Source organism: Labrus mixtus, chromosome 16, assembly GCF_963584025.1.
Source record: "Labrus mixtus chromosome 16, fLabMix1.1, whole genome shotgun sequence".
NCBI lineage: Eukaryota > Metazoa > Chordata > Actinopteri > Labriformes > Labridae > Labrus > Labrus mixtus.
In genome coordinates this window covers 12,328,789-12,472,967 of record NC_083627.1, presented here as the reverse complement: position 1 = coordinate 12,472,967, position 144,179 = coordinate 12,328,789, and the positions used below count along the sequence as shown (strand labels likewise).

The 144,179-nt window shown below is 39.7% G+C and overlaps 9 protein-coding genes and 1 long non-coding RNA gene across 10 annotated transcripts; 3 read left to right on the top strand and 7 right to left on the bottom strand.

Annotated features, from left to right (window-relative positions):
- Positions 1 to 4,773: 4,773 nt before the first annotated feature.
- On the bottom strand, positions 4,774 to 8,646 carry LOC132990802 (zinc finger protein 883-like). Its single transcript, XM_061059253.1, has 2 exons — positions 8,304 to 8,646; positions 4,774 to 6,282 (listed from the first exon to the last, which is right to left on the bottom strand). Exons 1-2 carry the CDS (start codon positions 8,479 to 8,481, stop codon positions 5,060 to 5,062), a joined length of 1,401 nt encoding a protein of 466 aa, XP_060915236.1. The 5' UTR covers positions 8,482 to 8,646; the 3' UTR covers positions 4,774 to 5,059.
- Positions 8,647 to 9,755: 1,109 nt separating this feature from the next.
- Positions 9,756 to 14,670, top strand: LOC132990809 (zinc finger protein 771-like). The gene is made up of 2 exons (XM_061059262.1): positions 9,756 to 9,969; positions 13,471 to 14,670. Exons 1-2 carry the CDS (start codon positions 9,780 to 9,782, stop codon positions 14,463 to 14,465), a joined length of 1,185 nt encoding a protein of 394 aa, XP_060915245.1. The 5' UTR covers positions 9,756 to 9,779; the 3' UTR covers positions 14,466 to 14,670.
- Positions 14,671 to 15,316: 646 nt separating this feature from the next.
- On the bottom strand, positions 15,317 to 30,352 carry LOC132991506 (oocyte zinc finger protein XlCOF7.1-like). Its single transcript, XM_061060289.1, has 6 exons — positions 30,150 to 30,352; positions 28,211 to 29,377; positions 26,075 to 26,314; positions 19,894 to 21,071; positions 17,320 to 17,554; positions 15,317 to 17,118 (listed from the first exon to the last, which is right to left on the bottom strand). The coding sequence occupies exons 1-6, from the start codon at positions 30,331 to 30,333 to the stop codon at positions 16,328 to 16,330; spliced, it is 3,795 nt and encodes a 1,264-aa protein (XP_060916272.1). The 5' UTR covers positions 30,334 to 30,352; the 3' UTR covers positions 15,317 to 16,327.
- Positions 30,353 to 31,933: 1,581 nt separating this feature from the next.
- LOC132990801 (gastrula zinc finger protein XlCGF57.1-like) lies at positions 31,934 to 35,180 on the bottom strand. The gene is made up of 2 exons (XM_061059252.1): positions 34,683 to 35,180; positions 31,934 to 33,447 (listed from the first exon to the last, which is right to left on the bottom strand). The coding sequence occupies exons 1-2, from the start codon at positions 34,873 to 34,875 to the stop codon at positions 32,234 to 32,236; spliced, it is 1,407 nt and encodes a 468-aa protein (XP_060915235.1). The 5' UTR covers positions 34,876 to 35,180; the 3' UTR covers positions 31,934 to 32,233.
- Positions 35,181 to 35,258: 78 nt separating this feature from the next.
- On the top strand, positions 35,259 to 39,806 carry LOC132990798 (zinc finger protein 391-like). Its single transcript, XM_061059248.1, has 2 exons — positions 35,259 to 35,562; positions 37,514 to 39,806. The coding sequence occupies exons 1-2, from the start codon at positions 35,370 to 35,372 to the stop codon at positions 38,782 to 38,784; spliced, it is 1,464 nt and encodes a 487-aa protein (XP_060915231.1). The 5' UTR covers positions 35,259 to 35,369; the 3' UTR covers positions 38,785 to 39,806.
- Positions 39,807 to 39,959: 153 nt separating this feature from the next.
- On the bottom strand, positions 39,960 to 40,939 carry LOC132990813 (uncharacterized). Its single transcript, XR_009676114.1, has 2 exons — positions 40,760 to 40,939; positions 39,960 to 40,652 (listed from the first exon to the last, which is right to left on the bottom strand). It is a non-coding gene; the product is annotated as an uncharacterized LOC132990813 (long non-coding RNA).
- Positions 40,940 to 69,663: 28,724 nt separating this feature from the next.
- On the top strand, positions 69,664 to 72,369 carry marcksl1b (MARCKS-like 1b). The gene is made up of 2 exons (XM_061060070.1): positions 69,664 to 69,962; positions 71,001 to 72,369. Exons 1-2 carry the CDS (start codon positions 69,876 to 69,878, stop codon positions 71,535 to 71,537), a joined length of 624 nt encoding a protein of 207 aa, XP_060916053.1. The 5' UTR covers positions 69,664 to 69,875; the 3' UTR covers positions 71,538 to 72,369.
- A 3,493-nt stretch (positions 72,370 to 75,862) lies between these two features.
- eif3i (eukaryotic translation initiation factor 3, subunit I) lies at positions 75,863 to 82,910 on the bottom strand. The gene is made up of 11 exons (XM_061059879.1): positions 82,775 to 82,910; positions 82,282 to 82,374; positions 80,552 to 80,639; positions 80,347 to 80,412; positions 80,069 to 80,218; positions 79,437 to 79,564; positions 79,038 to 79,148; positions 78,746 to 78,835; positions 76,479 to 76,552; positions 76,217 to 76,309; positions 75,863 to 76,105 (listed from the first exon to the last, which is right to left on the bottom strand). The coding sequence occupies exons 1-11, from the start codon at positions 82,775 to 82,777 to the stop codon at positions 76,024 to 76,026; spliced, it is 978 nt and encodes a 325-aa protein (XP_060915862.1). The 5' UTR covers positions 82,778 to 82,910; the 3' UTR covers positions 75,863 to 76,023.
- A 993-nt stretch (positions 82,911 to 83,903) lies between these two features.
- txlna (taxilin alpha) lies at positions 83,904 to 95,160 on the bottom strand. Its single transcript, XM_061060411.1, has 11 exons — positions 95,075 to 95,160; positions 92,922 to 93,105; positions 90,954 to 91,214; positions 90,723 to 90,814; positions 89,055 to 89,225; positions 88,462 to 88,656; positions 87,512 to 87,631; positions 87,351 to 87,425; positions 86,803 to 86,895; positions 86,260 to 86,355; positions 83,904 to 85,242 (listed from the first exon to the last, which is right to left on the bottom strand). Exons 2-11 carry the CDS (start codon positions 93,094 to 93,096, stop codon positions 84,919 to 84,921), a joined length of 1,602 nt encoding a protein of 533 aa, XP_060916394.1. The 5' UTR covers positions 93,097 to 93,105; positions 95,075 to 95,160; the 3' UTR covers positions 83,904 to 84,918.
- A 3,677-nt stretch (positions 95,161 to 98,837) lies between these two features.
- kpna6 (karyopherin alpha 6 (importin alpha 7)) lies at positions 98,838 to 113,443 on the bottom strand. Its single transcript, XM_061060589.1, has 14 exons — positions 113,295 to 113,443; positions 110,634 to 110,767; positions 110,426 to 110,518; positions 109,510 to 109,609; positions 109,305 to 109,399; positions 108,114 to 108,245; positions 107,894 to 107,982; positions 107,675 to 107,774; positions 107,184 to 107,347; positions 107,010 to 107,088; positions 106,517 to 106,642; positions 105,467 to 105,594; positions 103,938 to 104,122; positions 98,838 to 103,705 (listed from the first exon to the last, which is right to left on the bottom strand). Exons 1-14 carry the CDS (start codon positions 113,296 to 113,298, stop codon positions 103,518 to 103,520), a joined length of 1,617 nt encoding a protein of 538 aa, XP_060916572.1. The 5' UTR covers positions 113,299 to 113,443; the 3' UTR covers positions 98,838 to 103,517.
- Between the last annotated feature and the right edge of the window lie 30,736 nt (positions 113,444 to 144,179).

Genomic DNA, 144,179 nt, shown 5'->3' with positions numbered 1-144,179 from the left:
GTAGTAAAAGATTTGCATGGAATAAAAATCTGAGAAGCCACTTGGTAGTGCACACAGGAGAGAAACAATTTAGTTGTTCAGTTTGTAGTAAAAGATTTGCATGGAATAAAGATCTGAAACGCCACTTGGTAGTGCACACAGGAGAGAAACCATTTAGTTGTTCAGTTTGTTTGAAAAAATTCTCTCAACTTTCTTATGCCAGACGCCACAGGCTTGTGTGTGAAAGAAGGAAAAATCTAAATGCTTGATATGTAAATGAATTCCTGTAGGAGGAAAGCACAAAAGGTAGACTAACACCTTAACGATGGTCAGATTCCAAAATGAGTCTTCTTTCGGTTTTATCTTTTCAGCAGACAAAGCCACATGATTAAAGTAATTCTGCTTAATTTTGTCAATAATAGTTGTTTTGCATGCACAGTTAACCTGAGCTGTTTGGTTTACACAGACTTCTTTAGGGTTCAGATTTTTCTGCATGCACAACCAAGATGTCAAATGAATGCTGAGAGAGTTTGTGTTGCTTAAATCAGTTTTCAAGTTCTCATCTTTGTCCTTTGGACTGTTTACATACAACAACAACAACAACAAACCTTCAAGAAACCACCCATACATGTTCCCCTGCCCCGCTCAGAAAGGTCATTTTAGTGAGGTCGTCTCTTCATTTTGTGGAAACAGTCATTCAAAAATGTTTCATAAGTTTGTTTTGCATTACTGCTTTGTACAGAAAAAAACACTTTGTTCTTAACATAAAATGAAAGATCTTGTTTTCAATATTTCTGTAATTGTGTTTTGTAAATAGGCACATTTGTCATATTTACTGACCCACTTATATGGTACTTTAGTAAACATTTTAGCCATTTGTTACGTTCTCCGAAGTTCTAGGGGATGCGGGGAACAACAAATTTATATTTACCCGGAATGAAGGTGGAGACCAGAGTTCGTTTTCAAAGTAATAATCACTGTATTTCATTGTACAGGAAACACACAAGCAAGTAACCAGCTTTAGTTGCACCCAACAAGGTACACAAATTAGATAAACTGAAATGGAGACGATCTGGCACTCCAGCAGCCTGAGTCCCAGCTCACGGATATGAACTCTTTTTCTCTCCCTCTGCAGCCTGCACCCAGTGCCTTTTATTCATCGGCTGCATGCGGACACAGGTGATTCCACTTCTCTCAGAAAACACAACCCATAACACCTCCCCCCCATAAGACCAAAACTAAGTTTTGAACCTAGCATATAACAAATTAGTCACCAAGCCACATTATCATCTACACCATACAACAGGCTGGCAGTTATCAACAAACAAAAAATATATATATATATTTTTTCTCACCCACGGGACAGAGCCACCACATAGTCAGCCCCCTTCTTGTGTTTCATTTCCAAGTTGAACCCCTGGACCAGCAGCGCCCAGCGCATCAATTGCTGGTTGTGGTTGTACTTCTGGGCCAGGAAAACAAGTGGGTTATGGTCAGTGTACACTGTCACCCAGGAAGTCCTCGAAATGCCGAAGGGCTAAAATCGTGGCCAACGTCTCCTTCTCAACGGTCGAGTAATTAAGCTGATGAGGCTTGAACTTGGTTGAGAAAGAACAGACAGGATGCTGCACATCTCCCGCCCCACCCTGCAACAGCACAGCCCCAGCTCCAGAAGCACTGGCATCCACCTCGAGCCTGAAGGGATGCAAAAAAGATCAGGGGCGGCCAATACAGGAGCACTGCAGAGAAGGGATTGAGCAGCATCAAATGCATGACAACGCTCATCAGTCCACACAAATGGTACAGCAGGGCTACACAGACGGGTGAGAGGGGCCACAACTACCGAAACACCGGTAGCATCCAGCCATGCCCAGAAAACGCCTCAGTTCCCGCCTGGTGGTAGGAGCTGGGTAGGATAACACTGCCTTACTTTTGCCTTTGCAAACTCACATTTAGCAAGGTTCAATGTCAGCGATGCCTCAGCAAGCCGCTGACATACGTCCTTCAACCGGGACACGTGGATTGACCAGTCGCTGGAGTACACCACCAAATCATCTAAATACACATGACAGTTCGGGACGTCACCTAACACCAGGTGCATCAGACGCTGAAAAGTGGCTGGGGCATTTCTCATACCGAAGGCCATTACCGCGTACTGCATGAAGTGATCTGGGGTGACAAAGGCCGATATGTCCCCTGCTCCGGGCGCTAAAAGGTACCTGCCAGTACCCTTTTAGCAGGTCCAGTTTGGTGATGAACGTAGCCGGGCCTATGCTATCGATGCAGTCCTCCATGCGAGGTAGCGGGAATGAGTCCGGTACAGTCACAGCATTGACCTTCCTGAAATCTGCACAAAAACGAGGAGAACCATCAGCTTTAGGTGTCAGCAAACACGGAGAGCTCCAGGGACCTGTATGTAAAAAAAAAATAGATTTCCAACAAGAGCAGAGATACATGTACGGATCCACACAGAAGAGAGACCTTTCACGTGTTCCCTTTGCTGTGAGATCTGAGACAACACTCGGCTGTACATGCAGTAGAGTTGGTCGTCTCTTAACCGGAGGGTCCGGGTTAATCCCCAGCTCCTGTAGCCACATGTCAGAGTCTCCTTGGGCAAGACAACATCCACGCCATGCCTTGATAACCTCCAAACTCCACTACTGCGATTCACTATTTTGATATTAATCAGACTTCTACACACCGTCTACATTTTGTTCAAAATGCTGCAGCCAGACTCCTTTGCAGATGAAAAAATAGGATCACATAACCCCTCTTTTGGCATCCTTGCACCAGCTCCCAGTTCGGAAAAGAAACCCAGACATAATTCTCTTGCTTATGTTGAAAGCCCTTCATGGCCCTGCTCCAATTTAGATCACAGAACTCTTATCACCATACAGTACGACTAGGCCCCTCAGATCATCACATCATGGACTTCTAACCTCTAAGATTTTCAGGCATAGGAACTTTTCTGGAGCTACACAGAGGCTGTGGAACAACGTGCCATTAGACACGATCAGCAGACTCTCTGTAACGTTTTAAAATACACACCTGAAGACTCACTTCTCTTGCAGTTGATTCCTTGTCCGATTGCCATCCTACCTTGTTTGATGAAGTATGTGCATGATTTTCACCGCTGTTGCTGCACGTTTCCGGATTGAGATATTTGAGGATGAGGAAGATTTGCAGTCACACGCAGTGATCATCATCAACACAGAGGAGAAAACATTCAGTTGCAGTGTTTGTATTAAAAGATACATCACCTGTATCATGTACAACAACAGAAGTGTCATAAAGCAGAGGAATTAGATGAAGCTGCAGAGATACTTTTAGTCCTTTTTCCAGCAGGGTGAAAGCAGAAAATGTGGTTACAGTCTGAGGTGGAAAAAGCTGGTTTCGACCACTGAGGTGATCTTCAGGTTTCTTTTTCTAAATACTTAAAAATCCATCTAGAAGAAATCCGTAAATATACTTCTTTCCTCGGCACATGTTCAACTATTTCCATTTTGTTAAAATGTTGGATTACTTCTTATTTTTGGTGCGAAGTAAATGCGGTGGCCGGTAGGGGTCAAACAATCAGCAACTGATGAAACGACATACAATTTAGAAAAACGCGCAGCATATATAGAAACGCTGCACATTCAAAAGCAAATGCAAACTACAACAACAAATGCAAAGACACAAACGAAACTTGAGTCACACACAACCAGAAAACAACTGCAAACACAAGTTCAGCCTTAAACGGAAGTGCTCCAGGCCTGTAGGGGCGCTGTGGATCTGTTTATTTACGGGAGCGAGTAAGAGAGACAGCTAGGAACAGAAAGTTATGTTTAGATAGGGGAAGTTGTATCGTTGAAAGACACAGAATAACTTCACTGTTAATGAAACGCGGAGATTAAAGCGAGTCCGACCGGGATTTTGACATCGGGGGACGAGAGCCGAGTGTGGGTCTGTGGCTGTTAGCCCCGGGATGTCTGGAGGTAGTGCTACCTCTGGGACTATGAGCTCCAGCTGCAACTCATCCCTCTGCACCCGCTTTCTCAGCCTGACGCTTTGTGCTTTTACCATCCCCGGAGTCCGTGTTGAACTCGCCACTCATCTCGTTGCTACAGTTTAACATTACTCCCTGTCATCAAACACTGACACTTCACCCACGGAGAGCCCTCTGCCCCGGGCCTGACAAGTTCAAAATCCTGGTGGACTGAAGTCCCGTTCTCAAGCCGGGAAACAGTGCCGGTAGCCGGGCAGCCAACTTAGCAAAGCTACCGGTCAATAATATCTAATATCGTAATATATATATTTATATATATCTTAATATCAGCCGTACGTCACATTTTAGAGTAAATCTTAGAGCTGCTCAACTTCAACCTCTATAACAACCAATACCGGTCCTCTTGATTTCATCACCTTTATAGTTGCTAATGTTAATGAGAATGATGAGTCTGTTATCATACTTTGTTGTTACTGCTAATGCTACACATACCTTAAAAATGATTACTGACATTGTAGCTACAATCTGTTTTATTAATTTAGTTTTTCTCCGTCTCTCTATCTCCTCTTAACCCTGACACAGTTTCGGCAGACGGCTGTTCATCATGAGTCTGGTTCTGCTCGAGCTTTCAGCTGGTTTCTCTGTAACTTTGCTAAATGTTGCAAAGTGCTGTGCTCATTGTGGCTTAATGTTGGGTCTTTATAAATAACACAAAGAGAATGATGTTGACCTCTGCTCTTTTTTTTTTTTTTTTTACTAAATGTCTGCAGATAACGTGTTGGCGCTAAAAAAAAAATACAAACTGATTGAATTTGAGTCCAGGAGAGTCCATTTTATTTAACCTTGTTTTATAAAGTGTTTAGTAAACCGTTTCATACACATAACATTGTAAAACAAATGTAGACATAAGTTGATGTAAAATAGTTTTACACAATTTAAATGAATATTAAATCAGAGAACATGTAAGGCCAAAAGGATTGTGCCTGAAACAGAAAAGACCACGCAGCTGAAAAATAAGAAGGCACAACAAACTGATGAAGGTGGAGTTAAGTTTTGCGCTCACTGTTTCGATCACTTTTGAAACAAAACGGCTCAACAATCATCTCTACAGCTTTGGTTATTTCTGCTGCTCTCACCGACACACTTGTGTTTCTTGACGTTGTGTTTCTTGACGTACTCCAGCCGAGTGAATGTTTTGTCACACAAGTTGCATTTAAACGGTTTCTCCCCCGTGTGGACAGTCAGGTGATTTTTCAGACTTACATTCTGTGTAAATCCTTTCCCACAAACCGAACAGATAAATGGTCTCTCTCCCGTGTGAACAGTCAAGTGTCGTCTCATATGTCCCTTTTGTGCAAATCTTTTACCACAAACCGAACAGTCGAATGGTTTCTCTCCCGTGTGGATTCTCATGTGCTCGACCAAACTTTTTTTGATACTGAAACTTGCACTACAAACTAAGCAGGTGAAAGGTTTTTCTCCTGTATGGACCTTTAAGTGTGCGACCAAATGGGAGCTCTGTGTAAACCCTGAGCCACAGTAAGAGCAGCTGTAGGGTTTCTCTCCTGTATGGGTTCTCATGTGTGTCAAAATGTCTTTTTTCCAATGAAACTTTTTTTTACAAACGGAGCAGCTGAAACGTTTTTGTTCTGAATGAATGCTCACATGATTTATTAGGGAGGCCTTGTCAGAGAATCTTTTACCACAAATTGAGCAACGGAATGGTTTCACTTCGGTTTGGATTCTGCTCTGTTCGCGCTGTTTTCCATTTGGTCCAAAGCTTAAAACACATTCAGAAGAGTTAATTGATGTTTTCCCAGTTTTACATTCCAGTTCACTTACAGGTTCTTCAACAGCTTGCAAACAGTTTAAACCTGACAGAGGGATAGTGGTAACCACCCTATCAAAACATCTGTCATACATTTCAGATTCAGTGGAGTTTGAAATTATATGTTGAGAAGCTGGTGTTAAATATCTGTCTAGATTTAGGTTCCTTGCTGGTTCTGATCCTTCACAGTCCTCTCCATCAGCTGTTTTCAAATGCTGTGTGTCTCTGCTCTCTTCAGTTTGATCTTCATGACGCTCTGAGGACTGAGGTTTCTTGTCATCATCTTCACTCTTCACAGGGACAGGAGTGAATGTGAACTTGATGATATCAGTGTCCCACGGCTCTTGAAGTTGCTCTCCCTCCTCATCAGTCCACATTTCCTCTTTAATATTCGGCGGCTCTGTTTGGTCCTCCTGGTTCAGACTGGAGCTCCTCTCCTGCTGCTCAGAGGGAACCTCTCCCTTTCTCACCATCAGCTGCTGGATGTCTGTGGAGAATGATAAAAAAAAAGAAAGCCTATAACTGGACAGTCTGTGTGCTAATTCGCGGTGAGTAATATTTACACCGCAGTCAAACATTTAGACCTGCTGTAGACGTGCTCAGTTAAAAAGCAGCAGAGATTTTGAGTTTTTGGTGTTTTCTTTCAACCAGGAGGCTCGACGTTCTAACATTTATAGTTGATTACTTCCTCATTGTTGTCAGTCACGTCACTGTTACCTTTTAGATCTGGGTGGTTTTTAAACGTCATCATATAACCACATTTTTCTTTTAAAGCCTGGATCTAAACCTGCATGTAAATGAGATTAGTTACAATCAGCTCAAATCCCCCAAATGCCCCTACGGGATTGGAAGCTTGGCCTGCTACCCTTTCAATTGATTAAACAGTTTCTTTAGAGTTGAAAACAATGTTCAGTTTTTAATATAGAACTGCTTTGTTTAGTTTTCTTTTTACAGCTTTTAATTATCTTTACACCAAATAAAAAAAAGAATGGGCTTAAAATGTTTGACTACACTGCTTGTTAGTTCAGTCAGAAAACTCAACCTTTCTAAACATTTAACATTTTTATTGCAGCAGCAAAACATATGCTCCGACCTTATCATTCCTCGCTGATTTTTCTACGCTCCAAAATATAAAATAACGAGTGACAAGACGATTTCTTTAACCCGTGTAGCCACTGAAGATTGAAAAATTATGCTAAGAGACCCCGTTGGCTTTTGTGTGCTTAAACCGTATCAGACCCGTTTTGAACAAAAGAATGACAACATATTCCTGCACAAAATTCCCCAAAATGTCTGACTCCAGGTATACGGTTTAAATAAAAGGTAAAACCAAACCCAGGTGCAGATTACTGGAAATGATATCAAACCCCAAAAAAGGAGTTCAATGGAACAAAAATCACGCAGATATTACAGATTACAGCTCCTACAACCTCTTTGCTGGGGCTGAAAGTACAAACACAGTACTGGTGCATTCATTTATTAATTTCCCAGCTCTAGATAATTCCTGTCAACGGACGACAAACCGTTTTTGTTTAAAGCAGGAACATACACCGCCTGGCCAAAAAAAACACACACTCTAATATTTCGTTGGACCGCCTTTAGCTTTGATTACGACACGCATTCGCTGTGGCATTTGTTTCGATAAGCTTCTGCAATGTCACAAGATTTATTTCCGTCCCGTGTCACATTCATTTTTCACCAATAAATTGTATTGATGATGGGAGAGTCGGAACCACTGCGCAAAGTCTTCTCCAGGACATCCCAAAGATTCTCAATGGGGTTAAGGTCTGGACTCTGTGGTGTCTCATGGACCCTGAACCACTCCACCACAATTTGAACCCGATGAATCTTGCTGTTGTCATCTTGAAATTCCCCCATGCCATCAGGGAAGAAAAAATCCATTGATGGAATAACCTGGTCATTCAGTATATTCAGGTAGTCAGCTGACCTCATTCTTTGGGCACATAATGTTGCTGAACCTGACCAACTGCAGCAACCCCAGATCATAGCACTGCCCCCTACAGGCTTGTACAGTAGACACTAGGCATGATGGGTGCATCACTTCATCTGCCTCTCTTCTTACCCTGATCACTCAGGGGAAATCTTCCTTCCAGTTTTTAATAATGCGTTGGACAGTTCTTAACCCAATTTTAGTAGTTTCTGCAATCTCCTTAGATGTTTTCTCTGCTTGATGCAAGCCAATGATTTGACCCTTCTCAAACAGACTTAACATCTTTTCCACGACCACAGGATGGGTCTTTCAACATAGAAGTTTAAGAAATGAGAAGCTACTCATTGCATCAGTTGGGGTTAAATAACTTGTTGCCAGCTGAAAGATAATCGCCCATGCAGTTATTATCCAATGGGAGGCTCTTAACTATTTGCTTAGTTAAATCCAGGTTTTTTTTGTTGGACAGGAGGCAGTGTATTTCACACCAGGTCCTCGGAAACATTTGAAGAAGAGCCGGTGGTGACAGGTGATCTAAAGTGAGAATACAATGTACAAACCTGTTCTGTGTAGCTCGACTTCAGAGTCCGGTTGTTCATTGTGTCCGTGTTTCTCTCTTAAACGACAGAGTTCCTCCTCGTACTCTGCTGTCGTCCTTTCAAAAAGCTCAAATATCTCTTCAGCCGCCGCGGTCAGTCTCTGGTTGACGAAAAATCTCAGCATTTGGACTTTAGACATTTTTTTCTCTCCGTTTTTCCTCCAGAAACACTCTGACCCAGAGCAGCCTGGTCGACCTGAAACTCACTGCGTGGCGTCTGTTTCCAGCTAAAAGGCTAAGCTAACATCCTTAGCTTCCTGAGTCGTTATGAGCCAAAAAAAAAAAATGCACACAAAGGAAACATGAAACATCACGAAACTTTGTAAAAAAAAAATAAAAAAAAATAAAAAAGGAAGGATCCTTCATAAAGGAAGTTCGCTTAAACAGTTCCTTAGCACACAGACCCTACAGCTTCACTCTGACTGAAACCTACTGTCACGTTAGGAGTGTCTTTAAACGCAATTACTTCCGGCAACATTCTTCTTCATCCATGGTATTGGTGGTTAGCAAAAGGCTTCCCACGGGAGGCCCCGCCCCCAATTATGACGCGCTGCCACCCACTGTTCCGGAGTGTAATGACAACACACGAGTCTAAACAAGGGATGGGTCATATTGATTTTATTATAACTGCAAAAGGTCCACATTAAAACAAATACTCTAAATTAAAGAATTAAGACTTGTATTTAGAGTTAAAGAACAAATATACAGGCGAAACGTCGCTCACAATACTATTTAGTAAAGTTATTTTCAGTGTGTTCAATGGACTTTTGATTTATTTTGGTGGCATGTTTGTAGGCTATGGAACAAATATAAATGTTACTTTGTGTATTGATATTATTATGTACGTAGATGTTAGTAGTAAGACTTAAATTAATGAGCTAAACACATAATTATATTATATATATTATATTCACATTATAAGGAGAAATCCTTCCTGCATATTATCCCATATGTTCTTTTGTAAAGCATCTCGAGATAACATTTGTTATGAATTGGCGCTGTACAAATAATGATTGATTGATTGATTGATACCACAGCCTCCCCAGTAGGGGGCGATATGTACCTAAACCTTGGTTTGTGATCCACTAATACACTTACAGAAGACGAACAAGGGACGTGGAACCGGATGTTGATTTCTTGCTGGATGGAAACCATAGACTGTAAATATTACAGACTAAGAGGTCGGCTACAAGGCCTCATGATTTCAACGTTTATAGCTTTTATTAATAGTTTTTAAACTTAAAAAGGTAAATATGAACACGACACAGTAGACCGTATGCTCTTTAATTAATTAATGAATTAATACGTCTTCATTATTTCTTGGTGCTCTACCAAGATGACGCCGTTAGCTTAGCCTGCCAGCTGGAAAAGGAACAGTTAAATAATTGTTAAATGTGTCTTTAACGAAGTGTGTTCGCAGGATAAGTTGTTTAAAAAAATGTCTAAAGTCCAAATGCTGAGATCTTTTGTCAACCAGAGACTGACTGCAGCTGCTGAGGAGATATTTGAGCTGTTAGAGAAAACGATAGCAGAGTACGAGGAGCGACTTGATCGATCTGAAGAGAATCAGGATAAAAACATTGGACTGGAAGAGGATTTCAGCCGGGACCTCGAGTTACACACAGCAGGTTTGTCCTTCTTCTTTTTATTCTCACTGGAAACAGATGACCATCCTCTGCTCCTGCCTCATTCATTGGTGACTGACACGTTTTCTGACTTTAAACGAGCCTCTGTACCATCCGATTTATTTATCTGACTTAAAGATTCAGGGTCAATGTGACGCTCATTGTCCATAAGGTTTAGTTAAAATTTAAAGGCTTGTCATTTTAAAATAAATGCACAAATGACATGCTTTCATCCATTGTTTTAAGTGCCTAGTCTAAAATTTAGATTTATTATTAATTTTTAGAGAATATTTGGGGTATGTAGGCAAAAATGTCTAAGTAGTGTAACTGTTGAAACTTCGTACCGAAGAATTAAACTTGCTTTAAAAAGGTTAAATTTTATATAACACTGTCTGGCATAATCTTACAATAGATCTGTTCAATATTAAATAAAAGTGATGGAACATCATTGTTCATATTATTATGATTAATTCAGGGAAATCGTGTCACCCAGTCAAGTACCAAATTGTCAACATGGTGTAACCACCATCGAAGGAGCCATTTTGTTCATATATTCATCATATCATGTGACAAGAAGTGATATCACAAAGAAGAACCCCTGATGGTCCTGACTGCTGCAGGACAAGTTTAACAACTCTCTTTAAAACATGAGATAATTTGACATTTTAAGGGCGTGGTCAGGTGTGTCAAATGGTATGACCTCAGAAAAACATTTTTGATTTTTGACAATTTATGATAATTATAAAAAATTGTATTCACTTGGAAAATTAGATTTGAAATGTTCACACCAGGAAATGTGCTTACATAGGTCTCAATGATAATGCCTGTCAAATTTGATTTGAAGTGGAAATGTCAAATGGTGTAACCGGTTACACTATTTGACTTCTATGTCTTTCTGTTAGAGGCCACTTTTGTCAAATATCAGTAGTTTTTTTTATGTTGATTAAAGTGGTTATTCATCCACAACCTTATTATCAAAAGTCTAGGACAAAATGCCCTGGCATTTTGTAAATGTTTAGCTTCAAATTGCATATTTGTGTTCCATTTACTTACATTTATAAAGGTGCACTATGTAGTTTTGGTAGAGAAATGTGAAAGTTGGAGAAATGTACAGATTATGTGGTATATGTTCATCATAACCCTATACACAAACTGTCCTCAGATGAAAATGTGGTCCCTGTAACACTGTTTGAAGATAAAATGCTACTGGAGAAGTTATGGTGGGGGGCCCACAACAGTGAAACCGTAACTCTCCTGGTAGCTTTATAACTCCAAACAGTGTTCCAGGGACCCATTTTTTTTATTTGAATAAAGTTTGTGTATTCAGTTCAGAAAATATATTAAAGAATTGTTTCACTTCTCCAACTTTCAAATTTCACCACCAAATCTACACAGTGCACCTTTAAACATGTATAATCTAATATATGTATGTATCCTGTAATATTGGCGCCAGAAGTAGTTGCATTTTAGATGTGTGGGCTTTTAGGGGCCATGTGGTAGGTAGTATCAGCGTGTCACTACCTGGAGCTTGCTTGCCAAAGTCTGGTACTATAGAAGGTGGCAATGCTGTTTGGGCTGTGATGGCCATGATGTAAAGAAGGAGAGATGTAAAGTGTTGCCTGTGGGTGTGGTGGGCGTTGAGAGCTACCATGGAGGGGGGTGTCTCTAGGACGCCAAAGCTGACTGTGTAGCCTTCCAGGGAAGTTGTGGACCTAACTGGACGAAAATCTGGTGAAAGTAGGGTCCCACTTGACAACCCCGGTGATGACCTGGTTCTTGCTACCCTTCGGTCTACAAGGTTGAATTGTGAATGCCAGTGTGGTAGGGTGGTAAGTATAAGCGTTGTCAAAACATGGCTAACTCACATACTGTAAACAGAGCCTGGGTCTGTTGAAGGTGGCAATGCTGTTTTGGTTGCAGGGGCAACTAGGGCCAAATACTGAAGAAATTAATTCCCCCTGAAGATTAATTAAGGATGCACCGATCCAATCCTGGTATTGGATGTCGGTCCCATCTTGACTAAGACAGCTAGATCAGGTATCAGTAAGAATTTGCCGATCTATGAGACCCACCGAAAAGGTTGTGCTATTCACTTCAGTTTTATGCTATTCTGTGTTTAAGGCAAAGTGAGCTACATTACTGTCATCAGCGTACTGGTATTCTGTGCACTTTGGTGGGTGGAGCAAACATAAAATGGAGGAAGCTAACAACAATTTCTTCAAGAAACAAAGGCCTTTGACTGTAGAAGCAGCATGGTCAGTTGGTGTAACTGGTTTGCGTCAACTGGTGTAACCAGTACCAGGAAAATTAAAGTGGAATAAAAGTAGTCCTCTATTGCAGTGAAATAACATGTTTTTTTTAAAACAAATTTTACATAATTTGTCAAAATTAATTAGAAAACAGAGGTGTTTTCAGCTTTGTGCCCCGCTCAGTATTGAAAAAGGGCATAACTTATAAAATTATTGATAATCCTAATAAAATCTATTTCCTTGTGCTATTTTAAAATGAAGTAAGTACAATCATAAGTACACTTACATATACTCTAGATGTATAAAATATTCAATATTCTTAATTTTTCAGTGGTTACACCACTTGACATGTTTAGGTCCATTCAGTCTTACCTTTTAAAAAAAATGGTTTAAATGTAATTTAAAAAAACACAAAACCAACATGAATACAAATCTCACATTTTAATGAACCTGATGCATGCTTTCAAACTGTGTTTTTAAAAGATTTTTGAACTGGTCATCTGAACAACCCTTATTTGTCACTGACCCTTAAACACATGAACAGAAAACTGTCGCTCAATGTCTCAGAAACTCTAACTAACTGTAACTACTTCATCTAAACTCCATAAACAACGTGCACAATGAAACGCGGCACCCAAAACCAAATTCCCTAAACGGATACCTTCCACCAAAACAACACACACAGCTATAATATGTTTCTGTGTTACTGAGCATAAAATAAACTATGATTATATATAATATATAATAATATAATAAATTCATAACACCACCATCAAAAGTGTTCATGTGTGTTTGGGCTTCATGAGAAACAGAGTGGGATTTTCTGGCACAAGTTCACCAACTACCAAGGAGCATGAAGAGTGAAAGTGCTTGAAGAGGTCAAAAAGCTCCAGCAGCACTTCTAGTGTGAAGATCAACTTTGTTAACATATAAGACCGACGCCTTTCGGCTTGTGGCTGTCATCAGGGTCATCTTGGGCTTCATGAGACCATGTTACATATTCAAATGCATACTAAGTGTTTCCCACAGAATGACGAGATACCTGGGCAGTGGAGTATGCGCCCCCCCAAGCGTACTCCACCGCCCAGGTAATAATAGTGAGTGTGTGACCCTTTATCTTTCCCTAAAATATTTATTTAAATGTCAATCTTTAATCATTGATTGTTTTAATTCTGTTGCCAGAAAGTATTCATAATAGTGGTTTAAAAGCTAACGGAGTTAATTTAAAAGCCTGTTTGTATTTTATTACTTTCAGAAGTCCAGCAGCTGTTGGTGAGAAAAGAAGAGTTTCCCCTTGAGCAGCGAAATTGGAGCCCCACTCTGGACCAGGAGGACCCGCCAGAACCATCACACATTAAAGAGGAACAGGAGGAAATCTGGAGCAGTCAAGAGGCGGAGCAGCTTCAAGAGCCAGAGGAGGCTGATGTCATCAAGTTCACATTCACGCCTTTCCCAGTGAGGAGTGTAGAAGGTCATGGAGAGAAAGCTCAGACCTCACCGCTTCATCAAGTCCAAACGGTAGAGAACGGAGACACAGAGCATCTGAAAACAGAAGCTGATGGAGAGAACTCTGCAGGATCAGAACCAGACAGAAACCATGACCCAGACAATCATTTACATCCTGCAACTTCAAACTCCTTTGGATCGAAGACCGACCACAATAGTTTTCCCTTTGAAGAAAGAAGTGACCCTAAATCAGGTTTAAACCCTCTGCAAAACAAGGATGAAGGAGTGAAACCATTCTGCTGCTCAGTTTGCGGTAAAAGATATCCTCAGAAAAGATCCTTAGCAAATCATATGAGGCTTCATTCAGAGGGGAAATTTTTCAGCTGTTCCATTTGTAAAAAGACTTTCCCATGGAAAAGAGACGTTTTGACGCATATGAGAATCCACACCGGAGAGAAACCCTTCAGTTGCTCCTTCTGCGGCACAAGGTTCTCTCAAAGCTCCCATCTAACCTTACACTTAAGAGTTCATACAGGAGAGAAACCTTTCACCTGCTCGGTGTGCAATACAAGTTTTAGTGTCAGGAAAAGTTTGGTTGATCACATGACAACCCATACTGGAGAGAAACCCCACAAGTGTTCAGTTTGTGGTAAAAGGTTTGCCCAAAACGGTGCTCTTAGGCGACACCTGGCTGTCCACACAGGGGAGAAACCGTTCAACTGCAGTGTGTGTGATAAACGATTCACTCGGCTCGAGCATGTCAAAAATCACAAGTGTGCTGGTGAGAGCAGCAAAAATAAATGAAGCTGCAGAAATGCTTGTTGAGCCAATTGTTGCTCAACACCTATTAGCCAAACTTTTAGCTTATCTTTTCAGCTAAGCTAAAGACATTATGGTTTTTAATTATTCTATTTGTTTGAATATTTTTTGTCATTGTGTGGACACTGTGTTTTTTTTATTTTTTTACAAATACCTGTATCTGCATATTAAACATTTATTTTAACCTGTATCCAAATGTCTTGCAGTATTTTGTTCCACCTTTACAGCAGCGTGATCAACATTTCAAAATTAAAATTTAGAGCCCAAGAAATGAGCAAGACTGCGGGGGCATGAAGTGGCCGTGAAAGCGAAGGTGTCATCTCATATAGGAAAATGTCTGCAGAGGGTGCTATACGGCTCATTCTGTGATGCACACAAAAAGTTCCCCGATATGAAACAGGATTTCATGAGACGACTTCAAACCTCTTACGTAGGCTTCCTTCTTCCAGCACTGGAGAGCAGCCCTCCCCTGGCAGCCCTGCAGCGTTCTGCCCCCCAGCTGGCCAATCAGAAGAAAGTGAGGGTCTTAAAGAGACAGCAGCTGAAACAAACCGTTTCAGACAGAGGCTGAAATGAGAGATTTACCAACGCCAGTATCAGATAAATAAGGAGTTTTTTGAGCTGCAAATGTACTCTGTAGGTTACACAGACATGAACAGTGTGTGTTTTTGCAGTTTTAAAAATCTACACCATGATGAATACTGAATAGCCTTTTATTGCAAGGCAAGTTTATTTATATAGCACATTTCAACAAGGCAATTCAAAGTGCTTCACACAAGACATTGAAAGCATCATGACAGAGGAAAAAATAAACATTAAAATAGAAAACAGAAAAATCGCTAAGTGAAACCCTTAGTCTGACATATGTAAGCACGATTCATATTTTATCAGTCAATGTCATTCATGAAGCCCACGCTTACTGAAAGCTTTGGACAGTGTTGAAACACTGACAGACGTGTTGAAAAGGGAATCGCCCTTATAGCCTCACAAGCAAACAAATTATTTCCCTTGATATCCTGACAAAAACAACATAAAAACTTCTGGATTTCCTTCTTTGAATTACACATTATAAGACAAGAGTAACAACACAGGTCAAGGTTCTGGATGTGTTATGAAATTGATGAGTTCTTTCTGTTTCCTCACTGAGACAGGTATCAAGAAGGTTACAAGTCCCAGGTAAAACATATACACTTGAAGAATTACAACAGGAATTCAAAACTCTCTAAACATACACCTGAGCACGAACTGGAGACAGACCAGAAAAATAGGAACACCTCTTTTACAATAAAATGTGTTAAACTGCAGCTACTAAAATTACCGAAAAACAAAGTTTCACACAAAGAGATTAATTCAAAACCAGGGAAGTCCATGAAATCAGTAGCACCGAGATCGAAAAGCAGCACCTGACACGTGCCGTGGCACATGGAAGTGCTGGTGGCCTGTCAGCACGGGGGCCACCACCATGAACCGCTAATATTCTACTCCAGAATCTCCAATCTTCCACCACCATGATTCATTCGTACACTAACAGTGGACTTTACTGCCGTAAACGTGTACTTGGTGTCAATGTGTCAGGTGCCGCTCACTCCATGAAATTTGAAATACATTGAGTTATTGATGCATTTAAATAAGTGAACATGTTAGTACCAAACACACAGGCAAATAACAGAATTAACATGAACATGAGGCTTTATCTAAATTGAGATGAAAAGATCAGGAATTGATTTTCTTTTAATCTCAGTCAGTTTAATCCCGCTTCAAGACTCAGCTCTACAGGCATCCCTGGTGCTTCACTTATTTTACTGTAGCTGCCTCTGTGCTTTTAACAAGTTGGAGACGAGTGAATTTTATGGGCCGTGGATCGCCATGTGTCGTTTCAGACTTGTACTGTATGCAAAGCTTTTCCCACACACCAAACAATCGAACGGTTTCTCTACGTCGTGAACGTTCATGTGTTGTAACAAAGTCCCACTATGTGCAAACCTTTTCCCGCACACTAAACAACTAAATGGTTTCTCTCCAGTGTGCGTTCTCATGTGGATCTTCAGGTGATTACGTGCAAATCTTTTCCCACAAACTGAACAACTGTACGGTTTCTCCCCAGTATGCTTTCTCATATGTATAACCATATCTGACCTGCGTCCGAAAGCGGCTTTACACTCCGAGCACGCGAAAGGTTTTCCTCCTTTATGAGTTCTTGGGTGTTCCACCAAAGACGAATTGTTTTCTGAATGACCTATCATGTGGTTCTTTAGGTCAGTCTCATATCCAGATCCAGAAAGGTGTGAAGTCTTGTCAGGAGTAACCGGCTGTAAATGACTGTCTGGATTAAAGTCTCGGTCTGGTTCTGCTCCTCCACAGTCCTCTCCATCATGCTCTGTGTCTCTGCTCTCGTTAGTGCTGATTTCATTGAGCCGTGAGGACTGAGGGTTCTCGTCTTCTTCTTCACTCTTCAAGGCGACAGGAGTGAACCTTAGTAACATGCTGATATCAGCCTCTTCTGGCCCTTTAAGCTGCTCTCCGTCCTGGTCCTCTTTGATGTGTGGAGGTTCTGGTGGGTTCTCCTGGATCGGACTGGAGCTCCTCTCCTGCTGCTCAGGGGGAACCTCTTCTTTGATCACCGTCAGCTGCACGACGTCTGTGGAGAACAACGAAACAACAACAAAACCCGTGAAGTTTTCGTAAACCTAATTTCCTGACAAAACTTAAAGCAACGCTGCGTTTCTATCTCGGACGTGGGAAGAAATATTATGATCATGTTGACGATTGTACCAGAGTTAGCTGAGTGTTCATTTACATCTGCAGGCAATAACCTGGCCATCACAAAAGAAGTACAAACCCGCTTTGGAAACAGCCTCAAGGAGTTTGTGTTGTCGCTCGTTTTCCTCTTTTAGTTGACACATTTGCTCCTCGTACTCTGATATCGTTTTCTCAAACAGCTCAAAAATCTCCTCAGCAGCCGCAGTCAGTCTCTGCTTCACAAAACATTTCAGCGTTTTGGCTTTTGACATTTTTTTTTTTTTACACAATTTAGAGCAACGTTTCCAACAGAACAAAAAAACCAGCCTGAGCCACTTCAACATGAACTGCGCGGCTACGTTTCGTTAGCTAGCTAGCTTCTAGAGCGGAGTTTAGTTTATATTTACAGTCTATGGTTGTAAGTTAGCTAGCTAAGCTAACTCCCTGTCACATTCTGGGCTCAATGGGGATGAGTTTAAGGTTGATTATTCCCAAACAGTGACTCGGGTACACTTAAATGCCTTTTGTTATCTCCGACGGAATCTGGGACGCAGTTAGCATGTTAGCTCTCCTCCTCTTCTTCTGTGGCGTTTAGTGGCGCATGGCGTCCATACATTGTTGCGTTGCCGCCACCTACTGGAACATATTAGCTGAACAGTGATTTATGTATGTATATATGTATTTATTTTCACAAATTGTATTTACACCAAAGAGGTATGACAAACAGTCATAAACAGTTCTAACCAGTAGGCTACATATATAATTCATAGAAATATTGGAGCAAGCCAGGGAGTCTAATGTACATAATTCATGCCTTCTTAATTAATTTCTTTCAAAAATATGAAACGTCTTTGTAGCTTTGAACATATTCAGTTGAGGTGCAGTACAGATTCACTTTAACAATTCAACAATAGAGCAGCAGCCCTCAGTAAGGAGCCTTCATCAGCGGTCTGAACGCTGCTGCTCGATCCAGATTAAAGGGCATCGAGTGTGCTTGTTCTCTACTTTCTCTGAAGTAACATAACTGCTCCCAAAGTTTCTTCTTCTTCTGGTTGGCTACAGGTAAAGCCACGAGTGACAGGAAATGTTTGGAGGGGAGAGCGGGGGGTGACAAATAAGTTTTTCGTGATCGTTAAAAAAGAAGAAATTGAAATTTTGTTTACTGACTCTGTAGCAAAAACAAAATACCACGATCAGTTTTAATCCACAGACTCAGTCGATGTAATGAAATCATCGTTGGAGCCTTCCTTTTTATCATTTTTAACTCTGTGAATGTTTTTAACAAAACAAAGTAGACGTGAATTACAGCGGCCTGTTCAAAAAGGTTTCCGATCGCTAAAAATATTTTCATACTTTGACTAAATAAAGCTCAGTCCACGTCCGGGCTGTTTAAAAAAAAAATATGGAGCAACCTCATCGGAGCCACTGAGGATGAATCAGGCAAAAATAACGAGGTGTTTGTAAATTTGTTCCCGTGTGCTCGGATTATACACCACAACCACCTTTTACTCCAATAAAAAAAAGTCACACTTCTGTTTTGGGTGACACGTAGCTTTATGAATATAAACAAACGTCAACAGTAAAAACAAAAAAAAAACCATTCCCAACACGTTCTTCGTAATAACTAAACATAAAGGATTCACAGGTAGCACTGACCCAGTCCTTTCAGGTCTTTGAAAGAATGTCAGTAAAAATCCTGAGAACAATCCTGGAGTCCTGCAACGTCCAACAGAGAACTTCCAAAGTTTCCTGTTATTGGACAGAATCCCGTTTTATTTCTCATGCAGATTGTTTCCTTACCTAGCTGCTGTCTCTTTAAGACCCCCATGCCCACGTTCTTCTGATTGGTCAGCTCTCTGGAAGCCCTCTGAGGGGCAGAACACTGCAGGGCTGCTCGTAAGAGGTTTGAAGTCGCCTCATGAAATTCTCTGTTTATGTTGCAGGAGGATTTGTCTTGTGAAATTTTGACCGAGGTAGACCGACAAAAACGTGGCCTAAATGTGAACTTCAACAAAAGGCAAGAAAACTAAAATGACTAAACATATGGGAAGCTAACTCTGTGCAAGTCAGTGCACATTAAATTAGAGTTGGGCATTATCTAAGTTTTGATACAGTTAAACCTCCCCCACATTTGCTTTTCCCGGGGTACACAATAGTACCGTGACTAAATAGGGCTGCAGAGGAGCCGCCTAAATTATTAACATGCTGTCAATATATTTAAACAATAACGATATATTCCCTGACCTTATTTAAAAATATATCAGAGAGAGAGAGAGAGGTCTGCTGGTGCTGCTCCCTCTCTTCAATTACTTTCTAGTATGCTTCACGCTCTCTCTCTTTTATCTTTTGATGCATTTTAAGAACTCGAAAACCAAAAAAAACGTTTTCATTTATTTTCACTGAAATTAACAGATTAAAATGTTGCCAAGATTACCACATAATGCAGATTTGTAAAACAGGTAACCATTCACCCTTCGTCAGGTCTGTCTGCATGAGGACAAGAGAGTAAAAGAAACATAAAAGCTGATTGATTTTGTGACAGAGCATCAAGCTAAATTTGGTGCTTGAGTTTAAAAATGTTGAGCACAAGTCCCAAGACTGAACATTCCATTGGCTACCTGCGCATCTTCGCTTCACATAACATTTGATTGGTATTTTTTCTGAACACACCTTAAGACAGGACGACCCCTGGACAAGAGTGTTTTCTGAGACTTTGATGCCAAGCAAACCTTTTATCACAAACACTGCAGCTAAACAGTTTCTGTCCCGTGTGGACGGTCCAGTGGCGGTTTAAGTCTTGCTTCGACGGAAATCTTTTCCCACACACCGAACAACTGAAGGGTTTCTCCCCTGTGTGGACAGCCATGTGGCGTTTCAGATTTCCATTTTGTGTAAATCTTTTCCCACACAGCGTACAACCAAAGGGTTTCTCCCCCGTGTGGGTCCTCATGTGTACGTCCAGTCCTGACCTGCAGGGGAAACTTGCTTTACAAACTGAACAGGTGCAGGTTAGCTGCTCTCCTGTGTCCACTTGCAGATGCGTGTACACATGTGACTTTTCTGTTAACCCTTCACCACCGATGACGGGCTTTTCTCCTGTGTGGGTTCTCATGTGTCTCATAAGCTCTCCCCTCCATGGAAAACTTTTCTTGCAAACTGAGCAGCTGAAACGATGTCCTTTCGAATGACGAGTCATGTGAGCGGATAAATTAGTCTTATTTGAGTATCTTTTACCACAAACCGAGCAACTGAACGGTTTAATTCTTTCTTGTTTCTGGGGATGATTAATTTGTGCAAAGCTTGAAGCACATTCAGAGGAGCTGACTGATGTTTTTTCAGGAGAAGGTTCCAGTTCACTTATCGGTGCTTCTTTGCTTTGGAGAGGTTTAAAACCGGATAGAGGATCCATACCCACCTCCACATCACGTCGTCTTTCATCTGACTCAGATCCAGAGAGATGTGAAGCCTCGTCAGGAGTAGCCGGCTGTAAATGACTGTCTGGATTAAAGTCTCTGTCTGCTTCTGATCCTTCACAGTCCTCTCCATCAGTTTCTGTCTTCAAATGCTCTGCGTCTCTGCTCTCTTCAGTTTGGTTTTCATGAAGCTGTGGGGACTGAGGTTTCTCTGCATCGTCTTCGTCTTCAGTCTTCACAGGGTCAGGAGTGGACGTGAGAGTGCCGAGATCAGCCTCCTCCAATACTTGAAGCAGCGCTCCCTCCTGACTGCTCCAGAGTTCCTCGTCTTCCTCTTTAATGTGCGGTGGCTCTGGTGGGTCCTGCTGGTTCAGACTGGAGCCCCTCTCCTGCTGCTCAGAGGGAACCTCTTCTGCTCTTACCGTCAGCTGCGGGTCATCTGTGGAGAGTGATTAAATACGTGTTCTATAAAAACTGAAACCCACAGAGTGAAATGTTGCATACCATGTTAAACCTTTTTCTTAGTATATAATAAGTATAGTAGTACTATAAGTATTCTAACTTCAAATAATCTTTCGAGCTGCCTGTCCCGTACGTTGATATAGCAGTGATTCTTCAGATAAGGGACAAAACAGGTTTTGATTTTAGAATAAAATATTTTTGATAATTTTCAAAATACATGATTACATTTCTGTTAAATGGTGTTTCGTCTATCCAAACATGTTTTGGTTCAACCTCCCAGTTGTACATATTTAATATAAACTGTATGTTTGCAGGATCACCACTTGATTTTTGTCAACACCATCAGAAACATTAAAATACTTTTTCTCTCGAAGATTTTTTTAAATGATCTTGTCAAAAGTATGTTCACTCATCAGATTTCCCAGTTCCCCTAACTATGCACACAGGTCTTGAAATCAATAAAAAAAAAACATTTTTAAAGCCAGAGAAGTCAATGTTTAATGAATATCATTGAAATTTCATAGATGAATTACATTTGTCTTTAACCTTCAGACTTAACAGTAACATTTTTAAGCATAAAAAATACACATGAACATTAGAAATGTGTAAGTCTCTGAACAAATATGCTTCATGGAATAAAACAGATGCACTTTTTAAAGAAATACTACATAAGTTGACAAAACATTGATGGAGTTGACAAATTAAATTTGCAGAACGATAAAATGATCATGAACTGGAAAAATCTCATTCAAAATGTCTTCTGAACTCTCACAAAACTCTAATACTGGAATAAATGAAGAAAATGTGACGTTATTATTCTTTTCTTGAAAAAGGGCTCAAAAATTGAAAAAAATAACTGGAACTGAAAAACTGCCTTGTATTCTTTTAAAAAAACAGATCTCACTGACAAACTAATTCTAAATCATTGCATGTGAGCATCTCTTTGAAGTCGAGTCTAAACACCAGGTAAGAGATGATTCAGGTGTTCCCCTTCAATGAAATCCATGACCTCAGGAGATGTGTGTATATTTCCCTGGTGCTGCTTATACGAACTGGGGAAGATGGCTCACTCAGCTTAACCATAATATCTGGAAATGGCACAAAGCAGATATCCGGTCGTCCTTGTTTTTGCTGGAAACGGACATTTGGCCCATGAGGATGAAAAAATTCAACGAGAACATCATGATGCTCTGGGTCAACTGCTAAGGCTTTAGCCAGCCACCAGTACTGGTCATACAGGACAACAAGCCAATCTTCACTCTGGATATCACTGGGGCCTATTCCAGTTGCTGGGCCCTCAGGTCCTCCACTGGGTTCTTTCTCCATGGCCTCCATCAACATCGCCAGAGGACTCTCTTGGGATGCCATCCCAAGCATGGGTAACTGGACTGAAGCAGGGGCAAATATGTGGCTCATTGCAAAAACATGACATGTGCCTACAATGGATGACATTCCCCTCTGCTACAACTTGATGGATCTTCCTTGTTTTCCGGGGATAGATTTCAAGGGTTGCACAAGGAGACTGTCATAAGTCTTGAAGTTATCACTGGTGACAAGTTGAAGTTTTATGCCATGTGGGCTGTTGGAGACCTTGTCATAAAAGTCCTTGTCATCAACGATGTTCTGACCTCTAAGAACTATACTGTCAGCACATCTCTTCACTGTTGCCCCAATGCCATCAGGGGCACCCTTGCCATGTGATGTTGGAAAAAAAATTCCAAGTTGCATCCTTGAATCCAAGCCGGGGAGGGACAGCACAGAGGAGGAGAACGTTCTTTTTGTTTTTCATACTGTTTGCTTGGACCATCTGACCAAAAGTGTACTGTCTCAACATTTGGAAATCTTGCATGGATATCTGTCAGGATTTGATGCATATGTGTCCAGATGGCTGCAGCATCCTGGCGCTTGGACTGAGAGATGGTGCAGAATCCTGCCTTTTCATGCTTGGTGTGGAACATGCCCGTATGAAGTGTGATCTGTGGAAGGGTTTTGACCATAGTGACAGGCTTGTATTTCTGAGGCATATTTACATTTCCAGGCCTCAGAGAAGTCCACATGCACAATAACGGTGGCATCATCACAGTTAGTTATCATGTTCCTGTACTCTTTGGTTTGGTTTTTCACCAAGTGGACATGGGTGGTCGTCTCATTTTTTAGTTTGTCTTGGTAGAGAATCATAAGCTCTGATAGAGTACCAGTGTGTTTCACCAGTTTCGTGTTGAAGTGAACTCCAGCTTCTGTTTGCTCCTCAATGCGCTTCCACTGCTCCCATTCCACTCGTGTTTTCCCTAGCTCTGCAGAAAGACCTGTATATTTGTTTTGCCATCGAGAGCAGGTGCGTAAAAGACATGATTCACTTGCTGGAGAACGACACACAAGATGGAAACTCTCTTCAAGTTTGGTAGTTGACACAACATTGTGGTACTTCCAAGACCTCAAGCATCAACTTTGCATTCTCATGGTACTGACATTGACATGTCTTTTTCGATCAGAGGCTCTTGGGGGTGTGATGTAAAATGGGCGCGATGCACAGAAAGATGAATAACTAAGCCTTACATCTTGGTTCTGGTGGAGAAATGCAGTGTGAAGGTTTAGCATTGTGTCGGTCAGAATCATCCTTTGATGTTTTACTTTCTTCCTAGTGATGGTGTCTTGTTTGTCTGTAGTTATGCTTGCACTGTTTTCCAAAAACCTTTGGACATTATGGGAGATAGTCTTAAGGAATGAAGGCTTCCTTTGGTTCAGTCATTTTTCTCTCAGTGTTTTATATGTCAAGCCAAATTCATGAACCCGGTGCATCAGTCGATATTTCTTGAGAATTCTGCCAGACAACGCCAGCTGTGGATACTGTGATGCAAGCTTGCTTCTTTTTTGAGGAGCATTTCTTCTCAGCTCTGCAGTCATTGCATGGTGGAAGAGCAATGACCTTTTTATTAAAGGATTTCTGAGTCTGCTCCCTTCAAGCATCTTTTCAGTCTGGGTCCGAGGCGAGTCTTGAGCATTCTTATGAGTCGTGCCTTCCTGAGTGTGCTTTATGCGTTTAAGTCGTTTCCTCAGCTTGTCAGCTTCTTTTGCCAATTTATCATGTTTGTCTGTCAATGCTTTAATCTCTCCGGAATGTCTTTTTCTGGTTTTAGCTCTCTCCCTCAAACCAGCATACAGTTGCCTGTTGCTCCTCGACGCTGATGTCTAAAGGACTCTCTGGCGGAGTATCTAAATCTTGCTGCCTTTCCTCTGCTCTTTTCTTTCGTTCTTTTGATTCTTTCTGTGCCTGTTTCCAATACTTTCTCTTTCGCCTCTTTGCTCTCTTTTTCCAAATCATTGATCTTTTTAAATGTTGCCCTTATCAACCCTGTTTCTCCATCTTTCCCTCTCCTTTGTCAGGAACTCCTCCTTCAGCTCAGGCTGGCTATTAAGTTTTTCTCTCCTTCTCTTTTGATACTCTCTGTTTCTTCTCTTTTGCTCCTCCACTGACAACTTCTGTCTAGCCATTCTAGCCTGAAATGCATACCATTCTGCAATCAGTTCTTTATTATGGATAAGCATGCAACACTTTATTACATATCAGGTTGAGAGACAACTTCAATGAAATTCAGTTAAACACATTCAAGTAGGCTACTGTACATCAAAACTAGTTTTGAAAGTACAATAGCAATAAAATGCATAGGAAGTGATATTATTGATTTTAACTACATTAAAATGCTTAAATTGGACACTAAAATGGCATTAGTCAACACCATCAGAGACTGCGTCAACACCATCAGACAAAAATGTTGATGGTGTTGACGTCTGATGGTGTTAACAAAATAGCACATTTCTCCATATATCACACATGATTCTCACAGGAGCCATCTTGTTTTTAACATCTGTTGGTCATGACCCAGTTCATCTATATAAATTAAGGCTATATTGCAGAAAACTTTACACAGATGTTGACTTTTAGTCATTTTGGAGTTGATATGCTATGGTTGTGACACATGCACATTAGTAAATAGATATGAAATACAAAAGTATTATTAAAAACTTACCAGAGCTAAAATTTTCTCATGGCATAAGGAAAACCAGGGAGGAGGGAAAGGGGTCCTTTGAGATATAGCTGCCCTAAATTATCCTGATTTTTTCCCCAATTTAAAAAAAGTCTGACGGTGTTGACAAAAACTCCGGACACATGTTCATTGGACCAGAAAGTACATTTTTTGAAAAATTCAAAATTGTTTTTTTAATGCTTGTGAAATAAATACTATACTATTTACACCTAATAATGATAAAGTTACATTTTATATTACTTTTTGGACTTTTTAAAGTATTATAGTGTGACGAGATCTGCTCCCGGACATGGGTTTTTCTAAGCACTGGTCACATATCATATCATTTAGAATGAAAACAAAATGTAAGACAACATCAAAACATACTTTGTTGTGCTACCCTTTTCCTGTTTAGGATTTTTATTATTATTTTTTTCATATATTTTGCATATTTTAGCTAAAAAAACTGTAATGTATGTCACGGACATGTTTTGTCCCAGTTCTCAAGAAGCACTGACAGGCTAACAGGATTGTCCATGGCCTTACTTACAACACCACCATTAAATATATATAAATAATAGAGGCACTGTTAAGTACTAGGGATGTAAAGATGAATCGTAAAATTGTGATAAATTCGATTCACAGGAGTCAAGGTTCACATCGATACTCTGAAAAATGAAACTAGATATTGTAGTGTTTCTACAGATTACACCTTTACGATGCATCGGTGCACACCTAGTCAGCGCTGATGTGTCTTGCAATCCTTCTGGAGTTCTTTTTTTTTTTTTTCTTTAAAGATGATATTCACATGAAAGTGTAAGAGATATGAAACACAGAGTGCATTTTCTAAATTGCTCAATCACGTTGTCGTACGTCTCAACAACTTCTCATCGTCGGCTGCCCTGGATTTGTGTATCCCATTTAAAATCTGGTACATCGTGACACCTGTACAAACCTGCTTGGTGTGACCGGGCTTCAGGGCTCAAACCAGAGTCCACAAGTTTCCGCAGTTGCTCGTTTTCCTCTTTTAACCGACAGAGTTGCTCCTCGTACTCAGTCGCCGTCCTTTCGAACAACTCAAATATCTCCTCGGTTGCTGCAGTCAGTCTCTGGTTGGCGAAAAGTCTCAGCACTTGGACTTTAGACATTTTTAAAAAAAAATAATAAATCACAACGACTTCTCCTCCGGACACACCTCGTTAAAGCTGTTAAACACCGACATAAGAGCAGTGACAGGAAAACCTAGCACCCCGAGCTAAAACAAGCGAAGTCCGGAGAGAAACATCCGGGAACTCTTATCAAAGTCCTCTCGATGTCTTAACACATTCATACAGACATGATCCGATCATTCACTTAGTTTGTGTTTTAGTGGTTAAAGAGGTATACAACGAGAAATTGTGGCTAAATGTTAGCCACGATCGGCAAGATTACTTTCGGTGTCACCACTTCTGCTTCTTCTTCTTCTTCGTTTAAATGGCGGCAGGCAAACACCGTTACGGAGCATTACTGCCACCACCTGGTGTGGAGTGTAGATCGGGCTCACAATCACCAATTCTTATGATAATTACAATTTTAATAGTTTGTATTGAATGTGTGCGTCTGAGACATTGATTCAAATAAACGAGGGGCGCCGGATGTCCTGGCGGTTGTGTCGTGCGTCCCATGTGCAAGGGGCTGCGGTCCTCGATCGCAGCGGCCCTGGGTTTGAGTCCGGCCTGTCCCCTTTGCTGCACGCCGTCTGACTCTCTCCTCCCCCAGCATTTCCTGTCTCCTTTCTGTTGTCCTATCTAATAAAGGCCTACAAATTAAAATCTTTGAAATAAACTCATAAAATAAAACAGAAGAGCTTTTTTCCCCTCGGCTTTTGAAGCGCTAAACAAACTTCCACATTGACTGTTGTCTTGGTTGGTCTTTGCGTTAAGTGTTAACTCGTATGTGCAACTGTGCAAGCTGTGACGACAAATTTCCCATTGTTATGATAATAGAAACGTCCAGATGTTCCCCAGTTTACAACAACAAACCACCAATTTCAATATTTAACAGAGTTCATGGGGCGTCGGTAGCGTAGTGTAGTTTAACAGAATCACGCCATCAACTGAAGAGCGGAGGAAAACATAATGCAGCCTCTGAATTACATGAATGTGGATCTGGTGGTCCTGTCTCTAAAATAAGGTATGAAATAAACCTTTAAAAGAAAACTGGAATCTAGGAGTCCCGATTTTTCAAATAAACAATTAAAAACACCTTTTTTTTTTTTTTTAAACAACTGAATAATCAAGATGTATCAAACGAAGAATCAAAAACTACTACAAACCAGATGGAAGCGTACGACTTGCTCACGAGCTTGTTGATAACCAGGAAGGTTAAATAAATGAGAAATACATTGTGCTGTATTGAAGAGAAAATGCCATCAGGTTATTTTTAAAAATCTAAACCAATATCGACGGCAGCATTAGCTGTACAGGCCACACTGACGACCTTTTGGTCATACATACATAGTTTTAAAATGAATGCATGCAATAGCAAAGACTCCGTATCCCTATAATGAAAAAGAACAGACAGAAATGTAACAGATTTTAAGACGTAACGTTGCTTCTCATTGCAATAGAGATAAGAACAGTTAAAGGTTGATCTTTAACTTTGAAAGAAATAAATGTTTTAGCACCCGTCTATATTTCAGAGCTTTAAACCCGACCTCTCAGGTCATCCAGTCTCAGGTCTAGTCCTCACGTAGGCGGATAAATCATCCCGTCCACACGCGCTCAGTTCTTCATCTTCGTCCACATGAAAACGCAAAGCGCACCGTTACGGCTCTCATAAGCACGCCAAGTCAACAACGATGTCCTTTGATATGAGAAAATGTTCTCGCCATGCCTCTGGTTCCTGCTTTGGTTATATCTGTATCTATCTGTGTTGTTTTAACTTATGTTGTAAAGCACTTTGTAATCTGGGTATAGAAAGGTGCTATTTAAATATATGTATATATGTATATATATATATATATATATATATATATATGTTTAATCATTATCTGTGATGAGCCAGATTTTACGCAGCTCTTATAAAATATTGGGACTGTTTCTGCGACGTCATTTCTTCGTGCTGCTCTCCACGACACACTTGTGTTTTTTGAGATACTGGAGCCGAGCGAATCTCTTTCCACAAACGTTGCAGCTGAATGCTTTCTCCCCCGTGTGGACCGTCAGGTGGCGCTTCAGAGTTACAAGGTGTGCAAACCGTTCACCACAAAAGGAACAGCTGAAGGCTTTCTCCCCTGTGTGGACGGTCGAGTGACGCGTCAGCCCTCCGCGCCGCGCAAACCTTTTACCGCACACAGAACAGCTAAATGGTTTCTGCCCCGTGTGGATTCTCATGTGTATGCCCAAATTCTTCCTGATACTGAAACTTGTCTGGCAAACCGAGCAGGTGAACGGTTTCTCTCCCGTGTGGACTCGCAAGTGGGAGGTCAGGTGTATCCTTTGTGAGAACCGTATGCCACAGGCGGAGCAGCTGAAAGGTTTCTCTCCGGTGTGGATTCTCATGTGCCGCACGAGCTCTCCTCTCCACGGGAAGCTTTTCTTACAAACCGAGCAGCTAAAACATGTTCCTTCTGAATGCCGTTTCATGTGCTTTGTTAAGGAGATCTTCTGCGGGTATCTTTTGCCACAAATCGGGCACTTGAACGGTTTCACTCCTGTTTGGAATCCAGCGCGATTTTGCAGATGTTCGTCGTGTTCGAAGCTTGTAGCACATTCAGAGCTCAACGGTGTGTTTCCTGCATTACATTCAAGATCACTCACAGGTACATCTTTGTTGTCGGGCAGAGGGGTTTCATCTAACTGAGAGTCACTGGTCTCCTCCCAGTCACAGCTACTGACGTCAGTCTCAGATTCAGAGAGAGAAGTGTCGTCATGAGCGACTGGCTGTGAAAGACTGTCTGGATTAAAGTTTGGTTTCTCTCCGTCTCTGCTCTCTTCAGTTTGATTTCCATGACGCTCTGAGGACTGGGGCTTCTCTTCATCGTTCTCTTCACTCTTCACAGGGACAGGAGTGAATGTAAACGTGATGATATCAGCCTCCTCCGGCCCTCGAAGCTGTTGCTGCTGCTGCTGCTGCTCCCCCTCCTCATGAGTCCAGAGCTCCTCCTGCTCCTCTTTAATGTGCGGTGGCTCTGGTGGGTCCTCCTGGTTCTGACCGGAGCCCCTCTCCTGCTGCTCAGGGGGAACCTCCTCTTCACCCGCAAACAGCTGCTGGGCTTCTGTTGAGACATCACAATTAAAGAAAACTGTCATTTTGATGTTTAGATTTTTAGACCAGGAGAAAATGTTTCACTTTGTGTAATTTGTATTTGTCTACAGATGAAATGGTCATCGTTGGGACAGTCACACCTTTTTGTTTTCCAGCAGTGAAGTCTAAAATGTTGCTATGGTCTACTCTGCATGACCCCGCATGAACTGCACAAATAAAACCCCTACGTATCTACCCTCTGTTGCAGATGCGGCTCAGAGGAAGGAACATTCCTACAATCCCACCTGGCACTGAACTTGTGACGGGATTGGGGATTGTGATGCATTATCGAGCATAGATGTTGCTCTCCCAAAAGGACTCTGAGATCCCCCCCCCCCCCCCCCCCAGGAGGGTAGCATGGTATTTAGAGTAGACTTGCTGTGAAACCTACAGATCGTTTCCTGGCCAATGCAAAAAAAAAGGGAATTCAATTGTCTGCATTACGACAGGACTGTGTCTTCCTCAGGTCAATAGCTGTATACCTTTGGAGAAAATAACTCCTCACCTGAGGAATGGCAGCCCATGGTTGTGACTGTGTGCACTGTAATATAACCTGTATCCCATGGCAACACATTGAAAAGGAGAAGCTGTGAAACATCTGCTGGATGATGAGGTTTTGACATGCTTGTTGTGAGTCACATTTCCAGAAAACCAAAGGTCCATCTGTGCAGCTGTGTGAGCGAATGCAAAACCAAAAAAAAAAAAGAGCAAAGAATACCGACAAAGGTGAAAACAGCACGAACCTGCTCTGTGGAGGCGGACTTCAGGGTTGTAAACAGCGTCCAGCAGCTTGTGTTGATTCTCTTTGGACCGACAGATTTCCTCCTCGTACTCTGCTATCGTCCTTTCAAACAGATCAAATATCTCCTCAGCAGCCGCAGTCAGTCTCTGGTTCACAAAAGACCTCAGTATTTGGACTTTAGACATCTTTCAGGTCGAACAATAAACCCGTCCGGCCTCTCTGACATGAGCTGTGTCGTGTCAGTAAGCAAGCTAACTACACTAGCTCCGTAGATTACCAAACATATCACTCAGGTGTGTTATTTACCGTCGTAGTCTGTCTAGCTTTAAGCTAACGAGCTACTGTATGAGACTGTAAATAAATGATATTTTAAGATAGCAAACTACGCTAACTTCATTTTTCTGCTACTATAAGATCAGGTCCACAAAGTCCACTTTAACATTTTTGTCAGGAGAAGCAGGCTTTGGTACTTCTCTCAGACTTATGATAATGATGGTAGAATTACGTAACGTAAGGAGTTAGCGTTGGTGTCTTGAAACGTTCTTCTTCGTCCGTTTTAATGGCGGTTGACAAACAACGAATTTGTTCTTTATCGCCACCAGCTGGTATGGAGTGTGGATCCGAATATTTAATGACTGTTGCATCTTCTCAATCAACTTATTTGGTCTGAAATAATTAAATGAAATCCTATAGCCCGTATTCCCAGAGGTCTTTCATAGAGTGGCGATAATATCCAAACATACTTTAATTCCTCTCAGGTTTTCAATTGGAGATGCGCAATCAACTCATTTTTTTTGTTTCCGATCCGATTCCGATACATATACTGAGTCAGATATTTTTATTATCATAGTGAATATTGTTGTCGTTGGTATTGTTTGTTAGGCTGCACAAAGCTGTAGACTGCCTGGCGTTGCATTGTGCCATGGCTTCACATACGAACAGGAAGCAGCAACACCTAAATCAAAGTAAACCTTTTAAAGTGAAGTGTAAGAATTGTACTTTTGATCAGATAGACAGAAGGAGCTGTTCAGTTTCTGCTTGCACGAGGATTCTCTCTGCGGGATAGTTGGTGCATGCTGCTGTCAAGGCATGATTCACTCTCTCTACCTCTCCACAGGTGCATTTTCCAGCTTACCAACCACTACCTGTCCGTAATTTAGTGCACAGTGACTCAGTCTCAGCCTATTACCACACACTGTCCCTCCTGTCCATTCTTACACTTGGTGCATATTTAATTGTTGGCTGCATTGGGAAATAAAACCTCTTCTTGCCACATCCTTGTCACTGCTTGCTCTATGAAACTCTTACATTCAGCTCTTCCTCACCACACTTTGCTCTTGTTGCTGCCACGTCAGCTTTCATTCATTCTCCTGTGTCAGTGACGTGAGTGCAGCAAAAATCTGAGCATATACTGTGACTACATCTACAGGTCTGACTCCCTCCACCCACCCAGGTGCCCATAATACTGCCACAATCTCTGTAGTGAAGACTGACACCTGATCTGATACCTGCTTGCCATGCTGTGTCTGCTTTATTGTTTATCTCATCATTTTGTCAAATTTCCACCACACTCCCAACCTCATGGAGCGTACTAGACTCCCCCTTTTTTTTCCCTTTTCTGACCTCTCTCTCTGTGACTCCTAGTGCTCCCCCAACAGACATGCAGCAGGAATGAGAGACCCACAGCTCTGGAGCTGTAGCTGAAAAGCTCATGTAATAAAAAGTAAAAAGGCATTTCTAAATCGGTTACCACATCACCAACTTTAGGAAAAATCACGACCCAAATTTCTGATATTTTTCAACCAATCAGATTTATTTAATGAGGAATCATGAGGTTTGGACCTCAGACGGTACAAAACATGTGACAGAACAAAGATACATAACAAAACAAACATGTTTAAAAAGCACTTAATAGACTTTTGGCACATTTTTTGAGAAGCACAGCTTTAAAACGTTCCTGCCAAAAAAACGCCCTTGAAAAAAAAAAAACAAACACAGAAAAGTTGTGTTTCTGTCCTTGATTCTAAGAAAAAGCAAACACACAACATTTGTGTTTTTTGACCATCAAGCCAAGTAAATCTGTCATCACAACGACGGCAACTCAAACAGGTTCTCTCCTGCGTGGACAGTCAGGTGGCATTTCAGCTGTTTATTTTCTGCATACCTTTTCCCACAAATTGAACAACCATACGGTTTCTCTCCTGTGTGTACCAACAGGTGACGTTTCAAGTTTCCTTTTAGTGTGAAGCTTTTCCCACAAAGTGAACAACTAAAGGCTTTCTCTCCTTTGTGGATGAGCAAATGGCGTTTGAGATCTCCATGTTCTTGAAATCTTTTCCCGCAAACTGAACAAATCACGCGTTTCTCTTCCGTGTGGATCCTCATGTGTCGCTTTAGAGAGTACTTTTTAATCTTTTTACCACACACTGAGCAAACACAGTTCTCCCCTGTATGGATTCCTGAACAAACAGAACAGGCATGAAGTTTTCCTCCTGTGTGAGTATTTAAGTCTGAGTTTAAATTTGACTTTACTGAGAACCTTGTACCACCGACAGAGGAACTGAAGGGTTTCTCTTCTGTGTGGATTCTCATGTGTGCCAGAAGCATTCCTCTCAATTTAAAACTTTTTTGACAAATGGAGCAGCGGAAACAATTCTCCGCCGAGTGACATTTCAAATGTTTTCTTAGGAAGGCTCTCCGCATATATCTTTTACCACAAAATGAGCAACTGAATAGTCTCACTTCTCTTTTTATTTCTATGTTTTCTTGTGGATGTTCATGTTGTCCAAAGCTTGTAGCACATTCAGAGGAGTGTAGAGATGTTGTTCCAGGACCATAAACAATGTCACTCATAGTTTTAAAGGTCTTGTCCCAATCCCAAAGACCGTTATTGTCCTCAGAGTCAGAGTGTGAAGTCTTGTCAGGAGAAACTGGCTGTAAATCACTGTGTGGATTAAAGTCTCCGTCTGGTTCTGGTCCTCCACAGTCCTCCCTGTGGGCGTCTGCTTTCAAATGCTCTGTGTCTCTCCTCTCTTCAATTTGGATTTCATGAAGCTGTGAGGACTGAGGTTCCTCTTCATCATCATCTTCTCTCTTCACAGGGACAGGAGTGAATACAAACGGGCTGATATCAGCCTCCTCTGGTCCTTGGAGCTGCGCTCCCTCCTGACTGCTCCAGAGCTCCTCCTGGTCCTCTTTAATGTGTGGTGGTTCTGGTGGGTCCTCCTGGTCCAGACTGGAGCCCCTCTCCTTCTGCTCAGAGGGAACCTCCTCTCCACCCGACAACAGCTGCTGGACCTCTGTTGAGAACAATTAAAGACCGTTTTAGAAAACTATTCTTTGCGCCAATATTTTGAAGCAGCGATAGAAGAATTCTCAAGTTTAAAAAAAAGTGAGAAGTGGTGCAGTGCTGGAACACATGAAGACAGGATTTGAAACTTTTCACATTATGTGATATAGTTATGCATTTACCATAGCTTGTGTTCATTTTTCTGTTATGTTTTTTTTTTACCAAGGGAACCATGAGCTGGGATTAAAAACTAAGTGTCGGGGCATCGGTGGTCTAGCTGCTCCGCTCCCCATGTAGAGAGGTGGTTGTGCTTGCAGAGGACAGTCTGGGTTTAGAGTCAAAGAGTTGTTAAAAAATAAGACAGACAGACATCAAGAGACACACAATGAGAGGGAGGAGACAGCGGGACAGACAGAAGTCTTGTGTCGATTTGCCCCGTACAACATCAGGAAGATCAGACCTTACCTGTCAGAACATGCTACACAGCTCCTGGTTCAGGCTCTTGTGATATCACGCATCGACTATTGCAACTCTCTACTGGCATGTCTTCCTACATGCACTATCAAACCCCTGCAGATGATACAAAATGCAGCAGCATGACTGGTCTTCAACCTTCCTAAAAGAGCACATGTCACTTTGCTGTTCATCTCCTTAAACTGGCTCCCAGTTACTGCTCGCATCAAATTTAAAACTCTGCTGCTCGCTTACAAAACAGCGACAAAAACGGCTCCTCCTTACTTTAACTCTCTCATCCAGGTCTACACTCCCTCTCGCCCACTACGCTCTGCCAATGAAAGGCGTCTGATCCAAACCTTCACAACAGGGTCCTAAGACGCTGACTAGACTCTTCTCCTCTGTCGTCCCTTTGCACCTTTAACAAAAAGCTAAAGACCCAGCACTTTTTAAATACCTACGACCTGATGACGATGGTTAAGAAGTGTTTAATGTAAGATGAAGACACTGACATCTCACTTTATGTGTATGTGGAAGAAAGAGAGAGAGAGGGACAGACCGTGTGCGTGTCAAAATCCACTTATTAGCTCATCTCGGACAACTGTGTGTGAGATTGAAAGGTTTCCATGGTGATGTGAATACAAAGGGACTGCGATAATTTAATTCTGGGGAATTTAGCTGGATTTAAACCTCTGAAACTCCCGATCTGTGTCCAGAGAAAATCAGCACATCACAACATATCTAACAGTGATAATGTAGCTTCTCGTGGTTTTAAATCAACACCCCACGAACCATATTTGTGTAAGCGGACTTCCGGGTTGTAAACGGCATCCAGCAGTTTGTGTTGTCGCTCGTTTTCCTCTTTTGATCGACGAATTTGCTCCTCGTACTCTGCTATGGTTCCTTCAAACAGATCAAATATCTCCTCAGCAGCAGCAGTCAGTCTCTGGTTGACGAAAGATCTCAGTGTTTTCACTTTAGACATCTTCAACACACGAGCAGAGCAGCTTTTTCTAAACACACACACCGAACAACAAATAAAATAGTAGCCTATCTGGCGTTAGCTTTGTCGCTTTGTTGTGTTCCAGCTAGCATGCTAAGCTAAGTCCATACGCGTCTTCTTCTTCTTCTTCTTCTTGTGGGTATATTACTGCCCTCCGAATGACACACTCACGTTATAGACATAAGCTTCTTTGAAAGTCAGCAGGATTTAATTTAAACACTAAAACAGATGATACTACTATGAAGAGCCCTAAGTCGAGTCTTCTTCCTCTTCTCTTATTTTTTTCTTCTTCTGGCGATTGGCTAACAACGCATTGGTGCATTACCGCCACCTACCGGCAGGGAGTGTACATCGGTAACCGGAAACTCCAAGCTAATGAACTGGAATGAGCTGGAACTAGCGACAAAGCTCAAATCAGATACCGGGTTTTAAATGATGTATGTGTGTGAATAAAAAGCTTCTGTCCGTGTGTGAAAATGTCTAAAGTCCAAATACTGAGATCATTCGTCAACCAGAGACTGACTGCTGCTGCTGAAGAGATATTTGATCTGTTTGAAAGAACCATAGCAGAGTATGAGGAGGAAATCTGTCGATCAAAAGAGGAAAATGAGCGACAACACAGACTGCTGGATGCCGTTTTCAAACCTGAAGTCCGCTTACACAGATTAGGTTTGTACAATTTAATGATGTCGACATTTTAAACTGATGGGAAACCAGCTGTCTTCTCACTTAGATGCTTTATGTCCTCCTCATCCCCGCCCATTCTGCTGATCCCTTTAAAAACATATTTCTTATCATGTTTCTGTCAGTCTGTGTGTGTGTGTGTGTGTGTGTGTGTGTGTGTGTGTGTGTGTGTGTCTGTCTGTGTGTCTGTGTCTGTGTGTCTGTGTGTGTCTGTGATTGGCAGAGAATCACACCTACAGTTCAGCTGAAAGGCTTGGAGAGAAGATCAATTGGATGAAGTCCCAGGCAAATTTCCCACTGGGACAATTCAGTTCATCTTATCTTGTCTTATCTTATTAACTTAATATGACGCGTTTCACCTGGTGACCTTTGATGACCCTGCTGGAGGCCACAAGCTGAATCATGCTGGTCTTAAAAAGTTCAAGAAGTTGATCTTCATCATACGAGTGTTGCTTAATTCAAATGGTTTACTTCTGATTTTTTATTGATCTTATTGGCTGATATTTCTTTCTCTTATCAGCCCTGATTGGTGAAACCTTGGGCACTTTATTATTTTTTTATCTTCTTTATAAATATGTTTTATAGGCTTTTTATCATGTTGGTCTGTTATGTCTTATCTGGCAATCGTGTCCATTTTTGTTTGTAAAATTGTCCGTGAGTTCTTTTGTTTGCTGTCCTGTAATCGTAAATGTATTTTATGTTTTTTGTTCGTACCTGCCTTTAGGGGCTACGGATGAAATGTAGCTTTTGTGCTAATTCCGGCATATTGACTTTGATGCGATTTGCTGATTCATGTGCACTGTCCTAATTCAATAAATAAATGTTAAATTGTTGTCCTTCTCTTCATTGTGTTGTTTCTTGTTACATCTGTTTCATATCGTGTGTCATGATGGACGTCGCTTTGCTGGCTGCAAAACAAATCTGCCCACGGATACAGTCACCTGAACCTGAAGTCCTAGTTTGGTTGTCATGAAACCAGAATTTTTTACTTGGATAAGTTATCAGTTAAAATCAAACAACATTGGGCACAGCTGGCGTAGTGGTTCGTGCGCTTGCCCCATGTACGGAGGCTGTTGGCCCAGGTTTGGAAGCCAACATGTGGTCATTTCCATCATATCGTTTCCCTGATTTCCGACTTTATCCACTTTCCTATCTCTACAATAAAGGCAACTAAAGGCCACCTGCCAAAAAAAGTCAAACAATATTGGTACCTGTTTCGAGTCTTACTTCATGCTCCCCCAAAACACAACATCCTCTTTTAAGTTCACATATTCTCCTCCTCTTCAATCAGTCTAAATAATTCCTAGAGCTCACCAAAACATGTGTGTGAAGTTTCTTGTTGTAAATCCACTCTGATCCTGTATTTTATCATGCCTATAAACCCCTCTATTTCAGCCCTGCTCAGAACAGGCTGTTTCTGTGTCTGTACCTTTAAATGTAAATGAGCTGTGTCTGACCACGCCCCCTCTCTGGAAGGGCTTGGGTGGCTCTGTCTTTCTCGCTCCATGTCCTATTGTTTACGACGAGAAGGGAGACTCAGAGGGCAGAACAAACACCTAGCTGTGGGAGTGTCACCAACTTGGGAGGGGTTACTGCCCTTTGTGATGTCATGAAGGGAACATCTCCAAACGGCCTGTTTGAGCACACATTTTCTGAAAAGTGGAGCCGGCAAAAGACGGAGAAGATGGACTTTTCTCATCATTCGTCTTTTGTAGATAGACTAGGGACACATGTTAGAGTTAGAGGAACATGGGGAAGAGGATTTTGTATAATATGTCAGCTTTAACTGAAACACTGATAAATGCACAACAATATCACATAATGTAAAGAAAATATAAAATCCTTCCCACAAATGAGCTCACATAAATTGTGAATCTAAAAATGTTCATAAAAATTACTTTTTCATAAACTTTATGTCTTAAATTGTTCTCAACAGAGGTCCAGCAGCTGTTGTCGGGTGAAGAAGAGGTTCCCTCTGAGCAGCAAGAGAGGGGCTCCAGTCTGGACCAGGAGGACCCACCAGAACCATCACAGATCAAAGAGGACCAGGAGGAACTCTGGAGCAGTCAGGAGGGAGAGCAGCTCCAAGGACCAGAGGAGGCTCATATCAGCATGTTTGTATTCACTCCTGTCCCTGTGAAGAGAGAAGAAGATGATGAAGAGGAACCTCAGTCCTCACAGCTTCATGAAATCCAAACTGAAGAGAGGAGAGACACAGAGCATTTGAAAGCAGACGCCTACGGGGAGGACTGTGGAGGACCAGAACCAGACGGAGACTTTAATCCAGACAGTCGTTTACAGCCAGTTACTCCTGACAAGACTTCACACTCTGACTCTGAGGACAATAACAGTCTTTGTGATTGGGAGGAGACCTTTAAAACTCTTTCAATTTTCAACCCTCTGCAAAACACAGCAGTGACTGTGAGTGATATTGATCGTGGTCCTGAAAGAACATCTTTAAGCTCCTCTGAATGTGCTACACGATTTGGGCAAAGGGAACATCCACATGGAATCAGAGGTATAAAAAAAGGAGACAAACCACTGAGTTGCTCATTTTGTGGTAAAAGATATATGCGGAGAGCCTTCCTAAGAAAACATTTGAAATGTCACTCGGAGGAGAATTGTTTCAGCTGCTCCATTTGTCAAAAAAGTTTTAAATTAAGAGGAATGCTTCTGGCACACATGAGAATCCACACAGAAGAGAAACCCTTCAGTTCCTCTGTCGGTGGTACAAGGTTCTCAGTAAAGTCAAATTTAAACTCAGACTTAAATACTCACACAGGAGGAAAACTTCATGCCTGTAAAGTTTGTAAAATGAGTTTTAATCACATCAGAGATTTGTTTGACCACGCAGGAATCCATACAGGGAGGAAATGCACTTGTTCAGTGTGTGGCAAAAAAATGCACATGTACTCTGTGAAGAGACACATGAGAACCCACACGGGAGAGAAACGCGTGACTTGTTCCCTTTGCGGGAAGAGATTTGCAGAACATGGAGATCTCAAACGCCATTTGTATATCCACAGTGGAGAGAAAGCCTATAGTTGTTCAGTTTGTGGGAAAAGCTTCACACGGAAAGGAAACGTGAAACGCCACTCTTACGTCCACACGGGAGAGAAACCGTATGGTTGCAGTGTTTGTAATAAAAGATTCACACAGATCGGAGGCCTAAAAAAACACAAATGTTGTGTTTTTACCTTCTCTTAGAATCTAGAAGGAGATAAATATATTTCTTTATTCATGTATTTGAGGCTTTTATCCAAAGCGACGAACATCAGAGAGTAAGAAAGACACATGCAAGGATCTAGAGAGGAAGAGACAACGTTAGGAAGTGCAAATGAATAGCTTTAAGTCTGATCGGGAAGTGACCAGAGGCAGAGCACTTTTTTTTATTTTTTATAATTAAAGTTAATATATCGTCACCACCAACAACAACATCGACAGCTCATGAAAGTCTCAGAGCTTCCCTAAACATGTGTGTGAAGTTTCTTGGTGTAAATCCACTCTGATCCTGTATTTGATCATGCCTATAAACCCCTCTATTTCAGCCCTGCTCAGAACAGGCTGTTTCTGTGTCTGTACCTTTAAATGTAAATGAGCTGTGTCTGACCACGCCCCCTCTCTGGAAGGGCTTGGGTGTCTCGGGCTTTCTCCCTCCATGTCCTATTGTTTACAGTGAGAGGGCAGACTCAGAGGGCAGAACAAACACCTAGCTGTGGCAGTGTCACCCACCTGGGGGAGGGGTTACTGCCCTTTAAGATAAGATAATCCTTTATTTATCCCACAACGGGGAAATTTATGATGTCATGAAGGGAAAATCTCCAAACGGCCTGTTTGAGCACATATTTTCTTAAAAGTGGAGCAGGCAAAGGACGGAGAGGATGGACTTTTCTCATCATTGGGGGGTTTGTAGACAGACTAGGGACACATATTAGTGTCAGAGGAGCATGGTGAAGTGGATTATACAGAATATTCGACCTTTAAGTAAATCTACTTACTTGTGGGATGACTTGTCTATTGCTCTCCACTGTTTTCAACGCCATGGATAACTGATAACCTTGTCAAAAAATAGTTCAGTATAAGTTTGAAGAATGTGCCGACACTATGAAAAGATGTGTGACTTAACTGTTTTATATCTAACATGAACAGATCACATAGAGAGAGTTGATTTCATCTTGATACTGTTTATCATTCGACATATTTCTCCCCTTTTATCCTATTTGAATAAGTGCATTAATACTTTTCAATCAACAGTCCACAACCACAAGGTGGCAGTAATGTGCAACTAATGTGTCCTAACCAAGACGGCAATGATACGTCACCATCATGGTGAGGAAAGAGGGTGGGAGAAGGTTCTTCTGTGGGCTGAAAATGTTTGATATTTAAAAGATGGTGTGTTTATTCTCTTCTTTGATGTAAGTGGTGTTCTTCTGTGAACTGCAGGTGTTGATTAAACAGTCTGTTCAATAAAAGAGGAGTGAAAGCAGAACGTCTGATTTGATTACTGATCAGATTAGGGTCTGAAGGAGAAGAGGATGAGGAGGATGATCAGGATGTCATCTGAATAGGAGCCAATTTTAATTCTCCCTCTGTGAAAGTTACATGGTGTGTGTGTGTGTGTGTGTGTGTGTGTGTGTGTGTGTGTGTGTGTCCTCAGTGAAGTGTGTCAGTCTCTGCAGAAACTTCCAGCTGCAGCAGTCAGTTCAGTTTCTGTTCAGTCTGACTGAGGGAAGTTTTTGTACAACGCTTTTTCCCTGTGTGAACACATGCTGCCTGCTGATGCTGTGATAACTCTGACAGTAGTAAACTGCTGCATCTTCAGTCTGGACTCCACTGATGGTCAGAGTGAAGGCAGAGCGTGATCCACTGCCTGAAAAACGATCTGGAATCCCTGGATGCTCGATTGCTAGTATAGTATATAAGCAGTTTAGGAGTTCCTCCATCTTTCTGTTGGTGCCAGTGCAAATAGCTATTACTATAAACATTCTGACTGGTCCTACATGAGATGGAGACGGACGCTCCCAGAGCAGAGGTCACTGCTGCAGGCTGAGTCACTGTGACCTGTCCTCTGGACTCTGAGGATACAGAGACAAAAACAGAAAGCAGCGTCAGGGTTTAGTGGGCTTCATTTCAGAGGGACGGATGTTCATAGAGGAGAGGAGTTTGATTCTCTGGACTTTACCTGTGAAGCAGCAGCAGAGGAGGAGAGTCCAGATGAGGACGCAGATCAGAGTCATGTTTTTGATGATGAGGACGAGAATTTCTGTTGTGATGAAGGACAGCTGTCAGTCATCCAGTGTTCAACTGTCAGGACTAGAAACTCTCCCAGAGCACTGGCGCATGGTGCTGCTGATGCAAAGTGGCTCTGAAATGTTCTGAGAAAATGACTCCAACAGGGATCTGTTTGTCAATCAATCAATTCATTTTTCAATGAATAAGAAAACTTTAAAAACAAATGTAATATGTGTTCGTGTTCACGCTTCTAGAAACATTTATTCTGATATAAATGATGAGTCATAATTAATGATATTCTTGAGAAAATTATTTAAAAATAATTATATAATATTATATAATAAAATAATACTTAAAAATATTTAAGCAGAATATGCATGGAACACTTAGAGGAATTGGATCAGGTCAATCGATGAAAATACAAATCAATACCCGTTTGCTGAGATCTAGAACATTCTTACATATCTGAAATTGTGTTTTGGCCCTGATAAAAGCATGATCACACAGTTAAATTAAACAATTTCTGTAAACAGCATACCGTAGAAAAAGTGAAATATTTATATATATATGTTTAATAATATATACATATTTCAGAGATGCACATCTACCCTTTTTGAAGCTCCAAAAATTAAATAATAAAAATGTGTTTTGAGAAAAGTTTATAGAAGACAGATGGAAAAAGTTGCATTTTTGCATGCTGACATAAGGAACAAACACTGCCTCATTATATTATGGTAAGGAGAGGTATAAGAGTCCCTGGTACTTCACCAAATAAAAATATAGGTGTGGTGACACATGTTGGATATGAAATAAGATGAATTGAAGCATATGTTATATATTGGGGAAAAAAGAGACCTTCCTCTTTGAGAAAGCAAAGGTTGTGAAAATAAAGCTGAGATGGGCCAAATGGTTTTATACTGGATAAAATGGAAAGATTAGGATTAACCCTGTAATACCTACTAGTTGGAAACTGAGGGATGTCCTTTTATATCAAAACCATGTGTTGAACTGATGTAAAAAAATTTAAATAAACAAGATACAAATATAATATCAAAGAGATACGACATTAAAGCTAGATTAAACCTCATTTCGGAATGGGAAGGAATGTCTAACTTTGAAGTTTCATTTTGCGCTTGTAGTCTTTCTGCTTTCCTTCCAAACTATCCATGACGTAGGCATGACGTAGGTTAACCCCGAATTTCCCCTCTGGGGATCAATAAAGTACTATCCTAAACCAGTTAAACACGCAAAAGCCCAATTTAAATACTACCACCTCCACAAGGTTTGCACCTGTTAAAAAAAACCCCATTAAAACCGTTTTGACAAAATAATCCATGTTTCATGATAGACCTATATAGAATACATTTATCTCCGTCAATAAAAGATTAGGAAAGTATGTTTTTGTACTTTTCTAACCAAAAGTCCGTCATTCAGGAAGTTTCTATGAGTAACACTGAAATATTTGAGCTTTGGTTCTTTACCACCAGCTGAAGATGACCCTGTTTTTTATATTTGAGCAATTATACGTAATTTTTGGAGTGAACACGCAATTTAGTACTCTTTACTTGGGATCTTAATCTTTCAAATTATATTATAACAAGTTTATTATGTACACACTTCATTTTAATCCGACAGCAGATGGCGCTGTTGATCTGATGATACATGACCACTCACACGCCGGTTTCCCCTTCTCATCCTCCATCTCAGTGGATCTGGCACAATAGTCAGATAATTTCACCATGCTGATCACGCCCCACACAGATTTCAGCCTCTTGCTCCAACACACACCACCATCTCTTTTAACACAGAGACACATATTCACACACGTGCATGCATTATTCTTTTTCCAAAAGATATAACAAATATTCACAGTTCTTCAATTTAATTCTTCCAAAACGAATTATACAAATAAGTCCCAAAACAGCCTGTAACCTTTAAATTGTATTTTCAATAGAGGTAAAAGCCTTCCATCATATTTCAGTTCTTCTGAGCAAATTGGCAAAACATCAGCCGACCATATGGATGAATAAAGCGTTGACGTGTTTTAACTGATATTTACATTACCAAAAGCTTTCTATCCAAGGGTGAAAGCAATTTTTTTTATTTTAAATTTAAAACATTTTTAAATTGTTGTTATCAGTTCATATATAGCCACCAGATAGTCAGATCTGGTGACCTCATCACTACAGTCAGAAGCTGACATTATTTGATATTAGCTGTACATTTGGGCCTGAAATAAGAATTTGTAGTTTGCTACAGTGTTAAGTCTGAAGCGTCTGAGAGCATAAACTAGGATCATATGTAGGTACACACACATAAAGCATGTGGGAGACAGAGACAGTCACCATGGAAACAACGTCATGTAGCCTAGTCTTCCACCATCCACCAGCAACCCCCTCCCCAATATGAAGTCTTTCTCCCTGTCTGTTGCTGCCTGTCTACATACGTTTCAGTTTCTCTCTGTAATACACTCCAAACATTTCCCATCATTTTGCATCAAATTTCATCTTACATGTTAGTGTTTGTGTATGTGTGTCTTTCTGTGTAGTCTATCCCTTTGGATAAGCAAACTTTATCTTAAAAGAACCCTCACCCTTTGTTTGTATGAAAATAGCGTACTATTTTCACCTTACTGAGGCTTTCGGAAAAGATGCAGTGTGCCCTGCATAGCAAGGGAGCTGTGCAGGGCAAATCGCGTCCGTCATAGCGCAGAGACGTTAGTCCAAAAACACATTGTGTCTGTCCACTAATCAGGAGAAACCCCTAACCTTTTCTTCTGCTGAGGAGGAGGAGATGAGCATTGGATGTGCCAAGGTTTCGTCACATAGCGCTGTGCCCATGTTGAATACTTTTGTGCAGCGCCCACTGCATCCCATCCCTAATAAAACGTCAAAAGATCGTAGGCCTATGTGGGAGATGGGCTTCCAAGACAAAGATAAGAATGACCCCGAATCACTGGTTAAGAAGAAGGAAAAACCCTGTAATCTTCTCTCTCTCCATTCTCTCTCATTTCATTTCCCCTGCTTTAATCAACTTAACTTTTATGATCAATTTTACGATACATTTATGATTCATTCATGCCATCTATATATGCTATGTCAAACCAATTCTACAAGGATACAGGTGCTGACAGGCAGTGCACAGAGGAAAAGCACAACATTGCACAACTGTTCTTGAGAGTTCTGATCAACAGCATAACCATCCTAAATATCGTCATTTTCAAACAAAACCACCATCATCATCAACAGTAACATTAAATGCGTAGATGTTCATGAAAGAGCCGGGCATTTAGCTTTTTGAACGGAGTTTGGTTGTTCGTTCCACCACTGGGGAGCGACAGAGGAGATGAGTCTAGTTCAAGACTTAGGGCCTTGATCTGAAGGTTTGGATCAGACACTTTTCATTGGCAGAGCATAGTGGGCGGGAGGGAGTGCAGACCTGGATGATAGCAAGGGAGATCTGTTTTGACGCAGTTTTGTAAGCGAGCAGCAGGGTTTTAAATTTGATGCGAGCAGTAACCGGGAACCGGCGGAGGGAGATGAACGACAGAGTGACGTGCTCTTTTGGGAAGGTTGAAGACCAGTCGCACTGCTGCGTTTGGATCATCTACAGTGGTTTGATAGTGTATAGGTAGACCTGCCATTAGGGATTTGCAATAGTCAATGCATGATATCACAAGAGTATATACCAGGAGCTGTGTTGCAGACTCTGACAGGTAGGATCGTCCTGATGTTGTACGGGGCAAAGTGGTCTGAACACGGAAGTCCTACATACTACAGTGAGCTTATTGCGTCATTTCCTTTTCTCCGCTGCTACTGTGTTGTTCTGTACTGTCTCTTATCGATCATAATTTGTTTACCACTGTTTCTAAAACACTGCCCATTTAGATAAAAAAGTACTCTTGCTATATAGCAACTGATCTGCTAAACTGTTTTCTTTATTTAAATACCTACTCTCAGCTTAGCTAAGCAGTTAGCTTCTCTTGCTTTGGCTTGTTTTTCTGCCTCTCCCTCTCCTGCTCTGTGTGTCAGAGTTTTAGGTATTCCTGGTCCTCCTTTACTGATAATGTATTGAATGTCGTTTATTTCTATGAAAAATAAATCAATCATCCTTGGCACACTGAAAATAACTTAACTGTATTTTATTGTGAGCGGACAACGTGTTTCGCCTGTCGCTTCCTCATGTTCGACATCACAAGCATGCATCCAAAATAAAACTGGTCAAACTTAATGTCTTGGCCAATATATGAAGCAATCCACCCTTTTAAAAGTGGTTTTCCAGTAAAATTACAGGTGTGAATAAGCAATTTGGCCTTTATGCGCGCCTAAAAAAACCATCAAAAACTACCACAACGCTAGGCCTTTGGAAGAAGGGAATGCCTTCACTTCATACTACCTCAGAACAAACGCTTTTTATAGGGCCCCATGTTTCACAAATGTTTGGTTTTTATATCAGTCTAGAGTCTGCAAAAGAACATTTCAGACTTCACCTGGGTGACTGTCACACAGTTATATTTATGGTCAAACCCAGGTTTATTAAAGGTGCACTATGGAGTTTTAGTGGTGAAATTTGAACGTTGGAGAAGTGAAACAATTCTATTCTATATTTTCTGAACTGAATACACAAACTTACTCAAAGAAAAAATGGATCACTGGAACACTGTTTAGAATTTAAAAGCTACCAGGAGAGTTACAGTTTCACTGTTGCGGGCCACCCACCAAAGCTTCTTGTGTAGCATTTTATCTTCAAACAGTTTTACAGGGACATACATTTTTTTCTCTGAGGACAGCTTGTGTTTAGAGTTATGAACATATACCAAAGAATCTGTACACTTCTCCAACTTTCAAATGACTCTACCAAAACTACATAGTGCACCTTTAAAGGTTAATATACTGATTGATTTTAGGAGAGACAACACAATTTGTGATTAATTAATATGGTACACTCTGCTTGATCTTGCCTCCCGCTCCTGTTCACTGTGACAGACACATTAAGTTGAGAAACATTGAGAAACATTCTACATCACTCCTGTAAATGCAATCATTGTTTTACCTCCTCTGTTACATGTCATCGAATGCATTTCCCTGATTCAGTATTGAAATCACATTACTACATGCATTGGAAATATTCAATAGGGGAAGTAAAGTTGATGGAAGTAAATATTGGAAAATAATCCGTTAACTAGACAAATAAAAAAAAAAAAACATTTGAACAACACATTCAGGAATTGAGACATTTATCTGCTGCTTTGCTGAACTACTGACTTGCAGCCACCCTGAAACAAGGTCACATGACTTGGTTTGACAGTGAGACAGCAGTCAAGTTTGCGTTGTGTTGAATACAGCTCCAAGTATCTGTTGGAGTTAAATGTGACCTTACAGAAGTTATTGTGACTTACTGGGTCACAGTAAGCTTTCTGATGCTCTCCCCCTCTCTCGCTCTCTTTCTCTCTTAAACCTCTCTTAAATCTTCATATAGGCTACGTTACAGTACAGGAGGAAGTGCGATTCTGTCTCAATTGGTCCTTGATGGCAGAGTAAACACAGCCTGGTAGCTCTCTGGGTAGCCAGTTCTGCCTGTGACAAACTAGCTCTCTCTCTCTCTCTTTCTGAGGTTCAGAAAAACTGGGAGGGTGTAATTGAAAAAATGAAGGGCAAACTAAAGAAATGGCAGTGGCTTTTATCACAAATGTCTTATAGGGGGCGCACACTTATTATTAACAATCTAGTGGCCTCCACCCTGTGGCACCGCCTGTCAGTGTTAGAACCTCCAGCAAACCTGGTAATGAAACTCCAGAGTATCATTGTAAACTTCTTTTGGGATAGATTACACTGGTTACCACAGAGTGTTTTATTTTTGCCTAAAGAGGAAGGAGGACAGGGCTTGGTTCATCTGGCAAGTAGGAATGCAGTTTTTAGGCTGCAGTTCCTACAAAGCTTTCTTTATGGACCTCTAAGGGCTCTCAGTTGGACACGTCCTTGGAAGAGGTGCTGATGAAATTCAGAAAGGCGCCGTCAGAAGAGGACAGGTTTCTCCTACAGAAATGGTTTAACGGACAACTAAAACCTGAAGATTGTGACTGTTTTCCGAGGAAGTGTGTCAGGTCAAAGTATGAAGGACTCTGGAAGAGAGCAGTAAGGTTTGGATGCCATTGGACTCTAACATTGTTGCTCAAAATTGTATGTGTGTTTTCTATGATTGATGCCCAGGTTTTGTCTTCTTTCCGACATTCTAATTCTATATAATGAAAGCTAGACGAATAAAGTCGCCGGTTGACATGTTCACACTTTAAAGTGTACCCCTTCTCCACCTTTTCAAACAGTCCCATGTGGTCTAAATGAAACATCTGTGCTTTGGTCAAAATATGACATGAATCAAGCACCAGAGGTGGAGCGTGGAGATACCAGGGGAGGGGAGGGATTTCTTTTTTTTACCAGAATCCAATTTGTGATGTCACAAGTTGAGCAAATTTGAAATGGAGCATTTTTATCTGTGTTGTAAGACTTCTGCAGACCACAAACAAAGGACTGGATGGATTTATTTCATATTTTGTGGGTCGGTAGACACTCAGGTTACCCAAATAAATCTTCAAAAACACTGTACAAGTGGATTTTTCATAATTTGTTCCCTTTAAACTGTAACACCGGCAAGGACAAGCCAAGAGTTAAAATGAAAACACTCAAACTGTCCAAAAGAAATGGGGGACTGGCTCTCCCCAATTAGTTATCATCATGCAGCTCAAATACAGATTGTACGATCATGGTTAAATGATGGTATGCAGTCAAAATGGAGGTCCATAGAATTGTCTGTACTTAAAGGTTTGGCGATATCTTTGACATTTCAACAAAAACAAAAAATAGATAACAAATGCATTAAAAATACATTAATAACTTGGGGTAAAGTCAGGAAGGAACTAGAGATTAATGATGAACTCTTGGTATTGAGAGCAATAAGGGAGGATCCAGACGTCACCCCAAATAAAGAGGAAGGCATCTTTAATATCTGGTATAGAAGAGGACTGATTACATTTTGACAGTTTTTAGATGACAAAGGAGTTATTCAATTTGAATCCCTAAAAAAAGAATTTAGTTTGACACATTCTCATTTTTTTTTTAGATATTTTCAAGTCAGAAGCTATATTGAGAAAAGTGGTGTACAAAAGAAAACGATTACAGTTTTTGTTAAAAAAGTATAAATGTGAGAAAGTCAAGCATCAAATCTCAGTTCTGTATAACATTTTGGAAAATAATAAGATACCACAAGAATTGAGAGAAAAAGTGCAATGGCAAGAGGAACTTGATGTAAATGTTTCGAAGACTGATTGGGAACATATCAGCCTATCATCACATAGACAACGGCATAAAGATAAAGATAAACTTTATTGATCCCCCGTGGGGGAAATTTGTGCATTACAGCAGCTCAAGAAAACAGGAGACTGGAATATAATTATCAAAAATAAAAATAGAAGTTAAAAATCAAATCAAACATATTTACATCAGTTAAATAAAAAAATACAATAATGGAAAATGACACAGTAACTACAGTGGAAAGAGTCATGAGGTGGTGATGCTGTTAAAGAGTCTGATTAAACAGTCTGACTGCAGATGGGATGAAAGACCTGCGGTAGCGCTCTGTCTTGCAGGGTGGGTGTCTCAGTCTGCTGCTGAAGGAGCTGCTCTGGGCCCCCCACAGTGTCATGCAGGGGGTGAGAGGGGTTGTCCATGATGGATGTCAGCTTCACTAACATCCTCCTCTCACCCACCTCCTCTACAGAGTCCAGAGGACAGTCCAAGACAGAACTGGCCCTCCTGACCAGTCTGTTCAGTCTCTTCCTGTCTCTCTCTGTGCTCCCTCCTCCCCAGCAGACCACTGCATAGAAAAGTGCAGACGCCACCACAGTGTCATGAAAAGTCCTTCGCAGAGTCCTGCACACTCCAAAGGACCTCAGTCGCCTCAGCAGGTGCAGTCGACATTGACCCTTCTTGTACAGGACGTCGGTGTTGTGTGACCAGTCCAGTTTGTTGTTGAGGTGAACACCCAGGTATTTGTATCTCAGTTTTGGCAAGAATACGCATGGAAATTCCAGATGAGATACTTTATAACTCCGGCTCAACAAGCTAAATTCCAACACTCAGTAACGCCAAAATGTTGGCGAGATCGTGGAGAACTGTGTGCTGAATATAGCCATATTTTCTGGTCTTGTCCTGTATTGGAAAAAATACTGTGAGAATATATGTACAGAAATGACTCTTATTTTGAAAAAAGACAGTCAAATTAACTACGAGTTTGTTGTGTTAGGAAAAATGCCAATGGAGATAGTTTGTACTTAGGTATCTTGCTAGAATTTTAAGAATAACTGCTTTGAAACTTATCACTAAAAACTGGCTTCAGAAAGGTAGCCCGAGTTTAGAGAAATGGAAGGATCTTATTGAAAAAGTGAAAGTGATGGAGCAGTTAACATATAAAATCAGAGGACTTCATGAAATAAGCCACTTGTCGTGGATCAAATGGGAGAGCTACGTAGAAAGCAGGGGTGAAAGGTCAAAAAAGGTGATGCACCAAAACTTAATAAAAACAGACAAAAAAAAACGTATTGTCTTGTTTAAATGTACGCACAGTAAATAGATTGTTTACTCATATATATCAAGATAAGTCAACAACCAAACACAGGTAGCACACTTTTATGTATATATATTTATTTATTTTGATGTCGTTGTCGTTGCTGTGTTTTGTAAACAGTCGACTATCAGTTACTTTTTTATTGCTAGTATTTCTTGTATTTCTAAATATGCTTTCACAATGATTTATGTATGAATGGATCATGTATTATGTCTAAGACATTTAATTTCACTGTTTATCTAACATGAATTTTTACTTCCTTGCTTCATACTGTATCTACTTGAACTTAATCTCAAGTTATCGGTCCCAGTTGTGGAACCGGGGGTCGTACCATGGGCAGCAGGGTTTTTGTTTTGTCTTGTGTGTTTGTTTGTTTATTTGTTGTTTCTTATTTATATACTAGTGTTATTATTTTTTAAGTGGGATGGTTTACATACCCATGACAAATGAATCTGGACTGGTGTTTTGATGTTACTGGTTTGTTTGATTGTTTTTATAGTACGCTTTACGTATGTCTTTTCATTTTGTCACATTGGTGTGTTAAGTAGTTGCTTGTCACGTGACTGAAGGCTATCAATATGGCTATAGTGTCTGCTATGAGTAAAAAAAAGTAATAATAATACCTCCGTGAGCAAAGAGATATCCCTGTAAATGTTTTAAAAAGATTTCAATCTAGGCATGAAGTTTGAAACTGTCAAAGGAATCAACAGTTTTAACGTTTGTTATTAACAGGCCCAACAAAAATCCACTGGGCCAACCAAAACTGAAATCCTCAGCCACACTTCCTACTACTAACAGCTACATGTGCAGGGACATGCATTCAAACTGAATCCCAAACACAAACTGACACACAAATTCGACCCCACACACACACACACACACACACACACACACACACACACACACACACACACACACACACACACACACACACACACACACACACACACACACACATATTGGTCCCTTTTACCGCCACTGTGTATGATGTTGAGAGTCACTGACAGCCATATAAATAATATATATATTCAGACTTCCAGTTGTGAGCATTGTTTTTTTTTTTAACCAAAGCCATCTCTGAGCCACCTTACAAACAGTGAACTAAACAAATTGAGTCAACCTTTTTCTGGCACACTCTATACAAGTGCTGTTGACTAAATTTTTTTCATTATGGCAATCTAATTGAAAGCCGCACACTATTTTGGATGGCAAGTGGAGCGTCCTTCTTTCTTCTTTTTAATAAGGAAACAAAAAAAGAAAGAAAACTCAATTAACACATGAACGTGAAAAATTAAGCTAACTGATGAAGTAAGTAGTAAAGAGAGAGGTATAGAGATGGCGTTCCACACTCTAGCAAGCAATGCCTTGTTGCCATGGCAGCATCATCCCTCTGTCTCCATGGAAACGGCTGAATCCTGTTGCAGCTTGACTATACCCCTGGGCATAGAGAGAGTGAAAAAAGAGAATGAAAAAAGGGAGGAAAGAGAGTGTAAAAAAAGAGCACCAGAACAACAAGTTAAGCCCGGGGCATTCTGGCTGACCTGGAAATTGTTGTGCGTGTGCTTATGGTCTCTCTTTCTTTTGCTTTCGCTCCCTTTCATTCCCTGACATAATCTCTCTTAAACCTTCTCTATAGACTTCTAAGTATTTTAAAGAGACAACTGACAACTGACAGTTAAGGTCGGGGTCGGGCAACTTTGGTAGTGATGAGGGCCACAAAATGGAGAACTGATTATCGGGGGGGGGGCCGTGAAGTGCGCGCATTCATACACACACACAAACGTCTCTCACATATACACCTGCAGTCAATTTGTTTTTTTTAGAGCTATAGCCATACCTAATTAAACGATATACTACCATAGACAACTAATATTAAACTTCCATTGTGAAAACATCAAAATAATCTCAGAATAAGTACTTTTTCAAGAAAGTGTAATTTTATTTGTGTTTTTATAAAAGGTCATTGTTATTAGTCATTGACAGCAATTATATTTAGGACAGAGTAAAGACAATATTCAATCAAACAGAACATTGTGCATTGAATAGAGAGCTACATTAGTGATACTCACATTTAGAACATACAGGACAAAAGTTTTCTGAACTACACATTTAAGAAGGCACGAACACTTTTCTCTTCCTTCTCATTTCATCAAAGTATTATGATTCTACGTATTTCATATAGCCCAATTTGATATCAAAGATGAGGAGACAAACAATAATAACACAAAACTGAGTGTGTCCCTCTTCAAAGTTATATTAACCATTAAACAAGTTTGCAAACAGGATAGGTAAACATTCATACAATAAAATACTGCCATCCTTACTCAGTGCAAATATTCTCAAATTATTAAGACAAAAGCTATCCAGGGCAAACCTCATGCTATTATAGTACATAACTGGCAGTGTGGATGTTCACAGATCATGAATGAGGACCAAAGACAACAACATTCAATAAAACAAAACACTTTATTTTACATTTAAAGTGCTAATTTAGGTAACTCATGTATTTATAGATTTTAAATGTGTCCCCATTTTTAAATGAACGAAAGACAAAACACACGCTCAACTCCCTTTCAACATAAAATAACTGGGTGCTGAATCCCGAAAAATATTTGAACAAGAAAAACGATACGGACAGCACTCCAATTTTTTGTATTTAATTGCCACACGAACGTTTCGAGCCGACGCTCTTCAGTGTGTGAACACGCGTGTGAACAGTCTAATGCTAATGGGTAGTAGGAGCAGTGCTTCATGATATTTTTCAGCTTTCCCTCCACATGATATTGGGTGTCTGTGTGGTGGTAGAGAGATACAGACTCAAAATTCTTCACCATATTGACGTCCCCTAATGCCTTTCCCATCTCTATAGAGCTTTACCATCTCTCCATCAGACAACACCTTCTTGGATTTCACAAATTCGAGATAAACCGCATCGGGTGCGTTGAGACTGGATTCTGGTGTTGTTGTTGCTTTGACGAAAAAAAATTGTTTTATCGCCAACACCGTCTGTAAGCACACCAAACATTGTGGGCTGCCCCTAAACTCAGTGAACATGTAATCTAATTCCCACTTGTGTGAGTTTTCTTTCGGTGCTCATTGTAATGTTTAATGCTACTGGCTTTCGGAGTCCCTACCCCACAGATGGACTGGGAATAATCCAACCTACCCAATGCGTGGCGCCCGCTCAAAAAGAGAACAGAGGACGAGAAATGCAGTTTTCTCCTGCTGTGGATTGGGGATAAAGGTCGGGACATAAGCAACACATGGACACTGACGGAGGACGATGCTAAATCTCTAAAAACATACTACGACGGATTTTCAGCATACCTCACGCCGAAAGCTAACCCCATATTCGCCAGGTATAAATTCCACGAGAAAACGCAAGGGAGTGGTGAGTCATTCGAGCATTTTTGTAACGGAGCTCAAACTGCTTGTTAAAGACTGTGGCTATAAAAATAGCGAAGAAATGGTCAGGGACCGTATAGTGTGTGCCTCCAACTCAACTAGAGTACGGGAAAAGCTGCTTAGTCATGGACTGGAGCTAATGCTAGATAAGGTGTTTGATATAGGCCGCTCCTATGAATGAAACGTGAACTATTTGGCAATGGGGGCCACCCACTTAAAGTAAAAGAATACCGCAACCTGGAAAGCCCTGGGACTAATCAAGGTGGTATATGCAGTCACCAACTGGAGCAAGAAAGAGTGTGACTCTCACTCAGCTGACATACTGGGTGAGTACTCAGATGTTTTCAAAGGCATTGGTGAATTCCAGGTAAGGCTGAACGATTAATTGCATATGCCATAATATCGCGATATGATAAAACAAGATATTCTAACCGCAAAGGCTGCGATTACATTCTGGTCACGTGACATGTCAAAGCGAGAGTGAGGAGTCGGCTAATAACGGAGGCAGCAAGTTGGCACGTCAGACTTCGACCAGTTGAACAGTGGCCTCAGGCTCAACAGAAGTTGGCACTGCGGAAACTTTTGTGTCAAAGAGGAGAAGTAAGTCGGGGGAACGCCTGTTTCAACACTTAAAGAAACACCAAAAAGTAGAGAGTTGCAGAAACGCTGAAAACAGCGGAGTTGTGGTCAAGCCGTACAGCGGGGCACGTTGAGTCAGCCGGCCCGAGAGAGGGGCTTGCTAGCTGGGATCTCCAACGATGGACAACGCATCAAATATGGTGTTGGCAGCACAGCTTAATGAGTGGACCAGGCTCCAGTGTTTTGGGCACCGATTACATCTGACGATTGGTAAGTTAATTGTGTGTGTGTGTATTTGTGTGAGAGGGAGAGGGAGAGAGAGAGAGAGAGAGAGAGAGAGAGAGAGAGAGAGTGTGTGACTGTATTTGTGAGTGGAGGGAGTTTCTGAGTGTGTGTGTAATGGTGATAGATAACCTTGTATCACACACCAATTGTATTAATGAAACTATTTTAATTTCTTTCAGGAAATGCAATCAAAGAGGACATAGGTTCAAGAGCAACAGGACTGTGCAAGAAGCTGGTGGTGCATTTCTCCCACAGTTAGAGGAAGAAAGCAGACATTTTGCATCATTCCTGGACCCTAAATTCAAATTATGTTGTCATGACAATTATTACATACTTGCAAGGCTGGGAGTTAAACATATCAGTCAATATACAACTGTGATTGAAGTAAATAAAAATATGGTCATTCAAATGAATTCATGTATCATCTAATTTTGTCCTAACATATAGGCAACATATACTGTAAGCCAGGCCTTACAGTAAAAAAACAGTTTTGGAATGTTGATTCTATCTAATATTGAGTTGTTCATAGTATAGAATTATGTATTGCTTGTTTTTCTTGAAAGTACAGGAGAATACGGTCATCCTTAACTCCAGGGTGAGTGCAGTTTCAGGATAGACCCTAGCGTAGCACTAGTAGTTTGCCCGCAAGGAAGGTGCCATTTGCCCTCAGAGAAAAGCAGTTAGACAACATGGAAAGAGACAGTGTAATATGTAAAGTGACAGAGCCTACCCAGTGGGTTAACGTATGAAAAGCCCATACTAGCTCTCCACCTGACATGTACCTGCCTCCCGCATTGTGGCGGCCATCATTTTTGGGAGATTGAGAAGGAGGTAATCACTGCTCAGCAGGCTCAACCAAACCCAGGTAACGGGCCCCCGGGCCGCTTATTTGTTCCTGATGCTGTCAAGTCTAGGGTGCTTCAATGGGCTCATTCCTCTAAACTTACCTGTCCCCCTGGTGTTAACCAAACCCTGGCCTTCCTTCGCAGACGTTTCTGGTGGCCTTCTTTGGAGGAGGATACTAAGTCTTTTGTCACTGTCTGTCCTGTCTGTGCACAGTGTAAGACCACTGTCCCAGTGCTGGTCTCCTGTGTCCTTTGCCCATTCCTTTTCTGCCATGGTCTCATCTGGCCCTGGACTTTGTCTCTGGTTTGCCTGCTTCTGATGGTAACTCTGTGATCCTTACTGTTGTTTATCTATTCAGTGAGTTTGCACACTTTTTGCCTCTGCCTAAACTGCCCTCAGCTCAGGAAACAGCTACCATATTGGTGAAGAACGTCTTCCGGGTCCATGGCCTTTCCTGTGATATTGTTTTCCGACCGTGGGCCTCAGTTCACCTCTGTTGTCTGGAAAGCTTTCTGCTCTCCCCATAGGGGCCACCATCAGCCTTTCCTCTGGACTTCATCCGCAAACCAATGGCCAAGCGGAGAGAGCTAACCAGGAACTTGAAAAGACCGGTAAAACAAATGTTGTGATTAGATACTATTGATTATTGCAGTTTTCTTGTATTATTCAAGTAAAACACAAGTGGACTCATATGCTAGAAATGAGATAATAATATTATGAGTAATAATTATTTAAAAAATAATGTGCATAGTATGTCTGTCAGTCTTTGATTTTTAATGTTATTCATCTTTTAGGCTGCTGCTGAGCTGGTCAGTGTTAGCACCCAGAGCTGCTGAACAAACACTGAACAAACAATCTGAACGCTCTGAAAAAGACGGTGGGAGTAACGGTTGCCTTTCAAGTACCCACACACTGCTGATTTCTCTCCCCCCGTATTGGGAACAGCCTTGCAATAAGATAAACGGACTAACGTGGCATGCGAGCTAACAGCTAATGATAGCGCAGATAACTGCAAGCGCGCTCACATTAATAATGATCACCTCACCGTCTCTCTGCAACAAAGAGTAAAGACATATTATCAACTAAACAATACAGTCATTCAACACACTATAGTGTCAAATCGCCAAGACACTGCTATCACCTGAGCTGCAGGCATAGAATAATAATATTCATATTTAGTGCTTATCTAAAGGCAGCTGACCTAAAGGTATGTTCAATTTTTTTAGGTCAGCTGTGGTCTGTCAATTTGGGATGAAATGCGCATGAAAATGTATCCCACTGTACTCTGTTTTTATACAAACAGCACACTCTGCTGGTAAGAGGCAGGACTATTGCTGCCAGTGTAACACATACTGACTATTTAACTGATGTATGTCTGGTGACCGTACTAGACTTCGATCGGTGCTTATCGGAGGTAATTTAGCCGGTGTCGATAGTCACGTAATGTGCTTATATCGACCGATTTTATCGGCTAATTGATATATTGGATGGGCCCTAGTACTTGTATACGCACACACTCTTCAATGTATTGGACAGCTGCTTTCATAGAGAGCCACAAATACTCACAGCGCAACACAGCAGGCAGCCTGTTTTTTTCAAATTCATCTGTTTGTTTCTAAACTGCATGGCTCCGGCCCAGAGAATAAGTAGCCATATTAACAAGCCAACTTGCCAAGAAAACAGATCATCCCATCTGACTGAGGTCCTGTTCTTTCAGTGAGAGGCAGACAATGCACCTCTGTGTCTGTATGCACACACACCACTTCCCCAGCCACAGGGGAATGGGACAGCTATTCAGATCCAGATCATAGCATATTATAGCAGTCCACAGTAGATAGATCGCATATGTGAAAACAGCTTATGAGTACCGTTGATGTGGTGAAGTGTTCACACAACCGAAAAGTACAAGTTGATTTTGAGTGCGAAGGCATATAGGAAGATATAGAAATGAAATTAAAGATGTACACTATATATAGATCGGATAATATGTTTCTGGTCATTAACAGCGCCATCAATAGGGTTATAATAGACTTTAGGATGACTCTTTTTCATCCACATTCAAGTTTGGCAACGTATAAAAGTGTTTATGTGTATTATCAGTTGCCACATAACAGATGCAGGAAGTAACTGCACATATAACATATAAACACATATCTTAGATCTGTATAATTATTGGTGTTAAGGAAAGATATTTCAGCTGCAGTGCAGCACAGTACAGGAAGTTTAATCTCCATTTGGGGCATATATGTTACACAATACAACTTTTACTCCTTTAAAGGGATACTTCACTTGTTGAAACATGAATCTGTATTGACATTGGGTCATATATGTAGAAATGTGAAATACATTTTGAAGTTGGTGCCTTCTTGGCCGAGAAAAGGCAGATAGTCTCTTTTTGGCTCATGTGGATGAAAGACACCAAATCCCAGAATGCACAGCACCGCAGGCCACTCCCACTAAGGTCAGGTTTACGGACATATTTACTTCAACACATAAGGCCATTTCCTCAACTGATTCCGAGATTTCTTCCAGAAGGAATTGGTATCTTGGAAATTCCTGGCAGAAAACAGACTCTGTGTCTGTGTCCATAGGCAAACAGGGAGAGCACCGACACTACCAGTCCGCCCCAGCTCGAGCCGGCCCCGGCTCCTCGTCCTCACCGCCGCCGACAGCAGCAGCCAAGACACAAGACCGGCCTGTCTGCAGAAGCCGTCTCTCCGCTATATTTATATTTTTTCGCCATTATCAGCTTTCTCCATAGAGCCTGTTAGCATAGCTTCCAAGCAATATGGTGGACGTTAAGTTTCGATTCTGGGAGTGAGTTCCCACCCACTGATCTGTGATTGGTCTGTAGCTTCAGTGGTCGAAAATATGAGGAACTAGCGTTGTAGTTTCACCCCGCTAACCGCAACAGTTTCCAATGACGCAAAATTATGATTTTTGCGTCATCGGAGGCTCCTTTTCAGACTTAGAAATACAAAGATTTCCCATCTCAGAGGAAAATGAGGGCGGGATGCACGACCATTCAAAAATACTATCAGGTTTCTAATGATACAACGCTTAATTCAAATGGGTGAAGTATCCCTTTAATAAGTCCCTCTATGCAAGTCACAGTTTCCCCAAAGCCTAGAATTCATACATTTTTTGACTTATGATAATTGTTAGTCCAAACATTCAGATATTGCGATCATCTAACAGCTCTTTGGGATAGATTGATTTAAATGATATGTTAATAAGCTCTTCAAGAGAAAAGCAAAACCGCCGCAAAGTAGCTGGACCGGACTCTGTCTCTCCCTCCACGTTGAAGCACTGTGCTGATCAGCTGTATTCAGTCTTCACAGACATTTTAACACCTCATTGGAGACATGCCACGTGCCAGCCTGCTTCAAGACCTCCACCAAGTCCCCCAAAAAACAAGGACCACAGGACTTAATGACTTCAGACCCGTCGCCCTGACCTCTGTGGTGATGAAGTCTCTCCAACCTCAAAGACATCACAGACCCTCTTCTGAAGTTTGCTTACAAAGCCAACAGGTCTGTAGATGATGCTATCAACCTGACCCTTCACTTCATCCTCAAGCATCTGGACTCAGCAGGAACCTACGCCAGGATCCTGTTTGTGGATTTCAGCTCTGCTTTTAATACAATAAACAGCTCTGCTTCAGGACAAGCTCTCCCAGCTGAACGTGCCTGAGTCCACTTTTCGCTTCCTGGGGACCATCATCAACAAGGACCTCAAGCTGAACATCAGCACCCTCATCAAGAAAGGACAGCAGAGGATGTACTTCAGGACCATGATGGTTCACTTTTACATTGCCATCACTGAGTCCATCCTCTCCTCCCCCATCACAGTCTGGTACGCTGCATCCAAAGCAAGGGACAAAGGCAGGCTGCAGCTTATCACCCGCTCTGCAGAGAGGGTGATTGGCTGCAAACTAACATCTCTCCAAGACCTGTACTCACCCTGGACGTGGACTGTTTGAGACCCTCCCCACTGGCAAGAGGCTGCGGTCCATCAGGACCAAAACCTCACGCAACAAGACCAGTTTCTTCCCCTCTGCTGCCAGCCTAATTAATAATGTCCCTGCCCTCCCCCCACATATAGATTTCTGCTGTATTTATGTGTAAAATGTCAAACGTTCTTCCTTTGGGTAGCTATCCATCCATTTGAATGCAGTAAAAGTATATCCATATTGTCTCAACTTACCTAATAATAAAGAATGATCTATCACAGCACCCACCAGTTTCTATTATCTTGCTTCCCCTGGCAATCATGGAACGAAACTCCCACTTAAATGAGCCAGACTTATCAAAATAAGTGAGGATTCTGCTTAATCCTGCCTCATGGAAAGACCCCCAGGACCTCCTGACTATACAACAACAAACCCTGGTTTACACCCCATCTCAGAAAGCTGCGTCAGGCCAAGGAGGAGGTCTGGTGACCAGGACCTGTACAAGCAAGCCAGAAACAAGCTGACGAATGAGATCAGGGTAGCTAAGGGCGCACTCACACTAGCAAAAAATGGCGGAAATGGGCTTCCAGCATCCTTTGCACTACTAATCACTGCACTATTTACTTATTTAGTCTAGTCTTATTAGTCTTTGTTTATTTTGTGTTTAATTGTTGATATTTAATGTTGCACCTTTGTACATAGAAAGCCCAGTTTACTGAAATCAAATTCCTTGTGAGTGAGCATACCTTGCCAATAAAGCTGATTCTGATCTTAATTTGCGCATTTGCATACATGTTATTGTTGTGAATAAGAGGTTACAGGAGGTCACTGAAACCAAAATCTGTATTTCACAATGTTTTCATTAAATCAATATTCTTGTGTCTATTAATAATTTGACCAATTTTAAGAATAAGGACCCACATGTTCGAAACAGTGACCAAGAAAGCGGGATCTGGAATCACACATAGACCAGAGAAGGGCCAATAATAAGAGCAGAGGAAACAGACCATGGATCAAGTGAGGGATAAAGGGAAGAGATTAATTTGAATAGGGATGGAGGACCACACCTATTCAAAAGGACCTACCAGCACCTGTAGTGCCAGCACACCACCCTCAGAGGTGTCACACCCTGTTGCTGACAGTATCTTGGAGACAACGGAGATAATGGTTGATTGATTGATTGATGATTTGGAGCCCCTTTTCTATTTTCACAGATCCTGCAGCCATATGTTGATGGGTCCTTGGGCAAAACACCTAATCAGTTCACTAGCAGGCGTTGTCAATGGAAATTGTGTATGGCAGTATTAATTAATTTTGCCATCTTTCCTTCTACTCCATCCTATACAGATAGACATACTCTAACCTATGTCTATCAATGTCCATTATTAAGGTATTGCATATGAATGGGATTAGTTAATGTTAATAGACACTTTACACAGCAGCCTCTTCTATCAGTGTGTGAATGGGTGTGAAAGGGTATTCGGTATTGTGGTATAAAAATCACTTTGATAATAGTCACAAGATTAGAAAAGCGCCATTCAAGTCCAGTTATCATATCTTCAACATAACATTGTGTCTAATTACAACATGCTGTTTGCGTAAAATCAAGGGACTAATTTGTTTGTCTGCTATCTAATAAGAAACATGTTATTTTGAAGTGGTAATGTTTTTTTTGTTTGTGCTAGTGAGACAAAAATGATCCTTAAAGCAACTTTCAGAAAAAATTGAAGTAATTATATTTATGGATTCCTTTTACTGTTTTCTAGGTTAGACTGCTGAACTTTGTAGTCAAGTTGTAACAGAAAGATGTTAGGAGAATTAAAACTTGAAATGATGGCAACTCCTAAGTCACACATATGCTTAAAAGTACGAATAATAGAAAGGTAAATGAAAGGTAAGTTTCTTTCAACTGAGGGTCTTCCCATACTTTTGGGATTGTGACAGATAAAAAAGGCACTCTACGTAATGCTACTACACAAACATGCATAAAAACACAGACATTGATAAATACACAGACTTAAAAGAGAAAGTAACTCTAAATCTTTATCAAGGCCCCTAAGTGAGCAACATTCTAGGCGTTTGCATCCAAGCAGACTCACATTGGGATACGTGAGTGACATGTAGAATTCATGACGGTTGTCATGGCGCCTACATAGCAACTGGCTATTCATGTACCAGCTGCTGCTTCCAGTTGACTCAGTAAAATTAGAGAATAGGGTGAGGCGGTAGAAGAGTGAAAGTGGTATAAGAGCGCAATGGAAACAGAGAAGAGGGAGAGCTGGGAAATTGGTTTGGTGTGCAAGTTCAATTTTTTTTGTATGTGTATGATTCTGTGAGTTATACTGTAAAGTAAGAGGGGGTGAGCACTGAAGAAATGGAGAAAAAAAAAAGAGACAGGAAGAAAAAGGATCAGCTGGTCTGAAAACCTAAATGGACAGGGGAGAGGGGCAAATGAGTGGTTGAAGGCTCCTTGATAAGCAATATGGGGGAGACAGAATATTGGAACTTAACTCTGCAGATTCTACAATAGGCCGTAAATTTCAATACACAAAATCAAATACTGACTCCTAGACTCCAAGCAGCCATGGGTAATTGATGCCAAGTCTTATTTTAAGGGCCTTTTTCATCACGTAGCAAGAAATGCAGCACATGACACACACTTGCACACTCACATGCACATACACACACACAAAGACACACACCCACATTTACTTGACCTCTTTATGACCAGCTGTCCATTTCATACTACAGAGATGCAAAGACACACTTGCACCTACAATGACAATGAGGGGCACTCGTGAAGATGCTCTCACACGGGGACACAACCACACGTACATAAATAATTTAGTTCGCTTGAAAACGTGCAACCCTGCCATCCCCCATCCCCCCACCAAAGACCAACCAACGCTAAGCCAAAGCCTGGGTAAAAGCACCAGAGTAGGCCATAAATGATAGAGAAAGAGTAGAAACAAGAGATGAAACAGAGAAGTAGAATGGAGAGTGAGATTGGAAATGTATCAAGCAGGCTGAAGGAGCATGGAGGGAAATAAAGACAAGGGAGGGTGACAGCCCTGAAAGGTCTTTGAGAGTGGAAAATGACAGACGCTTATATACGTTCTGGTGCCTCACTAAGCGGGAAAGGGAAAGGAAAAGCATTTTAGGGATTTGTGAGATTTTTTTGGGAAACCATGATGCAGCAGTTTCCATATGAAGAGGGACCTACTGTTACAACAGTGCCCGCTGTAATCCTGTTCGCACTGTGCATACATTTTATTACTGGTATGATTTTCTCCTATTTAAACTAAAACATGACAATAGCAGGTCCTGCTTTTATTTATTTTTCCTTTCTTTTCTCTTTTCTGTTCCTTAGTTGCAGTCTATGGCTGGGTCCACTCATATTGCATCATTACAAGGTGTATGATGGGTGTAACATAACTAGTAACGGTCAAGGGCAATTATAATCATTTTTCAGGCTATAGGAAATAAAAGCAACTTTGTAATGAAGCATCCCAGGTTGACCAGGGTCTATGTTTCCGAACTAAAGCTGCCACTCTCTGCTTGACCCAATCCTTATTAAGCTTTTCTAGATCTCTTATTACCAGCGCATAGTTGTTGGGTTAGGAGAGATGGGGCAATGGGGCCAGAGGTAGCGCCATTGGATCTCTCAAAGATTCTCTGAAGTATTCTGAAATATCTGCAATTTTTTTAAAATAGATATTATGGTAAATCCAGTGGAAAGGGATGAACAACTTTCAATTTGGCTAGTGTTTTTTTGTTTTTTTTCTGAAATAAATGATCCTGATTTAAAGGAAAAAAAGGTTTAAATTACCCTGTTAAAATGAGGATTTAAATGTATATCTATACAAGTCTAAAATGACTCCCAAGTTTGTGATGTTTGTTTTTATCTGCCTTACTTGGTCAGACCAAATTTACAATTGGCATTGTCAGCATAAAGTGGTTATTAGCAAATAAACACAATATAATATTAAATACAAAGTAAATAAGCACTAAAAATATCAAAACTAAGAATGGGAATATATACATCCAGGATTAAAGATCTGCTAAGCTTAGTTATACCAAGTATAAATTAATAAAATAATGCAATTTCTCACCTTTATGATTTATCTTTGCCTCCTACAGAGCCGTCTCTTTGGATGCAAAGTCCACCTTTTTCAGCCAGTTCACTCTCAATGGCAAGTATTGCTAAGTTGTTGATGCTTTTCTGGCTCATTGTGGAGCGCATGTAGTTTTTAATGATTTTCAGTTTGCTGAAAGATCTCTCCCCTCCAGCAACACTTACTGGTAATGTACAGAACATCCTCAGTCCAATGCCATAAATGCTCTAAAGCTTCATTCCGTAAATCCTATTTAGCAACTCCATTGGTATTAATGGTCCAGAGAATGGGGGCATTGTATATGTACATTTTTTTCAGATGGAGAATTTGTTTTTCCAAATCTTCAGATAGATCCTTGGAATATTTTGGTATTAAATGTCTGCAAGATGACTAAAGATCATCTTCACTTTCTGGGAGTCAAGTCCGAGTGAGCTGATGTGAGAACGCCGCAGGATATTCTCTGGAGAATTCACCTCGAGCCAAAAGGAGGGGGAGTGATGTTTCTATACTGTGACTGCTGCACGGTGTTAAGAGTGTCTGCACGCGACCACTTCGATCTCTGTGCATGTAATTGAACGGCTGCATTATGTTTTCTGTTCGTCAGTGAGTTGTTTTCCGTTCTTTTGTTTATGTTGTCATTCTGTTGGGCTACATGTAGCATTGATATAAAGGCAAATATTCTCATTATAGCATCGAATAGCGGACTCTGTTGCTTCGTCCGCTACTTCCGCATTGTTTTTTTACGTCACGTCTTACCTCAGACCCCCCGACCCCCCTCCCCTCTGACAGGGATAGTCGCTCCTGTCTCTGTGTGTTTCCCTCCAGTCTTGGTTGCCCTCATCCTCACCTGTGTCGTTTGTCTCACCTGTGTTTGATTACCCCTGTGTCTATTTAGTCTCACGGTGCATTCAAATTGTCTTTTTTTCTTAGGAAAGTTCCTAACTGAGTGAAATGACCCGGAAGCATCTAAGTGGCGGCCATGATAATAATTTGAATTCTCTAAAAGCAAAGGAAAGGTGCGTCAATGCTTCCTTTATAACCTCCTTTAGCATAGGGTACACTGGACCATCCTTTACGAAAGGAGATTAGATGATGCCGTCCCACAATTCCTTGCAGCTGCAACATTTAAGCATCTGGCTCATCCCCAGTTATAGTCATCATAATGTACAGCCACATTAAGTCTGTCTATAATAAGAGTAGCCACTTGAACAGAAGTATGTCAAGCCTTCTTCATCAAAGAATTGTCATTCTCTTTGTCTTTGATGATGAAAAATTCATTTACCCTGTCTAGCTTCCTGTTGACCATTTTCCATACTTTAATTATAATAATCAAGCTTTAGCATGAAATAATACTTTACTGTGCACAAATCCCACTGAAAGGTAATTTTGGATGTATTTTAGGCCTTAATAAGGTAAAATGTGCTTTCAGACTTGAAACATTTCTGAGTTTTTTTTTTTTTTACACCTAATGTACTTTCCCTTTTTTGATAAACAAGATTCAAAAGCATATGCTGTGATTGTTTATGAATTTGCTGTAAATGTTTTGAGAACAGCAAATTATTAATTAATTTTAAGTCAGGCTGAGCTGCGCAACCATCTTCCTTTTCTTGGATCAGTCTGGGATTTCTTTCAGTACCATCCTCTGGCAATCAGTCTCCCTCCCCCAACTGCTTCATGTAGCCTAGAGGGTGTGTCGGGATGGCCAAGGAGATTTGTGTGCGTGCACTTTTGTGTGTGGGTGTGGGTGTGTGTTGAATGCAAGGGCAGTCCCTGTCCCTTTACAGATGGCTAGTATTTCAGTGTTATGCTGACCTTTTCGCTCAGGTTGACGATGTTTTTCATTTTGCCTCTTAAAGATCTCCAGGGGGTTGTGGTTTGTCATCTTGAATTTGGGTAGTGGAATATTTACGTGCCTTATCTTTTGTAAAGCAAAGTTGAATGCTCGTACTTCCCTCTTGTCTTTATTCATATGACACTGAAATGGTGCTACTTTTAATTAAAATACATTCAAAGACCTTGCATTCACCATACACTCTGCTTTCCTATGTTAATATTTGTATTGTTCAGAGAAGAGATAGAATCAGAGAAGAGAGTTAAAACATTGTAGGTCTCTAAAAGCAGTTAATACATGGCCATGTGGAATACTGAATTCTCAGTCGTGAGAAGGTAAGGTCAGCACAGACAGTGGCTTGCAATGAACCTTTGTTCACACAGACTCTGTTGGACAATCTGTTATATATCTTTTACATATACATATGCAGATTAATTCATTTATTTGACATTGGTACAAACAACAGTTTAAAAAACCTAGTGTTCATAAGACCCAAAAAGCTAGGCTATGACAGAGAAGTTAACAAACAACACTTAACTTGTCAGTGATGAGGCAGAACATCTTGCGCTCCCTCTCACCTTGTCCTACTTTAATATCAGGGGAATTATTTGTTCAAAGGGGTTATAATAGTTAGGAAGACAGGTTTTAAGGATGGTTAAGAGTTTACCTTCACAATGGAAGAAGTTCTAACCAAGGGTATTTTTTTTTTTTTTTACCAGAATCCCTCTTGTGATGTCACAAGGAGAGCAAATTTGAAACAGAGCATTTTTCTCTGTGTTGTAAGACTTCTGCAGACCACAAACAAAGGACTGGATGGGTTTGTTTCACATTTTGTGGGTCAGTAGACACTCAGGTTACCCAAATATATGTTCAAAAACACTGTAGAAGTGGATTTTTCATAATATGTCCCCTGGATAAATTGGATTTACGATATGTCACTAACAGACATTTTTTGTTGGTCTAGGCAAAATACATATGCCTACAAAATTTCAAAATCCTAATTTGAATTTTTGAAATTTTCTAGGGAGTGCAAATAGTAAATGGATTGACTTGAGCTTGTAAAGTGCTTTGTAGTCTTCTGACTACTCAAAGTGCTTTTACACCGCAGGTTTTTTCCAACTCTGCTTTAGAATTTCTTTGTCGTTGCTTATAGTGAACTCTCTGCTTTTATTCTAAATTAGTCTCTTCCCTCTTCTTACTCATCTTTGGAGTCCCCCCGCCCCCCCCCCATTTACCATTAAAAAGAGAAGCTAGCCCAGTGAAAGTGATGTATCAGTCTGCATGTGAATGTGACTCCCTGAGTATGTGTGTTTTCCAGGCTTTGCATGGCCACTGGCAACGCAGCTGCAACATTAGTAGGTCAGTGTGTCATTATCAGCACTTCTCCCTCTCTCCTCTCTCTGCCTTCATCTCTCGTCTCAACATCACCTTCTGTACATACCTTTTAATTGTTTTGTTTTTTGGGTTCATATTATTTGGTTTTGTTTTTTTAAATCTATTTATTTCTTATTTTATATATTTATTAATTTGTTTATTTTTTATTGTATTATTTATCGAAATAACTTCAATACAGAGTGTGAGTTAAGCATGGCATCAGCATGTTGTTCGAACCTCCACACACATAAAAAAAGGTAAAACGCTTTTTGTAACAATAACATGAATTTAATTATTCAAATGCATTTTACCTTACACATAAAATAAACAGAGCTGAGTGTTAAATCTAAGACGTTTTGTCTAAGTCTTACATTTATTTCTCTTACTTATAATTTTAAGGGGCGGCTGTGGCTCAGTTGGAAGAGTCGGTCGTCCCTCAATTTGAAGGTTGGGGGTTCGATCCCCAACTCCTGCAGCTACATGTCCGATGTGTCCTTGGGCAAGACACTTAACCCTATGTTGCTCCAGCTACTTCATCAGTGGCGTATGTATGGGAATTGTTACTTTTGATGGCCACCTTACATAGCAGCCTCTGCCATCAGGGTGTGAAGGTGTAGGTGTGACCTGTGGTCTAAAAGTGCTTTGAGTAGTCAGAAGACTAGAAAAGCGCTATACAAGCTCAAGTCCATTTACTATTTACCATTTAATACATCCTTTTCACAAAGCTACCTGCACATGGATTGAAGGTAACATAAAGACGAACCGTCCCTAAGACTCAACACTATTTTACTAGAAACAATGCAAAATCCCGGTTTTCTATGATTTACATTCCCCTACTTTCCTCTGGCATTCCCTCTGCCTATCTCAGGACTGATGGCGGAATGAGAAGGGGAGAAGAGGAGGTAGAAGGTAGAAGGTAGAAGACGGAAAGGGGGAGGTGTATTGGTAAATGGTTGCGATACGACGACTTATTGCAGTCTTTCTAGTTCAGATCTCCAGAATGTGCTCACGTATGAAAGAAAACACATACAGTATATTTTTGGACTATTGTGTGGGTGAACACAGATTCAAAACACACACATGCTTATGACACACACACACACTATGGAGGTTGGACCTACTCCCGCACGTCTGATTATGTTCCCTAGAAATCAAGGCTGGTTTCACATAGCTAGCGTGTGCTGCATTAAGGCTGATGATGGCTTCTGCTGGTTATGCCTGCACCATCATGGTCCACACACAGGCAGTGTGTTTTCCACAGCACTGCAGCAGGTTAACAAGGGGAGTGAAGTGAGTTGTTCAATGAGAAATTAGATTGAGATCTAAATATGACTTATCCTTTTTATAACATATTTTTCTCCATCTTGTCCTTCTCCCAACCCCAGAATCTGTCCCTCATGGAATTTGGTACTTACGGTTGTTTGATGACTTGCCATACACCCTGGCCATATCTTATGTATGCTATCTCTCCGCTACAACAATGTCAGTCCTGGACCCCATCTTCTTCTCTCTCTACTCATACCCTTGGCAATCTATACGATGTCTATCATAGCTGATTCGCTCCTTTCTGTTTATTGGTTGATCATGTATGTCTATAGGATTCTCTGTGCTGTTCAAGTCCTGACACTTGATTGTCCCATGACAATGCTTCACTTATATGCACATGACACACAGATACACATTTGCAAACACACAAAGACATACTTTATACAGGGCAAAGTGTTTAGTACAGTAGATGATGTACACAACGTTTACTAGAAAAGCGCCATACAAGCTCAAGTCCATTTACCATTTACAGTACAATCGTCACTGCCACTGACACAGCTTTTATTACCATCCTAAAGGAGCAGAGATTCTTAGAGGGAGAAGAATGACACAATCAATTATGGTTCCATGTGGAAAAGTAAACCACAATGGGGTTTTTCTCTCACTGCTTATTCTTTCAGGACTGAGGTACTTCAGGTGGGCTGAGTGTCCCATTTACAAGGGAAGACTTGAGGGGATGGGAAGGCCTGCATGCCAGGCATTCCAAAGTACACAGTGGACACATTATAATGACACTGACAAGGCAAGCTATAGAAAGATAAAGCAAGTTATGGAGTGAGAAAAAGTTGTCCACTCACTGTGATAGCCATGAATTGAGTCCAGGAAGGGTAAACCAACCAACCAAGTAACGCCAAATATAAAAGATTTTTTCTTTGAATAATGAAAGACATTCAACACAGAAGTGCTCGTGCAGCTACATGTCCGATTTGTCCTTGGGCAAGACACTTAACCCCAAGTTGCTCACGCTGCTTCGTTGGCAGTGTATAAATGTATATGAATGGGATTAGTTACTTCTGATTGTCTCACTACATAGCAACCACTGCCTTCAGAGTGTGAATGGGTATGAATGTGTAGGTGTGACCTGCAGTGTAAAATCACTTTGAGTAGTCAGAAGACTAGAAAAGCATTAGACAAGCTCAAGTCCATTTAGATGTATTAAAATATGATATACATATAATCATGCCAAATCGGTTGGTCTGTATGGTTGCAGTAACGTTTGCAATATTTTAAACCTCAAATAAAAAAGACTTGCAACATTTACGTCTGTCATGAGGAATGTCAGCAGGAGCAAATGATCAGTTGGAATGTGCATGATGATCACACTGACATATTTTGCTCCTGGTATGTTGTTGACCAGCGGAAGTTACAATAAGTCTAGTCATGGAGCCATGGGGACAGAGTATGAAATGCTATTAGTCCAAACCCTGATCCTATTGGGGTTTAGTGTCTTGCTCAAGGACACTTTGACATGTGACTATACCAATAAGCCACAGTAATGACTGATTTTTTTTTAAATTTACCATTTTTTTTAATGTCTTCATTTTGCTCCTGTGTAACAAACATTACTAATTTTTTGCTTTTTTTTCTGAGAGTATGATACTATAATCTCATGAGCATCAAATTTAAAACAGACTTAATGATCATTACCTTGGCAAGCCAGAATAATTACAATTTGGAGCCATGCTTGCCTATAGTTTCTAAAAATAAATGATTCTAGTTAAAGTATCAGTATATAGATACATTTAATATCTGCTGATAAATGTTTCCATAAGACCACTCAATGAATGTTCCAAACAGATTTGCTTTATGAAAGGGATACTTGGGAGATAATTTCACTAAAACTACAAGTGATAAGTTTTAACTAAACATTTGTATCTATGAGCACACTGAAACCAAAAGAGACACTCAGGAAGTTCCCTGCTTTCTTCATACGAGAAAAGATATGATGCAGTAAAATGCATTAAATGCCTTTGACTGAAACACTTCAAGATTATATATGAAACAATAAGTAAAATAATGTATTTGTCAATAGACAATTAATCAATCAGAAAAACAATCAACAATAAGATTTTAAGCATTTTAAAAATACATTAATTAAAAAAAATAACATACTACAGTTCGAGTGATACAAGAGTCAACAGAAATAGCTGTTACATTCGTTACTAATTAAAATACTAAAATACAAAAAAAAAAAATAGATTAAAATATTTAGGCCATGGTGTTTGAGTTTCAGTGCTCAGTATGTGCTCTACAGGCCCTTTCATAGGAGCTGACACATGCTTACATGCCAAGATGATATTTACCAGTGATATATTTGCGTATCATTTGTGTATTAAAGAGACAACTAAACTAAATTGATTTCCTCTGAAGAGGCGGGGACAATTATGGAGACATGATTGATTTGCAGAAGTGGTAAATCCATGCCCTTACGCTGCACAATGATTGGTCAGACCTCAACATGTCCCGCCCAAGGGTGGCGCCTTGAACCTGCTGTATGTTGGGAGTGTTGCGCTCCACCACTGTTGAGCTTACAGGATTGCATTGTACAGGGGTGGTCGGTCTGATAACGAGAGGCACTGACTGGAGGGAAGTTGCAGTCATTTCAGGAAAAGCCCCACTTTTCACTGTTTCACCACTGGATCCGTAATTCACATTGGTATTGGATTAATCGGAAACCCCTCTTTCTAAGTTTTTGTTTTTGATTTGCTTTAGAAGACATACAAAACTCGCAGCGATGGGATCCCAGGCATCCAAGGGAGATGTAGCTGCAGAGGCAAACGCTTCTGCCCCTGATGCTTCAGCTGTCAAAACCAATGGACAGGTAATTACACTGTACTGGGTTGCTATTGCTTTCCTTTCCTTTCATTTAATTAATTTGCCATGTAAATAGAAAATAAGACCCGTTTCCTCACACTCTAAAAATGACATTACAAATTTAAGCCGATGCTGAATTGATAAAACTTGAATGTGGGGACGTATGAGGCGAGTCTGCTGGAGGCTTGTTGGCATCGTTATCTCCTGCCGAGGCTGTTCACAGAACTAACCCCCCAAAAAAATCTTGTCTCAGGCTATTTCGGTGGAAAGGCGAATTCATGATCACATCCAGCAAGTTGTGATTGTTGGTAAATGAGACCTAACGCAAAATCCGCAAAACGACTAGATAGTGCCTGGCCAGGTGGGGGTGGGGGTGGCGGGGGGCTCGAGCCATAGACTGTAAGGCTCGAGCGCACGTAGGCAGACTCAACCTCTCCTCCCTTTAACAAAAGCCTCTTGGTCACCTGGTCAGTTTTTCGCGTATTTGTACTTTTCAGTATTGGTATAAGTGGGATTAGACAACCTAAACACGTTTGACCCTTATTGGGTGGTTATGATTTGGATTTAGCCTATTTGATAGAAAAGAAATACATAACCTAATTACACTATCAAGAAAAAGGGAGATGTTCTAAAGTAGCCTATAAGCTGTATTTTTTCCGAAATTTAAATCTTAGTCTATTCCAGCTGGAATAGACAACAGAAATTGGAAGAATTTTCCTTTTTCCGACAATGAGCCTCATCCCTGTCTTTGTTTAACCGCTATCTGTCTGGTACTTTAGTCTATCTACGGGATGCTACCGCCGCCTATCGTCAAATGTGGGTACTGCAAGGCGTCGCCTCTGAGACAAGCGACACGGTGGTTAATTGATGAGCACGAGGATGCCTTGGGAAAAAAAAGGTTGACAGCTAAAATAAGCGTCCCCTATTTATGTTGCATGTGCAGAGGGAAGTCTTTTTTACTTGTATACTGTTTTCTGCATGAGAGGTTGAAGGTTGAGAAACAGAAATAGATCACCATTTTTTTTTTTTTACAACCATTTTGTAGGAGAATGGCCATGTGAAAACCAATGGGGATGTTTCTACAAAACCTGATGGGAATGCTGCTGGGACCAATGGCTCAGCCGAGGCAGCCCAGGAGCATGAAGCCGGTGCAGGAGGTGATACTATTGAGCTGGCACCCCCTGCAGATGGAGAGACAGCCAAACCAGAAGGAGAGGCTGAAGCTAAAGAGACACCTAAAAAAAAGAAGTTCTCCCTTAAGAAGACCTTCAACTTCAAACTGAACTTGAAGAAGAGCAAAAAGAGCGAGGCTGTAAAAGAGGATGCCGTAGCAGCCACCACGCCCACTGAGGAGAAGCCGGCAGAGAACGGTGCTGCTGCAGAGGAGAAAAAGGAGGAATTAAAGGAGGAGGCTGCTGCTGCTGCTGCTGCTGCCACCGAGGCTCCAAAGGCAGAGGAGGGACCGGCTAAAGAGGGTACCCCTAAGGAGGAGGTAAAGGAGGCAGTGGCTCCAGCCCCTGAGGCCACACAACCAACAGAGGAGAGCAGCTTGACCCCCTCTCCCTCTGAAAAGAAAGAGTGATCCACCTTTATCTCACAGTGAACTGGATGAACTGTTTTTCAAAGTAGAGAAAATTTAAGAGTATATATATATATATGTATATATATATGTGTATATGTATACATATGTATATGGATATATGTATATGTAAATATGTACACGTGTGTGAGAGACTTTGAGGTGCCACTTTTCGTCATGATAACAAGACGACAGACTACATTCACTAGATCACTGCTCAACATCTTGACCTGGAATGAGTTTTAGGCTGTGGGTTATGTTGCTTCAAATGGATATTAATGGTTAGAGCGCAGGCTAATAACACCGTGAAGTATAGAAGGAAGAAGATGGATGGAGAGAATGAAGTCCAATCTTCTTCTATCCAAAAGTCTACAGACCAAGATGCCACCTTCTTGAAGGAATGAAGCGAGATAAGAAACTAGGACACCATAGCCACTTAAAATGTCTTTTGAATAGGTGGGTGGGTGGGTGGGGGGGGTGTAATAGAGACTTACCAACTTTATACATTCCTATATTTTAAGCCAAATTTGAAATATTTTGCGATGTATTACAGAGGACCATCTTCCAGATTCAGAGAAGCTATTACTTGTTTGTTAAGAAAAAAAAAAAAAAGATCATCTTGATTTTCACCTTACTATGAAATAAGAACACCTAAGCTTATTTTCACTGTTGCAGTTTGTTATGAAACAGACTTGTTGGTTTCGTGTAAGTCTGAATCTGCTTGTCTCTGTAAATATATTGGATTGATTTCTGTTCTTTATTTTGATAATGTTGACAGATGTTTCTGGTTTTATTGTAAAGTTGATAATGTTAAATAAATGTTGGTTACCTGCCAGTTCATGTGTCTTAATGTTTTTTTTTAAGATAAATCCCTGTTTTCAAAATCAGTACACTTGAAAGCTCTCTAAAGCCTGTGGATAATATTTAAGAGTTATAAGGAACTTTGGTGACAGATTATAGCCATTTGCAGAAGTGTAGAAGCAAAAATAAAGACTACGGAAATAATTACTTTGGTTGGTCAAATGATTACATAAATTAAAGTCTTACTATAGAGACAACAATTAAACACGAAGGCTCAATTCAGTCTGTTGTATAACATTGATCTGGTGTTCCAGTAGTAGAAATTAAAGAAGCAAGGGAAAAAAGAACTGGAGTAAATTTGCAGTACAGTGTAAAACACTTAGACCTAGGTTATAAGCTTCATTAGAGCTATGTTCTGATTATTTGCAAAGAGGAAATCAAAATAGACTTGGTATAAATATTGACCATTACTGGACGGTCAGTAACTCACTGCCAAAAATAATCATCAGTAAATATAAAAACAAACATGAACTATTTTTGATTAAGTTAACCAGTAAAAACCACTAACTTAAAAATGTGTCTCCTATAAACACATCAAACGCATCATTCTGTGATTATTAGGTAAGGCAAAACCAGCCAGTTGGTTTAGAGATAATACACAAAAGTGAGCTTCATTAATGCCTGCTCTCTGTGCGACCTTCAGCCTTGTGGCCTGAGAAATCTGCAGTGTTACACCCACCCTCTCCTCACTCAACCATCTACTGTCTTACTTTAATTTTCGAGGGCCAGTGGCCTCCTGAACATGGCTTTTGAACACAGACGTCCTGCTCTTACAGAACAGAACTGACCTGGTTGAAATGGTGATATTATGGGTTGAGTTCAGAGCTACATTGACTCACCCCTCAGACATTTATGAAATATTTAAACCAAACTGAAGCTCCACTATTGATACAGCATTCTCAATTTAGAGGAACATGAACTTGAAACAGCAGCAACAGTTTGTTTTAACACTTTAAACACCAAGAAAAGCAATTATACTTCTTAAATTAATTGTGTAGCACTTCCTTGTCTTTACTCCCACCTGCTATACACTTGCAGCATGGTAGATTGCAAATCATTAATATTAGCTTCACAGAGGTTAACTTTTGTAGTGTTGTTTTGTTTGCACAGCATACAATGACATTCTGTGACAGAAGAACCTGGAGGTGACGATCTCATTCAACAATAACAGGGTCACCAAAGACTTGCTCTGAAGGTGCCCTGAAGTGAGCTTACACTGACATCTCATGGCCATTGTGTAGAATATCACACAGCAATAGTCTAGACTCCAATATGACATATTCTAATCAATCAATCCACCAAAAAAAAACTTCATTCATACAGCTCCTTTCAGACAAATTCAATTGCAGTTCAAAGTGCTTTACAAGAGTGCAGAAAACGTGATTGGCGGAAAAGTAGTTTTAAAAAAGCATTGAGAGACTAATGCACAGGGAACGTGTCTGACTTTGTGCCGACAATGCAGACACAGTGCTCACTTTGGTAACAGAGGGACCAGATGGCTTGCAGCAACGGCCCCGGGACCCCATATTCCCTCAGTACCTCCTACATGACCATCCGAGGGACATGATCATAGCCTTCTCAATGTTTTAAAAAAAACCAACATGTAGACTGGAGGTCACCTTTCCATCACCAATCATTATTACTTGTGAACTTTAGTGTGGTTTGAAGACTAATTCAAGTTAACTTAAAACCATTTCTCTGTGCGCAATGACGCAATTAAACTTAAATTAAACAACACACTTGGAGAGATCTGGCAAAAATGGTTTATCTTAAAATGCAGGTTGATTCAGGGTCTGCTCAACTGATAATTTAAATGTAATACAGAGAAGACCTACAAGAGTCAGTTCCTTCCTTTTTTTTTTTTAACCAGACCACAAAAAGCCAGTAGTAGGGAGGACAAAATCTGGTTCCTGAGGTTCATTCGACCAGACAACGTAACTTCATGTACCAAATAGATGCTGAGGTGCTAAAGCAGAGGTGATCAACCAGTTTTCCTGGCACATGCTTACCCACAAGAAGAGACAGCAGAATGTGAATTACACTTACATGTTTACTTAAAACTTCTGGCGTTCTTTTCTTCTTTTCTGCTGTAATCCGTGCAGTGGAAAGCCACAACAATCCTGTCTCCTATTCGCCACACATGAATCATGAGAATCACTCACAGATAACCAGCCAGGCACAGTGATGGGAGACATCATTCCTTATTATATATATAATAATAATAATAAAGACTACTAGAACAGCCTTTAAACTTGACAATGAGCTACATCATTTGTCCTAAATTCCTCAAAAAGAAAACTAAATACTAATAAAGATCTCAGTTCAGTGACTGAATACACTGGGGAGACTAGCAAGATTTACTTTATTGAATTCTGTTTTTACACTGTGTTAATGAGTACATTAACAACACACACATAGGAATATACACACCCACGAGCAGGATCCCATGGACATGCACTAATAGAGAGGTGTCAGAGTGACGGAGCTGCTCACAGCGGGCGCTCCTGAGGTGTATAACTAGCAGCATGTGAAAAAGCTGCTGCACCAGTGGGCATGTGATTTCAAACATTTTGTAGGCTATATCATTTTAAAGTAAGTCTAACATATTATCACAGATGCTAATTTCATAGTGTTCATAATTACATAATGTCTGACTAGATTCTATGATTTACTTTTTTTCTCCATTTTGTTGGATCAACCAATCACAGCTTCTGAAAAAATGCGCCATACCTAGCAATGGTGTCAATCACACCCTATCAATAAGATAAATGTTTCTGTCTCTACCTTGCTCAGAGTTGCTCTAAGAATGTTCCTAAGTCACTCCTATAGGCTAAAGATCCATGCTAGGATTTTTTAAGCTAAGTTAGGAGCTCTGAGAGGATTCTCAGAATATTTGTGAATATGGGCCGAAGTAGACTTTTATCTTTACAACAATCTAGCCTCAACTCTAAGTTTAAATTCTTATATTATAGTCATAATGGTAGAATTGTGTCACTAGGAGCAACTCTTTGTACTTAGGAAGCTTTGTTCATACAGCCCCAGGTCTTCAGTTTTCCAGGGTGTTTAAGTGGCCTGCGGTTTATAAATCCAGGCTTGCCATTGGTTCAGTTTCTTTTGTGTTTTTTTTCCTTACGGAAGATGGGATGTGGTTGTTGACAAATGCATGTATGTTTACATTATCACTTTGTTTAAATAGTATCTATTGCTTCACTTCCTGATGCCAAAATTCTTCCACGTTTTTTAAAAGTTCTACACATAATATGAAATATAAAGGCAATTTATTTGTTTAAAAGTGTACCTGTGCAATTCTTGTGTCTCAATATTTTTTTTCTACTTATATATTACATCTGATTTCATCTAGGAAGTGTGGGTATAATGTCAAGTTAATTTTGGATCAGGAGTATGAATATAGCCTGTAATCCTACCAATACAGTTCCAGACTAAAAAGACTCCACAAACACAATAGCCACTGAAATTACCTTTATCTTTAATATAGAAGTTATCTACCAAATGACATTACATTAGATAGCATGAGATAAAGGACAAGGTGGTCAATAAAAAGCATGTGGTCGTAAGTCTGTTTCGCCTCCTCTCTGGCATTTTATTTGAAGCTGTAGAATCAAGGACTTTATGCTTCAAGCTCAAAGTCAAAATACTGTGGGTCAAAGTAATGAATCCTTACATATCCATCTTCTCCTCCACTGCTGTAACTGTAAACAAAAAGCACAGAACAAGGAGTTGTTAGCAATGAAACATATGGACATTTTTACCAGAACACCTCACATTTCAGGATGCTGTATGTAAAGTATTTTGTCTCTAACCTTTTGCCATCAGGATGGAATGCCACACAGTTGATTGGGCCAAAATGACCTTTGACCCTGCCAAACTCCTCTTCATATGCTGCATGGAAGAATCTTATAAAAAGAGAAAAAGACTGGTTACCACTGAAACACTTATCAGATAAGAGTATGTATACAAGACTCAATCTGAACTGCAGAGTGGAGAAGTAGCCAGCCACCAGGTGTACACGAACGGGCTTAAGAGTATTTTCACAACATCATTTAATAGCAAAACTTTCCTCACCTGGCCTCAAACTTGCCGATCCTGGTAGAGGTAGTTGTGACCTCCATGGCTTCCTGTCCACCTCCCATCACCACCTACATAAATCACACACACTTATTTCAAGTCTGATGAGATACCAGTTGTACATGTCTTATGTTAAACAGCCCGTACCTGTCTTTTAGACCCAATCTTATGGAAATATTTCTCTTAGTTAGCAGCTCTATATTAGATATGATCAATATGTCTTTACTGGCAGGTAGGGGTATAACGATACGCAAAAATGTTGGTTCGGTACGGTTCTCAGTTTTGAAGATTGGGTTCAGTAAAGGGACCTGATGCAACACTTACTTTTTTCTTTATTATGAACATTTAGAACTTCCCTTTTACACATTGTTTTAAGTGCAGCATCAACAGTTCAGACAGTTGACTGCTCAGGTTTCTTTTTAATTACAATTGCAATACAAACATCAATGGCATTTGTTATGGCTTTGGCACTTTCAGAAATAGTAACAATAGGCTGTTTAAATGCAAAGGACAGTTGTGTTTGCTCCACGGTCTCTTTTTTTCCTAGTTGCCGTGATATTTACGTTCGTGTTGTACCTCTCCAAGTCCTTTAATAAGTTGGACGTGTTGTCAGCAACGTACCCAATGTTCGCTGAAAAAACGTCGGCACACTACTCTCCTCTTGTCAACGTGTCTTTGTCCATTATTTTATTTAACTGGGAAACCGAAATGTTCCCACACAGGAGCTCGAGCTGCTCATTTGATGGGCTGCCATGACGCTTGCCGTCTGTGGTGTGCTCCCACTTTGCGGTCAGTGTGGGAACAAAGATTAAAGCACTTTTTTCCCGTGTTTACTCGGATCGGTCCGCGTGCGAAAGCCATGTACTGAAACGGTCCGGTCCGAGTACATGTACGTTTACACCCCTACAGGCAGGCTATGTTCCACAGTCATTTAAAGTAGCCATAATTAAACCTCTACTGAAAAAGCCTACTCTGGATTCAGGAACTCTAGCTAATTACAGGCCTATATCTAACCTTCCTTTTATCTCAAAGATCCTGGAGAAAGTGGTAGCTAATCAGCTGTGTGACTTTCTCCATGACAACAGTTTATTTGAGGAGTTTGAGTCAGGATTTAGAGTCCACCATAGCACTGAGACTGCACTAGTTAAAGTTACAAATGATCTACTTCTAGCTTCAGACAGGGGACTTCTCTCTGTGCTCGTTCTGTTAGGTCTGAGTGCTGCATTTGACATGATTGATCACATCACATTTATTACAGAGACTAGAACAATTACTTGGAATAACAGGGACTGCTTTAAGTCCTATTTTTCAGATCGATCTCAGTTTGTACATGTAAATAAGTCCTCTATGCACACTAGTGTTTCCCACATATAGAAGATACCTGGCCAACTACATTTATGTTTATAAAATTGCTGTGTGCGCGCGAGTGCGCAGACACGCGCAAGGAGCTCACGGCTCCATGCAACACAGCTATCGTTTAAAAACAAACAAACAAACAAACAAAAACAACAAAACCAGGAGTGCAGAAGGTCCACTGTCCGTATACCCCTCTTGTTAATGCACCTTGCTCCAATCAAAACTGAAGCTTCTAAAGGCTTCATTTTAATAACGTTAATGTACAGCTGCTTGTTGCTGATGCTGTGATGAACTCAAATGACAGAATATCGAGTGGAACTTTTCAAAACGCTAGGCAAAGTCATTGTGTATTTGTGTCGAGAACTAGAAAAAGGGACCACATTACTCTTTTATTACGCTTCTCTGCACTGGCTCCCTAAAATCTAAAATAGTATTTAAAATCCTTCTTCTCACGTACAAAGCTCTTAATGGCACCCTTTCCTGCTCGTGGTACCTACATCTGTCCCTCTCTGTCTCTGTGCATTCACATCATATTACTGCATGTTGCTATCTGTAATTCTCAGTTAGTAACCACATCCTTTCCTGGGAGCTCCTGAGCTCTCGTCTCATAGGTTCTTCTGGAATCGTTGGTGGAGTATCGGTAGACGGCAACATGAGCCTGATTTTGCCAAAGATTTCTGCCTCTTAAACGGACGTTTTTTCTTGCCACTGTTACTTTGATAAATGTTGATAAGTGCTGTGATCATGATGGATTTACATTGGGCCTTATACAGTATTATAGTAATGAGTAAGGTCTTTTACCTGCTGTTTGTAAAACGTCTCGAGATAACACTTGTTATGAATTGGCGCTACACAAATAAAGATTGATTGACTTGTTTTCAGAGATAACTTTTACAGTCTTCACTTACGTGATCCATAATGGGGGAGATGGCAGCAGAGTTGACTGGTCTCTCTGTTCTGAAGGTCTTTATGTGATCCAAAGAAGAGCAGTCGAAGAGCTAGAGGACAAAAAAAGTACAATATAAACTACGATTATGACTGTAAAACAAGATCAAAATCAATATTTTTTAATAGATAATCCATGTAGATGATGCATAAACAAAAAATAAATACTGATTATAAAAAATAATAACTGTAACCACACCCTTAAGTTACTATAGCCAAAATGCTTCTTGACAGAAAAACAGACCGGCGTCCTACCTTGGCAGTGTTGTCCTTTGAGGCACTGATGAACATAGTGAGATCCACTGATGTCTGGATGTCATTGATCTGCTTGGTATGCTCTTTGCCCTTCTTCAGGATTTCTCCAGACTGTCCAGAAGTAACACAGTCACAACATTAAGATAAAACACCTAAAACTTTAAATGAAACACATTCTCTGTGAGCTGAGCTCCTGGATATCTCTTGTTAATCTCACATGCATGTGCTTTGTATATCTTATGTTCTACATTAACGCAGGGTATTTAAATAAAATTGTGTCGTCATCTCTCCATTTTATTGTTTGACATGAAATGAGTGTACTTTGTTTTAGAGTATTACGCCTACCATCAGTTCTAAAATAATTTTGTTAGAGTCACAAACGGCATGCGTGTGTCTCACCTTGGCGCTGAACTGATTGATCTCCCCGTTCTCGTGGCCAGCAATGACAAACTCTCCGAGAGGCCCCCACACAGCGCTGGTAATCTTGTAATCACTGCAGGGTATCGATTGGTAGGGCTGGTTGTCTTCTACAAAAATAGAGAAGGAGATTACTTGTTATAGCACTGAGAGCAACACGTATACAAATATAATCTCCTACAGTGTACTGTCAGAATGTAATACATGTTTTAACACAAAGAGGCATAAAACAATAACATGAGATAACCAAAGAGACAACTGGCAGACATAAAAACTAGAACAGTAATGTATGGGTAATTTAAGGCAAGAAGTGAATAACACATTTTGAAGTGTTCTCTTCCTCTATTTTGCAAACTATGTTGATCTCACATCTTCTCGTAACACACGTCAATACAAAATAACATTGTGCAACAGAAACAATCCCCAATGCAATCATTTACCATTGTTTTTTTTGTGTACGTGCTAGAAGAGTTAAATCCAGACAAACACTGGTGAAAGCTGACTGTGGCTTTCCTGTCTCTCTGGTTTATTATCCCTTTAAAAAAGGTCAACAACATCCTTTTAAAATGATGAAAGTGCTGCAAAAGTAGGTGCTTCAGTTGGTTAGTTTGTACCTATCTGCTGTGGATCCCTCAGGTCGAAGAAATTCAGGAAACACTGGTAACCCATCTGCTTGTCTGTGGAGAACATGATGATGTTGCCGCTGAAGTCAAAGCCACACGTTCTAACAGCAGAGTTGGTGTTCAGCAGGGCCAGTTGTTTACCTGTGCAGAACAAGGGGGTCAGAATGAGCACAGAAAAAAAAACCAGCTGGAGCTTAAGAATGAATCACTTGCTGGAAAAACTATGAAGCACACACTTCAGTCTTTCTCAACATTGTGTTTTTACCTACCAGTCTCACAATCCCACAGTCGACAGCTGTTGTCTGCTGAACCGGTCAATACATTTTTAGTGTCCCCTGAAAGAGGTTAAGTTAAGGAGCTCAACATGTATGACACAAGATGACAAAGTTACAGTCATTATATGGCATGAATACAGCATGAACATTTGTATTTGAAATTAAACACCTTGACCAGGCACATTTCTTTAAAGGATACAGTCACAGTCAACACACCACACAGCTCCTGTATGTCCATTGTATGTACCAAGTCTCTCGCCATTGACGGAGTACCACACGTTGGTTACCTACAATGGGAGAAAAACAAAAGATGTACCATTTTTTTGCACTTACCAAACAAACGTGTAGTTTTTCAAGTAAGTTAATGGCAGGACTCTGTGACTTCAGTAAGTTAAAAAGATATTCACAGATTTGTCTTTCCTGGAGCCGGATCATTGCGTTTGCAAAACAGACAACTCTTTTCAATCGCAGCACGGTAGACAGAGCTACAGCCTGGTTTTCCACGAAAGGAGCAATCCTCAGAGCTGGACAACTACCATTGGGCTCAATACGATCTATTAAATCTGCTTGATTAACCAAAACGTGTAGCATCTGGTAAGAATGTGTGTATAAAAATACCATTAAAACTCTAAACATCTGACTCTACTCCAAGAAGAGCAGGCCAAGACATGAAATTGTGTTTCAAATGTGCAGGGACCGTCTGCAGATTGAAATACAGGATGATACAAAAATATTCCATCACTTCCCCCCTGGATAGGTGTAGTGAACAAAATCACTTAAAACATACATGAACTCGTGTTGTTTATACTACATTTCTTAGTTAGGAAAAATATGCCTTAACATAATTTTGAGGATTTTTTTTAAAGAATTATGTTTGGGCTTTTTTTGCCTTTATTAAAGGGAGAGGACAGTGGAGAGTGCATAGTCGTAAATCTGGGAGAGGAAGTTGGGAATGACGTGCTGGAAAGGAGCAGCAGGTCGGATTCAAACCAAATTTGTGGAAATGTTTCAAAAGATTTTTTTCATTTTTCATCTCTTTGATAAAAAGTTATATTAGTTATAATTCACTGCTATTAAAAGCTATAGGGTCACAATCAAACTGAATGTTACATACATTTTTTTCCTGTTGATTATACTACATTTCTAAGTCTCAGAAAAAATACTTAAGTCAATTTGGGGCTTTTATAAATAGTAAAAAATGCCTGCAACCCTACTATTATACGTTGCAGTAAATCCAAACTCACATCACAAATAAATCATCCTCTCAGATATCCTACAGCACTTCTGTGTATTGTTAAAATAAGTAACAACTACTATCATACATTTTAGTGCCACCAAATGCACAGTAAACGTAAAGAACATCCTCATGGTTAAACTACAGCACTTACTTTGGGAAATGTTGCTGTCATGTAATTTTAGGGAATTTTAATCAATAAAACAAGTGACAACTGTGTAAAACAAGTAAAAACAAACACAAAAAAATCCTAAAACAAGTGATAACTGTGTAAAACAATTAAAAACAAACAAAAAAAATCCTAAAACAAGTAAAAACAAACACAAAAAATCCTTAAAAAATCCTAAAACAAGTGATAACTGTGTAAAACAATTAAAAACAAACACAAAAAAAATCATAGAACAAGTGATAACTGCTGAACTGATGATAGAGCCTCCAAACTCACAGTACACCTTTCTTTTCACTATTCTCCTCTTGGTTTAACTACAATCACTGTAGGAAATGTGCTTTAATGTAATTTAAGGGATTCTTTATATTAAAATAATAAAATAAGAGCAATGTTCCTCTTATTATTTATTGACCCGGGTAGACTGATCTGTGAATATCTCTCTTAACTTACAGTCACAGATTCGTTTCTTCTATTTGATAACAACTGAAGTGACTCAGTGAATAATCCTGAAGCACCATCAACTCACCGTGTCTTTAGCTACGGAGAACAGCAGATCTCCTTCCCTGTTGTACTTAATTTGCGTGATTGACCTCTCATGGCCCTGGAGCAGGATGGGTTTCTAAGGAGAGAAAGCGTTTACCTGTGAGCATGTTTACCTGTGAGCAGTCTGACCAATCAGGTAACATCGCTGTCTTAGCTGATGTTACGATTCACTTAGCAGACGCTTTTATCCAAAACTAGTATCAACAATAAATGTATTCTTGAGCATAAACATGTCAAATGGTATGACTAAAGACAACAGTCTATGACAAGAAACAAGCTATCGTTAGTTTTACTGAGTTGGCCGTGAATAATCTGTTGGCTATCATTTGGTTTAAGGATGGCTAAATGAAAGGCTAAGCTAGCGTTAGCCATGCTACACGCCATCTGAACCGGAGTAATCTGTTAAAATGAGACAATCGACCTGGTTTGAGAGACGATATGTCTTGTAGCAGATGGACACGAAGAAATATACGTACCATTTTTGCCGACTAGGTGCTGCCACTTAAAATTGGCCTATTAACGGGAACTGGGTTTCCCGTACGACAGAAAAGAACTCGTGTTTCATGCGCAGGAGCTGCGGCGGAAGTGGAAGAACTTCTACTTCCGGTGTCAAAAGCATAGGACTACTAGACCGCTAAACCGGAAGTGCAAGGCGGTTTTATTTGCGTGTATTTCCGGGCCTGACAGTGGCGGCCTGCAGCCAGACTCTCTTGGACAGTGGCATTTATCTGAAGGTATGTCACTAAGCCCCATTTAATTATTTGCATAGCAATTAATTAATTATTTTATTAATAATAATAATAATAATAATAATAATAATAATTATTATTATTATTAATAATAATTTAATTATTTGCATAGCAATTAATTAATTGTATACTATATCGTATTATTTAATTGTATTTCTTATTTGAATATTTGGTTTTAGTATTTGTATATTTCTGATATTAGGCATCTACAGGCTTGCTCCAACAATATTTCGTTGTACTTGTACAATGACAATAAACATATTTTATCTTATCTCTTATTCTGCTCGACTTTTTTTTTGTCTGATTGACGCTGAATAAAAATATGACTTAAAGTAGAGTTACTTGTTGGTATATGTGTTTCTACAGTGTCATGTTTCTGGTTGATAACATAAATGGATGAGTATACCAATCTCCTCTATGTTAGTATAACCTCTTTACTTGTGTGACTAGACAGATGTTTGACAGCTGTGTAGAAAAGTTGATAGATCTGCACCTCCTCAGACTTTATCACTGAGAAGCTTGCGAGCTGTCTGCGTGGCAAAAAAACTGCATTTTCTGTTACAACTTTTGCAATTATTAAAAAGAAACCATAAAGGCATGTTCGTTGACAATAGGTATAGAGAATGATTCAAATTCTGTGCTGTTTTCTAAGCATTGAACGAATACACCTTATCTTCTTAGGAGAGTCTTTAGATTCGACTTTGTTGTCTTGAGACCACAAATCTGAGAAACCCTTCTTGTAAACTGGAGCAGGATGAAAGGCGCTGGATTGGTTCCTGTATTGCACTCATGTTGCTGATGTTAAATGTTGTTTTCTTCAATAGCGAACAATTTTAATCAACAAACTACTCAAACATTAACTGACTAATCTTTTATTTAACAATAAAACAAAATATACAAGACCAGATAAATTCTGCAACAGACAACATTTGGTTACTTCACATGGTCAGTGAACCTTCATATCCACAGAGGTACAATTCATTTGTGAATCTGTCCAGTCATTAAATGGAAGACAGTAAGATTTTCCATTTTCACCTAAATTGGAAAGTATTCCATGAATTATGCTATGTATTAAGTGGTTTCTAGGAATGTCTGGGGAGAAATTAGCAGTTTTGGGAGATAAACTACAATTCAGTGGTCCAACAATACATCTTTAAATTCCCTTCTTTATTCCAACTCACCTCAAATCAGAAGAGAAATGCACAATATTAAGTTAAATGCCAAACAGCGACTGAGACTCAAAGACAGGGTCAAAGCCCAAGCAAAACTACAACTGTCTGTTTATGCGATACATTCATGTAGGACAGTGGATATAATGAATATATGTTCTCAGCTAAGAGCTTGTCAATTCAGACTGCCACATAAAGAAAACAAAACAAGAGCCAAGTGTTGCATAGATTTCCTTGAACATTCTTCAAGTAAACTTGTTTAGAAGCTACTGCAAATATAAGAGCTGGGAGGAGACAATCACAGTCTTGTAAGTTACACTTGCAAAACATATTCTTGCAGCTATCGTGAGCAAGATAATTTCTCACCTAACTTTTTTTGTAACATTAAATATCTTATGCTTAATTTCTTTCCATTTTCTATATCTTCCTATACAAAAGAAACCCCGTAGCATTTGTAGCACTGGATTAACATGAAATTATTCATGAATCAACTTAAAAAGCAAACATCAAGAAAGGTGTGCAACCAAACCTTCTTATCATCATATAAAAACCTGCAAGGCATGCTTGTAGGACACATTTCATCTGCTCTGGACTGGTTTAACATCAGCTCACCAAGGGGAAAGTAGTGGTTTGCAGACAGGGACTGTGCTGTTTGCTGACTTGATGCTGGAGGGGAGGGAAGAGACTGTAAGCAGCATTGCTTCATTCCTGCACAGTTATGGACTGTGAATTTTCCCCTTCTAATGAAGCATCTATGTCTAGTTCTGGATCACAGTGGCAGGGCTGGGAGTCGGGTGGGGTGTCTGGGTTGCTAGTAAGTTCCAGCAAAGAGTCTGTAAGTGGTGGAGAGGGTGATTCAGTGCCTGGGTTGGACACAGAGGCATTTGCAATGCCACTTTGAGGATCACCAAGCTTCTGAACCTTCTTGTTGAGCTCGTTGCGTTCTACTTTAAGAGCCCGCCGCAGCTTGTCAAGGCGCTGGACTTTACCTTGAAGTGCCTCAAATTCCCGGTCCCTCGTAGATTTCTGTATTCCCCCCAAAAAAACACAAAATGATGTTTATTACTTTTGTGTGTTATATTGAGATGTACTGCTCTGGGATATTCTTTTATTACTATGTGATGTTATAATTGTGACCTGCCGGGGGACTGCAGATGTTAACTAACTCTAACCCGACTCTTCTACAATGCATCAAATGGCAACATTTATGTTTAATATTGTACTTGGTCCCTCAACAAATAAAAATGTAAAAAAAAACAAAAAAAAAACACCCCCTGTAAGGAAGCAAAACCATGCAATGAAGAATGGATTTTTTTTATTGTTTAAACAGAATCTTGATTTTGATCAACTAGAGGGGGGATTGCTAGAAAGTGTCAGTGATAGACACACATCGTCTCCGTAACCAGGGCAGTTTCGAGAGAGGGAGAGAGAGAAAAAGAGAGATGGAGGGAGAGAGATGCATTGCTACTGACTGCTTTCCTCGAGCTGCATGCACAAATAAAAATTGACAGCATCCTTATTATACAGTAAGATAGTGTTGGTTTTCTAAAATTTGGTTTAAACTACAGAGTTCTGGGCCACATTGACATCAAAACTGGGTACAGCCCTAGTTAGGAAGAAAAAGGTGCCCATGGCAAACATGGGAAACTATCATACTTTAGTAGCATTATTTAGTTGGCTCTGCTGTTGACTGGCGGATAACAGCGTATTGTTCTGGAGTGGATGCATGGTCTGCAAATAAACACGAACAGATAATATGGCTCAACATTGTCAATTTTGAAACTGCTTTAGTTTAAGCTCATCAAACATCGGCATAGATACTTGGCAGTGAAAAGTATCATTAAACTATTAGCCTGTAGATTTCCCCAAATTGTCTTTTCTTCACTAAAAAGCTTGACTACCCCCTTCTTTGAAAAGTTGTTTTAAGAAATCATGTCCGTTTTTTAAAAACTTAATGTTAGGATATTCCGTAAGACATACCAAAATGGAAAGTTCAGGGTAAAGAATGTTTGAATGTATGACAATAACCAAATTATGCTTTACCTCCTCTGACATCTCCAGAAGAGCCTTATTGCTGCTCTCCCATCTGGACCGATATATGGCTGTCTCCTTCTCCAACTTTTTAATTTTTTTAGTCATCTGCAACACAGAGGACAAAACATGGACACCTTGGGTGATCAATAGTAAAGACACCTGATACTTTTCCACTTGTTTAAAAGTATAAAATCTCATTCCATAACATTAAAATGTATTTAAAACATTTTTTACAATTCGACTTCCAACTTTAAATTGCAAAGTAGGCATTATTCTGTTAGTCTTCGAAGGTGGCTAGGTTCTAATGACAAATACATTCTCTCTCCCCTCTGCGCACACTGGACTTTGAGTGTAGTCAAAGACCTCAACAACTAAATTTCATGTTTCCCAACTTCATATAAAAAATAAAATCATATAAATTATTGTTTTTTTTGTCTGCATAGGACTTTTAGACATCTTCTACAAATGGATTTCGTAGAGATACCATATAGTTTTAACACCATTATAATAATAAAGATGATAATTCTGTTTTTTGACAACCCATTACTTTACCTTCTCCATTTCCTGTTTGAATGTAGTGAAGACCTCATTGCTCTTTGACAATGTTGTCTGGAACTCTTCAAATTTCTCTGTGTACAATGAAAGCTGGAAAACACCACAAAAAGAAAGAAGCGATTACCGGTACATGTTTTTGTTCTACACATTTTCCAAATAAAATGTTCAAACTTCTTCAGAACCTAACATCTAAATGTCTCAGTAAGAATTTGTGATTATATTCATCATATAGCCAGCTTTAATAATCTGAGTAATCTTTGTATGCTGTTCTATTTTGAACCCTAAACCTACTAGCTTTACATTTGGGATTGCCAAGCCAGCCTTTCCATTTATTTTGTGAAATTCTGGATATTATACAAAACTAAACAAAGCAGTGTAATAGTAACAAAACAAATAATTCCAAGTGTCTTTTTTTCCCCTGTACTTATCCCGTGTTTAAATACAATTAAATTCCACACTTTAGTACATTTAATAGAAGCCTGCGGTTTTTGTTGCAACAAAACAATCCATGTACAGCAATAGAAGTGTAAAGAAAGATAAGACACCTGTTGTTTGAGATGAACTTCCTGCTGCTTCATCAGCTCACACATCCTTTGTGACTCTACTGCTTCTTTCAGCAGCTATGACCAAGGAAAGACAAATAACTTTTAGAAAAACATGGCAACAAATAATGCTATTTTTTGTGCATTATTAAGCTGATAATTACAAAGTCTTTCTCTCTGTCATGGCGCTCCTCGGACTCCTTCAGAAGCTCCTGGGCCTGGTGCAGCTTGGCATCCACCAGCTGTTGCTGAAGGTCTTTGTGCTTCACAACTTTGTCAATGTGCTGGAAAAGGTTTCAAAGGGACAGAGATTAAAAAAAGATTCCTGTTAATTTCAAAAGATTGACTGTTTCTTTTCATAAATTTGAGTAATAAAGGTGTTTTCACACAGGATGAAACTGGGGGATGATTTATGTTCACAAAATAAAGACAGTTGTGACTTAGTACATAACACCCTTCAGAGGCAACACAGATTGGTCAATTTCACCTCCTTTCCAATTAGATTTACTGCTGCTCAGGGGCAGTGTTGTTTGTGGGCATGGTATATCCCACTCATACAACCACACAAAGTCAGACACAATTTATAATCCTGTTATCATGTGTTAAGTGTGGAGCAATCAAAATATATCAAATTTACATGGACACGCGCTTGCAACCTCATGGACAATCAAACAAAAATTGTATTTTGGCTGTTCAGCAGCAGATGGGTTATTTGTGTTATTTCTGTAATTAGCAAGCTCATATGAAATAACATTTGCAATTCTATAATTTAAATCCTTCAAAATACAAGCTTGAAATGCTTCAATCCAGTTGAGGCTGACAGGGGTCCAATTTGATGTCCTGCTAGCCAGGTGAGGCTTCACTCTGAACAGAAACATAGCGCACCTTAATCTGTCTGTGGTATGGGCTTTTCCGATGTAAGTAGGTAATTGCAACTTGAAATGATGGAGGCAATATTGACCTTTTCTGATACAGCCCAGGTCATCTTGACATTCTGAACACTGACATACACAACTTGAACATTTTGGTCTGAACAAGCGAGAAAAACTGGTAAAAGCAGTTTGAAATCACAAGAGCACTTATGTTATGCACATGGTTCAAACTGACCACCCACCTCTTCTCGTAGTTTATACTGGTCATAAAGCTTTTTCAGTTTTTCAGCCAGCTCGGTGTTCTCTTGTCGAAGACTGGCATTTCTCTCATTGTGCTGCTCCATCTGAGCTTGGATGTCGTTCAGCGTCACCTGGAAATGGGAAGTCACTTCTTTCCTTTTCTCCTCCTCTAGCCGTGTTCTTTGCACTCCCTCCTCCTGCAGAGGGGAAGAAATAGAAAATGATTATATTGTTTGTGAAAGAGAGCATTCACAATGCAGTGCCTGCTTCAACCCTGGAAAGTTGGTTTCCTCCGAATCTAACCCTAAAAGATCAATTCTTGTGAGTTATTCAAAAAATACATTTCCCTCCTCTTGAAATGAGTATCTGCAAACTAAAGGTTGTTAAACATTAGTGTACACAGCTTATCAGTTTATAATCGGATGAGAACACAACACATAAGACTGCCAAAACACTGTGAAAATAGTTATACAAGAGCCATGCATTCACATTAAGTAACACTTTTCATCAATCAGATGAAGCTTCAGTTAGCCTTCAGCTGCCCTCACATTAATGGGTGTTCATTTGGTGAAAGCTCACACAGTGATCTTTGTACCTTGAGAGTGCGGTTGTGTCGCTGCAGCTCTCTGCAGAGACTCTCCAGTTTGCTGCGAGCCAGGATTGCCTTGCTGTGCTCTGTCCTCAGGTTGTCTTTCTCTTGGACCAGCTGGTTCTGCTTCTTCTGCAGCACACGCATCTGCTTTTCTGTGTTGCGGTGCTCTTCCAGCTGTCACAAACACATGAACACATGTTGAGGTGGCACTATGGTAAGAAATGCTTGTAGAAACTGTATTTGAATTATTTAAACTTGAGTTTGAATTGCCCAACTTGAGAAATTGCACTGAAAATTTGAATTTTATGTAGCATAATTTAAAATTAAATTTGTATTAGTTCGAAACCGTTCTTATAAACATGAAACTGAATGGTATATTCTGAAATTCAATTCAGTTTTGCTTAACTGTGTTTTATCCGAAAGTTCCAAATTTAGTTCCCTCATTTAAATTTATTTTTCACAATTCAAATTAAGTTCTTGAAATTCAGTTTCAGTTTACTGAGACACATCCAGTTGAGTGAAGATTCACCTCCCGTAGCAGCACTTTAACTCTACCCTGGTTTGTTTTGATGCACCTTTAATGGTTATATATATATATATATATATAGTGTATATAAATAAATGTGTCTCTTTCAACTAATTTACAGTTGTTGTTTGGTTATTGCTTGTTGTTTGGTTTTTGCTTTTCATTGGGGTTTTATATTTGTATATATGTGTACCACCAACCTGCCAAGGAACTACAGATGGAAATTAGCCTATGGCTACAATCTGGCATATTTACATATTTATGTTCATCGATGTGCACTGTCCCTATTTTATAGAAATAAACAGTATTCCCTTTTGGCCAATCAGCGCCTGGTTGGATGAGAGCAGTCAAACATCCCTTTCACCACTACACCCACATTTTGGTGAAAACAAGGGCAGATTAGAAAACACTAGTAGCACCATGACTAAAGTTCAGTAATTTCTGTTACATACAGGGATGTGCCCCAAACATTTATTTTCATTAATTCTAATGATTTTTTTCATAAACTTTTCATCTTGTGTGATTAAATGGAATAAACAAATATTTTTGTTGTTGAATACTTACATTACCTTCAATATTTCCAACAGTTGTCAGAGCCAGAGAAATCCTTAATTTTAAAGTTTTAACAGCAGCCATGACAGACACATGATTGCCATGGAAACCCTGGATAACCATTGCGATGGATACGTCGTCGTTACACATATTCTCTTCATTATGTCTGTTTCACCTGTTCGTCTTGACTACGGTAAACTCAAGAGTTTGTTTCATGCAGGGTAGTAGCAGAAATAATCACTCCCATGATTCCCTACCAGCCTCAACGTCATCTTTTGTTATTGTTCTGGTTGAGTTGGTTGGCGACACAATTTACATACTGTGCGTTTAAATAAGTTTGTGAGTAAACACTGAAATGAGGCAGAGAATTGAGTCAAATTTAAAACAGGAAAGTAATCATTTAAAAAACACCTATACATTATATTGTTTTATATACCTATATATTATAAATAACCTATATATGTATTATATATTCTTCTGATTTAGAAGAATATATAAAAGTGATTTATATGACCTGAAATCTGCACATTTTTATACAAGTTTAGTGCCACAAGCTGACTTTACAAGTTAAAAATCTTGCATGAAACACTCACCAACTCTGCATACTTTTTACAAAGACCTGTAAGCTTTTCCTCTGGGGTGCTCAATGTATTCAGAGTCTGCATGAGAAGAGTGATCTCTTTGCCTGCAAAAAAAAGTGAGAAACAAGCAAAGAAAATGACAACTTAAACATGAATTTCCTTTGTTAGACTATTTCTGTCTTCAGGTGGGCTGGTAGCAAAAATGGCTTTGAAGTGTATCCAGAGCAAACTGTAAGTTCTTACCCAGAGCCTTTACTTTCTTCTTCTCCTGAGTCTTTTTCTGCTCCTTCTTCATCTCATTTGCTCCATTGACTTTGACCTCCCCAGGTTTTTCATCCTCCCTCTCATTGGCCAGGCCATTGAGCTCCAGCCTGTGCGACTGGCCATTAGGCAGGGTGCTGGCATCATCAGAAATGCTCTCACGACAGTAGGTGCTAAGAATGTCCTCCAACTGCCTGCTCAATTCCTCAGCCATGTCACAATTAGGCAGTTCTACCTCTGCATCTACAGGGGGTAAATGGTAATGATAAATAACACTAATTAAGCATTTCCTTTAGTCTGCCAACCACTCAAATCACATTGCACTAGGGATATTCATAGTGCCTAATTTCCCTGTTGATGGAAAAGGAATTTAAATCACAGCATTTGCAGACTTAATGATGACAAAATGGTTTACTGAGTTTAGCTTATGTTATAAGTCCTCCTTGCAGGTTACACATTGCTCCGTTCAAGGGCATGTATGTCAGTTTAACTTGAGAAGCCTATACAACCTAAACAACACAGAGAGCATGACTGCTACTTTACTGACTCTGTGCCCTATTTTGAGTCATTTTAAACAGATACAGCCATAAATAAAAAGAATAAAAGAGATGAGCAGCCGAGTCCGCGTCAGCACATCGGAGATCATGACAGCTACTTTGTGTCTTTACTTTGAGTCATGTTAGTCAGATACAGCCAGAACACTCCAGATTTCTCCATAATGAAGGCTGTCAGCGTTGTATACCCGCGTGCTCGTGCTCGTGCATGAACTGTATCGTGCCGAAGCACACCTCTCTGAAGCGTGCCTGGGCACGGCACGGAGCGATCACACTGGTCAAACGAACTGGACTTTAGGGGTGAAGCGTGTTTAGGTACTGTACAGATTGCCAGTGTGACCGCGCCCTAAAGTATAGTTTCTTTTTCTCAACAACCAATTAATTGGTTTCAGTTTTTCTCTGACTACAGCCCTACATGCCACATTGACCCTTTCACACACAAATTCAGGTTATGCCTTTTGGAGCAATTTGGGTTTCAGCTGGTTAAGTTCGTATTATGATTTTAAACACATACACTTGTGGCTTCCATGTGGCTTTTGCTCGGAGGTGAAGCTGTATGCCCTCTTATCAGAAAATAGGATCCCCTGAGAGATCATTTTAAAATGCACTGTACTTCTGTGATCCTTGATCTACTATTGCTGGGTCATGTTGGTTCACTATCCATTGTTTTAAGTAAAGTAGCTGACTGGCCTAGGCTAAAGAGGTGCAAAAGAATTTTGTCACCCTTTGCTTAGAGCTAGTTATGGAATATTGTTACTACTCAGCCACACCTTCTGTCCCAAGGTAACAAGTATCCAGAGACAGTTAACCCCAAATTGCTTCCCATGGCATAGTCATTAGTATTGGAATTAATGTGTGTGAATAACAGATAGTGGGGCAGACAGGTTGCAAGGATAGCAGCCTCTGCAATTAGTGGATGAATGAGAGTGTGGAAGGTTTATGCGAGTATTTAATGTAAAGCACTTGAGTGATTGGAAACCAGTAAGTTCCTATGAAGCGCAGACCATTTACAACAAAAGTTTTCTGGACAGCAGTTCTTGGATGTCCTTGTAAGGAACATAGTTGTTACACAATTATTAAAAAAATTAAACACCAGTTGTTAAGTGCTGTGTTGACATAAGTGTTGGAGAAATCAACCTACACTTATGTCTAGGAGGGGAAAAAAACATTTTCTACATTACATCACTTAAGATTCCTCTTGTGCTTGATACCGTCTTTGAAATAGAAGCTAAAAAAAAATGTTTCTTTCTCAAAAGCATGATCCTTCCCAGTTTCTGCACAGTGAACACAAAAAAAATGACTGAGGGTCCTCCAACTGTACTTACCCCAAGTCAGGAAAAAGGCCTATATTGCACTCTCTTAATGTAAAATATTGATCTAATAAAACAATTTTTACCTTCACTTCCCACTTCATCACATTGTGGAGGTGTGTCTGTCTGTTGTTCAGACTCCTTGTGTTTGTCACCATCCAAGTTGACTTTTGCAGCTGCAGGTACCTCCGCCCCCTCTTTTCCGGGTAGAGCTTCCTCACTGCTCTGGGAGGCAGACTCTTCTGTGTCTTGTTTTTTCATCTCTAGTACCTATTAGAGTAGAAAGACAATGGTGATTAACTCAATAAGCCATCAAGCCAGCATTTCTAGATCTAGCTATGACTCACACACAGATAAACACACACACAATGTGCAGTGTTTACTGCAAATTACCCACCATAGACAGGCAACAGATGGGCCTAATTAACTAAATGAAGGGGCAACTGTGATCTTCAACAAATACAAAGATGTTAAACACATAATCCAGGCTAAAAGCCTTGTTTCTGTTGTATGAGGGTGGGATGCAAATCACTCCAATGACAATCTATAGCTTGCACTAAAAAAACCATTATGACCCTGCTCAAAGAGGATGCTTTCTCTGAAGCAGGTAAGGAGCTCAGCATCAGTTCCTGAAGTTGGACGAAGATAGTGAACCACTCTAATTATTGCCACGAAAAAACCCAGGGTTAAACTTGTAGTAACTTTACTGATCACAAATCCTACTTAGCAATAATGGCCTCTGGTTGCTAAGATTTCAAGGTCTGCATACTATGAATTTAGGATTTGACACCATAGACTAAATGTCTGTGCCCAAGAATCAAGTTCACAAATTATAAGAAAATACGGACAGAGGTCAATCTCTAGATACAGACTCTACAGACAATTCTAAGTCAATAGGTCGTAGGTGATAATTGAGAGGTAGATACCTTTACAGTCGCCTCATTTTTTGTGTGTGGGGGGAAACCCATTCAATATGCTAATTACTACAATTATTACAATTTTGTTGTACTGTGTACATTGACATTTTTTATATATTTTTTTAGGTTAAAATAGAGGTATCCAAGATTATTTTTTAATATCAATATAATCTCATGCAACAGTAAAATTCTGATAGAGATACTTACGAAGAAACCTCTGAATCAGAAACAATGCTTAACTTCAAACAGACCTAAAAAATAAACACTGTTTATACCTGAAAAGTTAACTTAGTCTATGTTTATCAAGGCTTCTCTAGCCTGTTATACTGCCATGGTTTATGATCTTAACTTGGATGTGATGGTCCTCATGACATGAATAACGTGGAACCAAATAAATTGTAATCAATATTCAGTCCAACATTTACACCAAATTAGAAATGTATGGTGGCATGTCGGTAATCCAAGGGTACATGTCGCTGTCAAACTGGCGTGCAACGATGAACAGAGGCATGCAGGTGCTCCCAAAGAGACATGCAGGTGCTCCCGAAGAGACATACAGGTGCTCCCAAAGAGACATACAGGTGCTCCCAAAGAGACATACAGGTGCTCCCAAAGAGACATACAGGTGCTCCCAAAGAGACATACAGGTGCTCCCAAAGAGACATACAGGTGCTCCCAAAGAGACATACAGGTGCTCCCAAAGAGACATACAGGTGCTCCCAAAGAGACATACAGGTGCTCCCAAAGAGACATACAGGTGCTCCCTAAGAGACATGCAGGTGCTCCCTAAGAGACATACAAGTGCCCTCAAAGAGACATGCCGCTTTTTGAATCTTGTTGCTGCTGCTCATGTTGCTTAACGACGAGTTTGAACGTCTGGTAAACGTCGGATTTAAGCCTAGCATCTAAAGAAATAACTTGCAACCACGTTTCTAATAATAACTACATGCATGCACCGACAGAAATGTATCTATTAGACTTTTATATAACCATTAATATGGAGTCAGAACACCTACTCATTTCAAATTCTTAATAACGTTGTATCTACGTTAACACAACACCAAATTAGTTTAAGACCGCATGAGTGCTTACACATTTAAATGACTATTAAAGCAACATATAAGCTTTCCCTTTACCCCTCTACTTAGGTTTTCAGTAGGCTAGCACATGCTAACGTTTGATAGCCCTTAGGTGTAACCAAAGTGCCAGGACGACTACAAGTTAGCCAGTTAAACAGGGCACAAAAAGCTAAACACGTAGACTGAAAACACATATACTTGTTTCAATTTAATTTCCTTCTCAGATATAAGGGGATTGTTTACCTTTAGACTCGAGCAGTAAACAGCTAATTTGTTTCCGCAATGGCGTGAACTAGAAAGTGTGTCTTCCGGTCTTCTTCTTCTTGTTCCTTTTCTTCTTCTGTTGCTTAATGGTGGCTCACACACCAATGTGTAACGGTGCATACTGCCACCAGGTTGCAGCATACAGGTCAAAATAATACCTACCGCACCCCCATGAAAAAAATGGTTATTATGAATAATAATAAGTGTTATTATTATGAATTATAATAACAATAACACACATTTTACAATGTAAACCTGTATCTTTCAGAAAAATAAACAGAACATTGTAGAATTCCCTCATTTTGTCACTTCTCCCTAAAATCCAAACTCCATCTATATCCTATACCACGCAATTCATCTAAAATAATAACTTCCTGCTCTTTTAAGTCCTTCTCTTCAATTGATTTCTGACTGCTGTAGTATTGTAGTCAGGGAATATTGCAAAAATATGAGAATACATTCCTTACCAAGAAATGTATTTCTCCAATGTGTTTTTAAAAGTGTCCTGTGGGATAGCATTTTCCTACACATGAATCACTTAGAGAGAGGAAAAGCTTGGATAAAATCCACTTGGGATGATTCAACATCCTTTGTAAATGGTAAATGGATTTGAGTTTGTAGAGCGCTTTTCTAGTCTTCAGACTACTCGAAGCACTTTTTACACCACAGGTCACACCTGCACATTCACACACTGATGACAGAGGCTTTTATGTAAAGTACCCATGAAGCTTTCACACTTTCCAGGGCTGAAAGACATTTTAAACCCAAACCACCATTCTCTAGTATATAATATATATAGCTACGTTTATTTTTTTTTCTGGTTTAATGTTCCAAATAAAGGGAAAACTTTTTTTTCCATAAGTTTTAAAGAAGGCAGCATCAGGAGAGGGTAAAGACAATAGACAATATGTAAACTGTGAGATAAGGAATTGACATTTGCAACTTTACCATGAAGAGTTAAATGTTTGCCCCTCCATGCCTGAAGGATTCTATCAACTTTTTAAAGTTTCAATTCACAATTAGATTTTACTAACAGAGTTTTATCAGCTGGGATATGTCTTCCTAAAAGACTGGGCCATTGGACCTTTTAATAGGAGCCTGGCACAGTATGTGAACGTTTTTATCCTTCAATGGTCCAAGTTTGTCCAAACAATTTAACTAAAAAATAAAGGTCTCAAATGAGAGAGCATCTGCTTTGAGATGGAGGGAATCATCATCTGCGTAAAAAGAAGCCTTTGACTCTAATCCATTCATCATTAAACCTTTGTAATGTTTTACATTACATTACATTATTTCTTATTTTTATGGCTAATACTTCTATTACAAGATTGAACAAATAAGCCTTGAGAGAGGACAGCCTTGCCTGACACCTCTAGAAAAGTTTAATTGGGTCAGAAATGTGCCCGTTGTTTATAATTCTGCTGAATGGATTTTGATATAATGCATTAAAACAATCCTTCTCTGCAGCTTTTTACACAACAGAATGTGATCAACCGTGACGCAAACCCGTGAATAATCACTGTTTCACATTTAGCATCACTGCAGCCCTGTATAACTGTTTGTTGGAGAAAGGGGCCCTTGCTGTCATGTCTCTCTCACACACACACACACACACACACACACACACACACACACACTTAAACATAACAGAAGCACCACCTTGTGGCTCTATTTGGTACTACTACCATATTCTGACTGTTACAAAATGTACCCATTTAATAAAACAATCACCAACATTATCATATTGTAAACACTGATATAAAAACTCCCACTTTATTGTTTTTCAAAGTCAGCAATAAACACCAAGCCAGGCAGATGATTCTTATCAAAATCAATTATTTCAACAAGACGCCGGATATTATCTCCTATAAATCGACCTTCCAGAAAACCAGTGTGATCAAAATATATTAATTGTTGAATGACGTGCTTTAATCTAAGACCAATAAATTTAACTCAGAAACGAGCATCACAGCACAGAAGTGTCAGGGGTCTCCAGTTATTCAATTTCACAGGGTCTTTTGTCTGGCCGTCTGCATTATGTTTCGCAATAGAGAAATTAACCTTTCTCTTGGAGAGGTAGATTGTTGACCATTTTCCAAAGAAAAAGTAAAACAGGCTAATAAAGCCTCCTTAACTTCTACTCTACAGGTCTCCGATCTATAGTCCACGATACTTACCATTGGGAAAAGAAAGTATTGCATCATATACAGAGGTGTCAAAAGTATTCACATTCATTACTCAGGTAGAAGTATACATACTAGGGTTTAAAAAGACTTCTGTAGAAGTTGAAGTATCAACTCAAGCTTTTTACTCAAGTAAAAGTGTAAAAGTACTGGTTTCAAAACTACTTAAAGTATAAAAGTAAAAGTAATGTAAGGGGGAAAAAATGCCATTAAGGACAAAAGCTTAGGCCGCGCCACAGGGGCATATAGTGCACTACCCCACCTCCCCCAAAAAACATTTTTTTCTCAGACCAATATGGTGTCGGAATGGTATATATTTATACTTCTCATCCAACCACAATCAAATTCACTCTATCCGGATGGCGCGATTTATCTGGATACGTTTTTTTTTTTGTGTGTGTTTTTTTGAACGATGAAAAGCCAGAATTAAATAGGAGTAACAGGGCTATTTTTAAAATGTAAGGAGTAGAAAGTACAGATAATTGTGTGAAAATGTAAGCAGTAGAAATAAAAAGTCAGCTGAAAAATAATTACTCCAGGAAAGTATAGATACCCAAAATTTCTACTTAAGGTAACGAAGTATTTGTACTTAGTTACTTGACACCTCTGATCATATACTGTAGCTCTTTTTCTATAATAGGACCTTCACATAATGAATGCTATCCATCTGTAAGTTTAGGATGAGGAAATGATTTAATCTGTGCTCTCTTGCAACTGAAAGTCTATGACAGCCAGATTTCTATCCACAATTTAAATTAATTAGATCAAATGTGAATCTATTTACAAGCAATTGTTGTCCCACAAATTGTGTCAATTTATAAAACTGAAGACATGGTTAAAGTAGTTTTCATACCGAAATAAACTATGTTTTATAAGATGCTAAAATGCCCAATAACTAGACACTTTGGAGACAGTGGCTGAGAGGAGCATGAAGGACAAAATCATGGCCATCTTGGATAACTCTCTTACGCTCTACATGATGAGCTGTGGTAGGTGGGCAGCTCATTCCACCCAGGCGCTAAACTGAACTCTTCAGGCGCTCCTTTGTGCCCACTGCCATCAGAAAATACAACAGCAGGGGAACCACCATGATTCTGATTACACCCTTCATGCTATTCTACCATTGATATATACTGTATATGGTATTGTATTATATTACATTATTGTACGATATAATATTAGGTTATTTAAATGCACTTTTTATTTTTACATTCTTTAACTTCTAAATGGTCTAAATTGTAAATTAGTTTGTCAACTTGGTGCAGGCACATTAGGACTTTGCAGTTGTTTACTTTGCAGTTGTTTAGTCGTAAATCCTGTTCTGATCTGCTGAATGTTGCAGTTTCTCCAGGATCAGCATGAACAGAAGATGTTGCATCTAAAATGCATTCAGACTGTTCAGACTGGCTACATGGGAACTCAAGTGATGATCAGCTTTCTCTTCATTCAGAGAAAATTATCTTTTCAGATTCAGAAAAACAGATGTTGCATTTATAATTTTGAAATGAATCATATAGTTCCACACACACACTCTCCACTAATAGAAGAAGACACATACATTGAAGAGTTGCAACATAGCTTTATTTGTTTGGTACAGTATTTTCACTGAACTATTCAATATGTTGATTTTTAAGTTTCAATATTTGCTTTGTCCTGTATTTTTCAATGTCCATGTATGTGTATCATGTTCAGTTGAAAGTGTATTAGTTTGTTGTCACTCATTCATACCGTCGGTAAAGTCAAGTCAAGTCACAGTTTATGATGGGTATTTTGAGTAAAATAAAGAGTAGTGAAAATAAATATAACAGAAATGAGAGGACCAGAGCTGACACTGGCCAGTGATGGCATATTACATTAAGTATTTTACATAAATGTAACATTGTAAACATTTGCAGAGTAGACAACATTTTTTGATCAAGCCAAACATGACTTCAGATTTTGATAAACATGAAAAGCTCCTAGGACGGAAGACGTCAGATTTGAGATATTGAGTGATGTCTTTTCATTCTCCTATAGATAACAATGGTTCCCAATCATGCATCCTGACTAGGACAAACTTTTACTCTAAACATAATTATCCAAAAATATAGCCAAGAATATCCTGATCAGAAAAAAAGATCATGAAAAGCAGAGGAGGCTTGTATCCTTGTCTCTGATTTGATTTTCCTTGTTCTTTCTGTAACATGTTCTGAGGCTTTTTCTCCACTTCTCAGAAGTGATTAGGTTTGCATCTGAATCCCTGTCATTGTATCAGAACATACATATAGGTTAACTTATAATACTTTTAATGTAAATCACTGCATCATTTCTGAATGCCAGATTTTATATTAGAAAAATGTGTAGTAGGTTGACTGTTAACTCCACTCATTGGTAGGAGTGTCACCTGTGGATGTAGTAGAAGATTGGAGGGGGATCTCCAGGGTGCCGGATTTTAGAAAATATTTATTGCAGTCTTCTAGATTACTATAGAGATATTTCAGTCCTCCAAACATTACTGAAAATAAGGAAAAAAATTCTAAGTGATAAAAGAGGGTCTGAGCTTTAGCAGCATTTAATGAAAAGGCGCAGGTTTGGAATGGCTTAATTAATCTCATTCTAAGAAAAAAAATCATCCAGTTAATAATTTCAACCAGTCTTCAGGATGTAAAACTTTTGTAAAAAAGGAAAACAAAGATTTTGCCTGCAATGATCTACTCTGATAGTCACTTGCATATTCTCTGTTTGCTTCATGTGTCACATTTAAGTACTATCACATTTTTGTATATTAATTGTAATTATTGTATTGGCACAGAAACTTACTTTGGTTTATGACCTTAGGCTCAGTGCTCAATATTTAACTATACTGTACGGGCACAGTAAAAAAAAAAAAAAAAACAGAAGATTGCCTTAGTGGGGACCATAACACCAACTAAACTGATGTTATTCGATTCCCCACGTAGAGTTCCACAGTCGAGAATGCCACTTTTTTAATTAAATTATGGCAGAGAAAATCATTACTTTAAAGATGTGGAAACTGAAGCAGCAATGTTCTGCACAAAGTGTGTGCACATTCAAGTAAAAAAAGACAAGCAAAAATAAAGTGTAAGGGTAACACAGATACATAGGATCCTCCAGTCTTTGTGGTTAAATTGGCACTTTTGTGAAAAGCAGTGCATTTTCGTTTCAGAAATACAAATAATTTGTCCTTGTTGATGCACTGATTTTTTTATTTTACATTCCAATTCTGGCTTTTTTTGTTGAAGGCCTAGCGCAGAAATGGCCTTAAAATGGTTAAGCTCAGTAATAAATGCTGCTCTACACATCCGTCATTTGGAGGTTAAGATCTGTTCTTAGAGTTTGGTAATTTAACTCATGTCTTATAGGAGCACATGTGTTCAGTGGACAACATCTCAAACTGGTGTCATAGTAACACCTTGCTATACTTAAGTGTTTGTATTGATGCAAAATGCAATTGTTTTCAATTTAAAAAAAAATGCTACTGAAAGTGTTTATCCGAGTATACCAGTTCCATTATTTAATGTTTGGCTGGTTCAGCAATCCACAGAACAGGGCTCCTAGACTCTGGTCAGGACATAGTCATAGAGTCAATCAACCTTTTGCTCACACTGTGCCTTTCAGACAAACATAACAGGACAAAGCTTTCTGCATCCACAAAGCATAAACCCTTATCCAGGATCAGCTTGCTCACAGGAAAAGCTGCTCTGAGGCCAGGGTCAACAGAGCTAATTCAAACCATCATATGCCACGTGGCTAGGAACAACAACAAAAAAAGTTTCCCGAAACAGTATTTGTCTGCTCAAATTATGATCTTTTGAAAAAGTCTGAGGCACTCAGAGGGTTAAGTATAAAAAGCCTTTAATTCATGTGGGCTAAAGGTTCATAAAAACATGCCAACATGTTTCAGCCGTATAGGCCTTCATCAGGGCAGACACAAAATGTTTTTCAGCAATTATGACAGTAATTTGCTTGTATATTTAGTCGCTTTAAAAATGTAGTAATTATCATCTGCCTTGGTGTCATGTATACATTTTGATGTTTAACTTTCTTTAAATGTGGAACCCTTTTTGCTAAGCCATGTGACAGCTACTGGCTGTGAACCTTTAAAGGAAGTAGCTTGGCGGCCATTTTGTATCTGCCCTGATGAAGGCATGCATGACTGAAACATGTTGGCATGTTTTTATGAACCTTTGGCCCAGATGAATGAAAGGCTTTTTATACTTAACCCTCTGAGTGCCTCAGACTTTTTCAAAAGCTTCTTAGTTGGATCCCCGCAGTGAAGAGCGCCAGAAGGAAGAATTACCAAAATCATTTTCAACACCCATGCAGCACTCCATGCATCTGCTTTTCGACTATTTGAAAATGATCCTCTTACTATTTAATGAAAACAGAACAGGATCTTAATTAAACTGAACCAAGGGAAACATTTTTTGTTTTATAAATAAAGAAAATATACAAAGTGCTTTTTAACAAAAAAATATGGCCACGAACTGTGGAGAAAAACTTAATAAAAAAAAATACAATAAAGAATAACTCATTGAAAATGCTGTGGAAACTCTTATTTGCCATAGCCACTCATCTGTGTGAGATATATGTACTGTGTCTGCTGGCGTTGTATGCCTGCGTGCATATGATATTTTAACTCTAAAATATATTTTTTACTCACAGTTGTCACTTGTTTGTGTTGTATCCCGAGCCAAACTCTGGTTGAATTGTTCTAAGAGCCACAAAGGGATAAACTCCTCTAACCAGGCATTAGTTACTGTTATTTATAACAAGCCAATACATGTCAGAAAAGACCCATGCTAAATCATTAACAGCTTAATTATCCTTCCTCAAGTGTATAGTAATACATTCTACCACCATACGAAACACTATCACCACCACCACATCACCATCACTGTTAACAGAACCAAACCAACCACTTGTGGCGCACTTCCTGCTTTTTAAAATCAAAATTCTGTAAAATAAACACTGAGCAAGGTGCAACAATGTCTTGCAGCTTTTTTCACACTGTTCTCTCTCTCTCTATAACAACTGTTTGTTTGGCCAGGGATACACAGTGACTATAGGCAAGGTAATACTTAGCCATGCAAAACCCACCATGTACATCTGGGAGGCTGAGGGAGGCACAGTGCCTGGCTAACCTGCAACTTGTTTTTCAGTCATATCAGAAAATCTTCACTTTAAATGTCCTTCTCATTAAAATTCCTGGTACGTGTTTATAGAGCACATCATTTTTTTTTTTTTTTTTTACATGTGCAATCCCTTGAATGCATGCCAATGTAAAATTAAGTTTGGTTTCTCATTTGCCCTTAATTTTACAGCTATGCCATATTTTCATCGTTAGATCACTTCATAATTCAAATATATTGTTGTTAAAACACAGCACACAACGAATATCTGAACTCTAACTCTATTCCAATCTCAAACCTACATTGTTCTTATCTTAAAATGTATCCTCTTAAACTAAATCAATTATCCAATATCCCAATTCCTAAATGTATACCCTTCTCCTGCCTGCCCACAAAATAAGTCCTATTTAAAAGATAAAAAAAAAAAGGGGGGGGAATGGAGGATCATACCTCCTTGAGCATCAGACTGTTGCCAGTAGTATGCCGTTGCCTAACATTTGTCTCTCTATAAGGGAATAGAAATGATTTGTCCATCAACCCAAAGCTAATAAAAAAAAAATTAAAACAAAGAGCAATAAAAAAAGAACTGATGAATTAAATTGGGGAAACAAAATAAATGTAAAACAAAGAGGGATAATGCTTAGTTTTTTTTTTGCTTTGAATTGCACTAAGTTAAACCAACATCAAAAACTGGTTGTATGTGCACATGACACTGTGGGGATGTAGGAGTAATCCTGATAATCAGCATGACCAATTTAGGAAAATGTTTGTTAATAAAAATATTTTAATCAATAAACTACTGCCGATGAGAGTCTATAAAAGCTAGTACAATAGCGGGAAGATGTCAGTGTGTGCGTTTTAAGACAGGGCAGACTCACAGTTCAGGTTGTGAGGTGTTCACTCCCTATTTTAAAGTGTTATGAAATTGATGTGGCGTGCTTCCAAAGTAGCATCGAAATCAAAGAAATGGTAGGAGGATGAAGAGGGGGAGGAGAAAACGGATCAAGAAAAGGGGGTATGAATTTATGTCTTAGGCATCTAAGGGCCCTCCATAACATGGGGAGGTATGAAGGGGGTGAAGGTGTTTTAGAGGAGAGGAGTGCTGACTTATAGCTGAAAGCCCTCCATCGGAGCCTCCTGCTGGGGGAAAAGGAACTGCTGGTTGGCTTGGTCAACCTGAGGGGCTAGACTGCTATCCTCGTCCTCAACTCCGAAGTAGTGCTCTATTAGATCAAATGCCTTCTGGTATATCTCTTGGTTGTCATGGCTCTGGAGGAATTCTATCTTGTCAAGACCTGGAAAAAAACAAGTAAATTAGATCATGGATAATATGTTATCTCTGATCAAATCCCACATGAGAATTAAAGCCTGTTTTCATTATTTTGGATTTCAATATACATGATGGTCTAAAAAGTATTTTAGATAAATACAAATAGTTAGTTTACAGTCATCTTATGTATTTCCACCTAAATATAAATCCTACACAATGGGTTTCAGAATGTAAGTGCACAAGTGGACCTGGTTTACCATATGCTTCTTCAATAAGGCTGCAATAAGGGTTCACTCCGCTGCCGTTGTTTTCCTGCTTGGCTTCTTGCTCCCCAAGCCTCAGGATATTCTCAAGGCCATTCAGAGCGACCTGAACGATCTTAGAGTCCATCACTGTCAGCAGATCACACAGGGGCTTAATGCAGCCCAGGTTCACCAGATATCTACATTCACACAAAACAGATGCACAAAACACATTTTCAGATTTGACTCTTAGTGTTTCAATTCAAGATTACAAATCAATTTACTACACATATGTTGTCAAACTGCATTGCATTAATTTACTAAAACAATAAAATAATTACAGACCAAAGGTGTTATCCAGGGTCAAAGCAAACCAGTGAGTTTTTAGTACATCCTTAGTCCCTTTAATACATGCAATTCAATCCTAAATAGTCTGGACCATTGACTATAAAAATGGACAATGTGTCTCCCCCTCCTCTTGTTGTACAATTTATTACCCTTAATATTCTATAGATATCTGTATTGATACTGATAGTGCTTATAGATACTGATACTTTTCAAAACTACTCTCCATCATTTGGTGCAAAAAAAAGAAGAAAATAAGTCATGACATTAAAAGATTCCTCATGTTTAACACAGTGACTTTTTAAACTGAGTGGATTAAATGTAAAAAGATTATGAGAGAATTCTGTTTCCTTCTTTAACACCTATAAAACTCCAGAGCATTAAACCCTAACTCATAATCCTCACATAAAAGCCAAACAGGAAACATATCAGGGATGTGATTGACAAAGGATGAAAAAGCATTTAACATTTTATATTTTATTTGATGTTGTTTTTTTTTTTGTTTTTTTTAAACTGTAAAAACATCATTTTACATGTGTTACCATTTTAGACTAGTTTAAAGTTTTCTTAACCTCACTGTCAGGGAAATAATTGTTATAAGGTTTTAATGGATGTTGTTCAAATTAAAAGTCATGCTTCTACTGTTATCATTAAGAGATTGACCATACGACAGTCTGACTAGGGCTGGGCGATATATCGATATATTTTCAAACAAGATATGGGGTAAGACAATATCGTTGATATCAATATAGTTTATGTTGCATTAAAATAACGTTATACGTGTACAGCTGCAGTGTACAACTATTTCTCATCTCACTGTCTGTCCCTCTTCACCCTGCTCCTCCTGTCTCTCTCTCTCTCTGAGCCAAACGAAATGGATAACAAAATACACAACTGTGTTTATTTTGTTATGCAGAAAATTAATTAATTTCACAAACAGGTAGTTTATTTTCATGTACATGTTGAACTTGTGCAACTGACTGTTAATAAAAGACATATCGAGTATCGCCATTCAGCTAAACAATATTGAGATATGAGTTTTGGTCCATATCGCCTAGCCCGAAGTCTGACTAGTTCAAATTATACAGCACAAAAAAAACATACTGGAACTTGAGGGATTATGAATATGGGGCAATTTAATCCAGATCCATTGGTTTATAGCTGAGGTGGTACTTTTGTTGATTTCTTGTAATTCTGACCTTATCTGTTCTGGTGTTCCTCCAGAGGTGGCATTAGTGATAGCCCAGGCTGCCTCTTTCCTGGTTCTGAACTCTGCTTTCTGTAGAATGTCGATCAGAACTGGAAAGATGTTTGCATCGATTACTGTCTGTTGGGAAGGATAACATTGAAATTCAGGGGCATATCTGAAAAACATCTTCAACACATTTATGGCATCTTGACTTTAAAAAAAATCCCCAAACTATTCATCATACCCCTCATGGGCCCCTTATGTTGTGATATATGGATAGAAGGAAACATCAGTCCCTAAAAAGCCAAAGTGTGTTCTTCAGTATATATAGATGTGAGGAATGTTAGGGCCCAAGATAGCCTGGAGGATATGTATGCATGGGGGCTATAGTCCTTGTCGCTGCAGCCATGGGTTAGAATCCAACCTTGGCACCTTTGCTGCATGTCATCTCCTCTCCCAACAATTCCTGTCTCTCTTCAGCTGTCTTATCCAATAAATGCAAAGTGGCCCAAAAAAATGTATATCTTTAAAAGCGCAAATTTAAAAAAAACAGACTTGGATATGACACTCGCATGAAGAAGTAGAGACAGCAGGTAGAGAGAGAAGGTTGAGCAACATGTAGCTCACATGTGTATTACATATAAGTCATCAACCACTTCTAAGGATGTTCAAAGTTACTTTAAGTGTGCATGACCAGCCCAATAATTGTAACTTCTAAATAAAATGAAACCTCAATGACTACTGTCTTAACATCTTTACATTTTAGAAGTTACGCACAGGCTATGCATGCACAGTGGCTACAAGAGAAACTTCAATTGCAAATTACTAATAAAAAAACGGGAAAACTGGCAGGTCTTGGTTTTGTTTCAAGCAACACGATGCGCTTGATGGGATTATTTACTTCTGATGGTCACTTTACATAGAAACCTCTGCCAACAGTGTGTGAATGGGTAGGTGACCTGCTTTATAGAAAAACGCATGCACACACGCACAAAACCCAATTATGAAGGTTGTTGGTTGCCCTAAAGTTATAAAGAAGTGTATAAAGTGTATTAATCACCTGTATTTGTGCTCGGTTTCCTGCTGTAATGTTTGAGATGGTCCAGCATGCCTCTTTGCGGATGGACTCTTTAGCACTGCTGAGAAGGTGCAGCAAACATGGCAAAGCTGAGCAATTCAACACCACCTATATTAGGCAAAAGGGATGAAGTCAAGTGGTGAGGGTAAAAAGTGCCCCTTTATGCAAGATGTACAGGTCAAGTCAGCAAAAAAAACAACATTTTAACATTCATCCTTTATTAAAGTTGACAATCTCTGCAGTCATCTGACAAGGCTAAGGAGATATATAGTGGCATCATGTGTAGCTTTTGGTCATTTAGATAAGCAGGATGAGATTTTCTGTAAAAAAAAACAAAAAAACAACTCCCACACGTACAAGACAAGATCAGCAAAGAGGGTTACAGTTTTGTTCACAGGGGTTGGCAAAACTGATATTAACTGAAATTTCCTCAGAGTAGCTTTACAGCTTCATATCACATGTAATCTATACTTACTTGTGTTTGGATGTCATCTCCAGTGACAATGTTTCCAACAGCTCTCAAGGCAGGGGAAGCCACCTTATAGTCGGTGTGCCTGCAAAATGTGAGATTTAATAGAGATATTATTTTTAAAAACTCACAAGCTATATTATTTGCGACTAAGAATGAATAAAGTAATGTAGGACTTACATTAGTAGTTCTACTAGGCGCCTGCAGACACCAGAGTCAATTACAGCTTGGATTTTGTCATTGGGGCCATCTGAGAGGTAGGACAGCGCCCAGCAGGCATCTGCCAGCAAGTCTGGGTCACTGCTAAATAAAAGCCTGGACAGCACTGGCAGACAGGGTGACACCTAGAAGACATGAACGTAACTGATGTGAAAAAGCATGGGGGTGGAGGAGTTCTACTGACTATTCACCTAAATCAGCATTTCTACAATTTATTTAGCAGACGCCTTTGTCCAAAGCAACGTAGATCAAGAAGTAACTACAACACATACAAGACTCTAGAGAGGAGGAAACAACTTCAGTAAGCACAGCTTTAAGTCTGATCGGACACAGAGGCAGTGCACTTTTTTCTTACTAAATAAAAAGAGCACTTTGCAAGCTTGTCGACAGCTAAATATACACAAGTAGTATGTCTGATGTGAAATTAAAGTGTTCATAAAAGAAAATGATACCTTTTCAAAAGCAGGTGGAGGGTTTTTTCCTCTGCAGAGATTAGACAGAGCCCACACTGCATTTCTAGTCATAGTCAATCTAGTGGATTTGGTCAGAAGCCTGAAATGACAAAGAAAAGCAAAACTCAATACAGATGATAGTGCAAACATTTTTATCATAGAACGCTACGGGTCTAAATAAGAATTTCCTCTTCAGAGGCAATAAAAAAAAGGCCTTACGATAATAGTGGTGGAAGGATGTTGCAGTTGAGCACGTAGTCCCTGCAAACTGCACTGTCCCCTGCAATATTACCCAAGGCCCAAACAGCCTGCATGAAAAATATCACAAAACCTTTGTTAACTATTGACCTTTAAGACAAAACCATGAACAAAGGCAGACAAAAAAAATCAAGTATCCCGATGGACTCAATAGATTATATAAAAAACACTGTGTCGTTACCTGTTCTTGAACATCCTCAAAGTCAGAGTTCAGTAGTTCTATAAAGATTGGCACTGCTCCAGCTTCAATCACTGTCTTTGTTTGCATGGATGTGCCTGATGCTATGTTGGTCAGTGCCCAAGCTGCTTCAAACTACAGGGGCATAAAAAATGTATTTTACTCTTTTTAAAAACAGAGTCTTGAAATGCTATTGTTGATATGGGGAAAATCTTTAAACTAGGGCTGTCAAACGTTAATATTTTTAAAAGCTATTTATTGACACATTTCAATAGTTAAATCCCATTATTATTTTTTTATGCCTTTTTTTTAGTATTTTGTTTTGTCACTAAGGATACTTTACTTCCCTGTTTGGATACAAACCCGGTTTTATTTTGAGAGAAATTGAGGAACTTGCGGTACATTGTAAGTTACAGCATGAATTTGACTTCAGAATAAGGAGCTTGCTAGAGATTTTCAAGAAATTGAAAATAGCTAAAGGGAATGTTAACAGGGGAAATGTTCGATGTCACAAGGTGCATATTACTTTTGCCTTGTCAACTGAGCTCTCAAAGTATTCTTTTTGTAGTGAAAGAGGCTGCTGTGTCGACCATTTCCATCACTGTGGTATCAAGAAGATGCTGCATGGCTTAGCTACATTACTTTTCATGTGCTGAAAGGGACCAAATGGTATGTGATTAATGCCACCGCAAAAGATGAATGCGCTAATTTCCGACCTTAATTGCATTGTGAGTAACACATTAACGCTGACAGCCCTACTTTAAACATGAGCTCATCTCAGAATGTAATAATTCACATTGAAATGAATTTCACATGAGATAGTTATTTAGGCATTACAGTTTAGAGATACATCTCACTGCTTTGACAAAACAGCAACAATGTTGCAAATCCAAAACTTGTTAAACACAGAAATGCTGTTTTACTCATCATCAGACAGTGTGTCTCGTGACTTGCAGCAATAAAACTGGACAGTTTGTACTACTAGTTGTATGCTGAATGTAAAACACATGATATTGTTTAATAAAACTAAAAGCAAAGGTGGCCAATGAAAGTGAATTAAAGAGAAATATTACCTGCTGTATATAAGAGAACTTTTTGGTTAACATACAATTGGGGGATTGAAGGTTTTAAAATTAAATGTAAAGCAATGTACATTCAATGCACAAACAAAAGTGAGTGTCCTTACAAACTGACCTGTAGTGTGCAGTTGATACTCTTCTTTAAAAATTCCACAAACCTCTCCACAACTCCAGGTGTGTTTATGACTTCATCAATGGGTGGGTTGGGCTCTAAAATCAATAGGGATATACTAGATTTAAGTATTTATATCTGGTACAAAGTGTGGTCATGATAGGTGCCACAGTTTTGTCACTATAAGAACACAAGTATACGGGTATACCTTTAGAAAGTAGTTTTCGAAATTTCTGTGTTGTGGAGAGCTGAAGCTCAGGGTCCTCTGAGAAAAGCATCTCAACCATGTCTCTGGTAATGACTCCTTCCTGCAAAAACACAAACATTAAACAAGACTTAAAGCACTCTGGGCTGACCAGACAATTCCGAACCTGCAGGCTGAAAAAGACCCTTGACAACAATTACTACCACAAATTTAAAATAAACCTCTGATTTTTCCTTTGTAAGCCTCTCTTGTAGGGCTTTCACACTTGCAGAAAACTCCTGAAAATCTCCTGATATTTGCAGGAGGAGCAGCATGTGTTAACACAAAGAGCCACAGTTTTGTTTGGACTTCACCCAGACTTTCTCCTACCAGACCCCTAGTATTTTTTCCACAGCAAGTCCGAGTGAGCTGATGTGAGAAAGCAGCAGGATATTCCCCGGAGAATTCACCTCGAGTCAATGGGAGGGGGAAGTGGTGTTTCATATCCTGTGACTGCTGCATGGCGCATAGAGCTGTATGCATGCTACCGCTACGGTCTCCATGCACGTAACTGAACGGCCGCATTATGTTTTATGTTAGTCAGTAAGTTGTTCTCTGCTCTTTTGTTTATACTGTGATTATGTTGACTTACACATAGCATTGCTATAAAGGCAAATATTTTCATTATAGCATCGTATAGCGGACTCTGTTGCTTTGTCCGCATCTTTTTTTTGACACGTTACCTCAGGAGACCCCCTGCCCCCCCCCCCCTACCATCTGACAGGGATTGTCTCCTGCTGTGTGGTTAATATGTGAACAGCCAGGTCAGGAGAATATCTGGAGCAGTCCTCCTGAAATAATCTAGATATTTACAGGAGTGCATATGTGAAAATGGCTTTGATTATGGTTTGCGTGTGGTTGTAGGAAATCAGACACTCACTGTGACCGGGGAGCTGAGGTAGGAGTCCACCAGAGGACTCTCAAACATGGCCTCCTCTTCATTGACAATGTCGACATTCCTCCGCTTGAAAAGCTGCAAGTATGATATTGTCAAAGCCCACTTAGAAACAGTATACAAAGACTGCATGCTTTCAAATAATAAGAGTTCAAAGATCTGTCGAATGGGATGGACAAGTTCATGATAATACCTGCTGTTCCCGTTTCTGTTTCCTGAGTTGAATGCCTTCCTCCTCTCTCCTGCGCCTCATCTCCTCTGGGTTAAGTGCTTTGTTCTTATATCGGTTCATCCTGTAGCTATCTTTGGCCGGACTGGCAGACGGCTCTTTTGGGTCACAGATAAAGGTAAAATACATGGTTAAGAAGAGAGGTAGGAAACAAATGTAAACCTCACACGATTCAAGTAGGTAGAATTTAGTATTCCTTGGATCATAGGGGGAGAGAACGAGAACTAAGGACAACACTTTAACCTGTCACCAGTGCAAGACAGTGCCAAACTTATGTGCCAACAGCCCCCTATGACCGCAGGGGGCTCCTAGGTTAATAATCAGAATGAGTGGCAGAAATTAAGGTTATGTTATAGTCTTCGAGCAATAGCACAACAACTTATAAAAAGCCTATGCATTTGTAATGTGTCCAGATGGTGAAGCCACGGCAGAAGATACGCCTGGATGCTCTCATTTTGGTGCAGAGTTCGTAAGATTAGCTGCAGTTTGCAAACTTCACTATTCGCTGTGTAGGCTGGATGGTTTGCTCTGTTGAGATGTTTTCACTGGTATCTCAGAGGAGACCCTATTCGCCTACAGCAAGGACTCTCTTGAGTAGGGTTGCCACCCGTCCCGTAAAATACGGAATCATCCCGTATTTTACACTTTGATATTGCGTCCCGTTTTGAATCAATACGGGACGCGGTTTGTCCCGTATTTCCAAGATGCCTTGAACTCAGCATCATTCAGAAATCATAGAAAGTAATGCCTGGCTTGACAGTGTCAGTGAAAATGAATATAATGTAAAGGAAACTATTGTAGGCCTACTTAATATATTTTCTCAGATGTTCATAGATAGGTTATTCCAGTATAGTTTGGATAGTGTGAATATTTTTCGGTACGTAAAAAACAAAAAGATGACATTTATTTTAGCCAAATCTGTATTCACACTATGGCCTGGGCGAGATATCATCAATACAACATCAATATATCGACAGTAGGCACTTAATTAATACAATAAGAAAATAGTTCAAAACCATATTAATAGTATCATTCATGATTTCATGAGAAAACAACAAAAACGACGAAGGACAGAATAAATAAATAAAAATACTATTAAATTCGTACTGTTTATTTAATTAAAATTCTGTCATCTTACTGCTCCCCTCTATGTTACAGCAGTGTCAAAAGCACTTTAATAATACTCTGTTAATGAATTAATGTTAAGTTAATAACTTTATTTGAAGTTTAAGTTAAGTTGTAAATTAAATAGTTCTAGCTAGTAGTAATCATCTGCTGACGTCCTGTTAGCTGCATTTCATTGTGCATACATTACTGTATCCGCCTTTACACTGAAGTTTTACTTTTGTAAATTATTTCAGAAAAAAAAGTGTTAATAAAGCACTTAAAACTTTAAGTATGACTCTTATTACTTCATTAAAACCACATTTTAAAATCATGATTCACCACAACAGGTGCCCCACCCCACCGTTGGGCCAGTGGTGGTCAGGCCTCTGCTGAGGTGTCCTTTATGTTTCTGCTTGGAAGGTGGCAACCCTACTCTTGAGGAGATGTTTAAATCAGAAACAAAAACATACTTACATCTACAATATAGTCACCACAATATGCCATTTACTGAAGTTGGCTTTACAACAATAGTAAATGAAAGAAACTGTGATTTGGCTGAACTAACTCTTTAGTTTGTCTTCATGTACCCTGAGTACAATTCACAGTAAGGAAACACATTAGGACAAAAATGCCAGATTAACCCTCAGCTTGATTAGTCTTAAAACATGTGGAAATTCACATTTATTTGTTTTTCTGTTAGTTACGCCAACATCATGTTTACATTTGTGAACAGGCAATAGAAAATGTATTCCAAGGACTTTGTATTTTCTAGTTCGGTGACTTCCATGTAATTGAAAAATATACTAAGGGAAAAAAATATAACGAAATAAGTGTTTCAAAATGATCAATTACAATGTTTTATTATTATTATTTTGGGTTTGAAGAACGAGGTTGAACACATCAGAGTCCACATAAAATGACCAATCTTATAGGTGGTGACTTATAATGGTTATGGTTCAGTGGAAATCTTAAAGTTTAAGTTAGTAACAGTTTGTTTGAAATCTCAACTAAAGCTAAATAGCCCCACAAACACATGACGGTGTAAACATGCTGTTTTTGTAAAGGAACACGGTAATCACCCAGACTGTGGGTTACAAATGCCACCGATCAAACCAATATGTTGACATGAGGGTGAATAGTTTTGGATTTAAAGACAGACATTGTGTCTTACCACATGAACACGACACAGCTCACACATAATGTGGTAAGCTATTAGCCGAGTTTCCTGAAGTTGGCTAACAGATGACACTGGTAGTTTTCACGGGTTGTGCTGTGTTAGCACAACTTGCTTTACATCTGAAAATAGACGAAACAGCGTCCCAATACTGAAAAGTTTGGCGTCGGATTAATATAACGAAGAAGAATTTACCCCCCTCCCTGCGTAACATTAACAATCCACCCAGCTAACGTTAGCTGAGCACTTCATCAGGATTTCATCATCATTACTTCTGACTGTCCCACACGAATTATTCAAAGCCTGGATTCACATTTCTACTCTTAAATTATCGAACATCTTACCCATTGTGTCCTGTGTGGTTTGAGTTTATCGAGTAGTGATGTTTCAAGTTAATTTTAAATCCTTTCTCTTTTCTTTTTTTTGTTGCTTTCCAGAATTTGCTCCTGTAAGCAATATGTCTGCCAATGACGGAAATGACAAACTATAATACCGAGTTAGTGCCACTTGGGGACGCAACAGCCTCACAAATTACTCTTCTTCTTCTTCTTGGGTTTTTTTTTTTGGTTTTCTTTTAAACGACGGTGCATTACTCCCACCTCCGCTCCGGAGTGTGGACCAGACATTAAAATCCACTTATAGTCTGTGTAATTAATTAAAGACAACTTTTCTGGTAACCCTACTCGACAGGTTCATTAAATATTCTATAGGGATTTTCCTGACCTCCAGTCTTCCTCAGTTTCTCATTCATGTTCTGTCTCGTTGGTAAATTGTATTCTATGATGGTGTTACAGTGTTCACCTAAACCAGGGGTCTCCAACCTTTTTTCATCTGAGAGCTACTTTCAAAAAATGAAAGTGGCCAAGGGCTACTTGCATCAAATCGCTTGCATTTCTTTACATAGCTCACATCAGCTGAATTAAGCTACTGTTTGTACTTGTGTGAAATTGCAATAAGCCAATGCTTATCAATGATCGTAAATTCACATCAATGTCCAAGAAAACATTAGTACTTCATACTTGTTTTTATGGGTCAAATATATGAATAGTGGGAAGAGGTGCATTTACCGTCGTCAGATTTTTATTTTTATTTTTAACACAGTCGGTCAACCTATAGGCGTGCTACTGAAAACCTGCCCGCGAGCTACCAGTAGCTCCCGAGCTACCTGTTGGAGACCCCTGACCTAAACCATTTGGATGCTCCCCAATTATTTTGAGTGTAGGCTATGGCCTACTGTTTAAGCTGGAGTGACCTCGCCTTATCCAGTTTCAAATTAGGCTACTTAATTTTCCTTGACCTAGCACTTGTTGTAATTGTTGTCTAAAATGTAATGTTTAATCTGTATAGAGATCAACCCCTTGATTTAGTATCCCATTTCCCTTGCCATTCTTCCATTACTCTATTCCAAAACGATGCTTTGACTTCTGATTTGCTTAATGGGACTTTTTGCTGTCTTTATGTAGGCTAATGCTTTTTTTTTTGCCAATTTATCAACTTCCTAATTTCCCCTCAGACCTACATTGGAACTGTTTGGAACAAACATGATATCAATAAGTAAAGTAATAAGAAGTTAAATAAGTTAAAAGGCCTGTTATAGTAGGTGACTACAGATGATACACTCTCTGTCTGCTGCAGCTGGGGATCGAACCCCAAACCTTCCGGTTGAGAGACGACCACCTCTACCACTGACCCACAGCTGGCCCTGTGTGCACAAGGTGACTTTCTGAACGTTTCTGTATAAAAGTACTGGCTATCCAATCTTAACTATCAGAAAACTTTCCAGCTTTTTCACCTCAGTGAAAGGGCTGATATGTGAGGTGAGAGCATTGCCCTCTATAGGTTGTAGAGCTCCCAGCCTTTATAACTGCAGGTGAAGGCAAATAGTGCCTCTTTGCTTGAATCCCGGTAAATGTGTGGTGGGAATGCTTGGGCTGTGCTTGGGCAGATATCTAATGAAGTTTCTGTTATGCATTCAGGTGTAGTGAAGCTGTGTCCTGATTAATCCTGACTGATATGCTCTGTAGCTTCATGTTGAAGAGGTAGGCTGCAAATAACTGCCTTTGTGTGATCAATTGAAGGTCTATCACTAATAATATAATTCAATTCAGCATTTGTCTCCTCATGTTTGAGCCAGAGAAGTCAGCCTGCTGACCTTCCACTTGTCTCCTTTAATGAGGGCCTCAGATTGAGTAAGGTCATTTTAACTGGTATGGTAGTGAGGGTTCTTCACGCTGAGGTATTTTATTTAGTTTATATAAATAATGTTTACCATGTTTTTCCTTACGAGTGCCAGACTGCTGCTTTGCCTGTACCATTTCATCCATATCATTGGGCTGAAATATTTTGTTAAACTGGACTCGGCCATATTGTTTTACACAGTGTCCATGTTGTATATTGTTGTATAAGTTACTGCGTACCTGCTCCTATTTGGACCCATGAATAACTAACCTTTTTGTGTAAACTGAAATTCGCAATTGGCTTTGTTTTATTTCATTTATAGGCAGCGGGACGTGGAACCCTGAAGGTGGTGGTCACTTGATTGTCTTGTAGATTGCCTTTTTCCTTGCAGTGTAAGTTAAAGTTGAAGTTATAGTGTAAGTTGCAGGGCTAGTGATCACGGTGGGCTCAAGTGGTGGTATCTAGTTGGGTCTGCGATAGAATCTCCTTGCGATAAGTACCCTGTCTAGTTATTGTTGCCCTCAAATATTAGTGTTTATTTAATTCTGTAGTCATACATTTTAAATTAGATTTTTAGATTTAGTTATTATTCTTGTAAAATAAATAAATACATTTTGTTAATCTTACTGTTGCTTTGATTTCCTCAGGTAATCCAGCAACAAGTATCACATTTTTTAAGAAACATTTGATTGGTGATCTGAATGCACATCTCCTGCTCTCCTTGAACCTATACATTTGTTTTGTGTTAACACATTTGAAGCAGGGGCCTATCGGGACCCATAGGTTTATATAGACTTCATATCTGTCTTTAACACTGTGTCCGGTCACATAATCAGTGCTTATCTTTTTGGCTATTGATGGTTCAGATGCTTTCCTCATAGTTAGATAAAGACACATGATAAAATCTGCCATGACATGAATTCATTTATTTAATTTGCATATGGATAACAGAGTTTTTCCATCCATCCAAACCTTTCACTTATTTCCATTTCTACATCCTTTTGCCCTTATGCTTTCGTCAACCCCTGTTATCCTAGAACCCATACCGCCCTTGGACCACTGGGTCAGGAAACCTCTCAAATTCCTGTCACCGCCTTTTTTTAAATCCCTACCTGACGCTACACCTCTGCCCTATTTTTCCTCAGATTCCCTCTGCATGCATGATCCTTAAAGCCCCCCACCTGTTTATTTTCCCTCACAGCTGTAATCCTCATCTAATTTCTGTGGATCTCTTCCCATCTCTCAAGTCCATGTGTGAACCGCTGCGACGTGGTTGACATTTCAACAGTCACGCCTGTCATATTACGCAGAGGGAGGCATTGCCCTCTAATCACAAACAAGGGAACAGAAGTGCCAATAATTCGTGAAAGTAATGCTCATATAAATCGAGGGAGGTTTCTCATTAATGTACATGTACAATGTTTTTTTTTATTTGAGCAGAAAAAGAGAGGGAAAAGAAGGAAAGTAGGAAAGAGCATCTCATAACATGAAACCCATGAAAGAATGTCAATCATTGTGACTGAATAGAGCACCTTTTTCTGATATTACACTACAAAGCTTAAATAATATCCTCTCTCTACATCTCATGCCTGTTTATTTCTCAACAAGAGCTTATGACTACAAAGCAGTCTCTGTGCGCATGTGTGTGTTCAGCCTCTTTACCCTCACCAAGACTGCTAATTCTTTGACATGCTTTTTGCTCTAGTCCATCTCTGTTCCCTGGGCTGCATGTTTGAGTTATATTAATCCCTGATTTATTTGTCACCTGACATGAGGAATGGGTTATATGATGTGTGTCTTCCTATTAGTGCAAGTCAATAGGACAACTAGCCATTCAGTTTGTTAGCCATCTGCTGTTGTTGCAGTGCTGTTGATCTCAGGTTTTTGGCCACTGGATAACAAAGTTGACTTTCTTGGAACTATCAGCTTTCTGTTGTCTGGCTAAACAGACAGCAGAGAGTATCTATGGTTGGTCTGGTAGGTATGCAGACCAAATACACAAACAAATACATGCCAGGTTGCAAATGATTATTTAATTAATTATACTTATAGCCTGGCGTAAACAGATACTTTGACTTATCAAATGTGCATTACATATCCCAGAAGAAAATGTCTTCCTTGGCAGATAAAGTTAATAAAAATGAAGCGAAAATCATTAACATGTCCCAGTTTGATTTTGTTTTTACTTGTCCCCTTGTTGTATCAGAGTGTGTATAAAAACATTGCCAACTTGATGAAGAACTACATCAAGTGTCCATGCTGAACCTAACTGCACTGTTTATTAACAAGGACTTTAAATTGCACATGGTGGTTCTATGAAGAACTCATCCAACAGATCAGCTCATCTACCGCACTGGCTGCCAATGTTATACCACCCATCAGAGCTTTAACTCGTTTACTTGAGAAAACCAGAGAGACTGACCACAGTCAGTCGCTGTTGGAAGCGATCCAAAAGACGTTCCGTGACTTTGAATCTGAGCTCCTGTATAGCATTGCTACAGTTCTCGATCTGAGGTGAAAAAATGAAATCACACACACTTAGTTCACATTCCTGTTTGTTTATGTGTGTCGTGCAATGCATGTGTGTCCAGCTGTATCGCGTCTGAGTGAATAACAGCAGGGAAATTGCGCTGAATTATTAGATGAAGATGGGGAACATGGTGACATCAGCACAAATGAACCTCTACCTATCAGAGCCAGTTGTCCCCCGAAGCGCAAAGCTGCTTGCTTTTTGGCAGGACAATGAAAGCTCTCGCGCAAGCAGTACAGGCCTACCTTTGTACGCCGTGCACAAGTGTTGAAAGCGAGTGACTTTTTTAGAACAGCAGGAAATATTGTTGATGTGAAGAGGAACAAGCTGTCTCCCAAAAATGCAGAGAATACAGCCTTTCATTTGTTATCTCCTTAATGTGAAGAAAAACTGAGGGCTTTCTGACTTCAAGCAATTTTGGCTTTAGCCTTACAATATAGATAGTTACACAAAGGCAACATGTGCATTTCTTGTTTCTTGTTGTGCACTCACCTGTGGATTTATTATCTCCTATACATATCCTATACATATCAGTCAAACTTCAAATAATCATTTGGATATAGCCCTTTTGTTGCAATAGTTATAATATAAAGTTGGCCCTGTGTTTTGTTCCCTCTATTGAAACTATTTTTTTGGTCTCAATATAATTTTCTAAGTTACACCCAAGGAAAGCCTAGCCACACAAAGCCCCTACCTTAAAGCATTCAAAAAAGTAAACTCCAAGTAAGTCAATGCCCCGAGCTGTGTCTTTATCAACTCACATTTTCAGTGAATAACAACCTTAAATGAGAAACTTTCAGAAACTCTCAAAGGTTCCAGTTCTGGAAGTTTACATTTTATAAAGATAACTTTTTGTGCATCTCCCTTTGGGTGTGCTTTGGAAACGTCAGACTAATTCCTCTCAATGTTGGCAAAAGGAACATTTAATCTTTGCACTTAGACACATGTTATTTTTCATGTAGACACTGAAGATCAATACTTTATGAAATGTTCACACACACACACACACACACACACACACACACACACACACACACACACACACACACACACACACACACACAACCACACAACCACACACACACACACACACACACACACACACACACACACCACAGACATATACAGTATATATATATCTATATATATATATCTATATATATATAGATATATATATATAGATAGATTAATATACACATACAAGTCTTTCTGATTCTTTTTTGTTACTGTCTGAAGGTCTACTGTACTCTTCTGATCATAATATTCCAACAAAAACGGTCCTGCTGCATCAGCAAGGGTCCCCGTGGTCCACATCCAGTAAAATATTAAATCCAAACACATTACATCCATAAAGATCCACAGGTTGCTTCAAAATTTCCAGCGCTTTTCTTAATTTTCAACTGTATTCTCTATACTAATTCATGTACTCTGACCTTTGGCACCTCTTGGCACCTCTTTTAACCAGTAAGGACCTTCTAATCACTGTTTAGTTTTAGGCTTCTAGCAGTGAGAGCCTGGAACCACATAGTGGCAAAATGTTTTAACATCTGTCACAGACTCCCGTCTATGGCCGACATGGCACATGATACAGATACAGATGCTTGTAGAGCAGGGGGCTTTCACCAATGTTATTCTGCAGATCTTCTGGGGTTTGCGCACTCAGTATCTATTAGAGGACAACACCCAGAAGAAACTGTCATTTCCACTTTGTATCATTATGATGGAATAGAGAGAGACAAAGGGACAAATACAGAGTCAGTGAAAGAGCAAAGGAAAAAATCTTAACAAGGTCAACAATGCATTTAAGGGATGCTCAACCTCTCATTCCTGTAGTTTTGGCATGACCCCAATCTGAACACAAGCAGTTGTGCATTGCCAAATACTCAGATACACACACTACATCATTTCAATATGCAGTAAGACAAGCCAGTGGCCAAAGGAAGATTGTTTTTGGGAGGCTGTGAGCTTCTCTCCAAAATAACACTCCAACAATAACAAGACTATATATTAAGATTAGATACATCACTTACAGCAGTATTACTCAGGGAATGACACTGGTGTTCCAGTTTATGGTACCTATATAAAATACCCTTCATTTGGATGGCAAGCATAGTTGAGTACTTTACTAGACACACAATTTGTGCCTGTATTCAGGTTACACATCTTAGAGAACATTGGGATAATAAGAACACTCAAGATTGTCATCTCCCTAATCTCCCACGGCTCTGCAAACTAATACATCTATGAACCAGCGCTAAAATGAGAGGGTCACCAAGTATAGCTGGTTTTCCAAGTCCCCAATAAACTGTATAGTCTATGTGTTGAGAACACAGCCGTTGGTGAGAGAAAATGGAGAAATCAAATACAAAAGGAAAAAAGGAAATGAACACGTTTTCTAAATATTCTGATGTAGCATACAGTATTAGCAACCTTCAGTGATTCCACTTGCCATCCCTTACCATCATTCACCATCACTTGCCCTTGTTTTTCTACTTGAGTACATTTTGTTTATAATGTATTGTAATGAGTTTCCACTAGGACTGATACTATGGTTATTGGGGCGCCCTCTACTGGTGCCCCTGCGGACTTGAATGGTCCAGCCTGGGTATCTTTGCCAGTCTACACTTTGCTATGCCCGTGGTAAGTTGATTTGTATTAAAGCGCTATCTGTCCATGTAAGAATTTCCAAAGTGAACATTTAACATTTTTATGTCATTACCGAACTAGTAGTTACTTCTAATTCGTTCCCTAGTGACTATACCATTTTTACGGCAGTTTATATAGCATTAATTATCTGTAAAGTAATCATTAGCTACTCTATATCTACCCTTTAAATAGTTTACAAGTAATTAGTTTCTCATTCGTGCCTTAGTAACTATGAAAACTTATGTCTACCATATCGACCCCTAACTTATGGTTAACTGAATTGTAGCTATAAAGCTATCTTATTCTTGGTTGTTGTTGTTGATCTAAATGTCTGTCTCCTTCTCCTTCTTTTTGCATCTCCCTCTTTCCCACTTCCCACAGTTTCCGCATTTGGCTGGTTTTGTTCAAGGTTTCCTCAAAAGGGAGTTTTTCCTTGCCACTGTAACTTTTCTTGATATAACAAAGAGTATTTTACCTGCTCTTTTGTATTATATAATGTAACAAATAGTACAGTTTTTTACCTCTTCTTTTGTAAAGTGTCTTGAGATAACATTTGCTATGAATTGGCGCTTTATAAGTAAAGACTGATTGATTGAATGATTGAACTGCTACACTGTCATAGCAGAAAAAACGCCAACCATAATAATATGTATTTTCCCTTTCCATGTTTTATACATTAACCTTGGCAGTTACACAAATTTATAGCAGACACTAAAGTACTTCAGGGGTGCTGTAACTACACAAACCTCCTAAAACACTAGAAGCTGTGAATGCCAACACTGGTCAGAAGCATAATACGAATTCATCCAAGCTGCTGGAAAGAAACATCAGCATGCAGTGAACCTAAAAGGGAATGAAGCCTATCTGGTCCTTTAATACAAACATGATGGGATCTGTTTGGCTATGGATTGCTCAGGGCGATGGGATACCATAGCCTTAACACCTACTTTTGCACACATGGGTGCACCGAGAGCCTCTTGCATGTTAAAAGGCACATCACTAGAATGCATGGGGCAAACAAATTAGCACATTTGGGGCCAGAGTGCATGTTGCAATGAGTGAGCGCACACATACACAGACATGTTGACAAAAAGCTTGTGAAGGCTCCCTAACACACTTTGCATTTCAACTTAGAGGCTTATTGTATCATTGTAGGCCTGCCTACAATAAGATTTTTTTTCCTCAGGATCACGTAATCCAGCTCACTTTCATCCCGGTTGTTCAAAGAAAAACTGGACAGGATCACCCTGGTCCAGATGCAGACTTTTAAGGATCACCAAATCTGGATTACAGTGCTTTAATAAAAAGCAGGGGACACCAAAATCCACACACCATGAAAGATCCACACAGGACTTTTTAATTTATCAGGTTATTATTATATTGACACACAAATACAAAGGGCACTCATACATACACACATCAGGAAACAAACACACGCACACGCACACACACACACACACACACACACACACACACACACACACACACTCCTTTTTTAAGCAAAACTCTCTCATGTAGATTCCCATTCTGACCTATAACATTGATGGCTCTCAAAAAGTTCTGCACTGAAGTTCTAACAGCACTGAAGTGAACCTAGACTTGAGAATTAGACTTTTTTATCGCAGATGGGAAATTCTTCTTCACAGCACTGTACAGGACTGACAGCAATCAACAAATAGGGATAGAGAAAAACAACAGTATACAATACACAATACACATGGCTGATTCGGTGACACATGCTGTTAAGGGCAGTTATGGCTGCAGGGATCAGGCTTGTCCTGAAGAGAGCCTTCCTCCAGTTCAGTGTTTTGGCAGAAAGAATGAAATACAATAAGGGACCAGAAAACATATTTAATGTTAACAGCTGTTTTTTAGAAGCTTACCCAGCTTACAACAAAAAAACTGTTATGCCTGCTTATTGAACAGTCCCATGTTTTCTGGGCATAAATGTTATCTGTAGACATAATTAGAGCTAAAAGATTATGTAAATAAGATTGTTGCCCCATTGACTGAGACCTGAAACATCTGCACACACAGACACACACTCACACACACAATCCAAAGGGACAGAATAATTGGCTACTGAGCAGGAGCCCCCTTAGGCTCCTCATTAGCAGCTGTGGACATCTTCAATGTGTTTGAATTCCCACTGGGCATTCCTACCGCACTTATTTGTGTGTAACACATGTGTACAACATGCATTCATGTGCATGTTATATGTAGTAGAGACAATTGTTATGATATTCGCAGACCCCCACTTCTTTTACAAGCTTTCCTGCAGGACCCACGGACCATTGATTAGCATCTTGTTTAGAACAAAGGGACTGATTGACGATTTGAAAGCCTCTCGCTCTCAGACAGCTTTTAAATAGAATAGAATCATAAACTTCCTAAAGGCCCTGACACACCAAGGACACTGTCGGCCGCCGGTGAGCGGTTGCATCCTAGTTTTTGCGGTGTGTCCAGCTCCGTCGCTACCCTATTTTGGCCGACTCCACATGTTGAATCGGCGTGAGCCGGCGCGGTTGGCGGTAGGAATCTCTCTGGATGTTCAGCTAAGCGAAACAGGAGAGCCAGTGCACGAGAAGAAATACATAAGCGGCTCTTCTAATCTCGTTCCACTAATAAAAGACCAAGGCCTGACAACGCCAGAGCCATTTTCTACTTTTTATCAGACATTATTCTCCATTGGAAGTTCCTATATTACGAGTGTTGAGCAACAGCGTTGAAAAAATTGTCTTCTCGTATCACAACAACGGTTTATTTATCTGCGTTCTTCCTCGTCTTCTCCCGGTTTGCCCTTTTTGGAATGACGATTACAGACTACCACCGCCTGGAAAGTTATTTCCTCTCATGCATGCACAGAACGTAAGTGGTGGTTGGCCGTCGGCTGTAGTCTTTGCGGTGTGTTTTAGTGCAAATTTTTGGCCAAGACAAGAGGCGTCGTACACCGTAATTCTCTGAGTTTTACGTAGTTTGTGACCCTCCTTCTGCAGCAAACCAATATGGGCTTTCTACAAGCGCCTCAATTTCTGGGTCAGAAAGTTTATTTTCTTCATCTAACTTCTGGTTGTTGCTGTGATTCCGTGCTGGAAACCTTTGATCTGCCCGCTGGTTTGTATGCATTTTCATTCATGAGGTGCTTTGCGTTGACCGTTTATGGTTGAATGTGGACGTGTAGCGGTCAGAACATAGGGCTGATCTACTTACGCACATTTCCAGTCGGATCAGGATTTATTAACTTACATGTACGAACGGTTTTATAAATCTGATTTATTTGCGGTACACATAAAAAAACTTATGTTTATTCAGTAGCAATTTCCTGAGTTAAAGAATTTGTAATGGAGTGACAGGATCCTGACTCCACATGATCAGCTGAAGACAGGCATGAGGAACCAGTGACATTGGAGCTCGGACCCAGGGGACCCTGCGCCTCCCCTTAACAAGCAAAATGTAGTCGGACACTCCCTGAATGTTATTGTGCCGTGCACCTTACACTCTGCCCTTCAGAAAGAAGGGTCCCACAACTCTGAGTTTTCTTTTGCAAGAAGTAAACGAAAACAAATCTTTAAAAAAAGTATAGCCTTTTGAAAGTGTAGTTTTCAGATTACAGCAGGTGATGGTGCTGTTGATGGTATCATGTTTGCTCTTTTGTTTTCAACAGACATTCTCAATTGATCTTGTACAGATAACTGCATGGTTTGAGCTGCTGGCTCGATGGATGTCATGGTCTGTACATTTGAATGACAAGAAGGCTGCTTATCATGTTCCTCATTGTCAGACTACTGACATCTGTCACCTTCAGTCTGTCATCTTCTCTCTCCCTGCCTCTGCCCCACTAACACACACTCACACAAATACACACAGTTCTGCTGGTGCAGAGTCCCCTCTTCCAAAGCATCTCTGCCACTTATCTCTCTCATCACTCAAACTGTTCACAGTAGCATTACCCCTTCCTCTGCAGTGGGGGAAATGAAAGGAAGGAGACGGGGAAAAGGGATAGGAAAGACAAAGGGGACAATTCATTCATTCTGCAGGGCTCATATGTTCTGAAAGGTGCTGCTTTGGCAGCAAAAACTTTCCTTAGACATGTGTCCAATTGATACTTTGAAATGGCTGCCCACTCAGCAGAAGTGATGGGACAATTCCCTTCGTCTGCAGATTGGGTGATGTTAAGGAAGAGAGAGTGGTAGAAGTGCTGCTGCTGGCTGAAAAATCAGATATAGACTGAGGTGGTTGTCTTGGTTGAATTATTGATTTAATTCACTTCCCTCTCATCATTGTCAATGTTCCCTTGCTGTCAGCAGGAAGACGGTACATCATCATTTACACATGCACCAATCTTCATAGTTACATTTTCATTATCTTTATTGTAAATGTGATTTAATGTCAACAATACTGTAATATTAATGTGCGTCTGCAAACAACATTAAGGGATTGCTAGATATAGGAAACAAAGGTCTGAGGACGCTTCACTGTTTCTTTAAGTGTGAACGGCAGGTCTAGCAGAGCTCAGGGTCAGATCTTGACGATCCTTGTGTCCCACATAGTCTACAATTTTCAACTCATTAATTAGGCCTTTCAGTAGCCAACCGTCTGGTCAAGGTTGACCAGACGAAGGTCTCTGCTTGGGTTAGCATTGCATTGACTGACTCAATCAATTAATATTTTTTATTTATATAGTGCCATATCATAACAATTATTGGACAGGGACAGATATTTGTATCATTTTATTTATTCATAAAGCACATAAAAAGTCACAAGAAAATGTATTACTTTTTTCTATATCATTTAGATACACCCAACATTGAACCACAATGAGCAAGCCCTTGGCAAAATTGACAAGGAAACTTGTTTTTAATAGGCAGAAAACTCATCAGACTCATTGGTGAGCAGACATCTGCTGGACTGGATCAGTCAGTCAGTCAGAGAGAATGACACATCTGGCTGACCAGAGGTAAGGTTTTCAAAAAGTAAAGTTTTAAGCCTACTCTTAAAGTTAAAAGGATGCCGTTGGTACCTAATTTGTAGATTTTTGAAAGGACAGAGGCTCCGTCAATTGTCAGCTATACCTCATACCTATTATAGTCACGGTCCCACAAGCAGGCCTGCATTCTGGGAGCAAAATGTTCTAGACAGGTAAAACGGAACTATGAGCTCATTTAGATTGAACGTGCCGCCACTATTAAGGGCTTGAGATTAAAAATTTTAAAGGGAGCCAGTGCAGAGGTGTGGCATGGGAATGCGTATGAAAGGAACCGTACAGTTAGGCAATTGGGCACTTCCTCAAGGGCTTCTGTTATCAGTGTGTTAATGTGATGCGAATGAGTGAATGTGCCATGTAGTGTCAAAGTGAGTGGTCTGAAGACAAGAAAATGCTACATTGGTCCAAGTCCATCTACCAATAGATTGATTAGAATTATGAAATTATTTAGGACATATATTTTTATATAAAACAGCACACAAATAAAACTTTGACCTTATTAACCCTTGTGTGTTGTTCATGTTTTTGTTACTTCTGGTGGACCCACTGCATCAGCCAATTAAACAAACTATTCATGCCAGTCTATACAACACATGACAGGCAGAGTTTGGTAGATGGCAAATGGACTTGAACTTATATAGCGCTTTTCTAGTCTTCCGACTACTCAAAGCGCTTTAACACTGCATGTCACACCTACCCATTCACACCCTGATGGTAGTGGTCGCTATGTAGAATCATCCATCAGAAGTAACTAATCCCATTCATACACTGCAGCAGGAGCAAGTGTCTTGCCCAAGGACACATTGGCCGCCCCGGCAGCCGTTTCTGTGTATGTATGTCATTGAACTTGATGCAGGTATGCTATGTCTTACTATCCATCAATGGTCCGAACACATTGTGTTGCTACTGGCCGCAGCCTATGATTAGTAAAATACAGAGATCAAGAATTTTACTCACCTCTTTTTTTGACATTATAATCCAGGATCATTTCTTGTTTTTCATACTCCTGGCCAGATTCTCCATTCCATGTGCAGCATACTCACAAGTACCACACATTTGCCTTTCTTTGGCATGTAGGAAAACGTCAGCCATGAGCACAAACTTGGAGGAGTGAGCAGTCCTGTTCTTTTGAGTCAACAGCTGAGTTGGGAGCTCTGGCTTGTTTTTCCACACTGTTCCAACCATGGTCATCTTCCTCTTTAGAAGCTCCTGTCCAATCTTATGTTAAGAAAATAAGTTATCGCATTTGATGTTGGGTCCACTGAGTTCCTGTGTCAGGTCCAGGACAAATCTCATGCCTTGGTTCTTGTCAGGGGCTGCTACATCTGGCTTTCCTGTATACACTTGTAAGTACCATGCATATGAAGAAGCAGCATCACAGGCAGCCCAGATCTTGATTCCGCATTTTGCGGGTATGTACTGCTTGAAGGGGCATCAGCTGCTCATCAACAGTGACATTAGGCCAAGGGTTGTAAAACAGACGGAGGCGGTTAACCCACTTGTCCCACACTGTCCTGATGGCTGCTAGCTTGTCCTTCTGCCGCCAAGGCGGTCTGTCACCTCTGTTATCAAAGTGGATAATCCTGGAAAATATCTGTAAAGTTTTCAGAGAAATTGTTGCACAGAAAAGTTTCTCTTCCAGTTTCTGCATACCACAGGGATTCTGTGGATTGCCCTTTCAATGTGGAAAAACTACAGCAAGGTGAAGAACTCCAAAGTATTCATGCCAATGGGTTTGGTCCACCTCTTTCCACCTCTCTCCAAAATCACCCTGTCCCTCTAATTTAGTACAATCCAGAATGATTTTCTGGATGTAATCTGGGATTAAAAGTACAAAAGAACACTTTTGTCCTGCACATGAGTAACTGCCATTTTTGTTGGCCCTAATTGCATCGTTATCACATTGGCAGCCATGCCAGGTGGCTCATTCCGTGGGACAAAAAAAACATTCAATTTCCACAATTTTTTGAGAGTCATATTTCCTCAATCGCTGGGGCTGTGGGGCTGTTACTGAGGCTGGCTGTGGCTGTCCTGGACCTGTGGATGGCTTGTTTTCTCGCCAAACAAGACAACAAAAAGGCCAGGCTGCCTGGATTTTTTTGATTTTTTCTTCAAGAGCTGGAGTTAAAAATATGTGAATGGATCCACAGCTCTCGGGCATAGTAATCACAGTGTCCCGCACAATGATCAAGTTTAAGGCAAAAGTAATATATGCCACCGTAAATGACCAGAGGGAGGGGGGAGATTTTACTGCGAGTGTCAGTTGGCTTGATAGATTCCTCCTTCGCAACAACTTTCCTGTCAGAAGACATACAACTGTTGCTCAGGAAATTGTCAGGCTCTTCATAGATAATTTCTTTACATATTTGGTACGGATTATTAAAAACAAGAAAATAAAGGAGAGGGACGTGATAGCCATGGATAAAAATCAAGCGGCATGTTTTCTTCAGAATTTCCCTTGATGGCCGGAACTCAGTGTATATGTGACTTGTACCTGAACCTCAATTTTTTATTCATATCTACACAGTCACAGTCCATATACCACAGTCCAAACCTGGTAGGTACAGCTGGTGTCATTGAGCTAGCTAAATGTATAATCCGAATCAGTTAGCTAGCTTAATTTGGCATGCTGTTGGCGCATAGCTGTGTAAAAGTGAACAAAATATTTTCTTACAGTGTATGTACTTACTTTGCTACCTCATCTCCTGCTGAACTGATTTTTCTTTTACTCGCCGAAGAGGACGGTGATGCAGCTAAAGCTATGCGGATGAATCAACATCTTTGCACATAACAAAATGCAACATCTCATTCTCAGGTGCACAGTGACAGTGAAATGAAAGGAGTGGTCGATGCATTGACAACGCTTACCCTTACTTAACAAACGGCAGAAATCCGAAGACAATTGGCATCCTTCACTGCAAGCCAGAAGAAAAGCATCTAGCCTGGGTACGCCTCGGAATCCCCAAGGAGGAGCTAGAAGATGTTGCTGGGGAGAGGGAAGTCTGGGTTGACTTACTCGCGCCCACCTCGACCCGACCTCAGATAAGTGGAAGGAAATGGATGGATGGATATTTCAATGTTATTTCTCCAAAAGCACGAGTTCACCCAAAAATGTCCCATCCTTTTGCTATAATTCATTCAGAGTAGAACGTATTCATTTTTGAGCCCTGACAACTTCCTTTTCTCATTTAGTGACCAAGGGGTACACATCTGTTACACTGAAATATTTTTTGAGATGCCCAATATTTTTCTGCACAGATTATAGATTTACCATTTAACAACAGCTGCAAGGTGGCCCCTGCCAACTCCTGCGACAGTGGACAAGACCCATTAATAGTTGGATTTTAAACAACAATATTCACCTAACAAGGTCAAGGAAAGGATCTTCAGGTCCATATTTAGCCATGACTGTCCACTTGTTTGATGCTGGATAGCAATAAATTGAAACCTCTTCATGTTAATTCTCACAGTAGAGATAAGTTGAATTTAATTTACTCAACTGCACCCAGTGACTCAGGCATACAAACAAACTGTGGCTTTAATAAGAAGATTACAAAGGTTAATTTTCCTTCTGAACTCAAGGGGAAGATTACCAGATTCCCACATCAAATTAGCGCAAGTGAATGGTTCATTATCAGTGTGAAACATGGTGGTAGTTGAATGTGATCATTGTTTCTGCTTGTGGCTAACTTGATTAATCAAGTTATAACTAAGACAAGTTTGCATTACAGTATATACCGTTGTAAAATTGTCTAAATTAACTTGTTTTCTTTATTTTCATTAAGCAAAAAAACAGGATCTAACAGGATACTTCTGCTAAAAAGAAAAAACAAACACAAACAGCTGTGTTTCTCAATCACTGCATGGATGTCTTATTTTTTCTCCTTTTCTTCTTCCTACCTCCTAGTCTCTCCCTAAGGTTTATTAACTACTCCACGATGGTGCTTTAATGATGCCTCAGGGTTGTCAATATAATCACAAAGCCACCCCCTTCATCCCTGTGAGCTGTCAGCTTACAAAGGCCTAGGAGTTAGTTACAGTGCATGCAATATGAAGTGTCACCCATGCTGAAGCTCTCCTTCAACCATGTTACCTGGACAAAGAAACGGACAAAAGCTCTGTCAACTCAGTCTGTTATTCTACATCTACATGCAGTGTTTATCTGTTAGAAGCCTACTCTTTCAAAAAGCTGAAATGTCTCTAATAAAGGCTACAGATGACAGATTTCAGCACATTGTCAGACATTTCAGAATCAATTTAGGGCTAAAAATAGATACTATCCAAGATGATATTTTTATTGTGTATAAATAAAGCATGGGTTTTGACAGTGTGTGCTCACGTGCATTTCTCATAACAGTGAAGACCTTGCTTCTCAAGGCACAGGTGCAGGTGCTGCAACAGAAGTATAGGCACTCTGAAAATCTTCCTGCCTCTAATGTGAGGCAAAACAATAAAATGACAGCCAAGAGGTTTGTGCAGACAAAAAAATCATATTTTTACCTAGTTTGTAAATGGTAAATGGACTTGAGTTTGTACAACATTTTTCTAGTCTTCTGAACTCAAAGCACTTTTTACACTGCAAGTCACATTCACCCATTCACACTACATTCACACACTGATGGAAGAGGATGCTATGTAAAGTGTCCATTACTAATCCAAGTCATACACATTCATGCCACTAACGCAGCAGCAGGAGCCACTTGGGGTGAAGTGTCTTGCCCAAGTACACTTCGGCATGTGAAGGCAGGAGCTGGGGCTCAACTGACTACCAACCGAGCCACAGCCTCCTGGGATGGGAATGACTGGGAGGGGCATTGTGTCAAGCCTCAACACATCTCAACAGGTAATATTGTGTAACAACTGCAGATGGAAAGACTATTCACCAAGATAGAAAAATTTACCTCCAAGTGTTTTTTTTTTTTTTGCACTAGCAAATCATGTTTAAGTTAAAAAACATTGGCTAAATGATGTTAAACAGTCTAATAATAGATGTCAAAATATATGTTAGGCTACAACATGTTTGTGGAAGTTACAATTTCTAAAGATGAATGTGTTCTAGCCTAGAAACCGTTTATTTCCGTGTCAGATGCACCTGGTCCCTTGTCAATTCAGACAGACAGGCAACCACAAATGTTCATCCAATGTGTGTGGGATTCTGTTTCTGCGTTGCCTGTTTCTTTCCCCAAATGTTTACAGAAACACATTGAAATGGTCTGTTCGGCTGTGATTGGAGAAGTTTGTGACCTGCCATAGTTTTACCAAGTGCTGCCCTGATTGTTTGTACATCAGGTTTCGCTTGACTGATTGGACCAACATTCTGTTGTCTTGGAGGTCCTCTTTTTCTTTTTTCATTGAAAAGCCACTTTTACTTATACACATTTGTGAATCAGGCTGGCAGTGCCAGTCTAGAATTCACAACACTTTTAATTCATAGAACGTGAATCCGTTTGACTTGTATATGGTTATTATTCAAACACAGTTTTTGAATGTGTTGTCCTGATGTGCATCTCGGTCTTTGTACTCAGAGAGTTTGTGAATAAAGCAAAATTTGGCAACACATAAAGTGAGAATCTTTGACATTAGAAATGTTTTCTTCCCCTTCACTTTTATTCGGCACTATCCACAACACCAGAAAACCCCAAAGGTTTGGCTTTGTGCTTTTCCACAGGCATTACTATTGGCACGTTCACTTTTAATGGTCATATCAGGCTTACGATCAAGTTATATCATAGGGAATAAACACTTAATAGTAAATGTTACTTTAGGGTTAGTAATAATAATAGTAATATACGTAAAATTAATTTGCTGAATTTATTTTAAATATGAAAAAATAATAAAGTTATTAATACAACAAATAGTTTAGCTCGAGCTAAATGATAAAATGTAGTTGGTTTTACTTTTTCAATTTCAATTATTACAAAAAAAATATACATTTTTTAAACAAAGACTAGTTTTGTTTAATTATAATAATAAAGTTAACTTGATTTTGCCTAAAACGAAGATACCAAAATAATTGATTTTCTGGTCATTTCAATATTTTCACTTGATTTGCATTGATAATTACCAGTTTCTAACCAAATACAACTTATCGTCCCACCTGTAGCCTACAGTCTGTGGTGTTTACCTAGCTTAAATATAGTTTTAGCAGAAACAGAGGACCTGGAAGCCCAAGTACTTTCAACAATGATCAACATAGCGGAATTTTCTAAAACACAGTATCTTTAGATATTAGACTTTGAATACGGTTGTTGGTTATACTTACACATTACAAAAAGTGCCACTGGAGGGAATCCGAAGTCATTTCCAATTCGTAGTGGGTATAAAGGAATGTCCACCGTTGATTACGTTTGAAGTCTTTATTTGTCAATAATCTTAAAAAACACCAACAAAAAGACGGGTGTATACTGCATTAAACAAAACGAGCTCGTAAACATACACAAACACTAAACACTCACGGTGGATAAACGGTGTGGCTTCCACTGATTCCCTACCCCCCCTCACCTGTGTCTCCCTTTCTCCCTGCCTGTGGTTGTGATTACCACCTATGCCCAGGTGCGCAGGTGACATAGCAGCGGAAAACAACGTCCACATAACTTACCCCACACACACACACACACACACACTGACACACACCCACGCATGCACACACACACACATACACACAATAACACACATCAAATTGGCGACAACACACATTTCTTCAGAGTCGTAGAATGGCAATAGCCCTTTTGCAATAACTGGGCTGCGTGAAGGGCTTTGTGTGCGCTGCTATTTACAATCTATTTGTCGGGAGAAAGCAAAAGTATTGTGAGAGAACGCAAAAGTATTTATCTTTTTTTTTTCATCCATCAAAAAAACATTCTTCCTATGTCCCTTTAGGGGCTCCGTAAAGAATCGATACTGACAGATTTTGAAAATGTACAAATGGATCAACTGTCATATCTGTATGCAGTGGCTCATACCGACCCTCTGAAGGTTTTCTCTCCTGCTGTTATGAGATGCCTGCTGATGCATCCTTCATTGTTCTGCTTGATAATCTAAAGGCTCTGACACATTTCAGATCCCTGTCAGAGACTTTTGGGCTTCTATCGAATCAAAACTCGCAATTTATGCTCCAGTATACGATGATTGGGAATAATTGCTCAACAATAAACATGCAGGCTTGCTGTTTACTTCCATTGTCGCTGCACATCATATGGCAAATGATGGCTTTGCATTGTCTGATATCAGCAAAAGTGAGCTCATTTCAGCTGTGTGTCAGCCACAAAAGCAAAATAACAAGAAACTAGATGTCATAAATCTGCTTCTGATTCCAACTATAGCAGAAACTTCTCTAATTAGCTGGCTAATAAGTCAGAAGAGAGCAAAGAAATACCTTGTTTGAAATGTTCAGTCCTCCCTAAATAGTTTTTGGAATTATGAGACTGACAGAGCAATTATCAGCTTTCTTAAACATCATTTTCCCAGTAAAGAGACTCTATGTAATGTATAGCAAGTTATCGAGATGATTACATCTCGATAACTTGGAAGTAAAAAGACGAAGAATGAGAAGATTAATTTCCTCTCCCTCTGCTCTGCTTTATTTGGCGTCACTTTGCAGCTCTCTACCTACTTAGCTTGGCTGTGCCCAAACGTAAGGGTAACCCTGAAGTGACCGCTCCAAAAATGTAAACTAATACAATATGTAAATGGTACATGGACTTGAGCATGTAGAGCACTTTTCTAGTCTTGTGACTACTCAAAACACTTTCACACCTCATGTCACACCTACCCATTCACACACACTGATGGTAGTGGTTGCCATCTAGTGAGACCATTAGAAGGAACTAATCCCATTCATACACATTCATACACCATTGCGGGAGCAATTTGGGGTTAAGTATCTCCTCAAGGACACGTCGGACATGTTGCTGCAGGAGCTGGGTATTGAACCCTCGACCTTCCGGTTTAGAGACGACGACTCTACCAACTGAGCCAGCCATCTGATTATGTATACAGAGGTTGTATACTTTGATATTTATAACTATAATAGATGTAAGGCTGATATTAATGGTAGTCTAAGCCTATAGCAGTATAACTAGGAGCAGCCCTAACAGCTTATCAAAAAGGACAGTTTTAAGCCTACTCTTAAAAGTACAGAGGGTGTCTGCCTCCCGGACCCTGATTGGTAGATGATTCAAAAGAGGGGCCTGATAACTGAAGGCTCTTCCTCAAATAATACCTTTAGAGACTATAGGAACTATGAGCAGGCCTGCACTATGGGAGCATAAAGTTCTAGAGGTTAAACAGCACTATTAGTTCTTTAACATCAGATGGTGCCCAGCCATTAAGAGTGTTTATAAATGAGAAGAAGGAATTTAAATTAAATACAAAACACTACATGGGGCTAACAGCAGTGTTATTCAGTGTGATTTGATTAATGCAGCGTTTGTTTGCTCACCCGGAGGCATTCTGTTTAGTTCTTTAACACTGGTTGTCTCTTTTTTATAGGAAGATTTCGCCCAGACACACGACCCACACGATACAAAAAAAAAATATTATTCTAAGCCACGTCGTCCAACCTAACCCATCCTGCTGCGCACCTGTGAAACGTGCAGGATACAAAGGCTGCTTGTGCTGCTTTAATTTCAGCCGTTCTTCTGTCTGCAAGAGGTGAAAAAAGTGAATACAGGTTTAAGGTTGTCTGATATATATACACTGTAAAATAATGCATACCAATGATTTTCATGTTGATTTAAGTTATTTATTCAGAGCACTGTGAGACAGTCATTCAAACCTAATTTTTTTTTTTTTTTTTACAAATGCTGACAGATCCGAATACATTTGTAAAAATGCTCAGTATTTAGCTTTGGAACTGCTGCCTTTAAAACTGTAATACATCTGCTCTGAGATATTGCCTTTAATCAAAAGACAATTTATTGCATCCATGTATAACATGGTGTAAGAAACAAATTTATCAGGATTTATTCGATTTTTATTATTTGTCCATTCTTGATAGAAAACTAATGGGTTGTAGGAATTAAGATGTAAATACTTCCTGTAAACACCTACTGTAGCCTGCAGCTCTAAAAGAGAGAGCAATCAGGGGTGATGCATGGGCAAATGTCAGACAAGGATTAATGGATTAATAACACTGTTAAGTATCCACTGAGTGCTGTCTCTGTTGAAGCCTCCTATTTTTCCAGCACTTCCTCTGTCCTCTCTCTTCCTCACTGCACTAATAGGGAGTGTGAAGGAAACTGGGGACATTAGGAACCAATCTCACAGACAAAAAACTCTGGGCAGAATTTAATCTCTCTGTCCGCTTTCTGTCTCTCTTTGACAGCACCAGGCACTCTCAAGCTTCCCTCTGTGTGTGAGTGTGTCTCATAGTGGTGTGCTATCCAGCCTGGGTTATTGGGGCTGCCACTACTCTTTGTAATCCGTTATGTATAATGGACAAGGATGAAGAATAATAATAATAATTGTAGGCATGTTTCAACTATTTAGGCATGTTTGTGTGGTGACCTAGAAATATTTGTATGCAACTGAACAGGAAGAAGCAGGATAGACCATCAGACAACAAAAATATTATTTCATGTTTGTTAATTAATTTGAAACCTATCATTTCATGTACAGAGATGAATAAAATATTACTTTATTTTACGTCGTCGTCAGCCTCGAGCGGCGGTGAAATAGTCATGATCACAGTCAAAAACAAAACAAGCATTTTTGTAAGTATCCGATGCCTTTGAGAAAACAATCATAAAGAAATACAGCACCAGGGAGAGTAAAGTTGCCAAACAGAAGATAGAGCCCTTTTTGTGAGTGTTTAAAAAGTATGTTTGTGGATGTCTTATGTTTACAGATGTTTGTTCATCTGGGTGGTTGTGTTAAAAAAAAAAAAATTCTATGAATTAATAATTCATGAAAATGAAATGATGGGTGGCAATTCAGTGTTTTCATTTTGATGCTTTCATTTAGTATATCTTTTTTATAAATATTCTTCACCCCTATTCCATTAAATACAGTATAGAATTCTTATCTACTTTGAGGAGACTTTCCTTACCCCGTCTTAAATCAGCTGTTAAATTTCTGTAAGGACATTCTCTGAGTGAATATATCAGTGACTTTTTCCTCTCTTGAATTATATTAACAGCTCCTTTACTAAGAAAGGTCTGGCTTAATTTCCATAGGCAGTGGTAATTATGAAGGATTTTAACTTAACCCGTGACCTCCTCACCACAAACTTGCAGCCGACTAAAGGTTAGCTTCACAATATGCTTTTGAGTTCACACCAATCAGCCCATTTTGATGTCCAACATAGAAATGGGCCATGATTTTTGTCCCTCTTTTATCTGCTTCATTTGCTCTTGTTTTATCTCATACATTACTACCTCCTTTGAAACGGGCCTCTGAACCAAAGGCCTGTTAAGCTGAAATAAAAACCAAACCAGCAGATAAGTTGTTTGTAAATATGTAATGGGAGGTCCAATTTGTCCACAGGAAGAGATTTGAAGCTTAAGTTGCAGGTAAAAATCCTACAATTCTAATACTGTATGACTTGGGACAGCACAACTGTGAAACAGTAACTGGACATTTTAACAAGCTGTTGCTTGTGCACTTTTACTTGATACTTCGCTAACTCACATGTCTAGTAAAAACATAGTTTATGATTGAAGCTGTTTGCTGTTTGTGAAAGTTGTACATGGCTGTTTTTACACGTTATGTACCTATTTTGAATATTTACCATAGGGACTCCTTCACTTCACTTTTTTACTCTTAAGGTTGGAAAGTGAGGCACTTGCACCGCTAGACCAACTTCACAGTTTTGACAGAAACTACAGACAGAGACAAAACTGTAGGACAGATGTTTCAGTAGACCATATCTTTCAGAGTATCACTTCTATTTGTCAAGTTCACTGAAACATTTCAATCAGCCATCAGAAATAGCAATTCTGTGGAAGTAATTTATATTTCTGTGAAGCTACTTTACTGTGAAAATACTTTATATTTCTGTGAAGACAATGAACTTCTATACAACGCACTTCAATAATTTGTTTGTGAAGATACAAATGTATTGATTATAAATAAAAGACCTGAAAAGTGTGTCTGATTTCTCAAATACAACACTTATTTCCCCTGCTAGTAAATCCTTCATTCTCCAACTTTTGTATGACTTTTCACTTCAACTAAATCCATTCCAGCTTGCGTAATCACGTCTTCTACCTCTACCCAGCTGTCATTATTTGCGTCCTCTACTTCCCATCCTTCCCCCCCTGGCCCCAATTGCAAACCCTTTCATACCTTCATCTGCTTTTTCAGCACAGACACCTACATAAACTCTCTGCCTGTGATTACATAGCAGAACTTAACCTAACAACACAACTCGTTTTCTCCGGCCTCCCATCTTAACCACAAACAACCCCCCCCCCCACACACACACATACACAAACACACACATCTCAACTCTTTCAATCTCTCCCTTCAATTGCTACTACAGTCCCTGACCTCCACTTTAGTTTCAGCTACCTACAAAAAACTACAATCTTCTCTCACATCCCAGTGCACTTTAATGAGATTGCTCCTCTCCAGTGTTTTCCAGCATGACTGTTGCCATTATTTCCCCATACTTGAAACCAGGAGCCCTCCACAGACGCTTTATTTGCCATTCCCTTGCCTTTTTTTCTTCTTTCTTCTCCTCATACCCCAACCTTCATACTATCCCACCACTGCTGCCTCTCAACCCTGCCACCAATCACTTCTACTACTTGTTCATTCCAATTATCAGGTAACCCCCTGCTGTGAACCAGCAGTTATATCCCTTGTCTTTTTCCCTCCTTGATCTGAAAACCTTCCTTCTCCCTCCATCCTTTTCATTAAATTCAGGCTCATGGCAGCTTAGGACGCCTGATGTTTGACAGCTTGTTAAATCTTGCATCTAACGTATACTGATTAATTTTGGCAGTTCAGAGGGAATTATTTTGTATTTGCCCCCCCCCCCCCCTCCTTAAAGTATGTTGCATGGGAAAAAGCCGCTAATGTTAATATTGGGAAGAAAAGGTTAGTAATGTTGATTTACCACAACTTGGCAATTAGAGCAGATAGTCAGAGCAGTAACCTTGCAGGACAGAATAATCAATCAGACTTATGTCTCTTCACATGAAATACTTCAACATTTGAATCTGTTAAGCAGGCAATCAGATCCATTTATGTATGGTGCATAATACACAAGAAAGGCCTCGTTTTCATGCACGCATTTTTCGATTCTAACACCATCTTTGAAGTCATTTATGAAGTCCATTAATTCCCGCTGAGTTCCCCTCCTCGTAGCTAGCTCTCATTTCCTCCATGTTGTACTAACTTGTCAAGTTTTTCTCTATCTCTCACTGTATGTTCCTTTGCTTTAGCTTATGACTAGTCGTCTCCATATTCGCACATTGCACTGTGTTTACTTTCAGAATCCTCACCCGAAGAACTGTTACAAAACTGATATTAAATACAATCCCTGGCAAAAGGGCAAACGTGTCAGCAGCTTTTTCCATAAATTTAATTCTGACAACGTTGCATGCACACATGTAGCACGATGCTGGAACTTGTCTATGGCATGTTCTGAACAGCTGGGCATACAGAGGTTTGTGTGAGGACTAGCACCTGGGTATAGTGTATAATAAGGGCAAATGGACTCATCTTTAATGATGACCACTTGCGGTTTTATAAAACTATCAAGACAGCTAAACTATGTCAAATGACAGCTACTACTTCGATTTGCCCATGAGTCGGCTTTGAATGGTCTTTACAGTTACCTGGTGAAGAGACACATCGGCTCATCATTACACACACCATGTAGGTTACTAGGGGGCTGGCTTGGTAAAATACATTTTATGTCTTGTTCAACTGATCTACTAGCCTTTGCAATTGCTCGTGTTGCTTCTCCGGATTATGTTTGGGCCAGATTAGAATTGCAGTATGAGTGAAAGGGGATAAAGACTGTGAATTATTCTGTCCCCAAGACTGCACTCAAGGTCGGGCTAAGAGTCGCAGGCCCTCTCCAGAAGCGGGTGTAACTTCTGGTACTCCTCACTGAAGTTTAGTCAGGATTCTCTGGAAACAACGCTCTCACAATAACTCCTCCATACATTCATCCATTGTCAGGCAGGTAACAAAATTAGTGAGACATATGAAATTCATATTGCTTATCCCTATCTGTACTTGACCTGCCTTAGAATCTTCATCTTTTCCGGCCTCACTAATTGCTTTCCTTCCTGCATAATTCCCTGCAGCTCACAATACACCTGGACACATTGTCACCAGTAGATAAGTTTGACACACTTCTGGTGAGAAGTTAAATATAGAGACTAAATGATGCCTCGTTGACTTGGAAGATGGTTGGGAGGATAATGACTGCAACGATAAAGGACGCTTCTCTGCTCTAATAGTGTTTGATTTCCCTGTTGGCCAAGGAGAAAAGAGATAGACAGTATCAGAGTTGCTCATCCAGTGAGAATGACCTTTAATTTCACAACAATGCCCTGCAGATAGCAGACATCTCTCTCTCTCTTCATACCCTTATTAGATCGCAGAGCTAGGAGCATGAGTGAAACTTTACTTCGCTGCAAGCTAGAAAAGTTTACAAGGTCAACTGCCATCACTGGGTTGCAAGTGTATGGATTATATATCCATGGAATTACTTGAAATATATTGGTGAAATAACAATAATATAATTATATAATGGTAGAAATATACTAACTGAGAGCAGACATGGTCCGAAAACAATATACAAACAAATTCTAAAGTAAAGTTACTTCAAATCCAGAATAGATGATACCAACTTAGTTGGTCTCAATGTCTTGTCTGTTTTATCAAATAATCCAACCTAAAGTCATACTTCATTAAAGGTTTGCAATATTTAATATTTCCCCTCAGGATTTGCATTTGGTATAAGTTAATCTGGTGAAGAGGTATGTCAATGAAGTTATACAACATTTCATCATAGTTTATTCAATTACAGAGCAACCCAGCATGAAAATAAATCTTTTCCCCCAATGTTTTACCCGGAGAAGATATGTTACCATTTGGAGGGCTGCTGTGAAAAACTGAATTTTCTTGCCAGCAGAGGCTGTATTTGTGTGAGCTTTGCTCCATGGCACAGGAGCAGAGGAGGCTCCATTCTCCCTCCTTTCCTGTCCTTTTCTTGACAAAACCAAATAACCAACCAGTGTTCCAACAATAGGCTTCAGACAAGGTAAAACGAAGAGAGAATAATAACACTTAAATGTTGTGAAGGGAATAGTTTTTTATCACCTAAGTACACGAGGACAGCCTCAAAAACATACTGCATGTGTGGATATACAGTATATGTGCCTGCCAACACGGTGACAATGAATACATATACTCTCTCTCTATATATATTTACACTAATACATTTCTTATCTACCTTCAGCTGCCCCTAGTGACCCTCACCACAGCTGAGAAACACCAGGGGTCTACAAGAAGAGTGTTAGTTTTAGTCACTTAAGAACACATGTTGTGATGATATTATCATGTTTCAAAGGTAGCAGTGGTTACTATAAAACAACAGCAGCGGAAGGACTTCACAGGGATGCCTACATAGATCAGACATTGCTGTTTATGCATGAGCTCTTTTTGGAGGGAACGAGAATATTAGTCGCTCCTTTTTCATCAACATCAGGAGTTTTGCCAGATATTTTTGGAATAGTGCTTTTTGTCTTGGAGATGCTTCCAATTGTTTTTGTTTCTATTTTCTTGAGTTTTGTTCTACACCTTTGAAAGGAATGTGCCGACTCATGCAAAATATGATAACACAAATGTTTTTGAAAATGCTATTAAACTGTCATGTCATGACACACATAAACCAACTCCTCTTTATTATACTACAACTCTTTGATAAAATGTGCTTTCTAAAGTGTTTAATACAAGTTTTCAATTAAGGATCTAAGATGTGTGTTTTTTTTATTTACCATGAGGCTAAATAAAGGTTAACGTTTTATAAAAGCATCAAGCAAGATTTACTGTACGTGTGATGAGATTTTTGGTTACCCTAGAGCCTATAATAGTGACTTCATTTAATAATATCCATATTAAAACATCCCTTAAATTATGCAACAAAAAAAAAAACAATCTCCAAACTAAGTGTCAAAGTATTGTCTAAAATAGACTCCTATACTGTTCAAACAGAATACTGCTGCTAAACAATTAATAAGACTGATATTATGTTGTTTTTGGTAAGTTAAAAAAATCATCAAAATTGAATAAAAGCAAAAATTCCCAAGCCAAGTGCTGTAGTGTAACAGACATGATATGGAGTATATGTGATGATGTTTTAGTGACCCTTCAGCCTATAATAGTGACTTCAGAGAAAAAAAACCTTGAAATTATATAGAAGCAAATTGTAATACCTAAAGCACATTTTATACTAAGAGTTGTAGTATAATAAAGAGGAGACGGTTTATGTGTGTTTTGAGTTTGATGATACTACAACATGTTACAGTACAGTTATTACTTATTTTATTACTTATTTTACTGATAAAAAAATCACTAAAATTACATGTAAGCACTTTATCCAAAGCAATGTGCTGTAGTTTATACAGCAGGAGGATATTTATTCATGATGGGATTTTTTTCTAACCTACACCTTACAAAATGGTGTTTTTCCTTATTGAAAATGAGGCTTTTTATATTAAAAAATCCTAAAAATTATGTAAAAGTATTATTTTCCAATCTAAGAAATGTAATATGACAAACGTGAGATCACATATGTGTAAAAATGATTTTGACAACACTACACCTCTCCTGGGTGAAGTTGTTGAATATCTTTGTAGCATCTTTTTTCGGTGTTGTAATTTGCAGACGGTCCCTGCGCATTCGAGCACCAGCCGGCTACGTGTAGAGGCCAATACAAGTTCCCCAGCGTGCGAGGACGGCTCGTTTTGAGGAAAATAGGATTGTAGCTCCCAGTACCTTGCTGTGATTGTAGAGAGGTGTCGGTTTTGTAAAAGCAATGTACTGCTGATGAGTTATTGATCTGGGAAAGCCGAATCTGTGAATATCTTACTAACTTTACCGAAGTGAGAAACACTCTTTCGACATACTGCTCCATGTCCATGTGTCACGGTAGATTACACCCCCGTATCCTACTAGCCTACTGTTTCTTCTACACAGTACCATCCTCATTGCCTTAGTGCCTTAATGACAAGATCCGTCCCTCAGAAAATGAAAAAAACAGGCCTTTTTTTCGTTTCTGCTTTCTAGTGATTTTATTTTTTGTTATATGAAATAGAAAATGAAAATCAAATATTTTTTTAAATTTCACTCATCCCTTTTTGACCATGAAAAATAAAAACGCCTTGTATTTCAATTTCAATTTCAATTTTTGTATTTTTGAAACGAAAATCAAAAATCCACTCCTGAATACTTTTGTCTTCTTTCAAATTATTAAATGGACAGAAAACCATCTATGAAATTATATTAAATCCTAATTAATCTAATAAAAAAACAAATTAAAGTGTTCACTGACACAGAGAATCTTCACTAAAATGTTCTATAAATCTAGTATTGGAAAAACATTTAGAGCCCACAGGGTGCCCAATTTGGCTCTGCTGACAAGCCTTGCAACAAACAACATCCCACATCACATTAAGCATGTAAAAACATTCATGGAGCACATCAAACTAAAAAGAACAAACTTGGCTACAAGCTTATATAAACCATATTTACTTACACCAAACTCAACCCCAACACCAAGCAAATTAATGACCACATATAAAAACCTTCAAAGCACCACTAGCGGTATGCTACATCATGCTCACACACAAACGAGGTGTCGTATTAAAGCTCTGCTAACTCTTGAAATAAAAAAGCAAAAAAACTGAAAAAAACAACTTTACAATTTACAGCCAAAACTATAAATGATGTCTGACCTTTGATGTTTTTGTGATCAAAAGCTTTCCGTGTCGGATAAATCCTCTACCTCTGTCATTTTGAGATCATTCAAGCTGCTCTACATGCTGTTCAGGATTGTCAATACATAGAGTGACAGCAGCTCATTATCAACATTGAACACTTCACCAAACCTCACACGTCACTTGTTGCCGGCCTTTCGCCCCTTTCTCAGAGCAGTGAGGGTGACGAGTGGTTGTGCAGACACATAAGAGCACTAAACGCACGATGGAGCTGTTTAGACAGCATCAGTCTGAGACTCCAGTCTGCAGTGGTCTAAACGGAGTCACATTAGAACAGATGACCAATTGAGGTTCTTGTTTCTTGTCCCTCCATCTCTGTGTGAAACTGCACTGTCCCTCACACTCACCCATCTGTATGATCTCTCTCACGGTGCAGAGTGCGGACCCACTTCACTATATCAACGTGCGCTACAAGAGCAGACCAGGCAGTCTGCGCCACTTTTTAACAGCTTTTCTCCTTCATTATGTCAAAAACTGTCATGATTTGGTCCGTTGTGGTTTAGTTTTTCAGAGTTTAGATGCGTTTATCTTTTAGTTTTTCAGTCTTCCCTGGTGTTTCCCTTGTGTGTTTTCTAGTTTGGTCTTTGGTGTGTTATTTTGTAACTTTGTATCCTGGTGTTTCTTTATATTCTAATTTTTCGTTACATTTTCGAGTTCTCTGTCTTCAGTGTTTCCTGATTTATTTCATAGTTGTCTTTAGTGTTTCTTGTGTTTTATCCTGCCTCTGTGTGTTTTCCCTCCAGTGTGATTGCCCTCATTGTCTTCACCTGTGTCGTTAGTCTCACCTGTGTGTGATTACCCCTGTGTCTATTTAGTCTCAGTGTTTTTTTTTCTCATTATTGTATGTTGGTTAGTCTAGGTCAGTGGTTCTCAGTGGTTTGACCCCTTTTTTGGGATTTTCCAGTTTGGACATTTGGATAGTAAGTTTTTGTTTTGTCTTTTGTGTTAAATAAATTTACTTTGGAGTTTCTGCAATTGGGTCCACCTCCCTTGTTTCCCCACAACCGTGACAGAATAATCTGACCAAAAATGAACCCAGCAGAACCTTTGGACAGAATGGATTTATTTTCTTAAATAAATGACATACAAGACATTGTTTCGTATGGCCTCCTTGGAAGGAGAGATTCAGCAGTCTCCAAACCACCAAACCCGTCGTCCTCTCCTTTCTCCACTGCCCGGCGTCCCAGTGTATCAGCTGGTGTATCAGCCCAGGCCTCAGCATCACTGTGTTCCTGTTCCTGTTCTAGCAGAGCGCTGTCTGCCACCAGCTGGCGGAGCGCCGTCTGCCCCCTGTTCCTCTTCCAGCAGAGTGCTGTTTGATAGCCAGTTTATTCATATAAACCTTGTACAGTAGATGCAGAGATTTATGCTATTAAGTTTTAACATGTAATTATGGTAATGGTAATGGACTTGAGCTTATACAGCATTTTTCTAGTCTTCTGACTACTCAAAGTGCTTTTACACCGCATGTCACACCTACACATTCACACACTGATGGCAGTCACTATATAGTGAGACCATCAGAAGTAACTAATCCCATTCATACACATTCATAGTCCACTGACGAAGCAGCGGGAGCAATTCAGGGTTACGTGTCTTGCCTAAGGTCACATCGGATATGTTGCTCCAGGAGCTGGGGATCAAACCCTCGACCTTGCGGTTGAGAGACGATGACTCTACCAACTGAGTCACAGCTGGGACATTTAACTCAGGCAAGCCTGGCAAAAGAATCAGCGGCTAAGTACTCTTGACACGTGTATCAGCTTCTACAACAGCTTATCAATCAACTCAGCGACAGGAAACAGAAACAGGAAGAAAACTATAGTGGAGACAAATGACAGATAAGCTTGTTTGGTAATCTGACACTGTCTGATCAGACTATTCTTCATTCCCCACTTCATGTCCTTGTTTCAAATACAAACATATCTGC

Bases quoted from the DNA above. Each gene is read 5' to 3' on its own strand.
- LOC132990809 (XM_061059262.1), top strand. From the start codon at position 9,780: ATGTCTAAAGTCCAAATGCTGAGATCTTTTGTCAACCAGAGACTGACT. The intron at 9,970-13,470 runs GTTTGTCCTTCT...TATTACTTTCAG, and splicing joins CCTCGAGTTACACACAGCAG to AAGTCCAGCAGCTGTTGGTG.
- kpna6 (XM_061060589.1), bottom strand. The intron at 107,983-108,113 runs GTAACGACACAG...TTTTTCATGCAG, and splicing joins TTGAGGATGTTCAAGAACAG to GCTGTTTGGGCCTTGGGTAA. The intron at 107,089-107,183 runs GTAAGTCCTACA...CACATTTTGCAG, and splicing joins CGCCTAGTAGAACTACTAAT to GCACACCGACTATAAGGTGG.
- LOC132990801 (XM_061059252.1), bottom strand. From the start codon at position 34,875: ATGTCTAAAGTGAAAACACTGAGATCTTTCGTCAACCAGAGACTGACT. The intron at 33,448-34,682 runs GTTCGTGGGGTG...TGTTCTCAACAG, and splicing joins AGTCCGCTTACACAAATATG to AGGTCCAGCAGCTGTTGTCG.
- LOC132990798 (XM_061059248.1), top strand. From the start codon at position 35,370: ATGTCTAAAGTCCAAATACTGAGATCATTCGTCAACCAGAGACTGACT. The intron at 35,563-37,513 runs GTTTGTACAATT...TGTTCTCAACAG, and splicing joins AGTCCGCTTACACAGATTAG to AGGTCCAGCAGCTGTTGTCG.
- txlna (XM_061060411.1), bottom strand. From the start codon at position 93,096: ATGAAAAAACAAGACACAGAAGAGTCTGCCTCCCAGAGCAGTGAGGAA. The intron at 89,226-90,722 runs GTGAGTGTTTCA...TGTTTGTGACAG, and splicing joins GTAAAAAGTATGCAGAGTTG to CTGGAAGAGCACCGCAACAC. The intron at 87,632-88,461 runs GTGGGTGGTCAG...AACCTTTTCCAG, and splicing joins AGTATAAACTACGAGAAGAG to CACATTGACAAAGTTGTGAA.
- LOC132990802 (XM_061059253.1), bottom strand. From the start codon at position 8,481: ATGTCTAAAGTCCAAATGCTGAGATTTTTCGTCAACCAGAGACTGACC. The intron at 6,283-8,303 runs GTTTGTACATTG...CATTCTCCACAG, and splicing joins AGTCGAGCTACACAGAACAG to ACATCCAGCAGCTGATGGTG.
- LOC132991506 (XM_061060289.1), bottom strand. From the start codon at position 30,333: ATGTCTAAAGTCCAAATACTGAGGTCTTTTGTGAACCAGAGACTGACT. The intron at 29,378-30,149 runs GTTCGTGCTGTT...ATGTCTCAACAG, and splicing joins AGTCCGCCTCCACAGAGCAG to AAGCCCAGCAGCTGTTTGCG. The intron at 17,119-17,319 runs GTTTGTACTTCT...TGTTCTCCACAG, and splicing joins TGAGGCTGTTTCCAAAGCGG to ACGTCGTGCAGCTGACGGTG.
- marcksl1b (XM_061060070.1), top strand. From the start codon at position 69,876: ATGGGATCCCAGGCATCCAAGGGAGATGTAGCTGCAGAGGCAAACGCT. The intron at 69,963-71,000 runs GTAATTACACTG...ACCATTTTGTAG, and splicing joins CTGTCAAAACCAATGGACAG to GAGAATGGCCATGTGAAAAC.
- eif3i (XM_061059879.1), bottom strand. The intron at 80,640-82,281 runs GTGAGTTGATGG...CTCCCATTGTAG, and splicing joins TCTCCGTAGCTAAAGACACG to GTAACCAACGTGTGGTACTC. The intron at 76,106-76,216 runs GTTAGAGACAAA...TTTTGTTTACAG, and splicing joins TTCCATCCTGATGGCAAAAG to TTACAGCAGTGGAGGAGAAG.